Raw genomic sequence first — 144,179 nt, forward strand, 5'->3', positions numbered from 1 at the left:
CGCCCTCCCAGATCACCACGTCAATCGGTGAGATGGTGGCGTTGGACGACCAGCCATTCAGCCTCGTCGACAACGCAGGCTTCAAGAGGCTGATGGCGCTTGTGGTGCCATACTATAAGCTGCCGTGTCGCACCACCCTGAGCAGGCGGGTGGTGCCTTCCCTGTACCATTCCTGCAGGGAGTTAGTGCTGGGTCGTCTGTGCCAGGCAGAGGCACGGATGGTGCACTTCACCTCGGACATTTGGTCCAGCGAGGGTGGAGTGCACGCTTACCTGTCCCTGACGGCACACTGGTGGGCAGCCGTGGGGCAGGAAGCATCCAGCACTACAGGGACTGGCAAGGAGGGCTACTGCTGGGCCCTCCTCCACACGCAAGTGATGGACCAGTCCCACACGGCAGGGGAGATTACGGAGGCCATGAACCGCATGGTGGATGGGTGGCTAGCTGGGCAGAAGGTCACCCGCGGTTACATGGTCATGGACGGGGGAGCCAACATGGTGAAGGCGGTGCGCGACGGCGGATTCGAGGGCGTCCGCTGCATCGCACACATGTTGAACCTGGTGGTGAGGGATGGCCTTGGGATGGGCAGCACCAAGGCCAACCTCGGTCCCCTGTCCGGGATCCGTAACCTCCTGGAGAGCTGCAGAAAGGTGGCAGGCCATTTCCACCACAGCGTCAAGGGCAGTCGCTTGCTGCGGGAGAAGCAGGAGGAGTTGAATCTCCCGCAGCACAGGCTAGTGCAAGATGTGGTGACACGCTGGAACTCCACCTACCTGATGCTGGAGCGGATGGTGGAGCAACAGCGTGCCATCCACGACTTGTTCAGGGTCAGGGACATGGGCATCCACCACATGGGCAAGCAGCAGTGGGACACCATGTCCCAGCTGGTGGCGGTCCTCAAGCCGTTCCTGAAGGCCACTGAGACCCTGAGCACTAGCTCTGCCCTCCTCAGCCAGGTGATCCCTGTATGCAGGCATCTCCAGAAACAGATGGGCGACTTTCTGGAGTACAGGGATCCCGTCACCGGCAGGCGCTTCTAGCCCGAGGTCCGCGAAGCGGTGACTAGGCTGAGGGACGGCCTGACGCAGAGGCTGGAGCCCATCCAAACCGACAGGGTCCACATGTTGGCAGCCATGTGCAACCCTCGTGTGAAGGATGGGCTTTGTGGGCCAAATAGCAGGCAGCACTGGGTGGAAACGCTGGTGGGCGAAGTGCGGGCGGCATGGGCCAAGAGGGTGGGGCAGAGTGAGGCAGAGGAGCAGGCCACCCCTCCCCGCAGCAGCAGCAGCAGCACCAGCAGCAGCCTCACCTGCATCCCTCCCAGCAGCAGCACAGGCGAGGGGTATTGGGAAGAGGCTCTGCACGCCGTGGTTGGGCAGAGACCCTCCCCAGCCACCGGCCAGGATGACGCTGCAACCACCGTGCAGCGTTACCTGTCAGAGCCCATGGAGGACTGCTCCATGGACCCCCTGGCCTACTGGTCATCCCGCTTTCAGATTTGGCCGGACCTGTCGCGGGTGGCCAGCGATCGACTCAGCTGCCCACCCACCAGTGTTCCAAGCGAGAGGGTGTTCTCTATGGCGGGCGACATAGTGACCCCTCACCGCTCTCGCTTGGAGCCGGACTTGGTGGAGCAGCTGGTCTTTCTGAAGGGCAATCTACCCCTGCTGGGATACCCCACCCTCAAGCCCTCGTGGGAGTGACAGGCAGGCTCCCCTCCCTTTAATTCCACCCCTCCTTTGGTTGGCAGGCACACTACAGTTCAGGCAGGCTGGTTTTTTCTTTTTATTATTATTTTTATTATATTTTTCTTATCCTTATTATTCTTATTCTTATTCTTATTCTTATTCTTATTCTTATTATTCTTATTATTATTATTTAGTGGCTGTGTTACAGTTCACAACATCAACTCTGAATCATTCGATTCGTCTCTGTAGGCAGAGTTTGTCACCGTGCGTGTGTGTGTGTGTGTGACTGACTGTGAGGGCAAAGCACGGCACTTGAGTTCATTTCATTTCTGTGGCGTCCGGTACAGCTTAGTCAACTCATCCGGATAGTTTTCCACCCAGTTCCAAAAGACTCCATGATTGACTGCACGTGTTTAGGTGAGGTGCAAGCAGGGGGCAAGGCAATGCCTGGCACCACCACCACTAGCCAGGCTGCCTCTCTCCAGCAGTCCACGGGTCGCCCTTTGGAGTGCCCTTGGCTTGGAGTGGAAGACGTACTCCCTGATCCAGAAGTATGGTTTTGAGAAGCAAGCTGTCACTTGAACTCATGAGCCTCTGTGCAAAAGCTGTCATTGTGTGTGTCACTGCAGCTGCCTGTCTTGCTGCGAAAATGAAACAGGCGAGTCCTCGCCTTTGAGAAGCAACCTTTCACTTGAACTCATGGAAGTCATTGACTTTAGCACAGCCACTACGTAGAGGCTGTGGTCCTCCAGGATCTGGGTGACTCGATCAGTATGCTGATTTTGAGAAGCAACCTTTCACTTAAACTCATTCAGTTCCCCAATTGAGGGTGAGGGAGGTTAAACTCCAGCAGTCCACGGGTCGCCCTTTGGAAAGCTCAGGGATCAAGTGGACTACTCGACCAGTCTGCTGATTTTGAGAGGCAACTTTTCACTTCAACTCATGGACTTCCCTAATTGAGGGAGGTACTCCAGCAGTCCACCGATCTCCCGTAGCACAGCCACTTAGTGCGTACGGACAGCTGAAGTTTCCTGAGAAGTGAGCTCTCACTTCAACTCATGACAGCCATTGACTTCACCACAGCCACTTTGTGTGGGATGCTGTGGTCCTCCAGGATGTGGGTGAGGATTAGTCGCAGAAGCTGGTCCAGCTTCTCTCCCTGGTCTCGTCCCACCCCTCTTCCGCTGTAACGCCCTCTTTGAGAAGCAAGCTGTCACTGAAACTCATGAAAGCCATAGACTTCCGAAGCAACCTTTCACTTCAACTCATTGACTTCCCCTTTGAGAAAAAGCTAAGCTCCAGTAATGCACCGTTTGTCCGTGGGACAGCTCTCTTATGAGAAGCTGCACTGCATATGCAGCAGTGCCATGGCTTTGAGAAGCCGAGACCCATCCCAGCCACCGGGAACCGGAGGAAAACTCCAGCAGTCCACGGGTCGCCCTTTGGATAGCTCGGGGATCAAATGGAGTCCTTGATCTGTGTGCTGATTTTGAGAAGCAACCTTTCACTGAAACTCATGGACTTCCCCTATGTGCCTGAGGTACTCCAGCAGTCCACCGATCGCCCGTAGCACAGCCACTAGCAAAGCCACTACAGTGGATGCTCTCTTCTCTCTCTCTCCTCAGTCTCATCCAATCCCTCTTCCTCTTCCCCTTCTGCTGTAACTCCTCTTTGAGAAGCAAGCTTTCACTTAAACTCATCATTCACTTCCCCAATTGAGGGAGGTAAAGTCCAGCAGTCCACGGGTCGCCCTTTGGAGGGCTCAGCAGCAACGTTAATCCTCCAAGCATGCACACAAATCTTCCATACTCAAAGCAACTGCTTCAATAACTAGTAGCTCCTTTTTGCCCGCCTGCCTGCCTGCCCATGCCCGCCTGCCCGGGAGCCGTCCTTGTGAGGTAGCTGGATCTGCTGGGACTCACTCCCCCAGAGATCTATGGCATACCTGTGCAAGGTACCAGCTCCTTTGTGCCCACTGGCCCAAGCCTGCCTGCCTGCTCGCCTGCCTGCCTGCCTGCCTGCCCATGCCCGCCTGCCCAGGAGCCATCCTTGTGAGGTAGCTGGATCTGCTGGGACTCACTCCCCCAGAGATCTATGGCATACCTGTGCAAGGTACCAGCTCCTTTGTGCCCACCGGCCCTAGCCTGCCTGCCTGCTCGCAAGCCTGCCTGCCTATGCCCGCCTGCCCGTCACTCCCCAATTGAGGGAGGTTAACTCCAGCAGTCCACGGGTCGCCCTTTGGAGAGCTCAGGGATCAGATGCACTATTCGTGATCCAGTCTGGTGATTTTTTGAGAAGCAAGCTGTCACTTCAACTCATGGACTTCCCCAATTGCGGCTGGTACTCCAACAGTCCACCGAACTCCCGTAGCACAGCCACTTAGTGCATAGGGACAGTTTAAGTTTCCTGAGAAGTGAGCTCTCACTTCGACTCATGACAGCCATTGACTTCACCACAGCCACTTCGTGTTGGATGCTGTGTTCCTCCAGGATGTGGGTGAGGAGGATCAGTTGCAGCAGCTGGTCGAGCTTCTCTCCCCAGTCTCATATGGAGCAATTAAAGGTATCTGAGAAGTGAGCTCTCACTTCAACTCGTTTTGTAGTGCGCCGAGTTGAGCACAGCCACTCCGGTGGATGCTCTGGTCCTCCAGGATGTGGGTGAGGAGGATTAGTTGCAGCAGCTGGTCGAGCTTCTCTCCCCAGTCTCATATGGAGCAATTAAAGGTATCTGAGAAGTGAGCTCTCACTTCGACTTCAAGTTCAGACACTTGAGCACAGCCCCTACGGTGGAGGCACAGCTGGCCGTGCCTCTCTCCCCAACCACTGACTGCATAGGGACAGTTTAAATTTCCTCTTGAGAAGTGAGCTTTCACTTCGACTCATGACAGCCATTGACTTCACCACAGCCACTCCGGTGGATGCTTTGGTCCTCCAGGATGTGGGTGAGGAGGATTAGTTGCAGCAGCTGGTCGAGCTTCTCTCCCCAGTCTCATATGGAGCAATTAAAGGTATCTGAGAAGTGAGCTCTCACTTCAACTTCAAGTTCAGACACTTGAGCACAGACCCTACAGTGGAGGCACAGCTGGCCGTGCCTCTCTCCCCAACCACTGACTGCATAGGGACAGTTTAAGTTTCCTCCTGAGAAGTGAGCTTTCACTTTGACTCATGACAGCCATTGACTTCACCACAGCCACTCCGGTGGATGCTTTGGTCCTCCAGGATGTGGGTGAGGAGGATTAGTTGCAGCAGCTGGTCGAGCTTCTCTCCCCAGTCTCATATGGAGCAATTAAAGGTATCTGAGAAGTGAGCTCTCACTTCGACTTCAAGTTCAGACACTTGAGCACAGCCCCTACGGAGCAGATGCTGAAATTCAAACAGACCAATCCCTGTTAGTCAATGTTGCTCAATGGCTTCGCTGCTGAGCTAAGTTGCTGCTGCTCTTCAAGCTGCAAACTGCAGACTGGAGGCTGAAGTACCTGAAAAAGGGAGGAGCAGATGCTGAAATTCAAACAGACCAATCCCTGTTAGTCAATGTTGCTCAATGGCTTCGCTGCTGAGCTAAGTTGCTGCTGCTCTTCAAGCTGCAAACTGCAGACTGGAGGCTGAAGTACCTGAACAAGGGAGGAGCAGATGCTGAAATTCAAACAGACCAATCCCTGTTAGTCAATGCATTCTGCGATCTCCGCTTCCCCCCTGCGATCTCCGCTTCCCCCCTGCGATCTCTGCTTTCCTGCCCCCGCGATCTCCGCTTCCCCCAAGATCTCCTCTTCCCCCCACAATCTCCACTTCCACCCACAATCTCCACTTCCACCCATGATCTCTGCTTTCCTGCTCCCCGCGATCTCCGCTTTCCCGCCCCCCATGATCTCCCCACCCCAATCTCTCCCCCTGCCCCGATGGGTCCAGGGCTCCTGTGGAGTGCTGCGCCCCATCCACCGCTTTTCCTGGCTACTCGTGAGTAATTGTGGTAGCCGGGGAAAGTGCTGGACTGGTCTACACGCCTGCGGTCTCAGGTTCAGCCCAAGACTGTGGGAAATACCAGGCCACAAGCAGTTCCGGTTACCCCGGGCCAAGGGAGAGTTGACTCCTGCCTGACCCCGGGATCCCCTGATTGTCATTTGAATGCACAGGGGCAAGCTCAGGGCTTGCACAGGGCTAAACCCTGGTCTAGCAACATCCTGAAACAACTGGGCATGTTTAGCCTGGAGAAGAGAAGATTGAGGGGAGACATGATAGCACTCTTCAAATACTTAAAAGGTGGTCACACAGAGGAGGGCCAGGATCTCTTCTCCATCCTCCCAGAGTGCGGGACACGGAATAACGGGCTCAAGTTAAAGGAAGCCAGATTCCAGCTGGACATCAGGAAAAACTTCCTGACTGTTAGAGCAGTATGACAATGGAACCAATTGCCTTGGGAGATTGTGGGCTCGCCCACCCTAGAAGCCTTCAGGATGGATTCCTGCATTGAGCAGAGGGTTGGACTCGGTGGCCTTATAGGCCCCTTCCAACTCTACTATTCTATGATTCTAATTTGCTCATCCCTAGCAATGTATCACTTTAATCTTTTCTATCTCTGTGATGTAAGCAGAAATTTCTCTTTCAAGCTGGGTCTCTCCAGCCTTTTTTTTTCCTGTTAAAATGAGACATACAGATAAACTTGGATGTATGAAAATGAAACAAGTGCCTAAAATCACCTTCGAATTCCAAACTCTCATTGAACAACCACAATGTCTTCTGGTTAAACTTTACAAATTTGTAGTAAAGTGCATGCAATAGTATTGTGGTGAATGAAGAGATAAGATTTGTAGGGGGTTCCATTTGCCTTCTACAGGCAGCATGGGAAGAAGAACCTGTTGTTGCTGCTGCTGCTGCTGCTGCTGTTAACATGGCTGCTTGTACTTAAAAGCTCTAGGCCTCAGTTGTGTTTTATACTAACCAAACAGTTCAGGTTAATTGCTAAGAAACTGTGGCCTAATCTACATTAAAAGTGGAATGCAAAGCACTTTCTGGTAATATCTGGATTTTCATGAAATCATTTTGCTTTTCTTGCTTCATCTGCCCCTTGTACACCAGAGTATATGCTACCTATAAATCTGCTTTCACAGGTCACACAGCACTTAAAACCTTTAATACTTTGGGGTTGGGTGGGCAGAGTAGAACTTAACATCATCACCCCCATAGCTGCTGCTCAGCTAATGAGAGATGTTTGTTCCCTCACCCCATCCACATTCCCCTGCTCGGGGAAGTTTACTGGAAGCACTGAATTAAGCCTCACACCTCTCCCCTCTCACCCACCACTGGGATTTTGTGAATGATTAAAAGATACTGCACTGTTTATTTTATTTTATTTATTTATTTATTTATTTATTTATTACATTTATATACCACCCCATAGCCGAAGCTCTCTGGACGGTTTACAAAACTGTTGTGAAAAGGGAAAACAGGCTATATTATCTGAATGGGTAAAGCAGCTGCTCCATATTGTGAATGCTTGAAACAGTGTTATTGTCCATGGGGGAAACAGGCCACGTATTGTGAATGAGTAAAGTGACTACTGAGCTATTCAGAATGATTGAAACAGTGTTACTGAACTATTATGAATGTGAAAAACAGGCTGCATACTGTGAATGGGAAAACAGCACTTCTGCAATATATTGGAAGAATGAACCAACAAGAAGTACTGCTAAGTGAGAAATTATGCCTATGTCCGCACCTTTTGACCACATCACTGCCATGTCACTGCCATATCACAGAGGCACACCCAGGATTGAGTGAGGAGGGATGGGGCACACTGCAGCAGAACCATGCAGGAACCACATTTAAGGAAAAGACATACTAAAAGGACTTTCCAACAATGGATTTTTCCAGACGGAAGCTGTGGGGCTGCTGAGGATTGATGACAGTGCTGTCTGTCATGAATGACCCTAATGTGCTCTCACTCCACAGTAAATGTAGATTGGGCCCTGTGTCAGTTTTTAGTGGAAGCCAGAGAACAACACTAAATGTCTACGACAGCAAAAGGGAGAAGGTAACCCTCATTTGCAAAATATCTTTATTAGCCTCCAGAATTGTATGAGAACTGTTCTCAATATTTCAAAGGAAATCTTGTGTGGTCTAAGTAATTTGGATTAATAATGCAATAGTCCCAGCCATTTGACATGTGCTCTTTCCATAAAGGATTCAGATTTTATTTTTCATTTTTTTAAATCAGTTTCAATATGGCAGAAGTGCCCTTTTATTGTTCAAACTCAGCTAAGAAATTACAAGAGAAAAAGGATGAATTATGTAAAGGTGTATCCCAGACATCTGACAGCATTATCTGTCTTTCCATTAGGTACAGGATTAAGTTTAGCATGGAGCTGAGGCTATTCTGAGTCATCTTGATAACCTCCACATCAAGCATCACCCTCAACCTTGGACTAAAATAAACATAAATTGTAAATCTATCTCGACTTATTCCCTTTCTCTCTCATCTTTGGAAGTCTGCAGAAGTGCAGCAGTTGCATTGACTCAGGCCTTAGCTTGAGGTCATCCCTGCCTGCTCCCGGAATATCCTGTGTGTCATTTACATGAACAGGGATGACCCCGGGAAAATCCTGGGATAAACCTTAGGTCTAGCTAAGGCCTTAGTTTTGATATCTGATTGTCATGGGTGGCTATGAAATGATAAATGATTTACACAGGACATTAGTCACTTGAGAAAAGTCTTTTGCCTCTGTTTCTGATCTACATGGATTGATTTCCTTCCATTAATTTCCTACTCTTCTGGCTGCCTTTGACTAAAAGCTCTGTGAGATAGTAAAAACAACCCCATGGTTTTCTTTTGCCGTAATTTAATGCTTATAACTTCAATGGTCAAAGAACACTTAATTTCTTTGAACAAGTTCAAATCTCCAGGGACTGATGAACTGTATCCTAGAGTAATAAAGGAGTTGGCACAAGAACTCTCAGAACCACTGTCAATTATTTTTGCAAAATCATGGAAGATGGGTGAAGTGCCAGATGACTGGAGGAAGGCTAATGTTGACTCTATCTTCAAAAAGGGCAAAAAGGAGGAACCTGGGAACTATAGGCCAGTTAGTCTGGGAAAAGTTTGGAGCAGATAATAAAGAAGTCAGTCTGTAAGCACCTTGAAAACAATGCAGTGATAACTAAAATAAATGAGTTTGAAGGAATCTGGAAACAGTTCCTAATATTTGTGTTTACTAAGGGAAGTGGGAAACTGCCAGCAGAAGAAACGATAAGATTTTGGACTCAGGAATAGATCCCGAGGTGGGGGTGCACTTTTATGTTAAGAATGATTATGCTGTGGTATGATATTTTATAGTTAATATCTATTCAACATATATGTATTCAACATTTATTTAGTATGTATGTAGTAGTTGTTTGATGTTGTTTTATTATTGTAATGTTGTATGTATAATTAATGTAGAAAAATAAAAAATATTAAAAAAAAGAAAGAAAACAATGCAGTGATTAGTAGAAGCCAGCATGGATTTGTCAAGAACAAATCCTGCCAGACTCATATTTCTGATCTGGTAATCTCCCTTTTGGACTGTGGTTATGCTGTAGACATAATATCTTGACTTGAGCAAAGCTTTTGACAAAGTCCCCATGACATTCTGATTAGCAAACTGGCTAAAAGTGGAACAACTGTTAGGTGGATCCAGTGTTGGCTACAGACTCAAAGAGTGCTTATCAATAGTATCTTCTCAAACTGGGGGAAAGTAATGAGCAGAGTGCCACAGGGCTCAGTCCTGGGCCAAGCGCTCCAGCCTATCAAGAAGACTTGGACGAGGAAGTGCAAGGAACACTTATCAAATCTGCAGATTCTGATTAACAAACTAGCTAAAAGTGGGCTAGATGGAACAACTATTAGGTGGATTCACAGTTGGCTACAGAATCGGTCTCAGACTACTTATCAATGGAACCTTCTCAAACTGGGGAGAGGCAACGAGTGGGGTGCCGCAGGGCTCAGTCCTGGGCCCAGTTCTCTTCAACATTTTTATTGATGATTTGGACGAGAAGGTGCAAGGAACACTTATCAAATCTGCAGATGACACAAAATTGGGTGGGATAGCAAATACCCTGGAAGATAGAAGTAAACTGCAAAGTGATCTTGATAGGCTGGAGTGCTGGGCTGAAAACAACAGAATGAAATTTCATAAGGATAAATGCAGGGCTGGTGCATTGGGTCAACTAGGCAGCCGCCTAGGGCGCAGATTTCAGAGGGGCGCACGGCGCGGCTGACCTTAGTCGTCACAGCCCTCTCCCGGCCAAGGGAGTGGGCGGCTGCACACAAACATGGCCGTAGCTGGCGAGGTGACTTGACTGCAGCTGGCAAGGAGTGAGATGTAGCTGGAGGCCCCCAGTGTGCGCTAGTAAAGAGCCCCGCTGGCCGGTCTCCCCAAGAGCAGGGAGCCAGTGGGCTGGGCTGAGCTGAACTCAGAGGGATCTGAGCAGCCTGATCCTTTCTGCAGGTCCCGTGGGAGGCGTGCATCTGATTGCGGCCCGATCCCGCCTCCTGGGCTCTGCACTCGACTGCTGGCGCACCCTTATGGGGATTACTTCCAAGTAATTCCCAGTGTTGCCTGGGTGCAATTTCTTCCCCCGATACTGGGAAGAAACCCCAAGAGTTGGAACATACTTCCCAGTGAATACATGGGTAGGATCCGGCTGGAAGAGACACTACATGCCCAGCACCCCCTTGGAGGGTAGTGTCAGGTTAAGGTGGATCCCACCTGCCTTCCTGGACAGGTGCTAGATTGAGAGGTGGCAACACCCCGCCTTCCCCAGCCTTTATACCATGGCAAAAGATGGATAAAAACAAAGAGAGGTGTGTGAGTGGGAGAGAGCGAGAGAGACCGGCACCCAAGTTTGTAAGGTGCACCAAATTGGAAGCTCCTAATTAGGGGCGGTAGTGGGGAGCAGTGGGGTTGCTATAGCTCAGCTGTCCCCAAGCTGCCTCCCCAATGTGTTGGACTACAAGTCCCAGCATCCACAGCATGTTCCCTAATCTCTGGTGCCTTCCTGCCTAGAACTTCCAGCATTCTCGACCGTTAACCGTGCTGGCCAATGCATATGGGGGTTGAAGACCCAAACATCTGGTGGGCACCAGGTTGGAGAAGACAGCTATAGCTCCTCTGGACATGTTCAGAAGTGTCCTTTGCATTGCAGCCCCTTGCTGCCATGGCTCAGGGCAGGTTCCCAAGAGAAACCCTGGGTGTTTGGTGTCTGTGCTCCCCTCCCCTCTGTTTTCTTTAGGAACTCCCCCATCTTTCAGGATAAGGGCAGCCTTTACAGCATAGGAAGACCCTCCTGAGCTTTTCCTTCTAGTTCAGCCACAAGATAAACTGCCCTTGCTTGGATCTTCCTTCGACAGGTAGCGTCTGTCAGAGGAGGTTTCGCTCCCCTGAGGCTTCTTTTAACTGGAGGTGGCAGCAATTGAACCCAGGACCTTCTCGATTTCTTTATTTAGCCATTATTTATATTCATGAGTCAACTCTTAACCTCGTCCTCTAGGGGGACCTACAACAATTTAAACAACAGGAACTAAAACACAAATTAAATAATACAATATAATAAAATACATCTGCACAACTTTTCAACACAAAGCATGGGAAGCACCACAGAAAGCGAAGGCTGCACGCCTAAAACCCTCTTGCCTGCGAGTGAGCCCCATTGAATTCAATGAGATTTACTTCCAAGTGGGCACACTTAAGATTGCACAACTTATCACTTGTGGACGATCCACAATTAGTTTTTTTTTTTAAAAAAAAATTCGTAGCACCTGCACTGGGGCTAAGGATGAGTGAATAGGATTGGGACCACAGTGTTGCAGGAAGGCTTTTAAAAAGAACCAGATATACTGTATGTAAATTCCACCACTCAACAGTGCAAATAGCAGTGTTGGAGCTCAATTATTTGTTGGGAGGTGGGATGCAAGTAGCTCACCTTGCCTAGGGTGCAAAATAGTCTGGCACTGGCCTGGATAAATGCCAAGTTCTACATCTAGGAAATAGAAACCAAATGCACAGTTACAAAATGGGGGATACTAAGCTCAGCAATACTACAAGCAAGAAGGATCTTGAAATTGTACATCATAAGCTGAATATGAGCCAACGGTGTGATGTGGCTTGAAAAAAGCAAATGATTCCACCCCCACCTCCCAAATGCACATCACCATTTGTTGTCTAAAGGATGCACGGACATCTGTAAGTGGGCAAAAGTGAGTGAGAGATAAAACACTCATCTGATGACACCCCATGTCCTCTTCTATGCTTGATAATTTTATCTTTAATAATTCTTTTCACCAATTTACCCAGATGGTAAGCTAATAGGCATGTAATTTTCTGCACACACCCCGATACTTTTTTTTTTTTTAAACACAGGCCACTTTCCAATACTTTGATACAGAGGCCATTCTTAGGCATATATTGCATATTTTTGTTAGAAGTTCAACAATTTCACATTTGAGTTTTTTAAGGATTCTCATACAGATACCAATTTGTCAGGTTCTATAACTTCATCTTTTATCACTATTTGCTTTGGTTTAAAGAATTTTATACCAAGTTCCTCCTTGCCGATAGAAACCCCTCAGTTACCTATAAGGTTGCTAAATTCTGCCACTTGGCTATGAGGACACGTCATAACCTATTAACCTCAGAGGACTGTTAAATCTCTGGGAGATGGGAACTAAGGATCTGTACTACTTTGTATGGTTGCTGTTGCTGAATTAATGTTGTGCTGGTCTCTGGCCGTAATAAAGTGATTGATTGATTGCTTTAGTTTACCAGACTATTTTAATGAAAATGCCAGTTCAGGTACAAGGATCTGCCCTACGTTTTCTATAGTGGATGCAACACAAAGAATTCATTCAGCTTCTCTGCCATCTCAACCCCATCCTTTAATGCTCTTTTAACTCTATTGTCATCCAACTGTCCAACCACCTAGCTAGCAATTTCCCTGCTTCTGCGGTATTTAAATGTGTTGTTGTTGTTGTTGTTGTTGTTTAGAGTGACCAGATGACCCAGAAAACCCTGGAGACCTCCAGAAAAACAGGGATCTCTGGGGCAACCGGGGCTGGGCCCCAATTTACCAGGGAAAAGGCCCGAAGGATGTGTTTCCAGGAATGCGTCCTCCAGCCCCCCTTCCCCCAGCACTGATCTGGCCTTCTCCTTAGCTGGGAATGCATCCTTCCCCCCCACCCCCAGCACTGATCTGGCCTTCTTCGTGTTTGTGCCGGTTAAGGAGAAGGCTTGGATTGTTTATTATTCTTAAAAATATTTTTAAAAATTAACAGGGTTGCCATTATTATTATCATCATCATCATCATTATCATCATCATCATCATCTATCTCTCTATTCTTGCTTGTGGTGCTTTTTGTAGATGAACATGATGAGCTTTGCCATTCTGTCATTTACTGATTCAGAAATTTCCTATTGAACATTTTTTAAGTATGACTGCTTTCTGGATGTTGGTGTGCATGTATTTTGGTAGGCCTAATTTCTGAAAGTTTTCTGTAAAAATAATAATAATGTGAAGCTGGTGACTTATGTGACTAATGGAATAATTGTAACTTTTCCCTGTTGCCATAGTTCTTTAACTTCCATAGCCAGTGGTGTATATTTTTCTCTCTTGTGCTCTTCCTTTTCTGCAACATTTTTGTCATTAGGTATTGCTATGGCAATGATGTAGTTGTGTTTTTCTTTGTTGTTTCTGACTGTTATGTCTGGTTGAAGTTAAAACAAGCTAAGAGGTGCTAGCCTCTAGTTCATTTTGTGCCATGGCTAATGTTTGCAAGTTAATAGTATTTCATACTCTTTCTGAATGCTTGGTTGCTTGGTTGTTGTACTAGAATATTATTATTATTATTATTATTATTATTATTATTATTATTATTATTGCATTTTTATACTGCCCAACAGCCAAAGCTCCCTGGGCGGTTCACTTGTCAACTGCTTCATTTGTTCAGTGGCAGCAGTATGCTGAATCTGTGAGTATGGATGTGAGAAAGGTGATGTGGAAAGAGTGATAAATGTTAGGAAAGGTTAGACTATGGTCATCCAGTGAAGGATTTGCAGGCAGAAAAGATATTTGAGGGAAGGGGAGACTGTATAGCGAAAGCTACAGAAGTAGGAATGAGTGAAGTTAATTTCAGATACATTGAATGTCTCACTTATTCTTTATTCTAGTGATTTTAACATTAAGATGTTATGTAGAACAGGTTTGTCTTAATTGGATGCTGTGAAATCAGACCTGTGACCAAGGCCATGTTTGGGTGGCCACGCCCCCTTAGGGCTGTACATGTTTGTGGGCACACCCCTGTACATGTTTGTGGGCACACCCCTTTGGGGACTGGACATGTTGCTGAGCACACCCCTTTGGGGGCAGCCGTGTTGTCCTCCTTTTTGGTTTCCAAAATATGGTCACCCTATTATTATTGGTCTCAATGCTAGTAACAATGTGCTCCTCAAAAATCTTTTTAAAGATGTCTATTATCGTCTGTTGTATTTCTTCTGTGCAAGTTTGTGTCTGTCTTTGTTCTCATTTGAACACGATTTCCGTTTTCTGAAGAAAACCCATTTTCAAATACCATCCTTGTCATGACTCATTACAATGCTGGTAACTAGGGCTGTAACCTTGGGCCAAATCCCTGAACCTGAGGACAAATCCAAGATAGCTTATTATCCCTGAAACCAAAACTCAGAATGACATGAGGTTGGTGAGAGATGCTAAGAATAACAAAAAGGGCTTCTTCAGATACAACTTTGTTTATCTTTGGTTACAACTTTGGTTATCCCTAGCCAGCTGGTGGGCACAAGGTTAGGGAAGTATTTTCTAGCATATATTATTTACCTAAAATGTACACCTCTATTTCCATCATGGTCCCAGGGCATGCTCTGAAAGCACATGAGACAGCCGTCTTACTGAAGCAGGTCTGGGTCTGGCCTGTGCTTGGAGGGAGGACCACCTGGGAAGCAAATGTAGCCATCTTGAGTTCCACGATGGAAGAAAGGTGGGATAGAAATATAATAAATAAATGTTTAAAACGCTCATGACCCTTCAAACTCAACAGCACAATTTGTTCTTTATATATGCAATGTATAACAGCCAACGACATAAGAAGCCAGTAACACCCAAGAATCAAAAGTGCTAAATCTTCAGCAGGAACCTATTCTCTTCATTAAGAAACTCAAAAATGTTCCCTTTAATCTATAAAAGCATGCTTTTTCTTGAATAATAAGCTATCTGTGGTTTCCTTCTATCCCCAGTTCTTCACAGTGTGTTGAATGTGCCAGTCTTGACCCGTACAGTTTTGCATAACAAGTCTGTAATTTAGAGATACTTGGTCTTTCACAATTTCAAGACATCTTTTAGTTTTCCTGTTGATTACAGCTGTTCCCTAGAATGACAAGCAGAGTAATAAAAAAAATAGATATGTATAATTAGAAACACATACTTAAAAATAAAAATAGCAATACTACATATAATAATTCTGAAGCGGAACACATACAAGTTGTAAACGATGTTATAATTTAAACTCAAATTTGTCCTCAAACATTATTCTCAAATTTATTTTCTGCACATTGGTTTTCAATAATCTCTCTACATATTTAGAGTGACAGGGTTCAGATGAAGCAATTACTCATGATGTATTAAATAAACCATCATTGATTATTTAGCCCAACATGGGTTATTGTGTCTGGCGAGAATTTTTAACTCATGGTAGCTTATTTGCCTGAAATAACACATACCGTAATGGTAACACACAGTCTGCAATATGGGTTATTTAACCCACTGTGGGTTATCATGGCGTCTGCCATGCACCATGGTTTAAATTGCTCACCTAGAAAGTTGGACAGCAAGAGTGGTTCAGACTGGTGCTGACATGGAAACAGCAAAGACTCTCACCCTACCTCAACATTGTGAGGGGGGGGGAAGCTTCCCTAAGTATTTATTTGTTTCACCCCATTTTTGATGCACCTGGGATTTTTGCTCCTCTGGGTGTAAGTTTATTTATTTATTTATTTATTACATTTCTATACCGCCCAATAGCCGGCGCTCTCTGGGCGGTTCACAAAAATTAAAACCATTGACAAAGTTTTGCAGGTGGATCAGGTGCCAGCTTATATAGGGAGGATGTGTATGACATTTGGTGCAGATCCTGAAAACCCCCAAGGGTTTATTTGTGCCATACCCGTCTTGATGCACCTGGGATTTCACTCCTGGCATCCCCTGCTGCAATGTGAGAAATGGGTGAAATAGCACCACTGCTCTCGCAGGAGGACTGCAGTGGGATTGGGGTTAAGGGGTGCAGTAACTTACTAGCCTAGTAATGTGGCAGGAGATCACGGACTATTTAAAATATAAGCTGTCGTGCATAGCTTATTAAGTCAATGTTGACTAAAACAACATCCGAATGTGGCCAGTGTGTCAAGTATTTCCTCAATATTTACCAGATATTTGATATCTGGCATCCTGTGGTATTTGATTTCAATATTTCAGAGCTACAGTATTTAGTATTGTAGTGTTTGATGACTGATATGCAAACAATGGTGTTAGTAACATATGATATGAAGTAGCATATGACATGTAGTGGTATTTAATAATAACTGATAATTGGCATGCAGTGAATGAATGAACTAATATTATTTGTTCACAACTAATGTCACTAAAATATTAGGAACATAGCCACATCAGTAAAATCATGCAAATGCATATCTAAATTAAAAGTATCTCAATAATTTCAATTAATTATAATGAGGCAAGAACATCTGTAGGGCTGGCTCAAGACATTTGGCTGCCTGGTGCAGATCAGCAAATGCCCACCCACCCTAATTATAAGAGGTCAAGTACATTTTATCCTCTGTTTTCTCCTTCATTTGTCTGGTTGGTCACAATGGGAATAGATTGGTACTATGTCATAAAAAGGCCTTTTTGAAAGAAACATAATCCATGTCCATCCTCCCTATATGCTGATTTACATTGAAATGATTCGTCACAACCTGGTTTCCAATGCATTTCCATTGGTCTACTCTGAGTAGGACTCTACTTGTGTTTCTTTATAACATGATGTAATTTTTGTGGTTTGCTGCCAAACTCAGTACAATTCTCCATAGGCGTCTCTAACATATGCCTGGCAATTAAGTGTTTTTAATATGATTAGTAATATGTTTGTGTTTCTTTATAACATGATGTAACTTTTGTGGTTTGCTGACAATTTCATTTAAACTCAGCTGTACAGTGCTCGATAGGCGTCACTACCACATGGTACCACAAAAATTGCTGCAGGGCCTGAAGGGGTGTGGCCTGATTGCTATCAGAAAGGGTGTTGCCTGATTGCTATCAGCAGCTGAGTGGGTGGGGGGTGTCTCATTCTGATTCCTCACTCCAAGCTGAGCAGAAGCAGAGAAGAGGAGCTGCCTCAGGTGGACTAGGAGCTACAAAAGGAAGCCAGCACCCAGAGAGTGAGGGAAGGGGTAGCGAAGAAAAGCAATGACATGCCAGGTTCCAATATCGGCAGCAACAGGACATCCACAAAGATTAGAGCCTCTCTCTCAACTGACATGAGAGTTTTTCTCAAAGGATGACCCTTCATCGCCCATGATGTGGAACTCTGAGAAAAATGCCTTTGGTCTGTTCTGTTTTGCCCTGTGGGCTGCTTCAACTGACCTCTCCTTTCCCACATTTTGATCTGTAGATGCCTCGCCTCTGCTGAGCTCCTAATCTGCAACAGGAAAGGTGCCCTGCTTGCCCAGTAATTCTTAGCTAAAAATTGGAGATCCCCTTGATGCCAAGGGCTGAAACTTCTCAAGGTGCAATACCCCAAAGAAGAGATTTGGCAACCTGAGTTTGAAGGAAATGGCTCCAGCAGGGTGTTTTTTTATTAATTAAAAAAAACAAAACACCTTGAACTTTTAAAAAATTCCTAAAAATCAAAGGATGAACAGTTCTGGTTCAAACTTGGCATGGCTAAAGCCCTACTTTAAAAAAATTATAAACCACCCAGAGAGCTTCGGCTGTTGGGTGGATAAAAATGGAATAAATAAATAAATAAATTCAAAAAAATTAATGGATGATCATAGAATCATAGAATAGCAGAGTTGGAAGGGGCCTACAAGGCCATCAAGTCAGGAATCCACCCTAAAGCATCCCTGACAGATGGTTGTCCAGCTGCCTCTTGAATGCATCTAGTGTGGGAGAGCCCACAACCTCTCTAGGTAACTGATTCCATTGTCATACTGCTAACAGTCAGGAAGTTTTTCCTGATGTCCAGCTGGATCTGTCTTTCTTTAACTTGAGCCCGTTATTCCGGGTTCTGCATTCTGGGTGGAGTGGATCTTCTTCAAATTTGGCATGGCTAAAGCCCTATGTAAGAGCTATCACCATGCCAAGTTTCATCTATTTGCCTTTTAAAATGGTAGAGATGTAAGCATTTTTGTTAATTCCCATTAAAGTAGAGCTGCCCTTTGGGTGGGGAGGATGGGTGATAACTTTCTCCTACAGAAAGTGGTGGAAGGAACTAGAGGATCGGCAATCCTTGACTTGTTATTGACCAATAGGGATGACTAAGTGGATAAAGTGGCAGTTGCGGGAACTCTGGGGGAAAGTGACCACGTCATACTTGAATTCTTGATTATGAAGGAGACAAAAGTCGAGCGTAGCCATACACACACTCTGGATTTTAGGAAAGCTGATTTTAATGAACTCAGAACTATAATAAGTAAGGTCCCTTGGCAAGTGAGCCTAATGAGAAAAGGAGTGCAGGATGGGTGGGAGTATTTAAAAAAGGAAATTTTAAAGGCACAGTTACAAACAATTCCAACAAGGAGAAAAGATAGAAGACAACAGCGGAAACCAATGTGGCTCCACAAAAAGCTTAGAGATGACCTGAAAAAAAAGGGATACATATAGGAAGTGGAAGGAAGGCCAGGCTACAAAAGAAGAGTACAGACAAGTGGCGCAGAAGTGCCGAAATGGCGTCAGGAAGGCTAAAGCTGTGAATGAGCTGAGATTAGCGAGGGATGCTAAAAGCAATAAAAAGGCTTTCTTCAGATATGTGAGTAGTAAAAGACAGACGAAAGAAATGGTGGTTCAACTGCTTAATGAGGATGGCAAATTGATAACAGATGACAAAGAAAAGGCTGAAGTGCTCAATTCCTACTTTGCCTCGGTCTTCTCCCAAAAGTGGGTCTATGACCCCCCTGGAGAAAGTGAAGCAGAAGTTGAGGGGGCAGGATTGCAGTTTGAGATTGATAAACAAATGGTCAAAGAACACCTAATTTCCTTGAATGAGTTTAAATCTCCAGGGCCTGATGAACTGCATCCTAGAGTAATGAAAGAGCTAGCAGAAGAACTCTCAGAACCTTTGTCTATTATCTTTGCAAAATCATGGAAGACGGGTGAGGTGCCGGACGACTGGAGGAGGGCTAACGTTGTCCCTATCTTCAAAAAGGGCAAAAAGGAGGAACCTGGGAACTACAGACCAGTCAGTCTGACATCCATCCCTGGGAAAATTCTGGAACAGATAAGAAGTCAATCTGTAAACACCTTGAAATCAATGCAGTGATTACTAGAAGCCAACATGGATTTGTCAGAACAAATCCTGTCAGACTAATTTGATCTCATTTTTTGATAGGATATCTTGACTTCAGCAAAGCTTTTGACAAAGTACCACATGACATTCTGATTAACAAACTAGCTAAAAGTGGGCTAGATGGAACAACTATTAGGTGGATTCACAGTTGGCTACAGAAGCGGACTCAAAGTGTACTTATCAATGGAACCTTCTCAAACTGGGGAGAGGCAACGAGTGGGGTGCCGCAGGGCTCAGTCCTGGGCCCAGTGCTCTTCAACATTTTTATTAATGATTTGGACGAGGAGGTGCAGGGAACGCTTATCAAATTTGCAGATGACACAAAATTGGGTGGGATAGCTAATACCCTGGAAGACAGAAACAAACTTCAAAGTGATCTTGATAGGCTGGAGTGCTGGGCTGAAAACAACAGGATGAAATTTAATAGGGATAAATGCCAAGTTCTACATTTAGGAAATAGAAACTAAAGGCACAGTTACAAGATGGGGGATACTTGGCTCAGCAATACTACAAATGAGAAGGATCTTGGAATTGTTGTAGATTGCAAGCTGAATATGAGCCAACAGTGCGATATGGCTGCAAGAAAGGCCAATGCTATTTTGGGCTGCATTAATAGAAGTATAGCTTCCAAATCACGTGAGGTACTAGTTCCTCTCTATTCGGCCCTGGTTAGGCCTCATCTAGAGTATTGCGTCCAGTTCTGGGCTCCACAATTTAAGAAGGACGCAGACAAGCTGGAGCGTGTTCACAGGAGGGCAACGAGGATGATCAGGGGTCTGGAAACAAAGCCCTATGAAGAGAGACTGAAAGAACTGGGCATGTTTAGCCCGGAGAAGAGAAGATTGAGGGGAGACATGATAGCACTCTTCAAATACTTAAAAGGTTGTCACACAGAGGAGGACCAGTATCTCTTCTCGATCCTCCTAGAGTGCAGGACACGGAACAACAGGCTCAAGTTAAAGGAAGCCAGATTCCAGCTGGACATCAGGAAAAACTTCCTGACTGTTAGAGCAGTACGACAATGGAATCAGTTACCTAGGGAGGCTGTGGCTCTCCCACACTAGAGGCATTCAAGAGGCAGCTGAACCATCTGTCAGGGATGCTTTAGGGTGGATTCCTTTATTGAGCAGGGGGTTGGACTCGATGGCCTTGTAGGCCCCTTCCAACTCTGCTATTCTATGATTCTATAATTCTATGTCTAAGCAGAGGCTAAAAAATGGTCATGGTAACCCCTTCAAAGTTGTTGTTGTTGTTTATTTGTTTAGTCATTTCCGACTCTTCATGACTTCATGGACCAGCCCACGCCAGAGCTTTCTGTCGGCTGTCGCCACCCCTAGCTCCCCCAAGGTCAAGTCTTTCACCTCCAGAATATCATCCATCCACCTTGCCCTTGATCGGCGCCTCTTCCTTTTGCCTTCCACTTTCCCTAGCATCAGCCTCTTCTCCAGGGTATCCTGTCTTCTCATTATGTGGCCAAAGTACTTCAGTTTTGCCTTTAATACCATTCCCTCAAGTGAGCAGTCTGGCTTTATTTCCTGGAGTATGGACTGGTTTGATCTTCTTGCAGTCCAAGGCACTCTCAGAATTTTCCTCCAACACCACAGTTCAAAAGCATCTATCTTCCTTCGCTCAGCTTTCCTTATGGTCCAGCTCTCTCAGCCATAGGTTACTACGGGGAATACCATTGCTTTAACTATACGGACCTTTGTTGTCAGTGTGGTGTCTCTGCTCTTAACTATTTTATCAAGATTTGTCATTGCTCTCCTCCCAAGAAGTAAACGTCTTCTGATTTCCTGGCTGCAGTCAGCATCTGCAGGAATCTTTGCGTCCAGAAATACAAATTCTGTCACTGCCTCCACGTTTTCTCCCTCTATTTGCCAGTTATCAATCAAGCTGGTTGCCATAATCTTGGTTTTTTTGAGGTTTAACTGCAACCCAGCTTTTGCACTTTCTTCTTTCACCTTCGTGAGTTGTACAAATTTCCCAGGTCACCCTCTTTCTGGCCATCCTTGCCCATGCCTGGCACACGTGCCATAACAGCAATAGTATTTAGTAGTAATACTGACAGTATTTGATAGCTGACATGCAATAATGTTAGCATATATCATCAGCAGACAGCTTGAATTTAAGGTCTGCGAACATCTAACAGCTTGATGTTCCACATGCTTACTTAAATTTAAGCCCCATTGAGTTCAATGAGGAATAACTCCCACATAAGTCTATATAGCATTGCAGCTCTTCAGTTTCCATCTTGAGGTAAAGTTTCTAATTTACACATTCAAATTCAAAATATGAGTGGTGAAATTATAAAATACATTGAATTTTGAATATTTGGGAGCATCGATTTCAGCTCTAAATCTTTAAAACATGAAGAGCAATATAGGCCCTTTCTACACCTAAGGATTATCCCAGGAAAATGGACGCATCCTCCCTGCCTGCTCCCGGGATCCGTTGCGTGTCACTTGCAGGGATCCCGGGATGATCCCTGGAAAAAAGGCAGGTGTAGGCAGGGCCGGTGCCAGACTATTTTGCGCCCTAGGCAATGTGAGGTACTTTCACCCACCCACCCCACCCCCCAAAACACCAACTTTGATTTTTAAGAACATATGTTACCTGGAAAAAATAAGAAGCACAAAACTTGAAACTGCTAAAAATATTTTAAAGTGCAAGAAATACGCCATGCCAATTATAGCAAACAAATTGGAAAGGAATGTTGATGGGTCTAAAATGCATTATTTAATAGGAATATCACCTCCAAATCATCCCCCTCCCCAACTCACACGTGCGCGCGCATACACACTCAGCATCACTCACGCCAAACAAACACATGCATTTACTCAAAGACCCCATGATGCACCCCATTCACCCATACATTCTCTCTCTCTCTCTCTTCCAGGCGCATTCCAGAAGTCCGAACGTGGAGCCGCCCCACCCCCACCCCAGCGTCCCTGGCTTTGCTTCGACTGGGCGGAAATTTGCCAGTCCCAGCTGAATCCTTGGGTCAGACCGGCTCACAGCCAAAGCACATGAGTACTGCACTGTGCCCGGCACCCCGCCTGAGTGGCCTCTATGGTAGCACCGGCCCTGGGTGTAGGAACGGCCCTAGATATGGATCTATTAGTGATGTTTTAATACGCTTGATTCTCTGTTCTTTCTGAATTGCTATGTGTGCATAATAAATTAGAAGCTTACTTGTTTGAAATCCCAGTGCATATTCAGTTCTTTTGCAGTGGCTTCATCACATCGCTCTAGAATGGGCAGCTCTCCTTTGCCAGAGTCTGTCAAGCATCTATCACCTGCATTACGCCGAGATTGTAAACCTCCTACATAGAGCTCTCCAGTGCTATGATAGAACGTGTGCTAGAATAGAATATTGCATGGCTTTAAGTAGACATCTTTGTTCATTTGACACCATGAACAGATAGCAGTTAGTGACTTCAGAGAAGCAGCAGGATCAGAGCTCTGGTCACAGCCACACTTCTTTCTCAAAGCATCGATGAGCAGAGCAGCACCATTCAAGTGGTACTTTGGGAGGAGGATACAAGGTGGCAGCCTGAGCTCTGTTCTTGCTGCTTAAGCCTTTGGCAGAACAGGCATCTTTTTAACTGGGACATGGGGAAAGAGGGGAAGCTGGCACAGCATGCACCCTCCAAATATCCCCCCCACACACATACACACTCCATTTCATATTCTTTTTTTGGAGGACTGGGATCGTCTCCAATCTGGTAGAACCAGCAGTTCTGGAGGGCTGGTCCCTCTGGAGGGTGACCCCGCCTTCTTCCGCCGAGCTATTCGTCCCGTCCGGCGCGGACGAAGCTGGGTGGCGGCGGTGGCGGCGGCAAGGACGTGTCTTCCTCATCTCTTCACCAGGCAAGTTACACGCTCGTTCTCGGGGTGCACTGGGGGCGGATGGAAGTGCCCCGAGAACGACGTGTGGAAGAGCCCTTGGTCTCAGCCATCAACCAGAGAATGAGCAATTGCAACGAGTTTGCTTCACTCTGGTTCAATAGTAGGTTGATGGACTATCAGGCGCAAGTCACCAGCCAGATGACCAAGGACTTGTGGGTAGTTGCTCCAGAACCATCTCAGCTAAAACAGCAGTAAGGGAGGATAAACCTCACATGACAAAGGAAAAATATATTTGAAATACATCACAATCCAATGACTTTAGAATGTTGTGCTTGATCTCTATTGGTGCAATTCTCATTTGTTACTTCCAAGGCCAGTCTGTCCCCTACTTTATGCAAATGCCTGTTAGCGATTCATTTTTTCATTGTGGCGTTGTCAAACAGAGGTTGTCTCCGGGAGTCCTGGGAGAAAAGAGGGATGAGAACGGGTTTTCCCAGGTATAAATACTCCCTGGGAAAATCCAATTCTTCCCGTAGTTTTGGGATCGTCCCAAGACCACGGGACATGTGGCCGCCCATCCCAGCTTCTTCCCTCCTCCCCACGAATAGCAGGGAGCAGTAGAGGCAAGGAACGAGGCCGGGAGGAATCGGGGTGGGGGGAGCAGGGTCAGGGCTTTTTTTTTTTTTACTTACATTTAAGTTGGAATACATGTGCGCTCAGCTCCTTTAAAAAAAGGGGGCAGGCACAACACCCTCATTCCTCTCGGGATGTCACGCCCACATGTGGACTAAGGGGAGGATCTTGCAATCAGCATGTCACGAGATCCCCCTCCCTCCCTCTGGTGTAGAAATGGCCAGAACCCCCTTCTTTACTATTCCCTCCACCCTTCGTGCTTTATTTTTTCCCCTCTACGCGGTCTTGTCTTCTTCGTTTGTAAACCTGGAAGAATTAGTTATTGTTGCATTTTACTTGTTGTATGGAGACCATTCTTGCTTGAAAAACAGTTTAAATATAATAAATAAATAGATGGCCATGGGAAAGAGTGAGCCAATGCATATCCTATGGGATGTGGTTGGGCCTCTAATTCAAGGTGATGATCAGGCACACTGCTTGGCACAAAAAGGACTAGAAGGAGAGGCTCCATAATGCCTCTCCTGAGTATGAATTTTTATGAGGTGCAGGCATGGGAGGTGATGACTGAGACTTGCACCAGAAATCATTCCTAATTTATAAAAGAAAGATGGTTTAAGAAAGCAACCATTAAATATCTTAAGAATTTTCTTAATTGCTTAGGGAAAAATCAAACCAGAAACTACTCCTGAGCAGCTTTTATTGTAAACTTACCTGTGGGCTGTATCCATGACAGTTGTACATTATGGGAGTGTTTCCAGGGATTGGGCCTTGATCTATGCAGATGTCTTTGTTCAGCGTGTTTTTCATCTGGGAGGTAAATGAGACTTGCTTAATACCTCAGTTTACAATTCTGAGCCCCAAAGGAGAAACAAGGGAATGAACCTCCCCACTGCTGAAGCTTACTAAAAATCCAGTAAAAACAAAGAACTTCATCAAAGACATGAGAAACTAGCTTTCTTGAAGTCCTGCAACACAAGGATTAGCATGCCTGCATTTTATGGAATCCCCTCCCCTGTGAAACCCCAAGATGCTTAATCATATTTGACAAGTTTAGGCTTCCTAACACTACCTCTACAGAATCTGGCTACTCTATTGCACTTGCCCTAAATTATATATCCCTCCTTCCATCTCAAGTTGCTGAACATGCATAGGCTCTCCCCATGATCTGGAACCCTGCATGATCAGAGGGTGCTTCTTCATGGTTCTAAATCACACAGGGGGTCTCCATGGATAGAAAGGGCTCTACACTGTAGAAGAACTAGGAAGGGTTGTAACATCTCATGCTGTGCTAAATGCAGGCTCCACAGACTTATATACTTGTCTTGTGTTGCTCTTATATTGTGAGTAATCCCTGCATAAGATCGGATCTCTACTTAATCCAGAGTACAGTTCATGCATCCAGTTGTTAATGTGTTGAATGAACTAATGTGTAGAAATTACAAAGGAGCATATTTTGGCTAAATATTAGTAGAAACATTGTAACAGTAAAACTTGTTCAATAGTGGAGGTGGCCAGTCTCTGGAGGTGGTATGTTCTCCTTCACTGGTGGTATTTCAGTAGTTGCAAGATTCTTGCATTGGCAGGACATTGGACTGTATGACAATCAAAGTCCCTTCCAAATCTAAAACTAATTAACCAAAAAAAAAACACCCTTCTGATTTAACATGTTGTGTTAAGGGTTTTCCATTTCCCTCATACTCCAAAATGCCAAGATATTACAGTTCTTAAGGGCCATGTCCTTAACAAATGTGTTATTTAGGCAATATGCGTATGCTATGGTATCCTAATCTGTGTTTATTTCCACATTCAACGGCATCTTGGAGCTGGATGGCTGTTTGTGGCAGAGTGGTGGACCCAAGTCTCAGGTTTGTTTACTCACTGGAATTAAGAATGGGAACACTCACCCTAGCCTAGGTCACACGCCACTCACCGGACTCCCACCAGACACACACAGCAAGCTGCTGGGTGGTCTGTGGGCACTTGGCTAGTGGCAGTGGTCACCCAATCCCATTTTTGTAATGTCTTATTTGCACAAATGGCAGCCATAAAGTAGGGTGACGATATTTTGGAAACCAAAAAGGAGGACAACATGGACGGCCCCCAAGGGGGTGTGTCCAGCACCAAGGGGGCGTGCCCACCCGAACATAGCCTTGGTCACATGTCTGATTTTACAGCACACATTTAAGACAAATCTGTTCTACATAGCATCTTAATGTTAAAATCACTGAAATAAAGAACAAGTGAGAGATTCAATGTATCTGACTCACTCCTACTTTTGTAGGTTTTGCTGTACTTTGAAGCTTTTGCTATGCTTTGTGTGATACAGTCTCCCCTTCCCTCAAATATCTTTTCTGACTGTATCTTCACTCATTGCAAGCTGCTATTGTTGTTAACAGGGTTTGCTACTGGCCGGCCAGAGGGCTGGCTTTTTTTTTATTTCAATTTTTAAATGCTTGTGCATAATTGTCACAAGTTTCTCTACACTGAGCCTCGTGTGGCGCAGAGTGGTAAAGCAGCAGTTTCTGCAGCTGAAACTCTCCCCACGGCCTGAGTTCGATCCCAGCAGAAGCTGGTTTCAGGCAGCCGGCTCGGGCCGACTCAGCCTTCCATCCTCCCGAGGTCAGTAAAATGAGTACCCAGTTAGCTGGGGGAAAGATAATAATGGCTGGGGAAGGCAATGGCAAACCACCCCGCTATAAAGCCTGTCAAGAAAACATCAGCGAAAGCTGGTGTCCCACCAAGAGTCAGAAATGACTCCGTGCTTGCATGAGAGGTTCCTTTTCTTTCCTTTCTCTACACTAACATTAGGGTGGGTGTTGTGGCAGTTTACCTAAGACTGGAGATCCCCTTAATGCCAAGGGCTGAAACTGCTCAATATGCGAAACCCCAAAGAGGAGGTTTGACAACTTGAGTTTGAAGGATATGGCTCTAGCAGTTTTAAAACACAATAATTTTAAAACTTTAAACTTTTAAAAAAATCCTAAAAAAACAATTGGTGAACAGATCTGATTCAAACCTGGCATGGCTAAATCTCTCCTTAAGAGCTATCATGGTGCCAGCTTTCAGCCCTTTATCTTTTAAAAATGTCATTTTTAAAAAATAATTTTAAAACCTCAAACTTTTTTTAAAAGTCCTAAAGCTCAATGGATGGACAGATCTTTCAATCTTGGCATAGCTAAAGTCCTTGTTAAGAGCAATCATGGTGCCAAGTTTCATCTCTTTATCTTTAAAAATATATTTTTTTAAAAAATTAAATCCTCAAATTTTAAAAAATTCCTAAAAATCAATGGATGAACAGATCTGTTTCAAATTTGGTAAGACTAAAGCCCTTCCTAAGAGCTACCGTCGTGCCAAGTCTTTATCTTAAAAAATGACAGAGTTATAGCATTTTAGTTAATTCCCATTAGAGCTGCCCTTTGGAAAAATCCGGATTTCCCCTCCCCTCCCGGATTTCCCATCAAAAACCCGGGCAAATCCGGGCAAACCCAGTCATACGGTCACCCTACATAAAGGAACCATATACATAAGATTACAGGCATAAATAGACCACCAAGTTGGGCAAGGCAGGGATCCACGGACTAGAATCCAGGGGGCCAAGCTGGCAATTCCTTGCTGGGCCTCAAGCCCCAGCTGGATGCTGGCCCCATCTTTAACTGGAATAGACACATAGAGTCTATGCAACTGAAGTTATGTTTCCATGTTACAAGTATCCAATGGCAACCAATATCATCCACTGACTGTTCAGAAACTGTAGTTATTGAAGAATGCAGCTGCTGGATTATTAACTGAAATAGGTGTTATGATCGCATTATGCCTGACTATACAAGCTGGCTTCCAGTTCAATTCAAAGTGCTGGGTTTGACCTTTAAAGCCCTCACAGCATTGAACTAGGGGCCCTGTCTCCATATGTGCCTACCTATATATTAAGGTCTTCATTAATATATTTCTACGGGTTCCCCTGCTGTTTGAGGTGAGTCAGTAGCTACCAGAGAATGGGCCTTCTCAGGGCTGGTGAACCAGCTGTGCAACACCTTCCCCAGAGAGGTTTACCTGATGTCTACCTTATTATTCTTTTGGCCAGCTGACTCTTTCATACTGCATTATGATTTTGTGAAAAGAGTACAACTGCTACTTCTGTCAAGCAAATGTTAATTAAAATCATTAGCCGATTACACCTGGTTACAGCCACTAGACTGGAATTTGTATGTTCTTCAGAATGGGGGCACCAAGAGATAGGGATGTAAGAAAACTCACAGATTTGAAAGTCACCCAAAGGATAGACCTAAGGTTTATCCCTGGATCGTCCAGGGGTCAAACCTGTTCATCTAGGTGATCCAGTGCTCAGGCAGGGGCAAACCCTGGATGATCCCAGGATAAACCTTAGGTCTAGCTGTGGCCTTGGTCCTACCCTTTGCTGATCAATTTATGAACCCATCCACAGATCAACCTTGGCAGCACGGTAGATGCAGTGCAATATGTGCTTCTGAAATACAAAATGTGTAATCTTTCTAGCTATTACTTACTGTTCCATAGGCCACAATGGCAGTCTGAGGTACTAAGTTAGGATATACAGTTTTGATATACCAATCAAAGCTTTTACAGTTCAGTTTCTTCCTTAGTTCTTTCCTAGATGAAACATCTCCATAGTCTATTTCAGGATTCTGAAAAAGTATTGTATCAGTTTCATACATCTAGTATAAAGCAGCTCGAAACACTCAATATAAACATGTAAAACTATATTCCATAGGGCTCCCCTCCTACCCTGTTTTGATTGCTTACCAGGTTCATACTTGTTTAGTTTCAACAATTCTACAGGGCTGGATATTCCCAGACCATACACTGGGTATCATGAAACTGGCACTTCTAACACTGCTGTTAAAATTCCTGAATTTGAAATCACTTCTGAAATTTTCACTGAAAATCTGTCAAAGAAAGAATGCCTTGTTTGAATTCTGAAAGCTGCACTGATCATCTTAAATTGGGAAAATGGATATTCACCCAAGAAGATGATAGCTTCAGTGTACAGCCAGATCATAGCTCATAGCAGTAGTAGTAGTAGTAGTAGTAGTAAAGCTTTATTGTTTCAACTAATGGTTACAACAAGTATAATAAAAACAATGCTAAAACAAATCATACATGCAAGATCAGAAATTTTGCTCTATACATTTGGGCTGTAAGAGCGAAGTTGGCCAATGCCAATATGACAGTCTTGTTACTGCATGTAAACAAAAAGTGACTTCTTTCTGAATTGGACCAGCTGGACTTGTTTTGTTGGATCAGGCCAGGGTCCATTTAGTCTGGCATTCTGTTTCCAAATGTGACCAGCCAGAACTTCACAAGAAGAGGAGAGTGCAAATAGCTGGTTAGTCCCTAGCACGACCTGCTACTCAGGGATTCTGAACACAGGGGTTTCATTTATCTGTGCATGGTTAGTGGTCATTAATATAGCTCTCCACATATTTGTTTACTCCTTTTTAAAAGCCATCTAAGCTTGTGACAGCATTCTATATGTTAATTATGTAAGGGGGAAAACCTCCACCTTTTTGTTCTGAACCTAGTGCCAACTAAGTTCATTGCATGAAGCCAAGTTCTAGCATTAAGCAGCAGAGGCTGGTGGCTCTGATTTTGGTGAGGCCGTAAATCCACTCTGGGTTTCAGTCAGAATCAGGCCAGATCTACATCTTGTGTCAAAACATTACAAATGTGGCATAAAAAGCAGGAAATAACTCTATTAAAACAGTATGTGGAATGTGTTCTGTGCCGCAACAGTTATCGGTGCACTTCAATACCACTATAAAACAGTAGTGTAGATCTAGCTGCAGTCAGAATTCTAAAGGAGCTCTCCAAGGTGCCGAGCCTATTTTTTGGGATAGGGTTCAGCCGCTTGGATAGCTCCTTTAGTGTTTTGTTTACTGCTAGGTCCCAGAGCCCTGTGGTTCAGCAGTCACTTGTGCATTCCAGTGGGCTCCTGCCCTTCATCACTTGCTACACTTGTGCTGGTCCCTTTGCCCAAGGTGCATTGTGATTTGAAAGGGGGCTGGTGTTATGGGTGGAAAAATAATTTCCCAGCTTTTATGTGTTCAGTTCAACCATAACTCATGAACCGCCGTTGGCTTTTGCCACTGATTATATATATTTCAGACTGTTGCTGGTTTGATGGCTAGTTCCTTGGTCATGGTGTGTGCACTTGCATGGCTTTCCTCTCCAGAAACAAATTCTGTAGCTGTTCTTATTGTTTTAAAAAGTTTTAATCTCTGGTCAAACTTGCTTTACAACGGGAAAAAGAAACATTTGTGCCACTACGTTAAGCAATGCTTCTCTATAAACTATAGAGCCTCTTCAGCATTAGTGATTAATTAAGTTTAGTTTTCTAAGCCAAAATTGTCCAGATTCTTTAATCTTTCCCTATAGATGCCCTTTGCTTAACTTTTCCAGTTCTATCATAACCCTTTAGAGGTGGAACTACAGGAGCTTTGCTTTTTTAATATCCGGACATGTTTTGTTATTTTCTTTCAACGTTTTCAATAAACATGAAGGGTTAAAATAAATGAATATTATACATTTAGAATGCCATGGGAGTTGGAATCTGTTTATACATTGTGTCAATCAGGCAGCAAAATCAAGCAAATTGAGTTCCTGTCTGGTAAGATGCAGTCAGGTTACTAGGGACACAAATTGGGCAGCTTGGAATGTAAAGTGCAGCATGGGTTCAGTCAATCCATATTCCACAGCTAAAATGTCCATGTAAATTTGCCTCTGGTTATTATTTTTCCATATTGCAAATTATCTAAAATACTATTGGCCAATAACCTCAAAAGGAATATTCCATGCATAGTAGACCATGTTCTTATACTCATCCATCCACACTTCTGCAACACGCAATGCATTTCGTTTCATGGAAACTGACAAATCTGGTAAGTAGGGCTTGTGAGCTCTTTCCAGGTGAGCAACCCTTGAACACGGCAAGACTTCAATTTTCCCTCCACATTGCCAAACCTGTAGACATGAAACAGACACTTTACAAAATCAGTGTAGATGTAAAATCACTATTTGCACAAGGGCATCTGTGAAAATTTACTTCAATAATTGCAGAAAATATCAATGAGCTACATCACGCCTATCCCCCCCCCCCAGTTTGCCTGCACATTTTTTTTACCTCCATTTCATAAGCAGGGCAAGCGTTCCTCCCTTTTATAATAGTCTCTATACCAGTGAACTCTCTTTTCCCTTGTTTGCTCTCCCGTTGCTATTGCACCCTACCCGCCTCTTCTCCTTCCCACTCCAGCTCACTGGTTCTTGTCATTGATAGACACTGAGATCAAGTGGCAGCCTTCGCCCCTCGCTCATTGGAGCTCCTATGGGAATTAACCAAAATGCTTACAGCTCCCTCATTTTTAAAGATAAAGAGATGAAACTTGGGACTGTGACAGCTCTTAAGTAGGCTGTAGGCATGCCAAGTTTGAATCAGAACAGTTCATCCCTTGTTTTTTTAGGAGTTTTTAATTCCCCCTCCCATGAATCATTCCTTCTCATTAACACACCTCTCCCATTCTGGGCAGAGTTGCTTTAAGGCAGAATCATAGGTGTGTGTGTTCAATGGAGCTCGTTTATTGCCCAGGCTTCATTCCCTTACTCAGGAGTAAATCCCATTGTTTTCAACTGCATTTACATCCAGGAGTACATATATATGGCTTCTATAACTCACCTTACCTGCGCATTTCCATGTTGCTCAACACATGATGCAGCGGTCCATCCGCTGCTCCCTGGATTTAAACCCCTAAAATGCACATATTCAAAGGTGCCGATTTGCCATGACTTTTGCTAAGCCTTTGACTTTAAAGTGAATAAGGAGACAGGGGAGCTGAGGAAGGTGGGCATTAGAGTGTGGGGATCCCAGGGAAGGGAAGGAGGCAGCTTGGGCTGGGCAGCTTGGAGGGGAGGCCGAGGGGCTCGTTTCCCTTGCGGCTGCTCAGGCAGTTAAAGGGAAAGCTCAGAATTTAGCTAGATGCTTGCACACAGGGAAGCGGGTCCCAAGGCCATTTGTGGGTGAGCGTAGGCGCAGCTGGGAGAGGTTTGCTATACATAAAGGTAGCAAGAGGCAGCGTTGGCTCTCACGAGTCCCCTAGGACTAAGGCTCTCTCTCCCCATTGCAACCTTCTGCTGCCGTGGCCCCCACCCACCCCAGACGGGAGGCAGCTCCTTATCTGCAAGCTTCTGAGCGACCACACTATTATTTATATTTATTTATTTATTTATTTATTACATTTATATACCGCCCCACAGCCGAAGCTCTCTGGGCGGTTTACAACAATTAAAAATGGTAAACATTAAAAGTATACAAAATTTAAAAACCATCAAAACATAAAAAACAGTATAAACACAGCAGTATCCATTTAAAAACAACAATTCTGGGGTCCATTAAAAACAAACTTAACGTTGTTAAATGCTGTTAAAATGCCTGGGAGAAGAGAAAAGTCTTGACCTGGCGCCAAAAAGATAACAATGTTGGCGCCAGGAGAGCCTCATCGAGGAGATCATTCCACAGTCGGGGGGGGGGGGGGACACTGAAAAGGCCCTCTCCCTTGTTGCCTTCCTCCGAGCTTCCCTCAGAGTAGGCACTCGGAGGAGGACCTTAGATGTTGAGCGCAGTGTACGGGTAGGTTCATGTTGGGAGAGGCGTTCCATCAGGTATTGTGGTCCCAAGCCATGTAGGGCTTTATAGGTTAAAACCAGCACCTTGAACTGGGCTCAGAAACATATAGGCAGCCAATGCAAGTGGGCCAGAATCGGTGTTATATGCTCAAACCTCCCTGTTCCAACTATCCATCTGGCTGCCGTATTTTGCACAAGCTGCAGCTTCCGGACCTTCTTCAAAGGCTGCCCCATGTAGAGGGCATTGCAGTAATCTAATTTGGAAGTTACCAAAGTATGGACAACTGAAGCTAGGTTATCCCTGTCCAGATAGGGGCGTAGCTGGGCCACCAACCGGAGTTGGTAGAAAGCACTCAGTGCCACCGAGGCCACCTGAGCCTCAAGTGGCAAAGATGGTTCTAGGAGAACCCCCAATCTACGAACCTGCTCCTTCAGGGGGAGTGCAACCCTATCCAGAACCGGTTGAACGCCACCCATCCGATCAGAGGAACCACCTATCAGCAGCATCTCAGTCTTGTCTGGATTAAGTTTCAGTTTATTAAAAGACCTATATGTGTTTATGCAGAAGGAAGTCTCTCTCTGTTCAACAGGGTTTACTCAAAGGTAAGCAAGCATCGGATTTTAATATGACTCTGATGTTATGGGGTTAATACTAATATAATATTGCAAGGGTTTTAGTCCTAAAATATTATTCTCAAGTGTTTCTAACTCATGCCACTATTTTTGGCATGTTTTTTTTAAATATATATATATATATATATATATATATATATATATATATATATAAAAAGGGAACGTTCTGGACTGTTCTGTTCTGTTCCAGCTTTTACACTTTCCTGCATTTTTTTCTTTTCTCCATTCCCTATGACTTTCTTTTAGAAGAAGTTGGGCAGAGTGCAAAGGGCATCTACGTTAACCCACAGTTAAAATGCAAAAATTAAGATCTTGGGTGAAACTACAGCTTCAGTCTGCAGCGTGCCTGACCTAAAAGCTAAAAAAGAAAAAAGAAAAAGAATGGTTGCACGGGTGGGGGGGAGAGAAAAGGGGAAACCATCTGGGAGGAAGGGAGAGTGGCAAGGGGAGAGCAGAGACAGAGAGACATGGCACACATGGGGGCGGGGGGAGCACTGGGGTGTGGGGGGAGAGAAAGAGCGCGCGCGCACACACACACACACACACACACACACACACAAATATGCTGAAAGGGGGATGCTGGTGCAAACAGGCAGGACGGGGGAAGAGAGAGGGAGAAGCACACACTAGGGTATAGGGGGGAACAGAAAATGCACACAGAGGACCCAGGAATGGGTGGGGCAGGGTGAGGCAAAGAGCAACTTGCTCACGTCTCCCTCCATCCTTGCAGCTCAGGAGCAAGAGACCCATTGATTACAGTGTCCCTCCCCTACTTGGTGAGACTGCCCCATCACAATGCACAACATGTTCAAAGCGAAGCTTTACTATTCTATGAAAGCTGTCTTCTCCTGAGCCAAACCAATGGCTCATCCAGCTCAGCACTTTCTACAGGGACTACAAACAGCTCCCCAAGATCTTAAGCACAGGCCTTTCCATCCCTGCCATCCGGGATTGCTAGGGACTGAACATGTTATGAACATCATTCATAACATGAATGATGGCTTCTGCTATTGTTAAGAGGAAGTGACATCTTTATTTCTTGAGTACAATTGTTCTGTTACAACCCTTTCATGGTTTGTATTTATTATCCCTCTCCGTCACAGAGTCACACTTGTGACTTAGGTTTAATTTGTTACCCTCCATGGCTGGAACCTTAGGAGTCTGCATGAGAACAGTGTGCACAGCTGGTTTTGTCTTGGAAGTTTCGACTGGTGTCTCTGCATGAGCAAACAGAAATGGTAAAGTGGGTTGCCAATTCAGCCTATGAGCTGCTATAGTAGAAATATCAATGGTAAATCTGGCTACGCAAATAGTTGTCTCCCCTAGATCTGTCATCACTATTTAAATGTACAGGACAGCCCATGGGGCGAAAGTGCTCTGTGGCCACACTGGGATTTGTATGTGGATTTGGACCAAGGCGTTTGGAAGCAATTCTCCATCTCCCTCTATAAAGTGATAAAGCATCATGTAGACTTGGAAGAAAAATAAAGTGAAATCCTTACCCTGATGCCCAGCTCCACATTCTCTCCCCCATATATATGCATTCCAGCATCCAGTACCCCAATCTCTCCAAAAAACTCTCTGTTTGCAGCAAGTATTCCCATTATAGAAGGGCTCCTGGTATAAAAGAAGGGGAAAGAGAGTTTTCGAGGTTTTGATCTTGATTTTGTTATTATATGTTCAATTTGAAATTTACTTATTTTTATATATTTTTTATTTATTGCATTTCTACACCGCCCAACAGCCGAAGCTCCCCAGGCGGTTCACAGAAACTAAAACCATTCCAAGTATAAAACAAGCAGTATAAAAACATGATATAATACACATTAAAAACGCATTAAAAACATACCACACATGATTAAAACATGGGATGAAATTTATCAAGGGTACTTCCCTAATTTGAATTTCCTCCATTACTGTACTAGATTTAAAACTAAATTGTGTGAGGGGAAAAACACTTTAGAGTTTGTGGATAAAATCACATCTCTTGGGAAATAATAGGGTTCTTTCTTATTATTCCAAAGCCTACAATTATTGCCTGAGTAGTACAGAGTGGTTCCCCTGTGACTGCTGGGCTATCTGGAAATGGAGTATTACTCACTCACTGGATTAAGCTTGGTTTGTCTTTAGTCACTATACTCCTATCAGAGGGGCCCTGGTTAGGCCTCATCTTGAGTCCTGTATCCAGTTCTGGACACCACACTTCAAGAAGGATGCTGTCTTAGCCATTTTGTTAAAGGAACCTGATGTTTTGGACTACAAGTCCCAGGATTCCTGAACACTGGCTACACTGGTTGGAGCTGATGGGAGCTAGTCCTTAACATCTGGAGAACACCAAGTTTGGGAATGCTGGCCTAAATAAACCTTTTACTGGGCATCTGGGAGTTTTCCTCACCACTACCTGTTTGTATCCATAAGCTCAATAGATATTTCTTAATTAGCAGATGCTACAAAACTTCCAGTTTTCTATCCTCATAAGAACATAAGAAGTGCCATGCAGGATCAGACCAAGGCTCCATCTAGTCCAGCACTCTGTTCACACAGTGGCCAACCAGCCATCGGCCAGGAGTGAACAAGCAAGACATGGTGCAACAGCTCCCTCCCACCCATGTTCTCCAGCAAATGGTGCACACAGGGTTACTGCCTCAAATACTGGAGGTAGCATCCAACCCTCAGGGCTAGTAGCCATTGATAGCTTTTGCCTCCAGGAATTTATCCAACCCCCTTTTAAAGCTATCCAAATTGGTGGCCATCACCACATCTTGTGGTAGTGAGTTCCATAATTTAACTATGTGCTGCGTGAAGAAGTACTTCCTTTTATTTGTCCTGGATCTCTGACCAATCAGCTTCATGGGATGACCCCTGGTTCTAGTATTTTGAGAGAGGGAGAAAAATGTCTCCCTATTCTCATTCGCTATACCATGCATAATTTTTGTACACCTCTATCATGTCTCCCATAGCCTCCTTTTTTCCAAGCTAAACAATCCCAGTTCATGTAACCTTCCCTCATGTAACCTTCCCTAATAATTTTAGTTGCCCTTTTCTGCACTTTTTCCAGCTCTATAATATCCTTTTTTAGGTGTGGTGACCAGAACTGTACACAGTATTCTAAGTGTGGTTGCACCATAGATTTGTATAAGGGCAGTATGATACAGGTCATTTTATTCTCAATTCCTTTTCTTATAATGCCCAACATGGAGTTTGCGTTCTTTACAGTGGCCGCACAATGGATTGACATTTTCATTGAGCTGTCCACAGATCCCATTAGGTTATACTTGAAGTTGGGGGCGTTTTCCCCAACGTTCGCCACCTTACACTTGCTTACACTGAACCATATCTGCCATTTGGATGCTCAATCTCCCAGCTTGGAGAGATCCCTTTGGAGCTCTTCACAATCCCTTTGTGTTTTAACAACCTGAAATAATTTGGGGTCACCAGCAAACTTGGCCACTTCACTGCTCACTCCTAATTCCTGATTATTTATGAATAAGTTGAAAAGAATTGATATAAAATAAATACCGATCCCTGTGGGACCCCACTATTTACTTCTCTCCATCGGGAGAATTGACCATTTATCCCTACTCTCTGCTTTCTGTTCTCTAACCAGTTACTGATCCATAAGAGGACCTCTCCTCTTATTTCATGACTTTGGTGCGGGACTTAATCAAAAGCTTTTTGGAAGACCAAGTAAACAATGTCCACCAGATCACCCCTGTCTACATGTTTGTTGACACTCTCAAAGAATTCTAGTAGAATAGTGAGAAAGGATTGCTGTTGTGGAAGCCATGTTGATTCTTCTTCAGCAGGACCTGCCCTTCTATATGCTTACTAATTTTGTCTTTAATAATGCTTTCAATCAATTTACCTGGAACAGATGTCAAGCTAACCGGACTGTAATTTCCCGGATCTTCCACGGCTCCCTTTTTGAAAATTGGTGTTTCATTGGCCATCTTCCAGTCCTCTAGTACAGAGGCTAAGCTTAGGGAAGTGTTGCATATTTTTGTGAGGAGGTCTGCAATTTTGTATTGAGTTCTTTGAGGGTCTTATGTGACCCTGTAGCAGCTGTTCCTTAGATTCAAATATTATTATTATTATTCTAAATTACCTGATTGGTGCTGTTTCATCTTTGAGTGCATACCAGTCTTCTGGCACTGATTCATAGAGACACCAAAGGGCCCAGTCAAATCCATCTGCAGCAGCAGTATACTGAACAAGCTGGAAATCATCAAAACGGATATTATCAAACACTGGTGATATGATAACTGTGCGGTCTTCTTTGATTCGGGACAGAATGGGTTCAGCCCTGCAATGGAGCAAATGAATTAATTTAATCTTGCAGCAAAAACACTTCCCATGCATAAGAATAATACTAGAGTAGGTAGTAGATCAATACTGAGAAATGTACTGTAGGGATCCGAAGCTGGTACCTTTGGGCCAAACTCAGTCCCCCAAGGTTTTCCCACTAACCCCCTAATTACCAACCATGAGGTGAAAGAGATATGAAGAGAGCAAACAGCTGCAGCACCAGTTTGATGAATGGCAAGAACCTTGGGTTGACTATCCGGCATTCCCTTCTGAAAGTATCTCTCTAGCACAACTAGTTGCTCTTGGAGCTCTATGGCAAGGGTCCTTGAACTTGGGAATTCTGACATTATATTAGGGTATTAAGCTGCTTTCTAGACCTGAAGAGACCACTTTGAAACTAATCAGGGGTCCTTCTCCATGAACCCCTGCCAAAGGAAGTGAGGCAGGTGGCTACTAGGAGCAGGGCCTTCTCTGCTGTGGCACCCTGGCTGTGGAACAAGCTCCCCAGAGAGGTTCGCCTGGCGCATACACTGTACTCTTTCTGTCGCCAGCTGAAGACCTTTTTATTTTCTCAGTATTTTAACACCTAATTTAACTTAAATTTAAACCTTGTTTTAATTATGTATTTTAACCTATATCAATTTTTGCTGTGTGGTTTTATCCTGGCTGTGCTTTTTATATTGTATTTTGTATTTGTGTTTTTGGATTGTTGATTGTTTTTTATGCTCTTCATGGTTTTAATTTTTGTGAACTGCCCAGAGAGCTTCGGCTATTGGGTGGTATAAAAATGTAATAAATAAATAAATAAAAATAATCTACATTGCAATTCATTGGGATATGACCTGGATATCCATAGATATGCTGGTAAGGGTCTCAAACAATTTCCCTGTGAATGGATTATCTCCTCCATGGCTACTGAGGCAGCTGGAGCTTCCAGCTAGCTCTAAAAAGCCAGGACAGGCAACAGATATAAGCTGAACAGCTCCAAGTGTCTTGTCTACATCCTCAGGCCTTAAAAGCTGAAACTGATCCCATACAGCTGGAGCAGATGGTGCATTGCACACCTCTGTACTACAAGCAGCATTCCAGTTGGCATGACATGGAGCAATTTTATCCTCAAGGTGCCTCGCAAAATCATCACAGCAGATCTTCAAGGGATTTGCTGAGGAAGATGAGAACTACCTGCAAGAGCCTGCAGAAGAGAAGATTGAGGAGAGACATAATAGCACTCTTCGAATACTTGAAAGGTTGTCACACAGAGCAGGGCCAGGATCTCTTCTCGATCCTCCCAGAGTGCAGGACATGGAATAACGGGCTGAAATTACAGGAAGCCAGATTCTGGCTGGACACCAGGAAAAACTTCCTGACTGTTACAGCAGTACAACAATGGAACCAGTTACCTAGGGAGGTTGTGAGCTCTCCCATACCAAAGGCTGGAAAACCATCTGTCAAGCATGCTTTAGGGTGGATTCCCGCATTGAGCAGGGGGTTGGACTTTATGACCTTATAGGCCTCTTCCGGCTCTACTATTCTATGATTCTATGACAATGGAGTTTAGGGAATACTAAAGGAGGAAAGGGAAAGTGCAAGAAAGCTGAATGAATTATTTGCATCAGTGTTCACTGCAGAGGATACAGGACAGATGCCTGTGCATGAACTGATGTTTTCAGGAAGGGAGTCTAAGGAATTGAGGCAAATAGTGGTGACAAAAGATGAAGTTCTTAACCTTATTAACAAATTGAAAGCAAATAAATCATCAAGCACAGATGGTATCCATCCTAGAGTTCTCAAAGAACTCAAATATGAAATTGTAGACCTTCTCACAAAAATATGCAACATGTCCCTAAACTCACCCACTGTACCAGAGGACTGGAAGACGGCCAATGTAACACCAATTTTCAAAATAGGATCCAGGGGAGATCCAGGAAATTACAGTCCAGTTAGCTTGACATCTGTTCCAGGTAAATTGGTTGAAAGCATTATTAAAGACAAAATTAGGAAGCATATAGAAGGGCAGGTCCTGCTGAAGAAGAATCAACATGGCTTCTGCAAATGGCCCTCTCTCACTAATCTACTAGAATTCGTTGAGAGTGTCAACGAACATGTAGCCAGGGGTGATCCGGTGGACATTGTTTACTTGGACTTCCAAAAGGCTTTTGATAAAGTCCCGCACCAAAGATTCCTGAATAAACTTAGCAGTCATGGAATAAGAGGAGAGGTCCTCTTATGGATCAGTAACTGGTTAGAGAAAAGAAAACAGAGAGCAGGAATAAATGATAAATTCTCCCGATGGAGGGAAGTAAATAGTGGGGTCCCACAGGGATCAGTATTTGAACCATTTTTTTTTCAACTTGTTCATAAATGATCTGGAATTAGGAGTGAGCAGTGAAGTGGCCAAGTTGGCCGATGACACCCAATTATTTAAGGTTGTTAAAACACAAAGGGATTGTGAAGCGCTCCAAAGGGATCGCTCCAAGCTGGGAGATTGAGCATCCAAATGGCAGATATGGTTCAATGTAAGCAAGTGTAAGGTGATGCACGTTGGGGCAAAAAAACCGAACTTCAAGTATAACCTAATGGGATTTGAGCTGGCGGTGACTGAACAAGAAAGAGATCTTGGGATTGTGGTGGACAGCTCGATGAAAATGTGAATCCAGTGTGGCTGCTGTAAAGAAGGCAAACTTCATGTTGGGCATTATAAGAAAAGGAATTGAGAATAAAATGGCCAGTTTCATACTGCTCTTATATAAACCTGTGGTGTGACCACACTTACAATACTGTGTACAGTTCTGGTCACCACACCTAAAAAAGGATATTTTAGAGCTGGAAAAAGTGCAGAAAAGGGCAACTAAAATGATTAAGGGGCTGGAGCATCTCAACTATGAGGGAAGGTTACAAAAGCTGGGATTATTTAGCTTGGAAAAAAGGAAGCTAAGGGGAGACATGATAGAGATGTACAAAAGTATGCATGGTATGGAGAATGTGGATAGGGAGACCTTTTTCTCCCTCTCTCAAAATACTAGAACCCAGGGGACATCCATGAAGCTGATTGGTGGGAGATCCAGGACAAATAAAAGGAAGTACTTCTTCACACAGCGTGTAGTTAAATTATGGAACTCACAACCACAAGATGTAGCAATGACCACCAATTTGGATGGCTTTGAAAAGGGGTTAGATAAATTCATGGAGGAGAAGACTGTCAATGGCTACTAGCCTTAATGGCTATGTGCTACCTGCAGTATCCAAGGCAGTAAGCCTGTGTACACCAGCTGCTGGGGAACATGGATGAGAAGGTTCTGTTGCACCATATCCTGTGTTGTTGGTACCTGGCTGATAGCTGGTTGGCCATTGTGTGAACACAGTACTGGACTAGACGGACCCTTGGTCTGATCCAGCATTGCTCTTCTTATATTGTTATGTTCCTGGAACTCAGTATACCAGGCTGGCAATAGAAGAAAATGAGTGCTAGTGATGGCAAAGGAAGTAAGGCATCAGAGCCTGACACTATAAGGAAACTGCAGTCAACATACATCTTTATTTGATCCATAGATCCATGAAAAAACAATAATCAAACATGAAACATCAGACAGTTAGAGCTATTGTCAACTTTCATCTAATACGCAGCGAGCTCTAATCCTGGCCGCCACTGTAAAAAATTTAGCAACAGCCAAAGTTACTTTTGAGGACTTATCTTCCAACAGAAACTTAACATAAAATTTGTCTGAACTTCTAGACAGTTTACTCAGCAATGGGCCTGATTATAAAAGCTACAGGACAGAAGGATATGCTCCATCATCTCCACTTCCATATTCCTACAGGGGCACCATCGTTCCTGATAAGGAACACCAGCATATCTGCCCCAAAGTAATTCAATAGAATAAACATTGCATCTGGCCTTGGAGAAAGCAATACGATATTTAGCCACCGACAGGTTCTTTAAATAGTCAGCCAGCTGAAGAGGCCCAGCATAATGAACATGCAATGCACTGGGAGAGCAAGAAACATAAGAGCAAGTGTGTAAGTCGCAGAAGGCTATGTCCCACAGTCTTTGTTTAACAGATTTAAAAGCAAAATTCAAGCCCAGATTAAGGAGGAAGGAAGAGGAGAGACCGATTGAAGCTGCCTTCCTGGCAAGAAGCTTGGACCAGCTGTTCACATAGCTGTCCTGAGCCAGACATGGAAGCAGACCTGAGCCCCTCCCCAAAAGACTAACTTCCATCCAAAATTTTAAGGCAGACCACCAAGCCCTAAGTGAAAGAGAGCTTTCCCCAGTTTCCAACAAAAGTACAGAATTAGGGACACACTTTGGGAGTTGAAGAAGGGTTCTCAAAAACCTTGTCTGTAGCCTATCTATCTCAGATGTTAATCCCCCTATCCAGATGTTGGAGGCATATAAAAGCTGGGCTGCAGACTTGGCATTAAACACTCTTATGGCATAAACATGGTATAAACATTTCCCCTTTAGTAAAGAAAAAACATTTATTGTGGCTGAACTGACTGAAGTTTTATTAAGGGTGGCTGATCTATGGCACTCCAGGACAGGGTATGATGGAATAACAGCACCAGGTAAGAGAATTTTTTCACCTGTTCCAGGATCTTGAGAAAATCTATTTTCAAAGACCATGACTTTAGATTTCTCAAAATTAATTTTCAGATCATTAGTCAAGCAAAAGTTGGAGAATTTCATTAAAAGATGTTTCAAACCAGGTCTAGAACGGGAGAGAATAACAGCATCGTCTGTGTAAAGTAAAATAGGAATTTTCCTTGTGCCAAGTTTGGGCAAGTCTCCTTCGGGGTCAGGAAACTGCAGTTCAACACAGACACACACTGGTGCCTTTTACCTATGTGAATATCAGTCATCCTCATGTGTTAGACTTTCTATGAGGATGGCAAATTAATAACAGATGACAAAGAAAAGGCTGAAGTGCTCAATTCCTACTTTGCCTCAGTCTTCTCCCAAAAGCGGGTCTATGACCCCCCTGGAAAAAGTGAAGCAAAAGTTGAGGGTGCAGGATTGCAGTTTGAGATTGATAAACAAATGGTCAAAGAACACCTAATTTCCTTGAATGAGTTTAAATCTCCAGGGCCCAATGAACTGCATCCTAGAGTAATGAAGGAGCTAGCGGAAGAACTCTCAGAACCTTTGTCTATTATCTTTGCAAAATCATGGAAGACGGGTGAGGTGCCGGACGACTGGAGGAGGGCTAACGTTGTCCCTATTTTCAAAAAGGGCAAAAAGGAGGAACCTGGGAACTACAGACCAGTCAGTCTGACATCCATCCCTGGGGAAATTCTGGAACAGATTATAAAGAAGTCAATCTGTAAACACCTTGAAATCAATGCCGTGATTACTAGAAGCCAACACGGATTTGTCAGGAACAAGTCCTGTCAGACTAATTTGATCTCATTTTTTGATCGGGTAACCTCCCTTGTGGACTGTGGGAATGCTGTGGACGTCATATATCTTGACTTCAGCAAAGCTTTTGACAAAGTGCCCCATGATATTCTGATTAACAAACTAGCTAAAAGTGGGCTAGATGGAACAACTATTAGGTGGATTCACAGTTGGCTACAGAATCGGACTCAAAGACTACTTATCAATGGAACCGTCTCAAACTGGGGAGAGGCAACGAGTGGGGTGCCGCAGGGCTCAGTCCTGGGCCCAGTGCTCTTCAACATTTTTATTGATGATTTGGACGAGAAGGTGCAGGGAACACTTATCAAATTTGCAGATGACACCAAATTGGGTGGGATAGCTAATACCCTGGAAGACAGAAACAAACTTCAAAGTGATCTTGATAGGCTGGAGTGCTGGGCTGAAAACAACAGAATGAAATTTAATAGGGATAAATGCCAAGTTCTACATTTAGGAAATAGAAACCAAAGGCACAGTTACAAGATGGGGGATACTTGGCTCAGCAATACTACAAACGAGAAGGACCTCGGGACTGTTGTAGATCACAAGCTGAATATGAGCCAGCAGTGCGATATGGCTGCAAGAAAGTCTAAATGCTATTTTGGGCTGCATTAATAGAAGTATAGCTTCCAAATCACATGAGGTACTGGTTCCTCTCTATTCGGACCTGGTTAGGCCTCATCTAGAGTATTGCGTCCAGTTCTGGGCTCCACAATTCAAGAAGGATGCAGACAAGCTAGAGCGTGTTCAGAGGAGGGCAACCAGGATGATCAGGGGTCTGGAAACAAAGCCCTATGAAGAGAGACTGAAAGAACTCGACCTGTTTAGCCTGGAGAAGAGAAGATTGAGGGGAGACATGATAGCACTCTTCAAATACTTAAAAGGTTGTCACACAGAGGCGGGCCAGGATCTCTTCTCGATCCTCCCAGAGTGCAGGACACGGAATAACAGGCTCAAGTTAAAGGAAGCCAGATTCCAGCTGGACATCAGGAAAAACTTCCTGACTGTTAGAGCAGTACGACAATGGAATCAGTTACCTAGGGAGGTTGTGGGCTTTCCCACACTAGAGGCCTTCAAGAGGCAGCTGGACAACCATCTGTCAGGGATGCTTTAGGGTGGATTCCTTTATTGAGCAGGGGGTTGGACTCGATGGCCTTGTAGGCTCCTTCCAACTCTGCTATTCTATGATTCTATGATTCACTATGACACAAATATGTACATATTTTTGGCTTTTGCATTCTTGAAATCTAATCTGAACTTTGAACATAGGGAATAATGGAAATAAATAGATCAGTGGCAAACATGCACTCTCCATGGATTTTGAGTTTTATTTATTTTAGCATAACCCAACTCATGCAAGCCCAGGAAGGAGGCAAATATGCATTTCAATGGAAAGAAAATAAATGAATAAAATGTCCTCCATGCACAATAGAAGAGTATAATGAGAGATAATAAAGATGCCTATAGAATACATTTTATATCATAGTGCATTACTAGCAATAGTGCCCAATTACTTACATTTTAATTAATTAATTAATTAATTTCTACTTGTGGTGTAGCCCCAGTCTCTTCTTGCCTTACCATTCAAGATTGACTTCAATATGCGCATCCAAAATAACCACCACATCTGCACTGGATGCTTTCCAGCCAGAAATCCGAGCTTCTGTGAGACCTTTTCTTTTCTGATGTCTTACAATTTTCAGCAACCCAGGATGTTTTGCATTGTAGTTTTTGATATGCTCATCCAAAGGTCCCTTTAATTCTTCTGAAAATAGTACATACAACACATTTAGTTTCCTGAAATATTATTTTCAGCTGTTGATGTCAGAATACGGGGTGGGTGGGAACAGGTAATATTTTTCACATTTCCATTCTCTCTTCAACATGAAACCATAACTTATGGACAGAAATGCCTGGTTGCTAACAAGTCATGGTGAAGATAATTTAAACTGACAATATGCAACACTGAACTGGCGGGGCAAGCAACTTGGTCCCTTTCCTGATGTTTTGGACTACAATACTCCCTTTGGCCAGTATTGCCCAAGGTCAGAGATTATAGGTGCTGCAGTCCAAAACATGTGGAGAAGACCAGGATACCTATCCCTACTCTATCATCATAAAAACCTAATAATCTCAGGCAGTCCTTTTAAAGCATGTCCGGTCCTCATGTTTGTGAAGCCATTTTAAAGAGGCAGACTTCAGAATTCAAAGGCTCAGTGTAAAAGACTTTAATGGGATGATCTTCCCATCTGTTTTTCATTTATCACACCCTACCTAACCCTTTCCCCATGAGTATGAGATTCTATTGTGGAAATATTGCATCATCCAAGCTCTCAATCACAAGTATTTTGGTTCCTTTCCCCTTTCAGTTGGGGTTCCTCAGGGCTCTGTGCTTGGCCTGTTGTTGTTTTCCCTTTACACGTTACCCGTGGGTAATCTTATTCATTCCCATGGCCTTCAATACCATCTATATGCTGACGATACTCAACTATATCTTTCTTCCCCAGATTTGTCCTCTGATGTTCAGGATCATATCCCAGCCTGTCTCACGGATGTTTCTGCCTGGATGCTGCAGCGCCGACTGAAACTGAACATGGCAAAAACAGAATTGCTAGTCTTTCCTCCTAAATCTCTTCCTTCTCCTTCATTCTCTATCACCAGTAATAATGTTACGCTCCATCCTGTTGAGGAAGTTCGTAGCCTTTGTTTTATTTTTAAATCTTCACTTTCCTTTTCGACACATATCAAGGCTGTAGCTAAGTCTTTTTGTTTTTTCTTGTACAACATCACTAGAATTCGACCGTTCCTATCAGTCTCTTCCGCCAAGACCCTTGTTCAGGCTTTGGTTATTTCTTGCCTGGATTATTGTAATCTTTTGTTGACTGGTCTTCCTTCTTCTCATTTGTCTCCACTGGTCTCCATTTATCATTCGGCGGCTAGGATTATTTTCTTGGCTTGTCATTTTGATCATGTCACCCCACTTTTAAAATCCCTCCACTGGCTTCCTATCTCTTATAGAATCCAATACAAGCTTCTTCTTGCTTGCTTGCTTTTAAAGCCTGTCATGATCTGGCTCCTCCCTACCTTTCGTCCCTTATTTCACTTTATCACCCTGCTCGTGCCCTCCGCTCCAATAATACCATGTCTCTTACCTGCCCAAGAGTATCCACATCTCTCGCTCGTCTTTGCCCATTCTCGCTCGCTGCCCCCTATGCCTGGAATTCTCTTCCAGTGCATGTGCGGACCACGACGTCAATTTCTGTTTTTAAATCTCGCTTGAAAACATTTCTTTTCTCGAAAGCTTTTTAACCGTAGCGTGGTCATACTAGTCTATATTTAGTTTTAATGTCCCCTACCCCTATTGGTTTTTCCACTCCCTCCCCTGTCTGTTATGGTGATTTTAGATTGTAAGCCATATGGCAGATTGTCTTGTTTTGTTTTATTCTGTACGGTGCCATGAAAATTGATGGCGCTTTGTAAATAAATAAATAATAATAATAATAATAATAATAATAATAATAATAATAATAATGTGGGCACCTGCAGGCCGCCAAAGGCATGCTGGGAGATGTAGTACTGGCATGTAGTGTGGCTGATTTTAAATAAAGCATGGGTTAGCAAACCAGGTCACTATGTCTCAGTCCTAACTCAGCCACCACTTTCTGGACCTCTTGCTAACTGTCTTTGTTCTCCTTCTACCTGACTTTCTCCAACTGCCACTAACCCCGCCCACCATTCCATTCTCAGCTATCAGTCATTCCTCCATTCACTCTTCTGTTTAAATGGTATAGTCAGGCTTTTACATAAAAATCATAAACTTTATTCAGTAATTCTTGCATCTGTCTTGGAATGTTGTGGTTTAGTTATAACAGAAAAAATGCAGCATAAAAATTCTCATCAAGTTAAAAGGCCTTGGAATTTATTTATTTTTAAGCCACTTGGCACTTTTATGCAGCCCATTTATGTGGGTTGTTTCCTTTTACATGGAATTGGGTTGACTGCTTGAGACTGACCTTAGGAATCACATTGGCTACCAAAGCCTGGTAAGTCTGGCCTTCTGCCCAAGACATGCTGGGAGTTCCACCCAAGGTATGCTGGGAGTTGTAGGCATAAACCTAGATTTTTATTAAATGCTTTTAAAAAATACTTAAAGCCCCAAAATTCATGATTTTAAATTTTTCTGGTACATTGTACTGCCAGACCTATCACTGTGTCAAATTTCAAGTTTCTAACTCATCTGGAAGTGGGTAAACATTTCTGGACATACATGTCAGACACATGCTTTCCACTTTATAGGTAGAGGTGATGCAACCAGAACAGGTCACCCATTGTCATTAATTTCACTCAACAAATTCAAGGCCTTTGACTATCTTGAATGGCAATGCTTGTTAAGAGACTTAGGGCCTTGCTAGACCTACCTTAAAATCTGGTGGTGAGGAGGGGCCAGCCTGCGCTAGAAGTAGCGAGGCCTGTCGCTCCTATCCACATGTCAGATGCAATGGGGTAAAGGAAAGCCCCACCACATCCTCCATTTTGTTTCACTCTTAAAGGGCCGGGTGCACAAGAGCACACCAGCAGGAAAGGTAGGCATTTTTGTTTTTAAAAACAGGGTTCCCCGCTCCCCCCTGCACATGATTTCCCCACCCTGGCCATGATTCCCCCTTGCAATTTCCAATTCCCCCCCATGATCTCCGATTCCCCCCCCCGTGATCTCCGATTAACCCCCACCCTGCCCTGATCTTCACCCTCCGGCTCCGAGCTTCCCCCACCCACCCCTGCCCAATCTCCCCTCCTGCCCCCATCCCCCCTGGCTCCATTTCCCCCCTGGCTCTGATTTCCCCCATCTCCCCCTGGCTCTGATTTCCCCCCTGGCTCCGATTCCCCCCAATTTCCCAACCCTGCCCTGATGGCTGCAGAGCTCCTGTGGAGTGCTGTGCCCCATTTGCTGCTTTTCCCAGCTACTCACGAGTAAATGCAGTAATTTGTGACTGCAGTTTCCAAATTATATGCTGCTAATACTGCAACAGTGCATACTAACAATACAGACTCTGCACCTATCAGCTTGGAACGAGGAACAAAACAAGGCTGCCCCTTGCTACCTCTGCTTTTCACCCTCTCCCTGGAACCATTGGCTAATATTATACATCAACACCCAGGTATTATCAGATATAGAGGAGAGGGTGACGAACATGTGATTAATATGTATGTGGATGACATGATTATTATGCTGGGCTACACACAACGATTAGGGTGACCATATTTTGGAAACCAAAAAGGAGGACAAAATGGCCGCCCTCAGGAGGCGTGGCCACACCAACATGCCCACCCCCAAGGCGGAGCCAATTCAACATGCCCAGCCCCCAAGGGGGTGTGGCCTCGGTCACATTTATTTATTTATTACATTTTTATACTGCCCAATAGCCAAAGCTCTCTGGGTGGTTCACAAAAAGTAAATGATAGCAACCAATGAGTGCCAAAGGCACACAACTACTATAATAATATACTAAATACTAAAAAAAGAATTAACACTTATATAAAACCATTTCTTTATTTTTATAACATAATAAACAACCACAACAGTCATAGAACACATTAGAATAGTTGTTCCCAATCTATTACTGTCGTGAAATGCAGGAAAAAGGGACAGAACTACAACAACACTTCCCTTAGCATAGATTTCAACTTCGAAAAACTGTATAACTTCTTGTCCAAGGCAAAAATAATCTGGACATACTGTAATTCTTAATTTTAAAGTTCAGTTGTATTGAACACGAAAGAATCCACATTAAGTGTATGTTCAACACAATAAAATAAAACCACCTTCAAAGCAGTTAGCTACAATTCACAGGCAAGTCCCTTTTAAATGCAATCTCAAACATGTCACTTACTTCAGCTCACCCTAACAACAACCCTGCCACTACACAGTATAGCATAAGTATATGGATTTAAAGCATCCATTTTTCAGAAGCAGGTAAGATTCAAGACTCAAGTACATTTTACACAACTGTTTCCTTGTCCGGAGAGCTATGTAGAAACAGTGAGTAGCAATGAAGATGCACGGCAGTTGTTAGATATCAAGATGTATATCACATGGAAACACTTTCAGACAACATGTAAAATTATTGGCAAGAAAGTGCTAAGGTTTAGAATATGTCTAAAGTCATGAATGGCCACCTTTGTAACTTTGATCTGGCATTTGCTATGCACTGCATAGCTACTGGGTTTAAACGCCCAGAGCAGTTTGCATTAAAGATAATGGTTTTCGCAGGTTCAGTGCTAATCTATTATTAGCATCTATGCCAAGTTCTACATTTAGGAAATAGAAACCAAAGGCACAGTTACAAAATGGGGGATACTTGGCTCAGCAATACTACAAATGAGAAGGATCTTGGAATTGTTGTAGATCGCAAGCTGAATATGATTGAGGAGAGACATGATAGCACTCTTCAAATACTTAAAAGGTTGTCACACAGAGGAGGGCCAGGATCACTTCTCGATCCTCCCAGAGTGCAGGACACGGAATAACGGGCTCAAGTTAAAGGAAGCCAGAGTCCAGCTGGGCATCAGGAAAAATTTCCTGACTGTTAGACCAGTATGACAATGGAATCAGTTGCCTGGTGAGGCGTCTCCCACAATAGAGTCATTTAAGAGGCAGCTGGACAACCATCTGTCAGGGATGCTTTAGCGTGGATTCCTGCATTGAGCAGGGGGTTTGACTCGATGGCCTTGGAGGCCCCTTCCAACTCTGCTATTCTATGATTCTATGATCTCCATGGCACAAGGAATTATATTGGGGTGTGGAAAAGTAAATGATAACTGGCATTATTAATATCATATTATCAGCATCACCAAGAGAAGGAGAAGCATTATTAATATTGGGATCACCATCCATTATCATCATCACCAAGACAAGGAGAACCATTATTAATATTACCAACACCATCCATTATCATCAAGGTTATTTTTTTCTAGGGACGTCTTGAAAACTTGCAAATAGCCAGTTTTAAAGTGGCTGAAGCAATTAAGCCCCCCCCTCTCAATCTGTTAAAGATACAGGAGCCCCGTCCTCCTTTTCATATGGTCAGCCTACGTTATCATCATCATCATCTCTTTTTACTTCCCCATATTTGTTTGCAACTGACCTGACACATTTTCCTCCTTCGTTTCCTTACCTCCTGGTAACCAAGGTACTCTTTTCAGGGACTCTTGAAAACTTAATTGCAAATAGCCAGTTTTAAAGTGGCTGAAGCAATAAAGGTCCCACCTCTCAAGTTCTAGCCTCCCCCCCACGCCTTTCCCTAGCCCTACGTCCAAGCCTCTCCCCCCTCCTCCTCACCACCCCCATGCCAAGTTAAGGAGGATGGTGGCCTTGCCTCGGCCTACCTTTTCCCATGTTGCAGCTGCCTCCTGCTGCTGCTGCCTGGTCCGTGGCTGTAATGTCCTCGTTCTCCTTCCTTCCGCATTCAGCGCTGGTCCATGCGCTGCTGCCGGCCCTCTCTTCCAGACCACCACATGTCCTTGGCACCTTGGCCCACCACCGCCAGGCCCCCCCCACGGCCACGCTGCTTCCCCGCCCCCGATGCTTCTTTTGCGGCCCGGCCGAGTAGCCGAGCCGTATCTTGTCTTGGCCGCGGCGGGGCAGCGGCACAAGTGGTGGTGGCTTGTCCTCCACCACCCCCATCTCACCGCCTCTGCCTCGCTTGGCTTGTATAGCCTCGGCCTCTGCTGCCGTCCTGTTCCCCGCGTCTTGGCGTCCTCCAACAACTCCGCCTCACCGCCTCCGCCTTGCTTGTTCGGCTGGCCCCGGGACTTGTCTTTGCCGCTGTGGCCGCGCTGGGACGCGCCGCGCCGGGCCGCGCCGGGCCGCGCCGCGCCGGGCTGTGCCGGGCCGCGCCGCCCGCCTCGCTGCTTGTCTTTGCCGCTGCGGCTGCGCCAGGCCATGCCGGGACAGGCCGCGCCGGGCTGTGCCAGGACGCGCCGCGCTGAGCTGTGCCGGGCTGCGCCGCCCGCCTCGCTGCTTGTTCTTGCCGCTTGTGTGTTCTTGGCGGCGGCGGGCCGGTGGTGACAGCGGCGGCGGCGCCACAAGCGGCGGCACTTGCTGCAGATTGCCCTCCACCTCGCCGCCTCCGCCCGCCTCTGCCTCGCCTCGCTTGCCTTGCCAGGGCAGGGCCTATGGATTCTAAAGATGGCCGCCGCTGCACCCGAAAAAAATGCTGCAGACAAGTAAGGGCGGCCGCGGCCGAGTCCCCCCCACCCCGGTGTTTCAGCGGCCCACTCCGGATCCTCCGGATCGTGCGGTTTCCCCGGTGGTTACCGGAGTAAACCGGTGCCTATAGTCACCCTAACAACGATCAATTTCTAGCCTAAAGGAAACATTTGAAAATTTCAGACAAGTGGCAAGTTTAAAAGTTAATTATGAAAATTCTACTATCATGTCATACAATGTCCACCCCAACCATCAACACTTAATTAGCTATAGCTTGGGAACACCAATCTGTAGAACTTCCTTTAGATACCTGGGAATGTAAATTTCCAGGAAAATTAACAAATTATTTAAAATAAATTATGTCCCCTTATTAAAATTATGATGACAGACCTGAAGAAATGGAAGAAATTGAATCTGTCCATTTTACGGTGAATAGTTACAATAAAATGTCTTTGATCCCCGGGTTTTTATTCTTATTTCAAGTCCTCCCCATTCTCCTCCAGCCAAAAATATTGAAGTCTTGGCAAATTCAACTCAACACATTTGTCTTTCAAGCCAATGCACTTCACCTGGCACTTATCTGTATGCCGCCCTGAGATCCTTGTGATCTAGGGCAGGATATAAATGTTTAAATAAATAAATAAAACTATACTACAAAAAAGCAGGCAGAGGAAGCTGGGGACTCCAACACCTCACATCATAGTATGAAGCCTTTCAGTTACAGCAGCTCCACTTTATCATTATGAAGGCAAACAAAAACTGGATACATCTGGCAGAAGTAATGCTGAATACGTGCCCTTTTTGAGCCCTGCCTTTTCAATCTATAAAAATAAAGGAGTGAACCGCCCAGAGAGCTTCAGCTATTGGGCGGTATAAAAATGTTATAAATAAATAAATAAAATAAAAAACCATATACCAAGACTATTTTCACAATTTGGAAAAAGTGGCAACCCAGGCTATCTCCAATGTGGTCTCCCTTCACCCTATTACAAATGTATCCAGGAAAATTAGATACCAATATTATCTCTAGAATTTCAGAATTGGAAATGAAGGGATAGTTTCAATTGAGAGGTTTTATGCTCAGGATAAACCCCAAACAATAGAACAATTTAGAATTGACCTAGGAGAAGTAGGCTTAGGATGGCTACAAGAATTACAATTATCCCACCTCCTCAGAGATCCCAACATAAAGACATATGCACTCAGAACCCTAACAGGATTAGAATGAGCAATGCTGATGGTAGGGAAGGGAAATGTATCTTTAGTTTATGCTATCCTAATAGATGCACATAGGGGTTTGATGGTGGGCCTGAAGAAAGTGTGGGAAGGAGATTTTTGAAGGGAATTAGAAGATGCTAGTTGGAACAAACTATGGGACAATAGACCACTCAGATCAATATTAGCCTCTATCCAAGAAACCTCTTTGAAAGTACTGCACAGATGGTATCACACACCAGTACAGCTGGCACATATTACTTCAACATGCAGCCCCCTTTGTTGGAGAGGCTGCGGGATTAAAGGCATGTATTTTCATTTATGGTGGACTTGTCCACATATATATATGTTAGTACATAGAGAAATAACGGTTATTACTAAAGAAATGATTGTATATGATTCAAAATTATTTTTACTATCAATATACAAAGGACCTAATAATGTAAGTTTGAAATGTAAGCATTTGTTATCATTTTTGCTAATTGCCACTCACCAGACAATTACATAGCAGTGGAAAAAACTGGATAATCTGAACTTACCTGCATGCTATCGAAATATATGGTCAGAAGCAATATCAGAAAAAAATAAGTCATGATTTGCTTCTAATCCAAAGAAAAACAAAACCACTAGCATTTTATGCTATATGGTGGAGATTTATTCAAAATACATCACAACTGGACTTACAACAATATATGCCTGCTTCTGCTGTGAGCATTTGAACAAAACAACAAATGAAGGTCATACAGCACATTTATTAATTAGTTTATTTGTTTATGCATTCATTTATTTCTCTTTCTTTCTTTCTGTTTTGATTTCCCCCAATAAAATTGTATTAACCAACTTTTCTGTAACAGCTGTTTAAACCTGAATTGATAGGAGACTATTCTATTCTTGTGGGTGTTATAAAATAAAATAAAAATTTGGGGTGGGGAGTAAATAAAAAAATAGTAGAGAAAACAATAAAGATGTGGAGCTTGGAAAGGAATCAGGAAATTGTGTAGGCAAATAGTGTTCCCTCCCACAAAGACTTTTTCCCAATGGTAAAATGGGAAATTTGGTCATTGTAGTGTTCGTGTTAAGTGCCACCTCATATCGGAAACCTACTGACCACTACACATACTTACATGCTTCCAGCTTCTACCCAGAATACACCACAAGATCTATTGTCTACAACAGGAGTAGACAACTTCAGGTAGTTTATGGGCCAATTTCCCCTTCTGATGTGTTACAGGTTGCACTCCCACCACCACACATCCAGCATAAAAGGAAGGAGAAAAATTTCAATGTTGCTGCTGAAATTCAGCAGCAAAACAGTATTGAGCTTTAGAACATATGTAACTTGAAAACAAGCTACATTTGTCTGTTCTAGGCCTCTGTAGCTGTTTCAGAGCTGTATAGAGGTTTAGAAATGACAAATTTAGCTTGCCTTCAAACAAAATTTGTCTTGTCTAAGCCTCTGTACTGTTTGCCGCTACTCCCCCCTCATTTTCTCTATGAGCTCCATCTTATCCAATTTTTTTTCCTGATATGCATCTGCAATTTCCACCCCCATTAATTAGCACAACAAGCACTGGTCATTTTCACATGCATGCATTGTTGCACTATTTCGCCTTGTTTCCCTTTTCACCTGCACCAGCTCACACTTCCAGGAATCCCCACCCCACCCCACCCCTTCTCCTTCCCTCTCCAGTTCATTGGTCCTTGTGGTTGATGGACATTCTAATGGATTTGGCCACCTTCGCCCCCCCTGTGGTTTGGTTGTCTAAAGTTTAGTGATTTAGCGTTTCGTTTCATCAGCTGGGCACCTCGTAGAGCAGGCAAAATAAAGAGGGAAGTTGAAATGGGTGGATGATAGAACAATGAGAGTGGGGTTGGAGCAGCGAAAGTCTGTTCAACCAGCTTGGTGAGCTGGAGTAGAACCGCCCCCACCCTCCTCTTTCATCAGCAAGACCCCCCCTTTCACTCCCCCAAGAAAGAATGCTCTGTGACTTAGTGCGAGGATGTCAATACCCCAGGACAGAAGGGCAGTTTTATCCTGCATGGAGAAAAAACACTGCCCTTTCCCTGCCCCAGAAAAACATTGAAAATGGAGAAGAGGCAAGATGGCTGCAGGACAGGGATGCCGTCATGTGAGGGTCACAGGGCAAAACAGTAAACAAGGCAGGACGAAAGTGCAAAAAAAATGCTGGTGTGATAGAGCTCTTTATCAGTGGTGCAATGGGGGGGGCAAAAGGCAGCTGCAGGTGTCACATGGGGGAATGCAGGCAACTTGTGTACTATGTGTTGCCACCCCGGGTCTACAGCCAAGCCCTGCATACAACTGTGGCCCAGTTGTATGCAGGGCTTTGTCATTTCTAAACATGGAGATGCTTTCCAAGGCAATTCAATTTAAAATTGGATTTTTAAAATCATTTTACATTTGCTCCTCCCATGGCAAACTTTTGCCAGCTAATATGGTGTGTACCTGGGGAAAACCACTGTGATTGGGCAAAAGTTAGCAGGAGAAAATGCATTATTTCATGCATATGTGGGCGGAGCCCCACAACCAAATGTCATCAACAAGTTTTCTCCCCCCACTTTTTTTTTTTTTTTAAACCCATTCGTTTTTACATCCATCCCAAAAAGAATGTGCTGACTTTTTCAGGAGTAAGCAGCATTGAAGAAAATGTGATTTACTTCAATGCTGTAAAGACCTATTTATGAACACATTTTCAGGTGGTTGTTCCTTGAGGCAAAGACATAAAAAGATCAAAGTGAGAATCGGGAAGTCAGGAAGAGGGGGAAAGGGAAGCAGCATTTCAGGAAAGAGTTAAAAACTCTCCATCTCAAATGCATTGAGAAATCAATGCATTTCTCTTCCCTTTCCCTTCCCACCCTCCACCCCCACCTCCGCAACTGCAATAATGCAATGATGCTGTGATCGGCAATATTCAGAAGCCGTGGGAGAACACTGTAGCCACTTGTGCCACTCTATCACAGATCTTAAAGTGGCCGTTGTGGGTCAATGTGGAGCAGTGGAAGCATTGTGGAACAAAAGGAGGTTAGAGTGAGAGATTACTAGATGAATTCTTTCCACCTCTTCAATATTAATAATCAGATCTGTTATCATCTCTTTGAACCAGCACAATAATATTGCTCTCAAATCTTCTCCTGGTTGCTCTGGGAAGTGCTTGATTCGAATTGACGATCGTCTACTCTGGTCTTGTAGCTGAATCAGCCTTTTCTCATGCTCCTCAAAGTCTATATTATGCTTCTCTTTAATCCGATCCATTTCTTTCCCCAGAGAATTTACTTCTGTTTTAAGTAATTTGATATCTTTATCATTTTGAGCTATCATGTTAGTAAGTTCATCCATTCTCTTGTCTAACTTTTCACTCATTTTGTCAATTTTTTCGAATAATGCATTATTATTAAGAACAATTAGCTCTTTGATCTCATCCACGTCTGTTGACTTTTTGCCAGATTTTGATGCCATTTTTGTGTCGTCGTCATCGTCTGAGTCTGCTTCTGCTTCAGTCTCTGACAATTTACAAAGTCTAGCACTCGAGTGATTTGATGGATGTGGGCGATACCTCTGCCAAACAGGTTTAAATTCTTTCTTATCTTTCTGTTTCTTGGGATTAGACATTCACCCCATAAATCACATTACCGGGCATCAGTCAGCTGATTTTTAAAGTCTTTCCAGTTCTACTACTGAATGGTTTGCCTCCTGCGTTCCGGCTGTCAGATTTATTGCTCTAATCAGTCACACTGATAAGCCGATAGCAGGGAGTAAAGTTGTAAAAGACTATCTAAAGAGAAACCAAAGTTCCCCCCACCCTGCTTTCCAGCTGGTTATTAGTGCGTCATGTCGTTAATCACATAGAGCAAAGTCCACACAGATTTCATCCGCTCCAAAATTTAACAGCCGATAGCAGGGGTCTTCATACACCAATTCATTACAAAATCTTGCCCGCTTATTTGAGATGACAAAAGTTATCGGCTTCCGATTTGGGAGCCTAAATTTTGACCTACCGATTCATGACCATCAGAATCCAGATCTTCTCCAAGAGATATTCTGATGAAATTTGGCAATTATTACAAAAAGGAGCAGCTTATGATTAAATTAAGATCTATGACACTGAAGTATAAAGATTTGTCAATCCAAATTTATAATGATCTCTGCCAACGAACTGTTGATTGGAGACACATCATCAAGCCAATCACAGAGAAGCTCAGGGCGAGTGGAATAAAGTATACATGGGGGTACCCATTTTTTTTTTTTGAGATTTATGCATGCTGGAATGCTACGCAGAGTGACCTCCCTGGAGCAGGGTCAAGAGCTTCTAAAAAGTCTGGGTCTGGATGTGGATGTCCAGGCACCTCAAGCGAAAGGAGGAGACGAAGGTGCTGGAACGAGCGGGATGTGACTTTCACAATATTGAGATGATAAAACAGAACTAAAGTAAAATAAAAGGCTCGCTGATTCGGGACTGTGGGCTCGTCTCCCCCCCCCAAGGGTAAATAACTGGCCGGAGTGATAAACTCATGGGGATTTAGTGGGGGGGAAGAGGTGGGGGAGGGTGGGGGGATGGGAAAGGGAAAGGGGGGAAGGAGAGGGGTAGATGGGGGAAAAATAAGAGTGGTGGGATATGGTGGGGTGGGAGGGAGGGGTTTGAAAGTGTTATTATGTTTTTATGTATGTTAATTTGAGTTGCAGAGCACAAGGGATCAGAAAGAATATCGAAAAACTGAATTTGGATAAGAACATAAGGATATCAACACTCAATGTCAAAGGTCTGGAGGCAGTCGTGAAAAGGAGGAGAATTGAGCAATTGCTAAATAGAGAAGGATCTGACATTATTCTTTTGCAGGAAACATCAAGTTAAGGAAGGAACAAATGAAATTCGTTTGAAATGGTCAGTCTATTATGAAAAGTCTTTGGGAACTTCAAAAAAAAAATGGAATGGCCATTTTGATTTCTAAAAGAAGTGGATTTATTTTGGAGAATATAAAAAAGGATGGGAAAGGTAGATATCTTTTGATAAAGGGTCAAATTGAAGGTAAAGCATATACGTTGGTTAATGTTTATGCCCCAAATGAGAGACATAGAGAGTTTTATAAGGAATTATTTAAAGAAATAGAAGAATTTAGGGAGGGGTATGTTATTTTAGCTGGAGATTTTAATATGGTTATGGATAATAGACTGTACAGGTCAAACCCCACTCGTGCTGAAAAGAGGAATAATATTACTATATTAAATAAATTAAAAAAAGAAAAAGATTTTGTTGACGGGTGGCATTTGCTTAAGGGGGCAGAGCCTGGTTTTACATACTATTCCCCAGTTTATCATACGTATTCTAGGTTAGATCATGTTTTTGTCTCTAAGGAGTTTGCAATTAAGGTTTGTAGAATGGAATTGGGGTAATCAGAATAACAGATCACGCATTGGTAAGTTTAGATTTTACAGTTAGAAGGGATTATTATTATTATTATATATTTATATAGCACCATCGATGTACATGGTGCTGTACAGATAACACAGTAAATAGCAAGACCCTGCCGCATAGGCTTACAATCTAATAAAGTTGTAGTAAACAGTAAGGAGGGAAAGAGAATGCAAACAGGCACAGGGAAGTAGAGAAGCGTTTAGGTGGAAACTGAATACAAAGATATTTAAATATAATAAAGTGGTTGAAAAAATGCAAAAGCAATTGTCAGAAACCTGGGAAATAAACGAAAAGGGAGGAATGGCAAGGGCAGTTGTTTGGGATACTATGAAGGCTGTAACAAGAGGGATTTGTATTAGAGAAATGTGTAATTTAAAGAGGCAACAGGTTGCAATGCAGGAAAAGTTAGAGGAAGAGATTAAAAATTTGGAGAAAGATTATTGGCAATCTAAAAATAAACATAAATTAATAGAATCACAAGCAAAGAAAAAAGAATTAGAGAATAAAAATTTAGAGGAAGTTCAGAAAAACGTAATTTATATGAAAAGAGAATATTTTGAAAACAGTAATAAAAATTCTAAAATGCTGGCTAGACTCACACAAAAGGAAAAAGCCAAGAATGGGATAGGAATAGTGAAAGATAAACAAGGGAATTATTGTCATACAATGAAGGGTAAAATAAAAAAAATTTCAGGAATTTTATCAAGAATTATATAAGGAAAAGGACACTCAAAAGAAGAAGATGGAAGTTTATATGGAAAGGTATATAAAGAAGGGATTGGAAACAGAACATAAAGAATTAATGGAAAGGACTATATCTCAAAGATAAATTGAAGAGGTTATAGAGAATTTGAAAGTGGGTAAATCACCTGGGGTAGATGGTCTAGGACCATCTTACAAAGTTTTTAAATCGTTTTTAGTGCTAAAATTATTGAAACTATATAATGCCATATTGGAAGGAGAGAGGATACCAGAATCATGGGAGCATTTGTTAATAAGTTTAATTCCAAAGCCAGATAAGGATTTAACTCTCCCTGATTTGTATAGACCTATTTCATTAATAAATCAAGATGCTAAAAAGATTTCAACTATTTTGGCAAAACGATTAAACAAATTTATAGCTAAATATATAGGGGAAGATCAATGTGGATTTGTAGCAGGCAGACAAATGCATAATTTAGTGGAAAGAGTCTTAAATGTAATACAGGGGATAAAAAAGTCAAAGACTAAAGCGGGAATTTTAGCGTTGGACATTTTTAAGGCTTTTGAGTTGGCAGGCATTAAAGATGGTTTTAAATAAAATGGGATTTGGAAATAAATTCAAAGCTATAATAGAACAGCTACACTCTCAAAATACAGCCGTAGTGGTAGTAAATGATGGAGTTATAGATAAGATACGACTAGCCAGAGGGACAAGACAAGGATGTCCACTCTCGCCTGTCCTGTTTGTAATGGTTATGGAATTATTGGCAAATGCAATAAGAGATGATGGGGAGATATAAGGGATAGTTAGTATTAAAAAAATAAAACTGAATATGTTTGTGGATGATACTTCATTAACTTTAAAAATCCAATAGGAAAGATGGAAAGAATTAAACAGCAGTTGAAAGAATTTGAAGAAATTACTGGGTTAAGAATAAACTGCTCAAAATCAGAGCTGATGTTATTTAACTATACTAAAAAGGAAGAGAAGGAATGGGAAGGAAAAGAAATAGAAATGAGAATTAAAGAACAGATTAGATATTTGGGAATTAGAATTACAAATAACTTGGAGAGTTTAGAAAAAGAGAATTTAAACAGTTTGAAAAAAGAGATTTTAGTAAAATTGGAAAAATATAAAAGATTGAACCTTTCATGGTTTGGAAGAATAGCATTAATAAAAATGAAGTTTTTAGCAAAGATTAATTTTATTTTTAGGATGCTACCAATAAAATTTTCAGAATTAGAGTTAAAAAGTTGGCAAAATATTATAAATAATTATTGTAATGGGGAAAAGAAAGTGAGGATAAATAAGAATAAATGGTATTTAACCCAAAAAAAGGGAGGTTTGGGACTCCCAAACATTAACCTATATTATGTAGTTAATAGGTTAAGACATATTGTAGAAGCAATTTTAGGAGTAGGAGACTTAGATTGGATGGAGGATAAAACTACAAGTAATATAGAATTGAATTTGGAAAATGTATTTTTTAAGGAAGGAGGTAGAAAATGGGCTGAAAATATAGGTAATCTGCTTTTAAAGTTCCATTGGGAAATCTGGAGTAAATATTAAAAAGAGCTGCTTTCGTGCAGCTCCTCTTTAACAATGTTTTTAAACAATGTTTTTAAACATTGTTTTTATCAAATGTTTTTAAACATTTTAAACAATGTTAAAGAATTAACAATTCTTTAATAATGTTAAAGAATTTCCCTGAGGATTTAAAGAGTAGATTAAGTAAAGTTTTAATAGAGAAAAATAAAATGAAATTAAGGGAATGGTTAAGAGGGATGAATACAAGAGAGGAGATGGAAGAGGTTTTAAAAGATAAAAAATTAACTTGGTTAAATTATTGGCAATTGGAACAATGGACTAAAAATTGGGTAAGAGAAAATGGAGATTGTAGAGAGTTGTCGAAGTTTGAGGAACTAATTGTTAAAAAAGAAATTGATAAGGGAGAAAATACAGTGACAAAAGGGTTAATGAGTGAAATATATAGAATATTACTTGAGAAAGGGTTGATGGATAGTGCAGGAAAATTGGTTTGGGAGATAGATTTGAAGGTACAGATAGGACAGCAGAGTTGGGAAGGACTATGGAGACAAAGAGTGTTGAGAAATATGTCAGTGAGAATAAAAGAGAATTATTATAAAATTATATGGAGGTGGTACCTAACCCCGGTTAGATTAAATAAGATAAATAACCAGCACTCAGCAAATTGTTGGAGAGGTTGTGGGGGAAAAGGAATGTATTTACATATGTGGTGGGAATGTAAATATGTGCAAAAGTTGTGGAAGATGGTGTTTTCGGAGATTGAAAAAATTGTTGGAATGAAGATAGAAGAAACACCCAGAGTTGCATTACTCTCACTATATGAAGATTTAAAATGCAGTAAAGAAATTAAGGAATTGATAACGAATTTGCTGACTGCAGCAAGGTTGATTGTAGCTAGGAACTGGAAGATCCAAGGTGATTATTGTATTGAAGAAAGATATAAAGAAGTATGGGAGATTGTTATTAATGATAAATTAACATGTAACATTAAAGTGAGAAGAGGTATAGCAAAAACGAATGATTTTGAGGAAATTTGGAAACAATTCCTAATATTTGTGTTTTCTAAGGGAAGTGGGAAACCACCAGCAGAAGAGGTGTTAAGATTTTGCAAACAGGAATGATCCCAAAGGGAAGGGGGAGCACTTGTTATTATGTTGAATTATGTTGGATTATGTTATGATAAAGCATTATATGTTAATAATTATATATTCAAGTAATTTGTTAGGTATTGGTATGTTAATTGTTATGTTGGTTTGTATTTTATGTAGTCAAAATAAAAAATAAAAAAAAAAGAGTGAGAGACTACTGAGGTAAAATTCATGAACAAGTTTAATTTTATTGCCTGACGCTTGAATTGGATAATGATTTTTTTTATCACACTACATGTGTTAATTGGCTTACCTGGTGCCAAGAAGTTTGTGTTACCAGAAACAACTGCTCTGTAAATGACCACTGTTAATAATGTGATTGTCACTTCCTGCTTTTCATTTCCTACTCAGTTGTAATGGAGACGCTTTCTGAGGCGTCACACTATTTACAATTCCTCTCTCCCCCACATAACTATCTTTTGTACTGTATAATACTTGACACTCTCCATAATACTCCATGGATCTGATAGTCCACAAAGCTTATGCCAGAATTAACTTGCTAGTCTAAGGTGCCACAAGACGTTTGTTTTTGCTGCCATACACCAATACAGGTATCCTCTGGAAATTAATAAAAACACAAACACCTTTCCAAATCTCTGAGATAGCTCTGAAGCCTGTTTCACCTTGAACTGCTTTGGACATGAGTTACCTAGAATTAAACAACAGTCCAAATATCTCTGGTAGGGCTATTTGCCTCAGGTTCATGCATCACCTGAGGCTTTTGTGCACCCCTGGTACAAAGGCCGACTGACAAGAGAGTAAGCTTTACCCCAACAAAGATAGATAGCAAGTTGGGAAATAGTTTAATATGGTAAACATTTATGTTTATGTATCTTTACCCCTTCAACCTATAGAATCATAGAATCATAGAATCACGGAATAACGGGCTCAAGTTAAAGGAAGCCAGATTCCAGCTGGACATTAGGAAAAACTTCCTGACTGTTAGAGCAGTGCGACAATGGAATCAGTTGCCTGGGGAGGTTGTGGGCTCTCCCACACTAGAGGCCTTCAAGAGGCAGCTGGACAACCATCTGTCAGGGATGCTTTAGGGTGGATTCCTGCATTGAGCAGGGGGTTGGACTTGATGGCCTTGTAGGTCCCTTCCAATTCTGCTATTCTATGATTCTATGATAAGACTCCCAGGCCATTCTGCCTTTGTGCTGGATATGCTGTGATGCAGCCAGGCCATTCACTCCAAGCTGAGGCCCTCCTGTGGTCACTTGGTGGCCCACTCTTCCCCAAACTCCAGCTACAGAAAGTAGACTGCCCACCCGTGGTGATGAGCAGACCATGAGAGCAGGTGAATAGCTTGGTCATGTCATACAGCCAGCCAGTGTGGTGTAGTGGCCAGAGTGTTGGACTGGGTTTCAGGAGATCCGGGTTCTAGCCGCCACTTCACCATGAAGCTCACTGGGTGACTTTGGGCCAGTCACACACTCTCAGCCCAGCCTACCTTATAGGGTTGTAGCGAGAATAAGATGGATAGGAGGAGGATTATGTACACCACCTTAGGTTCCTTAAGAAGGAAAAAAGGGGGCATATAACTGTAATAATAAAATAAAATACTGTGCACAATTGCAGTGCATCTAGCACACAGGGCAATGCTGGATTTCTATGAGGATTGTCTTCATGCAACTCTATTCTCCATATGCAGAGGGAACAAGAGTGTGGTAGCCACAGACAACAGCAGAAACACCCCGTTAACATAGATAAGCTACTTTGGCCCATGATTTTCTCAAACACATAACTCACCATTTGAACTGAAATCATCAACCAGGACAATCTCTTTCAGGAGATGTGAAGGTGTTCGATTAACTATGGTTGTGATTGCACGGAAGATGATGGATGTGGCCTCATTAAAGAATATAAGAATGACACTAAGTGTTGGGAGATCATGTGGATATTTTTTCTCTAAACATCTGAAGGAAACCAAAGAAAAGAGAATCTATTAGAATGTTATCTGTGAATTTCAAACCAAAACAAAGCAATAGTAGGACTACATGAGTAAGTGCTCTGAATCCTGAATTACTAGCTTCATCACACCAGGATTATACTGTGCAATCACTGTGAATTGCATGCAAAGGACTCCGAAGTTTTCCAGTTCATAATCTGCTTTGACTGTGAAGTACTCCCAGGCATCCTGCTTTAATTGTACTATAAAGCCAAAAGAATCAACCTATTTTGCTACCTGTTTAGGAGCGAATCATTTGTTGTTTTCCGAGCAGCCGCTGGGGCGCAGGGAGGATTTGATGTTTAAAGTACAGTTAAATTAAACAAATGCTTACATCTGCGTAAGTTTTAAAGATAAAGACATCAAAATTGGCACAGTAATAGATATTAAGGAGAGCTTTAAGCATACCAAATTTGAATTGGATTGGGTCATCAGTTGATTTTTAATGATTTTTTCACATTTCCCCCCTTAAACCCTTTTCCTGGTATGCAAAGGATCTTAGGAGCGCTGCCACCTGGGGTGTGATTCAGCTAGCAACAACAACAACAATGACAGCTTTACGCTGTAGGGCATAATTCGAGGGAAACAGGTACATGGGATGAAGCTTTACATCTATAACAATTGAGGGCCTGCAACAAACCCTTCTTAAACATTCTCTGAGGTTTCCAATCAACATAAAATAAGAGGTTCGCTTGTATTCACCTCATTTTAAGATCAAGAGAAGATTCTTTCACTGTTTTCAGAACAAAGTGCCAATTGATTTAATGCACGGATGGGAAGGTTCAGGAGGTGCGGGAGTCATTTCCCCCCCACTTCCTTTGTGGGCTAAAACCACTGTGGGTACCAAAGAATAAAATATAAAACATTTTTTTAAAAAAATGGCATATGTAGTGGCTATGGAATATCCAAAGGGGCAAAATTCATTAAAAATGAATTTGAGGGCAGTGGGGGACAGCAGGTGGGGAGTGGAGGCTGCATGTAGCCCAATGGATTCTGTGTTGCCCACCTCTTATTTAAAAGAAAAGTGTACTCAGATTCAATATTTAAAATATATCAGAAGTAATTGTTATCAATTTTATTTACAGCTTTATGTTTCTGATAAAGATAAATTACAGGTTTGGGTACATCCCATGGAAGGTCCAAATCCAACAACAAAGGTGGAATTTCATAACATGCAAATGCGTTGGGACAAAAATACTGAGACAGTAAATATTTAAATTAAATTAACTGACAACAAGTACCCACCACTTGCACAACAGAGCATCTTTGCTCATTTCCAGTCACCCTTGGAAGATCTACATCTCTGTTCCCCAAGCAGTAGGTGTTGCTCACAGAAGGAATCAGTAGGGTGGAACAGAATCCGGGGGCGGGGGCTAAGTGCCTCACTAGACACTGCCCACAGGTGCCCAGACAAATTTGGAACTTGGGGAGCAATCCTATGCCCTGCAGACAGTGTCAGGTAGGGGGGCATAGGATATTTTGGTTTCCTGGCTCCTCAGCCCCTTCCCTTCCCCTCCCCTCATTGCTGGCATGGAGAGAACTGCCAGCTATCTCTCTGCGCTCAGAAAATGGAGTGTTCCTAGGGGCAGAGAAGGGAGGAGAACAGGGCAGCTGCACTACAGCTGCTATCCTATGGCCACCCCAGCCTCCTTCTCTCTGAGGTGCCACTGAAAGATGGGCAAAATTGCTCACTTAGCAGAAATACAGGACAAATGAAGCACAGAGACAAAGAGCTTTATAACACCAGGGTTATACTGTGCAATCATTGCGAATTGCGTGCAAAGGACTCTGAAGTTTTCCCGCTTATAATCTGCTTTGACTGTGAAGTACTCCCAGGCATCCTGCTTTAATTGTGGTAAAAAGGGAAAAGACTCGCTGTATTTAGCCACTAGTTAAGAGAGCTCCAGCTATTGGGTGGTATAGAAATGTAATTAATTAATAAATAAAAATAAATAGTTTTTGAGCGTATCTTCCGAGCGGCCACTTGGGCGCAGGAGCAGGATTTGAAAAAAATTAAATAAATGCTTACATCTGCGTAAGCTTTAAAGATAGAAACATCTGAGTCAGCACAGTAATAGATATTAAGAAGAGCTTTAAGCATACCAAATTTGAATCAGCTTGGGTCATCCGTTGATTTTTTATGATTTTTTTATTTCCCCCCTTAAACCCTCCTCCTGGTATGCAAAGCGCTACCGCCCAGGGTACAACAACAACTACAACTACAACAATGAAAGCTAAATGCTGTAGGGGATAATTTGAAGGAAACGGGTATGTGGGTAGGATGAAGCTCAAAGATTGCCTCCGTATTCTCCTGCCCTGTCCTGCAGCTTCCTGCTTTCATAGAATTGCTCCCCTATGTCTAATTTTACAGCACACATTTAAGACAAATCTGTTCTACATAACATCTTAATGTTTAAATCACTTGAATAAAGAACAAGTGAGACATTCAATGTATCTGAAATCAACTTCACTCACTCCTACTTCTGTAGCTTTTTCAATTTTTTAAAAGAAAAACTTGTGTATGATTCTCACACATTTCTCTACTCTAACATTAGGGTGGGGCAATGAACACTACTTTGCCCATTTGCACTTCCCACTTATATACATTAGCTTCTCAAGGCTTGTGCGTTGGCACCATTTCACACATCCAGACTTTGAACTCCTCTCTACTTATTGCCCAAACACACAACTCTTAAGACACTCTTCCTAATACCCTGTGTTGCATGCCAGCACCATGGGGCTAAGTTACAACAAGTGTCTCTGGGTTGTCTGTGCAGCCTCTGTTGTGGGCTGCTTTGACTGACCTCTCCTTTCCCACATTTTGATTTGTGGACACATTGCTTCGGCTGAGCTCCAGATGCCCTTCTTGCCCAGCACTTCTTACCTAAAGACTGGAGATCCCCTTGATACCAATGGCTGAAACTGCTCAATGTGCAAGACCCCAAAGAGGAGGTTTGACAACCTGAGTTTGAAGGATATGGCTCCAGCGGTTTTTAAAAACAATAATTTTAAAAGTTTGAACTTTTTTAAAAAATCCTTAAACTCAATGGATGAACAGATCTGTTTCAAATTTGTTATGGCTAAAGCCCTTCCTAAAAGCTATCATGGTGCCAAGTTTCATCTCTTTATCTTTAAAAATCACAGTTTTAAAAATGATAATTTTAAAACCTCAAATTTAAAAAAAATCCTAAAAATCAATGGATGAATAGATCTGTTTCAAATTTGGTATGACTAAAGCCCTATCTAAGAGCTACCATCATGCCAAGTTTCATCTCTTTATATTTAAAAATGACAGTTTTACAAATGATAATTTTAAAACCTCAAATTTTAAAAAATTCCTAAAAATCAATGGATGAATGGATCTTTTTTCAAATTTGGTATGACTAAGAGCTACCATCATGCCAAATTTCATATCTATCTTTAAAACTGATGGAGTTATAAGCATTTTTGTTAATTCCCATTAAAGTAGAGCTGCCCTTTGGTTGGGGAAGATGGGGAAAATTTGAATTTTTCTTCAAATTTTGTAATTTCCCCTCTTCCCAGATTTGTTATTAAAAATCCTGACAAATCTGGGTTCTTCCCATCATACAGTCACCCTGTCAGCAATGCCCACCCCCACCCCCACCCCCAATCAGCAATTAGTTTTTTCAAAAGCTTCCATGGGTGCAAAAAAGAACATTTAAAACAAAACAAAAAACACACACAATGCTGCATGGGGGCAGAAGTAAGGAGGGGAGAGAGAAAATGGGATGGGCCGAGAGAAGGGGACAGAGTGTGAGCCAGGCCATCACCCACCGTATGCTGCCTGACCCCACCCAATTTGGTAGGCCTGGCTAGATTCTGCTTTGGATCCTCTTTTCTGACCTGTTGACTTCTGCCCAAGTTCCATCCCACCACCTTGCCCAGAGGACCACTATTCTCCACCCCCATCCCCCAAAGTTAACAGCACTAGTTCCTTAAAAAAAGAGTTACATTAGCTCTTAGAAATTCATACTTCACCTGGGAGGTCTGGTGTCCTTTAGAGATCTTTCCAGAGGCAAGTGATCACTAAGGTACACATTATATCCATATTTAATAAATAGCTCCTGAGCTGCAATTTGTTGGTCATTCGTTAGGTCTTCACCCCATCTACTAAACAATGGGGAATCTGGGAACTGTTTCTTCTTTGGCTTCTTGGCTTCATGTACTTCATTTTTTGAGTTCTCCAACAATTTTATATCATCTACCAGTTTCCTTTTGGACATATTGTCTGATGATTTCATGGAATTTGCTAAAAGAGAATGTGTACAGTCATGAAGGCAAAAGAAAAAAACATAAAGCAGATCTTAGAATACAGGTAGATAACCTTGTCCTTGTAGATGTTTTGGACTATGATCCCCATAATTTGGGGTCATCAGCATACTGGCTGGGCCTTATGGGAGCTGTAGTCACACACCATCTGGAGAGCATCACATTGCATATTCCTGCTTTAGATGCCCCTGATTATGCTCTATGAGTTTAAACTATGGGAAACCAATGCCATTCACTGCGACTAATTATACAAGTATGCAACTAGTTGCAAGAAATTATTTTCTAAAGATTATTATTGGCCAATGCTTGCCAAATTTTCAGCTACCCTCTATAGGCTTTACTTTTGGCAGGACCATCACAAGTATCAATGAAACAATATTTTCAGAAATCCTCGTTTGGGGGGAGGAATTCTTGTCACCAAATAGAGTGAGGGATGATGGAATTTGTGGGAAGGCTGCTCAACCTTAGTAGCAACCATTTCCCTCTCCCCACAAAGTCCCAGAACAATGCTGTGTTTAGGGAAAGAAAAGGGGGCAGTAGAAAAGGAGGAAAAGTTATACAGAGGATAAAAGGCAGAACCAGCCACTCTGCTAAAGATGAGCAGAGCACCTTACTATTACTCTCCCTCCCCTGAAACCCCTGGGGAAGTGGCCTCCAAAGTTCTGTACCTGAAAATTGGGCCAGGACTGATAACTACAAGTGAGAATACACTCAGGATGCTATAAACAAATTTAGGGGGTGGGGGAAGCCTGACGTGTTTCAGCCATCTTGCCTTTTCTTCAGGGGCTGTAACACCTGTTGTGGCACCCTAGCTATGGAATACCCTCCCCTTAGAGGCCTGACTGGCGCCTGTGCTGACCTCATTTTGGTCAGCTTTTGTAACAAAGCCTTTGATGGCTAAATCCACCAAGGCTGCACTTAGTTTTAATTGTTTTTACCACTTTTAGCTTGATTAATGGTTTTTAGCTATGTATATTTATTGTTTTATACCGTTTGTATGATTTTATCTGTACACCCCCCTGAGATCCTAGTGATATAGGGTGGGACACAGATGTTTAAATAAATACATAACACTTCATAGCGGCCATTACTAAACACTCACCTAGGGCTTGTCGAGTGCCCCCTGTAACTATGCCCACTCTTTTAATCCTAACTGAAGCCACCACTGAAGTGACATTGGAGCAATGTAAAAGATTATGACAAAACAACACATTGAAAAAGCGCAGTTTCATGGGGAATAGCACAATGTGGCTTTGAGTGGGCAGCTGTGTCGTATAAACAGTGGAGCACCACTGTGCAGCCACAGCAGAGTACATAGTGCCTGTAGACAATCCCCCTGTCTCCACAGGGGCTAAATGAGGAGTTGGAATTTTTGCCACTCCTGAAACTGTCGTGTAGGTTTGAGACATTCCCTGGTGTTTGTAGCTCAGTCCAGATTTGAGAAGACCTTCAGTGAATTGCCCTATCATGGTAACACCTTTAGGTAACTCCAAAGATTTTTTTTTTGTCTAATAGTATTTTTTTAAAAAGCCTTCAGCACATCACATCCAGTGTTTATAGCAAAACAATCTGTTGTAACTAATTTCTGTGCATTGTTAAAAGTATGTAATATTTAAACTGTTTTATACTAATTAAATTAAATATATGCACAGACCTTACTTACAATATGCACTTCTAATTGAAAATGATTTTAGTTCTGTGTTGTGTCATTAATTATATATCTAATAATATATATATATATATATATATATATATATATATATATAATATAGGGAGTGTTTCCCTGTGTTATAGGCGATCAGTGAAAAGAGCATTTCACCATGTTAAGGTTGAAATTGGGGGTGGGTCATTCTGACGTTCATAAAATGGAAAATGTTTCACCAATCTTTCTGAAACAGAGACCTGCAAGAAAGACATGCTGGTTTTACATACCCTGCGCATTTCAAGAAGATTTGTGAAATATTGAGGGCAGGATGGCAGTTCAAAGTACCAAAAGGGGGAAAAACCTCTCAGGCTCAAAATGGCTCTTTTCTATTTCCGGGTGGTGACGATATTTTTGCGCACTAAAAGCTCTGAATTGGGACCCTTACCCTTTAAACCAGTGGTGGGATCTCGTCCCCCTGTCCTTCTAGTTGGTGGAATGGCTTTTCTTTTTTCAAAATTCGCTTCCATTGTTTTTTAATGAACATTTCTTTGAAACATTAAAGTGAATACAGACTCATAACTCCTAAATGGAGCATGCTCAGTAGCATCGCTCTCCCCTCTCCCTCCTGTCTCAAATAGATTGGAATGTTGGAAATAAGATGGCTGCCTGGCTGAAATAAGATGGCCGCCTGGCTCATTTAGGAGCCATTTCCTTCTGCAAATAAGACAAGGCCCTGTCTGGGCCCTCTCCTTCCCCACAGTGCTGTGGAAGCCAGGGAGGGAGAGATAAACTATCTGCCTTGCTTGGAGGGAGGCCCTTCCCTGGCCTCCAAGAAAAAAGAAAACCTGGCTGGCTCAGCTAGGAGTTTGATAGACTTTGTTGTGTGTCTGTGATTGTGAAGAGGGAGGGGTGTGTGTGTTTGAAGTGCTGGTGCATCCTTCTTAATTCAAAGTATAAAGAATATATGGCAAATTTTCCTTTGGGGTGGCAGTTCCTCACCCAAGCCTCTTAAAGTTTAAACTTTATGGAAATCAATATTCAGACTAGGAATGAGAGGAGGTTAACCCTGGCCTATCTGCCATGAGTTTAAACTTCTTCAGGTAGTGTGTGTTTCTTTAAAAGGTGCTGAACTACATTTTAAGCTTTCTTTTATATATGTGTGTCTGTGTATTTTGAATTTGAACACAGATATAGGTCTCTTAAAAAAAAACCTCTGGTGTGAAGGAAGGTTTTGATATGAAGGAAGATGAATAGTTTTGGTTGTACATAGAAAATATTTTCCTTTCTCTGTGTACCTGCTTCTTATAAGCTAAATCTGCTGCTTTATGTTTGTATGAAAGGAAAACATTTTCTAAAATGTACATCCATGAATCTTATACCCAAAACATTACTTCACACCAGAGAAATGGTTCTCTGGTGTGGAACAACGGTAGGTGGCCCTAAGTTGTTCGTCATCAGTTTTCCACAACCCCACAGTCACCTCTGCAAATCCTATTCTCCATCCTGTCCTCATGGTTTATATCTGCTTTGGGAGAATGAGAATTTCACTGGCACTTTCTGTCTCCTTAGGGAGGATGTGGTGTTATAGGCCTGTGAGCCTTAACTCCCAATTTCCCTGCTTTTTGGAGTTTGGTTGAAAACTATAGAGCCTTTAACGTTGTTTTGTAAACCGTAGTTTTTTTGTTTATTGAATATATTAGGGGTGTGCACAGACCCCCCCCTCCCCGCTCCGCCCCGTGGGCCGATCCGAAAATTTCGGATCGGCTCGCTCCACTCTGCGCCGCTCCACCCATACTCCGCTCCTCTTCGCCACGGAGCTCCGGCTCCGAATCCAGGTAAGGCCGGGAGAGGAGGGCGGGGGTTACCGGGCCCTGCCGCCGTCATCGCCCGTGCAGCGACGGCGGCAGAGCCCGGTAAGGGACCAAGGGGGAGGGGGGCCTTACCTGCCCCCATCCGCGGTCTGTCGGCTTCTTCAATTGAGCCCGCGGTTCAGCCAGGAAGTCTTGGCCGCAAGTGTGGCCTAGACTTCCTGGATGAACCACGGGCTCAATTAAAGAAGCCGAGGGACCGCGGATGGAGGCAGGTAAGGGAGAGGAGGGGGGTTTACTGGGCCCTGCCGCTGTCGCCGCATGGGCGACAGCGACAGCGGCAGGGCCCGGTAAACCCCACTTACCTTTCCAGCGGAGCTCCAGATCGAGGCGAAGGATCTGCCTTCACCTCGATCCTCTTCTCCACCCTCCGCCGGCCCCCCAATCCTCTTCGCCTCTGCCTTAAGGGGAGGCGAAGCACCCCGCTCCGCTTCTAATTCGCCGGTCCGATTAGAAGTGGAGCACATCCCTAGAATATATATATGCATCATTACAGCCTCTGAAGAAGGCCTAATAAAAAGCAAGAGGCTAAAACATGTCGTAGGTTTTTTCCAATAAATTTGTTCATAGCATCTTGAGACTATTTTCTCTTTTTGTGTTCATCTTGTATGCTCACTCACCTTGTTCCCTGATAACTACCAGAACAATTATTTTGCGGTCAGATGTTACATTCAAAAATGTGAATTTGAAATTTCACATTCAAAAATTGAGTGGAAAAATTGGAAATGTTCAATATGCTTTCTTTTCTAGTTCTTTCCATTGTTGTGCCTGTAGTGAAATATACATTGTGAGTAGAATTGATAATAATTTATTGTATCTTGTACTTGTATATAAATATTCTAAATAAATAAAATAAATAAATATGTGTCATGATATGACTATGAGTAGAATAGAATATATTCTTTGAAATGAAGGAAGACTACCATGAATGGGTCGTATCAGTTGGTATCAGTGGCAGACTTGGCTACATTGAGAAAAAATCAATTGCGGGCCCGACGCAAAGAATAAAGAGACGACACACAGAACTTTGGGTTTATACAGGGGCCACATTTTATTCAAGATCTGCAGAAAGGGGGTGATCCTATTGGGCATCCAGCCTGGTCAGCTCACAGACCTTCCTGAGTACAGGCGAGCATTCTTGTCCAGTGGGCTGGCGCTGCATCTTTCACCTTCCCACTGGCCATCCCCCTTAGGGGATAGGGAGACCTTCCATTGTCACCCCCCCAACCCAGGCCACTAGGCTCAAGGTGGGGTGAGAAAGGTTGGCCTCAGAGGTAATCCTTATCTCCCAGCCCAACCACAAGGCTCAACACTGGGAGGAATTACCTGTCACCGCAACAGTGCCTGTGAATGCTCACCATTCAAAATCCCTCTGGATGCCCGTTCCTACCTGCCGGTAATGAAATGTCACCAAATTAGCTAGCAGTGCTGAATCAACCTATTTATTCTCCCAGACTGTCTTACAGTGTGGAGTAGGCAAAAAAACTCATGCCAAATTTAGAACATGAGTAAAAAATTCCTACTCAGCCCCCTAAAGCAACCAGCAAGCTCACACTGCCTATAGGGAGGGAGGGAGGGAGCCACGCAAACGAAGTGGAACTGGGTGGAGCAAGTGCCTGGTTTTTGGCTTGCCGTTAACCCCTCCCAGCCCAGTGGCGCCAAACCCAGTTGCCCAATCATAATTGGGCACATCTCTTCCCTTTCCCTGCCCGCAATCCTCTCCCCATGCCCAGTCTGTGCCGGGCATGGCAGAATGGTCAATGTTAGTATGACCGGGTCCAATATTAAAGATGAAGTCGTCGGCATCATGAGGGGTTATAAAAGGCCTTCATTTGATTAAGAGAGAAAGATCCTGGGAGAATGAAAAACCTGTCAAACCTGCTCAGGCTGGGCCTTGCCCACCATGGCCTCTGTTTAGATAAATATGAACCTTGGATATTGACTGCTAGATTGAAACAAACCTGTTTTACTATGTTAACCATCTTTATTATTCTGTTAGTGATTATAACTTGAATGTAATTAGGGAGGTTTGTAAGCTGGTTCACCTTAGCTAAAGCTTGTTATTCTCTTAGACTGTTGGAGCAATACAAATGTATTCTTTAGTATTATATTTGTGTTGCCTGTCTTGCAGGAACCATTACCCATACATTAATTCTTGAAGCCCAAAACACTTGGTAAAGATTTGTAAATCTATCACTGAGTGGGGTCTGTCCTTTAAAGCTATTGCATTCTCTCTTGATCAGGTTAATCTCAAGTTTAGAAAACAAGCTAGCATGGTGGAGTGAGAATTAGTTACTTGTCTCATGCCTATCAATGCTCCCTTGTGAATTGTAATCTGGAGAAAAGCCAGAAGTTAACAGTTGACTGTTTATGCCATATATAGGACGAAATTCTATCCTATCTGTCCTGCCTAAAAGTAATGCATTGAAATCTGCTTTGAAATGGCTAGAAGAATGAATACATTTATAGGTAATTATATTGGGAAGGTTCAGTGTGGTTTTGTAGCGGGACGACAAATGCATAATTTAGTTGGAAGAGTTTTAAACATAACACAGGAGATAAAAAAGAGAAAATTAAAAGCAGGAATAATAACTTTAGATATATTTAAAGCATTTGATTGTGTGAGTTGGCTAGCACTAAAGATGATAATAGAAAAGATGAGATTTGGAGAAAGATTTAAAGGTCTAATTGAACAATTATATTCTCAAAACTCAGCTTCAGTAGTGGTAAATGATGGAGTTACAGAAAAGATACAACTTGCCTGAGGAACAAGACAAGGATGCCTGCAATCGCCGGTCCTATTTGTATTGGTTATAGAACTATTAGCGAACGTGATAAGAGATGATGATGACATTGAGGGAGTAGAAGGCATTAAAAAAATAAATATAAATATGTTTGCAGATGATACAGTGTTGACAATTAAGAACCCATTGGAGAAAATGGAAAGAGTAAAACATCATCTGGGGGAGTTTGAGGAAGTGACTGGATTAAGAATAAATTGGACGAAATCAGAGATGATGTTATTTAATTATAGTAAAAAGGAAGGGAAAGATTGGGAAAGTAAAGAGAGGAATATGAAAATCAAAGAAATAATTAAATATTTAGGAATTAAGCTTACAAAAAATTTAGAGGATTTAGAAAAGGAAAATTTAGATAGTTTGAAAAAAGAAGTTATGGGTAAACTAGAAAAATATAAAAGGTTAAATTTGTCTTGGTTTGGAAGAATAGCTCTAATAAAAATGAAGATTTTACCAAAGGTAAATTTTTTATTTAGAATGTTACCAATAAGAATATCTGAAAAAGAATTAAAAAGTTGGCAAAATATTATAAATGATTACTGTAATGGTGATAGGAAAGCAAGAATAAACAAAAAAAGTTGGTATATAACGCAAAAAAAAGGAGGGCTAGGACTCCCAAACTTAAAATTATATTACATAGCTAATAGGTTGAGACATGTAGTAGAAAGCATGATAGGATTAGGAGATTTAAGTTGGTTGAAGGATAGAAAGGGAGAGGACATAGAATGGAAATTAGAAAATATATTTTTCAGCGAATATACAAAAAAATGGGGGGGAAGAAATAGAGAACCCCCTTTTAAAAAATCATTGGGAAATATGGCGAGTATACAAAAAGGATTTACTTCCAAGTATCTCCCCAATAACACCAGTGATAATGTTGTGGAATTTTCCAGGAAACTTAAAAGATAAGTTAGCGAAAATTTTAATAGAGAGGAATGTAATGAAGTTAAAAGACTGGCTAGGAAAGATGAGAACTCGAGAAGAAGTATTGGAGAGATTACAAGAGAAAAATTTAATGTGGTTAAATTATTTTCAATTAGAACAATGGATGAAGAAATGGTTAAAAGGCAACGGAGAGTGTAGAGTGATTACAAAATTTGAGGAGCTGATCTTAAAAAAAGAAATTGAGAAAGGGGAAAATAAATCAATAAAAGGGTTAACGAGTGAAATATATAGAATATTAGTCGGGAAGGGGGAGACAGAAAGCTTGGGTAAGGTGGTCTGGGAAACTGACTTGAAGGAACAAATAGGGCAACAGAGCTGGGAAGGAATATGGAAACAAAGAGTGTTGAAAACATGTCTGTGAGGATAAAAGAAAATTATTATAAGATTATATGGAGGTGGCATCTAACCTAGTGAGATTAAATAAAATAAATAAGCTGAACTCAGCAAATTGTTGGAGAGGTTGTAAAAAAAAAGGAACGTATTTACATATGTGGTGGGAATGTGAATTTGTACAAAAATTGTGGAAAATGGTGTTTAATGAAATAAAAGAAATTTTAGGAATGGAGATTGGAGAGACACCTATAGTGGCATTGTTATCATTATATGGAGAATTAAATTGTAATAAAGAGACAAAAGAATTGATAACGAATTTGCTAACAGCAGCAAGGTTAATGATATCTAGGAACTGGAAGGTTCAAGGGGATTACCATATAAAAAGATTGGTATAAAGAGATATGGGATATTGCTATTAATGATAAATTAACATGTAATATAAAAGTGAGACGAGGAATAACAAAAACGAATGATTTTGAGGGAATATGGAAACAGTTCCTAGAATTTGTTTTATCTAAGGGGAGTGGGAAACCACCTCCAGAAGAAACAATGAGGTTTTGGAAACAGGAATAAGATCCCGTGGGGTGTGTGTGTGTGCACTTTTATGTTTAAAATGATTATGTTAACAGATTAAGCTAGAATATATGTTATTAAGGTTATCTAACATTTATGTATTATGTTGTTTTCTATTATGTTGTTTTCTTTTATTGTATGAGTATGTTTAAGTATTGGAAAATAAATTTTGAAAAAAACATCTATGCAATGCAATACATCTTGTATTGTATCACATCTTTGCAATCAGTGATTCAACACATAATGAATATAATACCATTAACTAGCTTGGAGAAACGTTTTATGGCTGTACGTTATGTTTAGTGTTGTTGGTTTTAATGTAGTGTTTTTCCTAGATATTGATTGTTATGAATTAATTGAATTACATATTTATTAAAAATGTGAATTTATGTAAAAAAAAAATGAAATGGCTAGAACTGGATAAAGACTTGCAATACTGAGAGACCATGAACAGTGCGAAATGCTCAACGTTCTTCTGGCACCACCACCACCACTCCAGATTGCAGCATAGAAATATGCTCAGACAAATCATCTTACAAATATTGTGTATTATAAATCATCTCTCCTTGAATACAACAAAGCACCCAAGAGGATACAGCTCCTATTACTCTGCCAAAATAACTCACATAAAAAATCTAAATGACAAATTTTCTTTACTTACATATGTTGCGACAGGCTGTCTCTATTTGTTCTAGGCGTTCCACGAGGGCCTGAGAATTATGGTCTGTGCTCCTGTACTCCTTCTTTAAGTTTTGAATTTCATTTTTCACATACACCACAAACAAAATGTTCACTGCAGGGAGCAGAATTAGCAATATGGGACAGAGAGCTCGTAGCTTTCTGTGTAGTACCATTACTTTTTAATTTCTATCTTGTATTTTTCAGGTGATGTGCTTGTAATAAATTCCACTGCTGCACAAATAGTTTCTTTCAACATTTGCTTCCTGGGAGTAGATAGCAAGATTGTCCAGATGGAACAAAACTTATCTAAACATAATGATGAAGTAGGTGGAAGCAGGTGTGGACTGAAGGAATGGGCGGTCTCACCTATGCTGCTACATGACAGGAAGGGCAGTAGATCTCCCAGCAAACTTTTCTTGCAGGGCAGATGCTGTATCAGAAATGCTAGTGTGATGGGCCACTTTACACATTACATGTTTAATTCTTTTCCAAACATTTAAAGATGTACAGTTCAAACTTTAAAGTGAATGTTACAAGCATGCATATCAGACAGGCACACTCATCAGGGTGCTTGTGGTGGAGAAGTAGCGGGTGTGGGAGGGGAGGGTGCTACCCACCCCGACCCACCCTCCTGCCACTCTTCTGCTTCAATGCCTGTCCCTTGCTCCTCTTTTCCAATTAATTTGGCGCCCTCCACAGGGTTTTATTTTATTTTATATATTTATTTATTTACAAAATTTATATTGTTTATTCGTTCAGTCGTTTCCGACTCTTCATGACTTCATGGACCAGCCCACGCCAGAGCTTTCTGTCAGCTGTCGCCACCCCCAACTCCCCCAAGGTCAAGTCTGTCACCTCCAGAATATCATCCATCCATCTTGCCCTTGGTCGGCCCCTCTTCCTTTTGCCTTCCACTTTCCCTAGCATCAGCCTCTTCTCCAGGGTATCCTGTCTTCTCACTATGTGGCCAAAGTACTTCAGTTTTGCCTTTAATACCATTCCCTCAAGTGAGCAGTCTGGCTTTATTTCCTGGAGTATGGACTGGTTTGATCTTGCAGTCCAAGGCACTCTCAGAATTTTCCTCCAACACCACAGTTCAAAAGCATCTATCTTCCTTCACTCAGCTTTCCTTATGGTCCAGCTCTCGCAGCCATAGGTTACTACAGGGAATACCATTGCTTTAACTATGCGGACCTTTGTTGTCAGTGTGGTGTCTCTGCTCTTAACTATTTTATCAAGATTTGTCATTGCTCTCCTCCCAAGAAGTAAACGTCTTCTGATTTCCTGGCTGCAGTCAGCGTCTGCAGGAATCTTTGCGCCCAGAAATACAAAGTCTGTTACTGCCTCCACGTTTTCTCCGTCCAATATTTATATACCACTCCCCATTAAAAATTTCGGAGCGGTGTATAAGATAAAATGAAAATAAAAAAAGAATAAAACACTTAAAACAGATTTTAAAAGAAGCAAATACAGTGACTCATGGCTGGACATTAAGGAAAGGCTTCCTGGACTAATGATGTCTTCAGGAGGCACCAAAAGGAGTACAAAGTTGGTGCCTGCTTGACCTCCAGAGGCAGGGAATTCCACAGGAGGGGAGCCACCACGCTGAAGGCTCTTCCCCTTGTGGACTCCAATCAGAGGATGGGTCTATGTGGAACCACCAGGAGCAGACCCTCGGGTGACCTCAGTGACCAGGCAGGTTGGTAAGGGAGAAGGCACTCTCTCAGGTATCCTGGTCCCAAGTATTTTAGGGCTTTGTACACAAGTACAAGAACCGTGAACCTGGCCCGGTAGCGAATAGGCAGCCAGTGCAGTTCCCTCAGCAGAGGAGTTACATGCTGGAAAGGGGCAACTCCAGACAACAGCCGAGCTGCAGCATTCTGCACTATCTCCAGCTTCCGGAGCAGCTTCAAGGGCAGCCCCACATAGAGCAGATTAATCCAGTCTTGAGGTTACCAATGCTTGTAGCACCATGGCCAAGCTATCCCTGTCCAGGAGAGGCCATAGTTGGCGAATCAGCCAAAGCTGGTAAAAGGCACTCCGAGCTGCCATGGCCACTTGTGCTTCCAGCGACAGAGATGGGTCTAAGAGTACCCCCAAACTATGAACCTGATCTTTCAGAGGGAGTGCAACCCCATCCAGAACAGGCAATGAGCCTGTCTCCCAGACTCAGGAACCACTCACCCACAGGGCTTCTTTTTTGCCAGGATTCAGTTTCAGTTTATTGGCCCTCATCCAGCCCATTACTGAGTCTAGGCATTGGTCCAGGACCTGCATAGCCTCACCTGATTCAGTTGTCACAGGGAGATAGAGCTGCGTGTCATCCGCGTATTGATGGCATTTAGCTCCAAATCCCCTAATGATCGCTCCCAATGGCTTCATCTAGATGTTAAATAACATTGGGGACAAGATGGTGCCCTGCGGCACTCCATAGCTCAATTGCCAAGGGGCAGAGGAGTGGTCACCCAATGCTACTCTCTGAAAACGACCCCGTAGGTAGGACTGGAACCACTGTAACACAGTGCCTCCGATGCCCATCCCACGGAGTCAATCCAGGAGGATACCATGGTCGATGGTATCAAAAGCCGATGAGAGATCGAGCAGGATTAACAGGGTTGTATTCCCCCTGTCCTTCTCTTGATAATGGTTATCCATCAGGGTGACCAAGGCTGATTCAGTACCATAACCAGATCAGAACCCAGACTGGAATGGGTCCAGATAATCAGTATCCTCCAAGAGTGCCTGCAGTTGCTCCACCAAAAACCTCTCAAGTACCTTCCCTAAAAAGGGGGTGTTTGCGACTGGGCAGTAGTTGTCTAATATCATTGGGTCCCGGGTGGGATTCTTAGGAGTGGTTGCACTACTGCCTCCTTAAGGACAGCAGGGACCATTTATCACCCCCTGGACCCACCCAGTGAACCCCCCTCGGCTTGCTTTTATAAGCCAGGAGGGACAGGGATCAAGAGGGCAAGCGGTTTGTCACATTGCTGCAAGCACCTTGTCCACATTATCAGGCCACAATAACTGGAACTGATCAAAAACAAATATTTTGGGATATCATGGATCTCCCATGTAATGTTTGGTCCTCAGCCATGTAATGTGTAGTTTGGTCCTCCAAGTAATCCTGAGTCAGTCACATTTCCTTAATCTAACTTAGCTCACAGTGTTGTTCTGAAGCAAGAGAAATTTCCCATATATGCCATTGTGCTGGAATGTTGGCCTCTATTATGAAAAAATGTTATGCCCCAAGTTTGACTCCCAGATGAAAAAAAAATGACTTTTAGGACTTTTCTTATAATCATGATGTCTTGGGTGTATACAAAATTGAAACTTTCTGGTTGTCGTGGAAATACCTTAACCATTTTGGAGTAAAGTTTGTGTTCAGATCTCCACCTATAATATATCCATCCAATTCAATGAGTGAATTGGATGGATATATTAAATATTTGCACTCATGTTCTCATGTAACTGAATGTCACTGGAGGAAAAAAATAATTGTCCATCATCCACTGTAAATTAATGTTCTTGTCCTTCTCTGCCATCTACCCAGCCAAGAAGCACTACTACAACTTCCTGATCCACACCAGCTCTAGAAATTCTCCTTTCACCTAAGGTCAGCAGGCTAGCTTAGGAAGTGCAGGGCAGGCCACGTGACACCCACAGCTCTGCCCATTCCCTCCCACTCAGCATCTGCTGCATGAGAGGGCCACCTCACTCTGCTTAATGGTAAGAACAAGGAAGATGCTGTGCTATTATCCCTACTAATGGTGAGCTGTAAGCCTGGGATACTGTTAGAGAATTTCTCTTCCACTTGGAGAAATTTTGTGGACCCCCCCCCCCCCAATATGGTATGGAAAATTTAGAGAAGCCATTTTTGTGAAGCTCTAATTTTAGTACAATATTTCAGGTTGGTATAAGAGTAGTATGCAACAACCCTGCATTGTAGTACATTGTTATATTCCTGTTGCAGGTTGGAGGGTTGTGCTAAGAGAAAGATGATAGTTTACGGTAGTCCATTATTAATATTCCAGGCCAGAGATGAAGCTGAAGATGGTTTGCATTCCCAGTCAAAAATCCCTGTACCACTCAGGTTGTCATGAAGGCCAGTCTACTTAAAATGCCCCCTCAAACCTCGTCCATGCAGAAGCCTCATGCTCCCTTGACTTGCATGCACACTGGTTGCACTTTTACGATTCAAATAAAATAATTTTAAAATCCTATGTTCTTCTTAGGGAGGTATTTGCAAGCATGACGGGGAGCTCACTTGGCACCATGATAGCTCTTAGGTAGGGCTTTAGCCAAATTTGAAACACATCCATTCATCCGTTGATTTTTGAGTTATTTTTAAGTTTGAGGTTTTAAAGGTAAAGAAATGAAACTTGGCTCCATAATAGCTCTTAAGGAGGACTTCAGCCATACCAAGTTTGAAGCAGATCTGTTCATCTGTTGATTTTTAGGATTTTTTAAAAAAAGTTTGAGGTTTTAAAATTATTATTTTTATAAACTGCTGGAGCCATATCCTTCAAAATCAGGTTCTCAAACCTCCTTTTTGGGGTCTTGCACCCTGAGCAGTTTCAGCCCTTGGAATCAAGGGGATCTACAGTTTTTAGCTAAGAAGTGCTGGGCGAGCAGGAACTTTTCCTGTTGCAGATTTGGTGGGCAGTTGGGTACCTGGAGCTCAATAGAGGTGAAGCGTACACAAATCAAAATGTGGGGAATCAAAGCAGCCCGCAGGGCAAAACAGGGGCCTTTTTCTCAAAGTTCCACATCATGGGTGATGAAGGGTCATCCTTAGAGAAAAACTCTCATGACCAACAGTGAGGTGCCAGTAGAGAAAGAGGCTCTCATCTTTGCAGGTGCTGTTGCTGGTATGTCATTGCTTTACTTCGCTACCCCTTCCCTTCCACTTCACTTAGTTCATTTGTGAGATAGACTCTGTCTGCACTACTGGCATGCAATGCAGAACATTTGAAGTGCATGTCAGAGAAAAATAGATAGATTTGTGGCTTTGGCTGGCTGGCAGAGTTAGACTGAAGACACAACTCAGAGATGGCTGTAGCTGAGTCCTGAGAAGCTGGCTATAGCCTTAAAGTCCAGTGTTGATGCTGGCAGTGGATTTTTTTTATTTTTTATTTAAAAAAAAACAAGAGTCATCAGATGCGACCAAGTTTTAAGCTGTCACCTTACCGCCAGCCACAGGGTGTAAGGGCACAGCCTGGCTGGACTGTTGGAGGCTAGAGATGTTGGCTTGCTGGCTTAAGGCAGAAAGAGGCTGGATGAGTAATGGGCTGGATGAGGGCCAATAAACTGAGACTGGGTGAAGTAGAATCTACACCCCCCCACGCAACACCCACCCTAATGTTAGAGTAGCTGTGATAATCATACACAAGTTAAAAAAAATGAAATTCTCCACTGTGGCACCCCGGTTGTGGAACGAGCTCCCCAGAGAGGTCCGCCTGGCGCCTACACTGTACTGCTTTCGTCGCCAGCTGAAGACCTTTTTATTCACTCAGTATTTTAACACTTAATTTTAACTTAAATTTAAATTTTACTGTTTTAACTCTGTATTTTAATCTTATAACAACTTTGCTGTGTGGTTTTATCTTGGTTGCGCTTTTTATACTGTATTTCGTAATTGTGTTTTAACCTGTTGGGTGTTTTACTGTGGTTTTAATTTTTGTGAACCGCCCAGAGAGCTTCGGCTATTGGGCGGTATAAAAATGTAATAAATAAATAAATAAATAAATAAAATTTAAAAATAAAAAGGCTAGCCAGCCAGTTAGCCCTGTTAACAGCAGCAGTGGCGGCTTGCAGTGGAGTGAGGATACAGTCAGAAAAGATATTTGTGGGAAGGGGAGAATGTATCACACAGAGTACAGCAAAAGCTTCAAAGTACAGCAAAAGCTACAAAAGTAGGAATGAGTGGTTAATTTCAGATACATATGTTGAATGTCTCACTTGTTCTTTATTCAAGTGATTTAAACATTAAGATGTTATGTAGAACAGATTTGTGTTTATTGTGTGCTGTAAAATCAGATATGTGACCAAGACTATGTTTGGGTGGTCACGCTCCCTTGGGGACTGACCATGTTGTCCTCCTTTTTGGTTTCCAAAATATGGTCACCCTACAGGTCATTCAGCTTAAACACTCTGTATTTAAACAATATTCCCCTTACAATAAACCAGCTGTGCTCCTGCTGAACACCTCTCCTACCCCACCCCATGCAATTAGCTTCCAGTGATGGAAGCTTCCCTCTGAGGGTTAATGGTAGCTTGGAGGCAGACCTACCACATGGAGAGGAAAGAGGAAAACCCTCCCTGTGCTTTGCAGCGCAATTATGCTCCCCTCCTCCATTGCTATGGTTAAAGGAAGGGGGAAACATATTCAAAGATGTTGGCTCTCTGGATGTGACAGAAGACAGAACCAGGGCAAGTAGTGTGTAATAGGTAGAGCCTGAAAGAATTGTGCCAACCATGATTGAGACCAGAGAACGGACTAGTGGAATGATTTTCAAGCTTTTCAGACCTTCAACACAATGTAGCCCTGTTCAGACAGTTGTTCATGGAAGAAAGAAAGAGCAGGACCGCATAAACTGGAACCCTGCATGAGGTAGATCAGAGCGTGAGCTCTAGGAGTGCTTTCCCAGTGTACTTGTCCCTTATTATTTCCTTCTTAAATATTTATATTTTATTTTCAAATATTTAGAACTCAACAATAAGCAATTTTTGCATCTGCACTATTGTGAAAGGTTTTTCAATATCTATACTGTCCATTGATTTTTTCTTTAGTTATTTAGTTATTTTATTTTTAATTTTTAAGTCTGCAATATCCTTTTTTTTATTTATTTATTTATTTATTTATTACATTTTTATACCGCCCAATAGCCGAAGCTCTCTGGGCGGTTCACAAAAATTAAAATCATCATAAAACAACCAACAAGTTAAAAATACAAATACAAAATACAATATAAAAAGCACAACCAGGATAAAACCATGCAGCAAAATTGATATAAGGTTAAAATACAGAGTTAAAACAGTATAATTTAAATTTAAGTTAAAATTAAGTGTTAAAATACTGAGTGAATAAAAAGGTCTTCAGCTGGCGACGAAAGGAGTACAGTGTAGGCGCCAGGCGGACCTCTCTGGGGAGCTCATTCCACAACCGGGGTGCCACAGCGGAGAAAGCCCTCCTCCTAGTAGCCACCTGCCTCACCTCCTTTGGCAGGGGCTCACGGAGAAGGGCCCCTGTAGATGATCTTAAGGTCCGGGTAGGTACATATGGGAGGAGGCGTTCCTTCAAATAACCTGGCCCCAAACCGTTTAGGGCTTTAAATGTCAATACCAGCACTTTGAATCGGGCCCGGACCTGGACTGGCAGCCAATGAAGTTGTAAAAGGACTGGCGTAATGTGATCTCGCCAGCCAGTCCCTGTTAGTAAACGGGCTGCCCTGTTTTGTACCAGCTGAAGCTTCCGGACCGTTTTCAAAGGCAGCCCCACGTATAACGCATTGCAGTAATCCAAACGAGAGGTTATCAGAGCATGGATAACTGTAGCTAGGCTATCACTGTCCAGATAAGGGCGCAGTTGGTATATCAGCCTAAGCTGATAAAAGGTGCTCTTTGCCACTGAGTTCACCTGTGCCTCAAGTGACAGTTCTGGATCGAAGAGCACCCCCAAACTACGGACCCGATCCTTTAGGGAGAGTGCAACCCCGTCCAGGACAGGGCAAACATCACCTCGCCGGACAAATGAACCACCCGCTAACAGTACCTCCGTCTTGTCTGGATTGAGTCTCAGTTTGTTAGCCCTCATCCAGTCCATTACCGTGCCCAGGCACTGGTTCAGAACAGTCACTGCCTCACCTGGGTTTGATGAAAAGGAAAGGTAGAGCTGGGTGTCGTCCGCATATTGATGACACCTCAGTCCACATCTCCGGATAACCTCCCCCAGCGGCTTCATGTATATGTTAAACAGCATAGGGGATAAAATAGAGCCCTGCGGAACCCCATGGCTTAGGAGCCACGGCACAGAGCAATAATCCCCCAGCACCACCTTCTGGAATCGGCCATCCAAGTAGGAGCGGAACCACTGCAACGCAGTACCTCCAACTCCCAGTTCAGACAACCTATCCAGAAGGATACCATGGTCGATGGTATCGAAGGCCGCTGAGAGGTCCAGGAGAACCAACAGGGTCGCACTCCCCCTGTCTCTCTCCCGACAGAGGTCATCCCACAGGGCGACCAAGGCAGTTTCTGTTCCAAAACCAGGCCTGAAACCCGATTGAAATGGATCTAGATAATCCGTTTCATTCAAGAGTGCCTGGAGTTGTCCTGCAACCACCCGCTCAAGCACCTTGCCCAGGAAAGGGATATTAGCCACCGGCCTGTAGTTGTTTACATCTTCCGGGTCCAGATTAGGCTTCTTCAGGAGTGGTCTAATTACCGCCTCTTTTAAAGAGGCCGGCACCACTCCCTCTCTCAAGGAGGCATTTACAACCTCCTGGACCCAGCCGGCGATCCCCTCCTTATTTGATGTAATGAGCCACGAGGGGCAAGGGTCAAGCACACAGGTGGTCGACCGGACTTATTCTTACTTTCCTTTTATTCATGCCAAACCATTCATTAATAATATTAATTACTCAAGAGAGCTCATTCCACATATTATGTAATATTATTTTAAACCAAGCAAATATCTTTTAGAATGATTAAGAATGAAAACAACTAAAAACTAGAACTACTAATGTCCCAATATAATATTCTGATATATTCAATTTATCTTGTAGATTTTCTTCCATTAACAAACAACTTCCAAGTATCTTCCTATTAATATTGATTAAATTTCAGATACAAAGGCATAAGAGGAATGAGAAATAGATTAACAGCATAAGAATGGAGGAATGGGATACATCTTGCAGAGACAGGAAAGAGACAAGGAAGGAAGGAAGTGTCAATTTAACTAAAAACATTTAAGGGTGCAAGCCTATGCATGTTGTGACAGAAAAAAGGAGTTGGGGCATGCTGGAAATTGTAGGACTTTTTCCTCTGCCTAAACATTCATAGGATTGCCCTGGTCAGAGTGGAAAGGAGGGGGCGGATTTGTGGCTTTTGAGCTGAGTTTGGGACTATTCAGAAATGTATTTATTTCTTCTTTCGACATTCTACTGTATTTGCTCAGGCTGCTGTGTCACCTGACTACTACAGTGATTGCTTTTTTCTAAACTGCTTTCTCTCTCTCTCTCTCTCTCTCCTGAAGCCCTGCCCTGCCCTGCCCTGCCCTGCCCTAAAACTGTTTTTCCCCCACCTAAACTATTTGTTTTAAGTTGGGGTTAAATATCTTGCTCAGCCTGCTGCTATAAAAGCTTGTGAGTGGGTCCACAGTCCATAGCTGAAGCTAATGATTTAACCTGAGCCGGATGCTTCCCAGCTCCTGTCTCCATTTCCCCAGAATTCAGCTTTTTAACTAAACCTGAAGGAGATGAATCTGAACATGTTTTTGGTTGTCCCAAAGTAGAAGGGGAGCAAATAGGCCATGAGTGCAGGATGGAACATGACAGCCAATCAAAGAGGCTAAAGTGCAACAGGAAAAAAGGGGACACAGCAGAGACATCTGGGGAGGGACACTGTGTATAGGTGTTTCTATGCAAATGCTAGAAGCCGCCAAGCCAAAATGGGAGAATTGGAGTGCTTGGTTCCAAAGAAGAACCTGGAAATAGTGGGCCTTACAGAAATCTGGTGGAATGGAGAGAACCAGTGGGATATGGTCATCCCTGGATACAAACTCTACAGGAAGCACAGGGAAGAGCGTACTGGGAGCAGTGTTGCTCTCTACGAGCTTTATCACACCAGCGTTATATTGTGCAATCACTGTGAATTTCATGCAAAGGACTCAGAAGTTTTCCACCTTATAATCTGCTTTGATTGTGAAGTACTCCCACACATCCTGCCTTAATTATGCAATAAAGCAAAGAGATTTGCCATACTTAGCCCCTACATTTTGAGCATATCTTCTGAGCCGCTGCTGGGGCACAGGAACAGGATGTTAAAGAAATGCTTACATCTGCGTAAGCTTTAAAGATAAAGACACCAAAATTGGCACAGTAATAGATATTAGGGAGAGCTTTAAGCATACCAAATTTGAATTGAATTGGGTCATCTGTTGATTTTTTATGATTTTTTTACATTTCCCCCCTTAAACTCACTTCCCGGTATGCAAAGGATCGCTGTCGCCTGGTAGCAAAAACAACAACAACCGTGAAAGCTTAGCGCTACAGGGATAATCCGAGGGAAGCAGGTACGTGGGATGAAGCTTTTTGTCAGAAAGGGCATTGTGTCTAGCAGATTAGAGCACCTAAATGGGGAAGACTCTTCCACAAAAGTGGTGTGGGTGACAATGCAGAGCCCCAAAATAAATGTAGTGCTAGGAACGTGCTATCATCCTCCAGACCAAAATGCTCAGAGTGCCCTTGAGATGGAGAATGAAATCAGGGAGGCCTCCAAATGAGGAAGTGTTGTAATATTGGGTAGCTTCAATTATCCTCACAGTCACTGCTTCAATAAGCTATAACCTACCTGCCCATGCCCGCCTGCCTGGGAGCTGTCCTTGTGAGGTAGCTGGATCTGCTGGGACTGACTCCCCCGCAGATATATGGCTTACTTGTGCAAGGTACCAGCTTTTCTGGGCCCGCCAACCCATGCCCGCCCGCCCGCCTGCCTGCTTTCCCCCACCCAGGGTGCTACTGTGGTGGGGCATCTGCTGGGACTGACTCCTCCCCAATACTAGATGTATGACATGTCTCTGCCTGCCCCTCTGCTAGCCTGTCCTCCTCCTCGGTGACCGACTCGCTGGGATGGTTTGCGTTTGCAATGCATGACTAACTGCAGTGCTGGCTTAGAAACCACCCATCCTTGCCTCACTTCCTTGTGCCCCAAGAAATGCCCGCTGCCTGCCTGCCTGCCTGCCCGCCTCCCCCGGGGTGCTGCTGTGGTGGGGCATCTGCCAGGACTGACTCCTCACCTGCTCTGCCTGCCTCTCTGCCCGCCTGGTGCCTGGGAGATGGGCTTTGCGGTTCGTGCCCAGCACCCTCCAGCACGCTTGCTCCCAGTTGTCTTCCTCTGTGCCCCTCAATGCATAACTGCTGGCTTAGAAAGAAACAACCAGCCATCTTTGCCTCACTTCCTCCTTGCGCCCGCTTACGGGTTGGTTTGCTATGCGTTAGTGCTCAAGCCATCCTTGCGGCACTACAATGCATGCTGCCTGCCTGTCTGCCTGCCTTCCATCCCTTCTCCCCTTCCCGCCTTGCAGGGATGGTTTGTGTGTGTCTTGCTTTGACTCAGGGAGAAGTCCTTCCTGTGCTCACTTAGACTTTATCAAGTTCAAAAATCCATTTTTCGTGTGTGGAAGAAGATTTAGGGTTATCTCATGGCATGTTGGGATTTCCTTTGAACTGGCCCCATTGAGCTGTCTGCATTGCAACTTTAAATCCCTGAGATACTGGAGTGTCCGATTTTCATAACTTCCCCAAAAATCAGGGGATGATGGGATTGGCTTGAGGCTTGCCATTAATGTGGATCTAGATGGCATGCCACTTCCAAGTTTTTTTATCTGTCAAAATGTCAAAGAACAGTCCATGCCTGAAGGTGTGATTTTCAAAAATTCCCCAAAAATCAGGGGATGATGGGATTGGCTTGAAACTTGGTGTCCATGTGGACACATGGATAAGCTATCATGGTAGCGATTTTGAGGTTTCTAACATAAAAATTGACGGAGCTATCGAAAGGGGTGTGAATTGGGGTTATGGGTGGTGCGTTAGAGGTTAGAGCCCCGCCAAAAATCAGGGGATGATGGGATTGCCTTGAGTCTTGGCATGCATGTGTATCCATGGATAAGCTATCATGGTGCCGAGTTTGAGGTTTCTAACGTGCAAATTGACGGAGCTATCGAAAGGGGTGTGAATGGGGTGCCCAATTTTCAAAAATTCCCCAAAAATCAGGGGATGATGGGATTGGCTTGAAACTTGGTGTGCATGTGTATACCTCCGTGAGGTGTCATGGTGCCAAACTAGAGGTTTTTAACATTAACAGAAAAAAGTTGTATACTTTTTTAGCTTTCAATGCAAGCCTATGGGGGGAAAACGGAGCTCCGATCCGGATACGGAGCTCCGCAGTGGAGTGGAGCGGACATAGGCAGAGCGGGGGCGGAGCGAAGTGGCCCGATCCGCAAATCGCAGATCTGGAAGAGAAGCGGAGCGGAGGGTCCGTGCACACCCCTAATAATAATGCAGTTGGTTCTGTCTATTCTTATCTTGGAAACCACCTTGGTGAGTAGCACGATTGGGGGGAATATGTAGCAGAGTTCCCCATTCCAAAACCTTTGCAAAGGCATCGCCTAGGGATGCGCGCCCTGTCCCTGCTCTGCTGCAAAACCTCTTGCATACGGTATTGTGTTCTGTCGCGAACAGGTCGATAGTGGGTAGCCCCACTGGCGAAAAATGGTTCTCTTCACTTCTGGGTTCAGTTGCCACTCGTGGGACATTCTGGATGTTCTGCTTAAAGTGTCTGCAAGCGTGTTTTGCTTGCCTGCGACGTGAATTGCTGTTACCCACACCTTGTGCTGGATGCACCAATACCATATTTGCAGTGTTAGCCTAAGTAGTGGGGTGGACCTTGTCCCTCCCTGCTTGTTTAGATAATATACTACTGTGGTATTGTCCGTGGCTAGGTGGATATGGTGTCCTTGAATTGTCAGGGCGAAAGCCTTCAGAGCCTTCTGCACTGCTCTTAGTTCCAGCATGTTGATGTGCTCTAAACATTGCTGTCTCGTCCATGTGCCCTGTATGGTAAGTTGGCCACAGTGTGCCCCCCAGCCTGTTAGGGATGCATTCGTCGTTACCAACTTCGATGGAGTGGAGTGGGTGAAAGGAACACTGGCCTCGAGATTGTTTATGTTGGACCACCAATTCAAGGAGAGGCTTACCCAATGTGGGAATCTTAACAGTGTTCTTTTGGCATCCTTCCTCAGGTCGAAGGACATCAGAAACCAGTTCTGTAGAACGCGCATGTGCAGCCGAGCAAGCTGGATCACTGCTGTGGTAGCCGCCATGAGTCCGAGAAGCTTCTGAATGGAGTGTGCCCATACGGTACCAAGAATCTTGGTGCATTTTGCTAGGCTGGCCAGTGACTTAGCTCTGTTTGCAAGGAGAAAGGCTTTTGCTTGTGTGGAGTCTAGGGTAACTCCGATGATTCCGTCCTCTGGCTGGGCTGAAGTTTGAATTTTTGTAGATTCACACACAACCCTAGGTCCTGCAGTACCTGCAGGGTAATCACCACTTCTTCCCAAAGCTCGTTGTATGAATGGGATACCAGGAGCCAGTCGTCTATGTAAGGGAAAATACGAATCCCCTGTTTTCTTAGGTGGGTGCACACCACTGACATGCATTTGGTGAATACCCTCGGGGCTGTAGTAAGGCCAAATGGAAGGATTGTAAATTGGAATGGTTGATCTCCGATCATGAACTGCAGGAACTTTTGACTGGACTGCGCTATTGACACATGGAAATACGCGTCCTTTAGATCGACTACCGCGAACCAGTCGCTTCGGTCCAGTAATTGAAGGATGGACGCTATGGTGGTCATCCTGAATCTTGTGGTGGTGATATATCGGTTGACCCCTCTTAGGTCCAAGATCGGGCGAAGGCCGCCATCCTTTTTGGGGATGGCAAAGTATCGGGAGTAGAATCCCTTTCTTATGCTTGAGAATGGTACTCTCTGGATGGCTCCTTTGAGCAAGAGGGATTCTACTTCCTCCATGAGTTGTACCGATGGGGCCGTTACTTTGATTCCCGAAAAAGGAGGAAGGGTTTCGAACTCTATTCTGTACCCATTCCGTACGATATTGAGGACCCACACATCTGTGGTGATCTTTTCCCACTCGTGGATAAAGGGTTGTAGCCTGTTGGAAAAGAGTGGGGTGTGTGCGTATGAGTTGGCTGGGTAGTCAAAGGCACTGCTTTTTTCCGTAATCCGGTTGTCGATGTGTCTGTTGGTATCTTGGCGGAAAGGGATATTGCCTCTTCCTCTGCAGCTGGTGCTGTTGTCTAGGTTGTCAATCGGTCTGGAATCGTGGTTGTTGAGAGTAATAACTTCTATTCCAGCGTCTCGGTCTGTAGGGTTGAATTTGTTGGGTAGCGAAACCCATCTTTTTAGCTGTGGTTCTAGCTTCATGTATGGTGTCCATAGCTTCATCCGTCTTGGAGTTAAATAGGCCTTCTCCATTGAAAGGAAGGTCTTGTATTCTTGTCCTTGTTTCCTGGCTCAGACCTGCTGATCTCAACCACGAATGTCTTCGTATGGCTATTGCACCCATCATTGCTTTGGAATGGCAATCAGCCTGGTGTCTTGCCGTGCTGAGTTCTTGTCTGGCAATTGCAGTTGCCTCTGCCTGAAACACCCTCGCTAACTCTCTTCTGTTGTCAGGGAGGTAATCACACAGGGAGCCTATTTTCTCCCACAGGAACAGTTGATATCACACCATCGTGGCTTGATAGTTTGTGACACGTAATCCAAGAGAGGTCGAGGAGTATATACGCCTAGCGATAAAGTCTAGCCTCCTCCCTTCTTTATCCAGTGGTGCTGAGTGGATTCTTTGAGATTTTCCCTGTGCCGATTCCACTATAATAGAATTTGGTTTGGGGTGTTGGAACAGGAATTGTGCATTCTTCTCTTGAATTCTGTACATCGATTCTAGTCGTTTAGATGATGGTGCTGTTGAGGATGGTGTTTTCCACGATTGTTGGGTGGTCTCTAGGATTGTGGGGAGGAAGGGGATCGCCACTGGCGCATTAGAGTCTGAGGTGAAAACATCATATACTGGATCTTTTGCTCTCTCTACAGGCTGTTGGGTTTCCAGTCCTGAAAGTATGTGTTCCGAGAATCTTCCCATATGTTCGGATGGCGAAGATGGTTCTGGGTTTCCCACTGCTGCATCTGGGGATGGAGTTGATGGAGCTACGGACGATATCGAGGGTGAGTCAGACTGATATTCTTCATCTGGGGACGGTGATCGAGACGCACGGTTGTGCGACGTTTGGGTTGGTGCTCTCTGTACCGAAACATCCCCCTGTACCGAGAGCTGTTGCTCGTTGCCTTCAGTTCTTACCGGCGACGGTGGTATAGATAGCGCTCTCGGTCATAGAATCATAGAATAGCAGAGTTGGAAGGGGCCTACAAGGCTATCCAGTCCAACCCCCTGCTCAATGCAGGAATCCACCCTAAAGCATCCCTGACAGATGGTTGTCCAGCTGCCTCTTGAATGCCTCTAGTGTGGGAGAGCCCACAACCTCCCTAGGTAACTGATTCCACCGTCGCACTGCTCTAACAGTCAGGAAGTTTTTCCTGATGTCCAGCCGGACTCTGGCTTCCTTTAACTTGAGCCCGTTATTCCGTGTCCTGCACTCTGGGAGGATCCTGGCCCTCCTCTGTGTGACAACCTTTTAAGTATTTAAAGAGTGTTATCATGTCTCCCCTCAATCTTCTCTTCTCCAGGCTAAACATGCCCAGTTCTTTCAGTCTCTCTTCATAGGGCTTTGTTTCTAGACCCCTGATCATCCTGGTTGCCCTCTTCTGAACACGCTCCAGCTTGTCTGCATCCTTCTTGAATTGTGGAGCCCAGAACTGGACACAATACTCTAGATGAGGCCTAACCAGGGCTGAATAGAGAGGAACCAGTACCTCACATGATTTGGAAGCTATACTTCTATTAATGCAGCCCAAAATAGCATTTGCCTTTCTTGCAGCCATATCGCACTGTTGGCTCATATTCAGCTTGCGATCTACAACAATTCCAAGATCCTTCTCATTTGTAGTATTGCTGAGCCAAGTGTCCCCCATCTTGTAACTGTGCATTTGGTTACTATTACCTAAATGTAGAACTTGGCATTCATGTCTATTAAATTTCATTCTGTTGTTTTCAGCCCAGCACTCCAGCCTATCAAGATCACTTTGAAGTTTGTTTCTGTCTTCCAGGGTATTAGCTATCCAACCCAATTTTGTGTCATCTGCAAATTTGATCAGCGTTCCCTGCACCTCCTCATCCAAATCATTAATAAAAATATTGAAGAGCACTGGGCCCAGGACTGAGCCCTGCGGCACCCCACTCGTTGCCTCTCCCCAGTTTGAGAAGGTTCCATTGATAAGTAGTCTTTGAGTCCGATTCTGTAGCCACCTGTGAATCCACCTAATAGTTGTTCCATCTAGCCCACTTTTAGCTAGTTTGTTAATCAGAATGTCATGTGGTACTTTGTCAAAAGCTTTGCTGAAGTCAAGATATATGACGTCCACAGCATTCTCACAGTCCACAAGGGAGGTTATCCTATCAAAAAATGAGATCAAATTAGTCTGACAGGATTTGTTCCTGACAAATCCATGTTGGCTTCTAGTAATCACTGCATTGATTTCAAGGTGTTTACAGATTGACTTCTTTATACTCTGCTCTAGAATTTTCCAGGGATGGATGTCAGACTGACTGGTCTGAAGTTCCCAGGTTCCTCCTTTTTGCCCTTTTTGAAGATAGGGACAACGTTAGCCCTCCTCCAGTCGTCCGGCACCTCACCCGTCTTCCATGATTTTGCAAAGATAATAGTCAAAGGTTCTGAGAGTTCTTCTGCCAGCTCCTTCATTACTCTAGGATGCAGTTCATCGGGCCCTGGAGATTTAAACTCATTCAAGGAAATTAGGTGTTCTTTGACCATTTGTTTAGCAATCTCAAACTGCAATCCGGCCCCCTCAACTTCTGCTTCACTTTTTCCAGGGGGGTCTCTCGCTTTTGAGAGAAGACCGAGGCAAAGTAGAAATTGAGCACTTCAGCCTTTTCTTTGTCATCGGTTATCAATTTGCCATCCTCATTAAGCAGTTGAACTACCATTTCTTTCCTCTGTCTTTTACTACTTCTGAAGAAAGCCTTTTTATTGCTTTTAGCATCCCTCGCTAATCTCAGCTCATTCACAGCTTTAGCCTTCCTGACGCCATTTCGGCACTTCTGCGCCACTTGTCTGTACTCTTCTTTTGTAGCCTGGCCTTCCTTCCACTTCCTATATGTATCCCTTTTTGTTTTCAGGTCATCTCTAAGCTTTTTGTGGAGCCACATTGGTTTCCTCTATTGTCTTCTATCTTTTCTCCTTGTTGGAATTGTTTGTAACTGTGCCTTTAAAATTTCATTTTTTAAATACTCCCACCCATCCTGCACTCCTTTTCTCATTAGGCTCCCTTGCCACGGGACCTTACTTATTTTAGTTCTGAGTTTATTAAAATCAGCTTTCCTAAAATCCAGAGTACGTGTATGGCTACGCTCGACTTTTGTCTCCTTCATAATCAAGAATTCAAGTATGACGTGGTTACTTTCCCCCAGAGTTCCCGTAACTGCCACTTTATCCACTTAGTCATCCCTATTGGTCAATAACTAGTCAAGGATTGCCAATCCTCTAGTTCCTTCCACCACTTTCGGTAGGAGAAAGTTATCACCCATACGTGTCAGGAATTTCTTGGAAGGGCTGCTTTTGGCAGTAATGGTCTCCCAACAGATATCAGGGTAATTGAAGTCCCCCATCACTACTACATCACACTTCCTTGAAACACTGGCAATTTGTTTCTCAAAAGTTTCGTCCTCGTCTTCTCCTTGATTGGGTGGTCGGTAGTAGAATCCGATTATTATATTCTTTTTATTCCTAGCCCCATTAATTTTAATCCAGATGCTCTCGACGGGGCTCCCAGTCTCATCCGCCTGTATTTCTGTGCAGGGATAGGTATTTTTAACATATAGTGCAACTCCACCTCCCTTTCTATTTCTTCTGTTCTTTTTGAACAAGTTATATCCTTCAATTGCTATATTCCAGTCATTGGAGTCATCCCATCAAGTTTCAGTTATGCCTATCAAGTCGTATTTGCCTTCATGTAATAAGAGTTCAAGTTCATTCTGTTTCCCATGCTCTGGGCATTAGTATATAGACATCGAAGACCATGTCTATATACTAATGCCCAGAGCATGGGAAACAAACAGAATGAACTTGAACTCTTATTACATGAAGGCAAATACGACTTGATAGGTATAACTGAAACTTGGTGGGTCCCGAGGCTGGAAAACCTCTTGACGCCGGTGGAAGAGGAAGACTTCTCGACACCGGTGGAAGAGGTGGTGGGCAGAAATAGTCTGGTGGTGATACTGATAGTATATTGATACTGATAGTCTCCATGGTAGTCATACTGGGTAGCCTAATCCCAGTCGCCCCAGCCGTACTGGCGTCATGGGGGGTTGGTCCAACTAGGTGCTCTGTCCCATTCCATGCGAGGTGAGTGGAAGTAGGCGTTGGGGTCCATTTGTTCTGCGCGTCTATCTACAACATGGGGATCCTTTGGTCCCGAAGCCCTGGACGGATTTGGGGATGCTTCCCCATGCTCTGACCGTTGAGAGTGGTGTGAGGGTGGCCGCGTAAAGTGCTGTAGTGCTACCTGCTGCGATCCCACTCTAGATGGGGTAGAGTCTCTTATTTCCCCCTCGGATATGGACTCGAGGAGTCTTGAAGGTACCCTCAGTATCGAGGGGGATTTCCTCGGTACCGGGGACTTTGGCGGCGAGACAGCGGTTGCCGGCGTATTGGAACTTGGTATTCTTTTCTTTCTTTTCTTCTTTTTATCCTCTTCCCTATTTGTCCTAGCCTTTTTTGAGATTTTTTTGGCTGCGGACAAGGCTATAGATCGGCCCGGCGTAACTGGGACCGTCACGGGCTCAAGCTCCCCTATCTCTGTAGGGGGCGAGTCTCCAATGCAGACTTCTTGGATGGGAAAGAGGGCTTCATCCTGATGGGACATGCTTGCATGGGTCGTCGTACCTTTTCCCTTTGCAGCGTGGGTCACCATGGCAGCGCTAGGCGAGGCCAGTTGTTTGGGCGCGTCCGCCGCTTGTAGAGCCTTTTCCCAGAGGGCTAATCTAAGACGATCTGCCCTGTGTCTGCGAGTCTGTTTGGTGAATGCCATACAGTGATGGCACGTCTCCGTTTTATGGCCTTCACCGAGGCAGATTAGGCATAGAGAATGCCCATCCATTGGTGGAAGTTTCGCCCTGCACTTCACACACTTTCTAAACGGGGCATGAAGACCATGTGCCTCTCTGGTAAGACGCTCGTCTCCTCCTCCTCCTCCTCCTCCTTCTTCTTCTTCTTCTTCTTCTTCTTCTTCTTCTTCTTCTTCTTCTTCTTCTTTTTTAGGGATTAACGAAGGAACAAAATAAACTAACACAAGAAAATAAAATAACAACTTTTTTGAGTTTTCCGAGAACTATGCTAGAGAAGTTCCTACATACGAGTTGCTACAATGGCGGTCGAAGAAAAACTGAGGTTTGGGCGGGAATCGCTAGCGCTTGCGCAGTAGGAGGGGACTAGATTCCCACCCAAAAACGTTTCCTTTAGCTTTAGTATCCGATACGAGCTCTGTGCAGGCGCGGAGCCCATATGTGTGATGCAGAGAGACCACGAAGAAGAACTGACATTTCATATATCTGTGTAGATCCGCTCCTGGTGTAGACATGCCCTAAGTCTGCTAAGACTTCTTGGACAAATGGTGAAGAAGATTTGAGTGTTTTAGCATTATTATTATTATTAACAATAATAATAATAATAATTGTTTATAAAGCACCATCAATTTTCATGGCGCTGTACAGAATAAAACAAAACAAGACAATCTGCCATATGGCTTACAATCTAAAATCACCGTAACAGTCAGGGGAGGGACGAGAAAAACCACTAGGGGTAGGGGACATTAAAACTAAATATAGACTAGTATGACCATGCTACGTTTGAAAAGCTTTCGAGAAAAGAAATGTTTTCAAGCGAGATTTAAAAACAGAAATTGACGTTGTGGTCCGCAAATGCACTGGAAGAGAATTCCAGGCATAGGGGGCAGCGAGCGAGAATGGGCGAAGACGAGCGAGAGACGTGGAAACTCTTGGGCAGGTAAGAGACATGGTGTTATTGGAGCGGAGGGCATGGGCAGGGCGATGAAGTGAAATAAGGGACAAAAGGTAGTTTTAAAGCCAGATCATGACAGGCTTTAAAAGTAAGAAGAAGAAGCTTGTATTGGATTCTATAAGAGATAGAAAGCCAGTGGAGGGATTTTAAAAGCGGAGTGACATGATCAAAACGACGAGCCAAGAAAATAATTCTAGCCACCAAATAATGGTCAAAAATTTTGGTCAAAAATATATCATTACAGCTGTCTCAGCAGTCAGTGCAGCTGGAACAACTCCAGACAATCTTGGATTCTATCGGTATTCCAAAGGGGACTGTGGATTCAATTGATATTTATCTTAAGCAAATGGAGTCTAAATTTAGCAAGCTGGAGGATGAAACAGCAACTATTGCATCACATTGTTAAGGTGGCCAAAAGACCCCCACCAAAAGACCCCCTTTCTGGGGGGAAAGTGTACACCAAGCACTCAAGGCCCTGTCCCACCATACCCCTCCTTTCCCTCTGTTCATTAATAAAGAGTCATCAGAATGCAGTTGGGCAGTTGCTCAAGGTTGCCCTGCACTCTCCACCCCGCAGGGCAGGGTTTAGTCTGCTCGGCAAAATGTAGCAGTTTCCAAAAACACAGCTGTGAAGGCTTGGATCCCTGATCCAAGTTGCCATTATCCCAGACACTTCGGCGCACTGCTCCTTGTTATCACCCGAACACCCACCCCCTATTGGACAGTAAAGTCAGTGATGTCAGCTTCACCCGCCCTTGGCATGGGGGGCTTATCTGGTACAGTAAGTTACATAAACGGGACATAGTTGTCACAATATGTGTTCTTAGCTGTTATAAATAGTTTCATTTATGGAAAAAGTATAACTCTGCAATCAATAAGGGATGGGAGGAGGGAAGAGCCATGAGCTCATCAGGAGGGGCAGGGAATGTTATAAAAGATGTTGGTTGTGGATGATGGGTAGAGAAGCTCGTCTTCGATCCATCAAGGGTGAGTTTCCTCCTACACGTGTAGTTCAATAAAGAAATGGTTACTGTGTCTGGATTGTCTGGTTTTCCTGTTCCCTCCCTTTTATTTATTTATTAATTACATTTTTATACCGCCCAATAGCCGAAGCTCTCTTTTGATTGGGGTTTTTACCCTAACAACATAATATGCTATCTACCAGGATCACCCATTTGGAGAATGATTATCAAAGATCCCATCTACACATTCTTGGTGTTCCTCAACAACCTCGACAGACACGCCTTGCAGATTTCATGAGAAAACTTCTATGTGAGCTGCTTGTACTGCCTGAAGATTTTCAGCTGGATATTGAAAGAGCTTACCATGTGCCAGGTGGTCCTAAACAAGGACCCAGAGATGGGTTTCAACTAAAGAATTTCTTTTATGTACAGCTTGACAGAAAAGCAATCTGCTTTGGGGTCCGGATAAAACAAAAATAATGGTCTATCCTGATTACTCAAGGGCTGTGTCAAATCAAAGAAAGTTTACCAAGGCAAGGATCTCAGCTAAAGATCTAGGTTTAAAATACTATTTGCAATTTCTGGCCATTATGTGCATCCATCATGAGGATCAAGTCAACAAGTTCCGTATCCCCAGTTCAGCAGAATTATTCTTAATTGGACTTAAATCCTGAAAATCCAAGTCATGACATGATGCTGTGTTACTTGCCAGCTTGCTTTTCTTTTCTTTCCTCTTTCTTCCCTTCTTATTTTATGTTCATTGGAAACCTCAGAGAATGTTGGCTATTGGCCAATTTTGGTGGTACCTCGATTATATTACCTATTTGGGACTACTCATTCCAAGAGATATCTCAATTGATCAAAATAAATTTAAATAAATTGATTAGTGAGATTACACGAGATATAGATAGATGGGCATCATTAAAGCTGAGCATGTGGGGTAAAGTGTTTGTTTGTTTATTTCGGTCATAGACCAGCACAAGGGGGTAAAGTGAACACAAGATGAATCTTATACCTTGAATTCTTTATGTGATGCATGGGATTCCTTTACTTATACCTGGCAAATATTTTCAACTATTTAATGCTTTGTTTCGTATTTTTTTCTGGGGTTCTTCTCCACCTCAAATATCTCTGAAATGGATGTAGTTAATTAAAGAAGGTGGTTTTTGGTTTTCCAGACCTAGTTTTGTACCATCGGGCTTACCTATTGGCTTGTACTAAGTTCTGGTCATCTTCTGCTTCCTCAGAAGTGCCACCATGGTCAGCTCTGGAAGCCTTATGGTTAGAACCTCTTCCCAAATGGACAGCATTTGGTTCTCGTTATATCAGAATAAGTAACCCCTCTCCTACAATTCTGGCTGCCAGAGACATGGAAAATAATATTATGCGAATTACAATTTGATCCATTCTCCCATGCTAGATAAGTGGCCCCTGAAGAAAGGAATTTCCAAAACACACTGAGCAAAATAGTAATTAAAAAAAATAATCTTAGGCACATGGGAACTCCCCACCCCACTTCTGCTTTGTGCCTTCCCCTTTTGTTTATTCTCTTAAAGTATCCCCATACAGTTTCATATTAACCTACCAATACAATATAGCAGCCTTACTCAAGCTGGTGCCCTCCAGATGTGTTGGACTACAACTCCCATTATCCTTTGACCATTTTGTCTGGGTTTGATGGGAGTTGTGGTCCAAAACACCAGGAGGGCTCCAGCTTTGGAAGACTGTATAAGAGGTTGTAACTGAATGGCGTAACAATTTTGAAGCTTTGGTGTCAGGAGCTGCTCTATGTGAACGCTGTTCTCCTGTGGTGAATTACTGAATGGAAGGCTCTGACTGACTCCACCCACCAAGGATGACTATTGAATCCTTTCAGGCAAGCAGAAGTGTAACGGGTCTCCTGCGGGCCTAAGGATTATCCCAGGCAAATGAAGGGATCGTTCCTGCTGCTCCCGGGATCTCCTGTGTGTCATTTGCATGCACAGGGATGATCCTGGGATAAATGGCTGGTGTAGACATGCACATGGACTTCCTTAGCTATGGTTTGTTCCTGTATCTGTGGCTACTCCTGAGGGCTCCTGGGGGCTATGGGCAAAACACCACACTTTCTCTGCAGCAGGGTGGCAGCGGCTTATCTCAACACAGAGGGTGGGAGGGAGGTTTCTGGCAGCCATTGGTCCACTGGACCCTCTGCCTGAGCAGACAGCCACCAATCAGGGCTCACCCCTTGCCTGGGAATGCCACGACTCTGGAGTGAGGACAGATGGTGGATACGCTGTAATCTTGCTCCAGGGGGGAAAGTCCAGGTAAGTCCCTGACTTTTTAAGTTGCAGCTTTGTTGCATAATATGCTTGGACCAAGTGCAACATAGTGTCCAGATTCATATACACTTGGTAGAAAGATGACAGAGGCCTTTTGGGTTTTCTCATTTTACTGAACTGCAGTTAAGGGTGAACACTGCCACTTATGCAGAAAACAATGTCACACTCCTCCCTAGTTTTTGTTATCAACACCATCAGCTTACATTCATTGGTCCATGTGATTTATCATGTAGTTAGTAGTGTTGATATGTGTTTGCTAGTGCAATCAAACATTTATTGAGAGCTTGCGCTCTTAAAGCTTCTTTGTCCTCAGCCCATGGGAATCTCTACAAACATTAGACTAAGTAAATTTTACTCAGCGCTGAGGCCGAGTCTTTCCGGGAGTGTCGTTGGTTAGTAGCTTTGATTTCCTGTTGGGTGTTGCTTGGCAAATTACAATACAGGTAAACAGTGGAAATCTGTATAAATGGCACTGATAGCCATTTTCTATGTTAGGGAACCTTATAAACATCGTGTAACACAATTACTTTGCTACTATTGAATTATTTACTTTAGATTTATGTTTTGCTTTTCCTCTAGGAAGCAATGATCTCCCCCTTTTCATCTTCACAAAAATACTGTGAGGTAAGTTAAACTGAGAGGTGATAGGCCTAGTTCATCTACTAAGAAACAGGAGGCATTTGCTGCTCCTTCTCAGGCAGCAAAATGCCCTGGGATGGCATTGGCTCTGTATGCATGTACCCTGCTTGGCTACTGTTTCTGAATGAGGCAAAGAGTTAGTCCTATGGGCTATTGCTAAGTTATATGAGGGTTGTATCCTTCTCCAATAAGACAAGCAGCCCAAGCTGGATGATAATAATGATAAACATCATCATCATCAATTTATTTCTTACCTGCCGCTCCATTTTGGTTGAGGTGGGGTGACATCACAAACTGCACCTGGACAGATGATTAGGCAAATGCTGCCTGGCGCATGCTATGGCTTAAACAAGACACAGTGGCATGTTTAAGGCATAGTGACCATGAAAACCAGCCCCATCGTGCATGTGCGTGTGTGTGAGAGAGAGAGAGAGAGAGAGAGAGAGAAAGAGAGAGAGATGCAATGCATATTTGTTTTGTGTCTAAGTATTCTATGTTGTAAAAGAGAAGCTTGTGTTTGTAATTTGGCTTCTTTACCATAGAAGAAATATTATCCCTGCTTCCAGGAAACCATGGAAGGTGATTTACATTACAATATCTGGTGGAAAATGTTTTTGCATTATTGCACATTATTCATTGTGCGTCTATGTATATGCACAAATGTCATGTGTAAGTTCAGTCTTGCAGGAAGAGTAGGATTCCCACTAAAGGCAATTTTCTCTAGCAGCTATCACAGGCTTGAAAGCAGTGTTCATTTGAAGAGGTTGTGATCCAATTTGTTTTGTTGTTGTTGTTCAAATTAAGATACCTTGTTATTAGGTAATATTAGAGAACAACATCCTGGAAGGGATTAATGGCTGAAATTGTAAGTGTTGCTTGAATGGGACTGGGTCGCTATTGTGCTCAAAGACAAGGCTAGACAAGCCACAGCCCTTCTGTTTCAGCTTTGAAAGTTCTGACATTTCATAATGTTGTCACACGTTGTAGAATACATGTGCCCCTACCCAATGACTTGAAAGAATTGGGTGAAGATCCCCACAACTTACTACTGGATGTGTGGAAGAAAAAGAAAAACCAGACTGATTTCTAAAGAATTTGGCCTCTGCTGATATGGAGAGGTTAGTTCAACAGTTTTCTAAAATGTTAAACGAATGGACATAAATTAAACACAAATAACACACTAAACAGCACTTGGACACCTAATTATGAAGATTTACAACAGGATAACGCTAAGAACCAAATTCAAATCTAATAACTTGAATGAAACAATTGACAGTAGTAACAGAATGGATACATGATTTATCAGGGGATTAAACTTGGTATGTACTGATTTCTTCAAACAAATGAGGTCAATATAACCATCTGGAAAAGACCCAGGAGTCAGTCATTACATGTTGGTAACAGGTCTGGCTGGTTTTGCCTCCTCAAGCTCAGCATCCAACCAGCGGAATTTACGGTGACGCCGTAGGACTTCAATCGCTTTCTGTTCTACAGGAGTTGGGACAATGCCCAAGTCATCCAATCCAGGAAGATCAGGGAACTTCATGTCTGTGGTATGGAACTTTAAACAAATTAGAGGAAATAGAACAGATTATTGTACATATAAATACATCTCTGACACAGCGGTAACTTTTCAACACAAAATGCTTTAACCAAGATGATAATTTTAACCCAAAAAGATAGACGAATTAACTATGCACCCATGTTCAAAAGACGTTTGTCTTTTGAACATGGGGGCACTTTTAGCTTTGAGAAGACTGAAAGGAGACATGATAGCACTCTTCAAGTACTTGAAAGGTTGTCACATAGAGGACAATCACCCCAGAGTGCGGGACACGGAATAATGGGCTCAAGTTACATGAAGCCAGATTCCAGCTTAACATAGGGAAAAATGTCCTGACTCTTAGAGCAGTACAACAATGGATCCAATTACCTAGGGAGGTTGTGGGCTCTCCCACACTAGAGGCATTCAAGAGGCAGCTGGGCAACCATCTGTCAGGTGGTGGATTCCTTCACTGAGCAGGGGGTTGGCCTTGATGGCCTTATAGGCCCCTTCCAACTCTACTATTCTATGATTCTGCAACCTTCTTCTCACTGGCCTTCCTTCTTCTCACATCAGTTCATTGGTTTCTGTTCACCACTCTGCTGCTAAGATCATCTTCTTGGCTCGCCGCTCTGAACATGTTACTCCACTTCTGAAATCTCTTCATTGGCTTCCAATTCACTTCAGAATCCAATATAAACTTCTCCTGTTGACCTACAAAGCTTTTCACTGTCTAGCTCCTTCCTATCTTTCCTCTCTCATCTCACACTATTGCCCCGCTCGTGCTCTTCGCTCCTCTGATGCCATGTTTCTCACCTGCCCAAGGGTCTCTACTTCCCTTGCTCGGCTAAGTCCATTTTCTTCTGCTGCCCCTTAAGCCTGGAACGCTCTTCCAGAACATTTGAGAACTACAAGTTCAATCGCAGCTTTTAAAGCTCAGCTAAAAACTTTTCTTTTTCCTAAAGCTTTTAAAACTTGATTTTGTTCTGACTTTTATACTGTTAGTTTTACTCTACCCTGTGCCTGTTTGGTGCATTCTCTTCCCCTTCTTATTGTTTTATTATGATTTTATTAGAATGTAAGCCTATGCGGCAGGGTCTTGCTATTTAATTGTTTTACTCTGTACAGCACCATGTACATTGATGGCGCTATATAAATAAATAAATAATAATAATAATAATAATAATAATAATGATTCTATGAATGGTGGAAATTGCAGTCCCTTATGCAAACAGCAGAACCACTTAGAATCCAAGCACAAATGTTTATACAGAAGATCAGAGTATAGTGTGCAACTTTGGAAATTGCTAAGAAGACAATGAAATAGCCTTCAATAACTTACTTAGGAGTAAAAGATGAAGTGCACGAAGACTTACTTCTGATTTTTGTTTAATTGTGATGTGGTTAAACTAAAGAAACTGGAAGTTTTGAATAAGTGTGAATTTTAGTGGGAATCTCTACCTCACATAGGACCTGTTCAGACAACGCACTAAGCCATGGTAAGGCCGCTCACCCTTTTGCAGGAAATGGTTAGTGAGCGTGTATAAACCATGGTTATACAGACACCATGGTTAGGAATGGTTCACATGACACGTGAAGTCATGGTTCACACAACATGCTAAGCCATAATGTTTAGCTCAAAATGGTTAACCACTGTGGCTTAGCAGGTCATTTGAACAGGGTCATACTAGGAAAACAAGAGACGAACTGGATTTTTGATAACTAATGAACTGTTAAATTAAAAGCATGTATATACTGCTGGTGTTCATTAGGCCCAACTAAGCCAGAGAAATCAGTGTATTTTTTTTCAACTGCACCCAACGGAGAAATATACCACTCCTTGCCCACACCTTGGCAAATAAGAAGTCTACTTCAAATGGGACATGTTTCAAAACCCAAATGATTTGTTGCAATTCAACACTAGTAACTGGCACAACTTATCCCAGTGGGATATAATTTTAAGTTGTTAAAAGCCATCAAGGTTTCTTTCAGCCCTAAAAGAAACATTTGGGGGGGGGGGGGCGAACATGCACACACAGATTGACTTGTTCTATATTTTGATATATTGACTATTGTTCTAATACTTTAAATAATTGTGTTTTCTCATTTGTGGTTTGCTGCTTTGGGATTCCCTGGGGAAGGGAAGGGAAGTTATAAGCTATACGATATGAAAATGGAAACTTGAGGTAATTGTACCTACCCGGTCCACTTTTTCTTTTGTTATCCACGGGTCAAATGGATTTAGCTCGAAGAATTTTGCAACTAAACTGTAATGAAAACAACACAAAATTCAACGTATCACTTAGCATATCTAACATTCAAATCAGAATCTGCTCTGATTTCTCTTAAATTTAGTAATTTTCAGAATTGTCCTCAACTTCTTCCACTCTAATCAAGTGAAAAGTTAATCTAAGCCACAGAACAACAAATAATTACAATTCTGACTATGATCTACATCACACTTCCTGAATAGGGTGGGGAAAGCGTACAGAAAATTGGGTGTCATCAGGAAATAGTTATTCACAAATGTTCCTATAATACACGGATGGGAAGCCTCCAGCCCTCCAAATGATGTTGGACATCATGATCATTGGCTATGCTGTTGGGTTGATGAGAGCTGGAATCAAACAGCATCTGTAAACCGCCCAGAGAGCTTCAGCTATTATTTATTAAATAAATAAAAATAAATAAAATTGAGCAGGTGCCACAAATGAGACCATTTCAGGGGGCGGGGAGAAGAGGAAGGCAGTTGTGAGCAGAGCTTGATAAATCCCTTGATGGTATTCATTCACCAAAAACACAGTTTTAAATTTTGTGTGTGTGTGCGTGTGCAAGGGGGGGAGGGCATGCCTCTTCTCAGAATGTGTTAGACAATACAACTGAAATCTCTCCCAAGAAATGTCCATTTAGGAGTACAAAGAACATCTATTAAACTCACTCTGTTAATCAGGGCCATCTTCATCTTGAGAATCAGAAGCCAGGCAGTTTACTAAGAAATTTTTACCTGCTACCTCCTAATCCAGTCTATACAATCAATGGCTGGGTTCACACAATCGTGGTGGTAAAAGAAGCAATTATGGCTTCTTTTCTCATCCCCACTTGTGCTGCAGCACCGGACGGCATGTCCAAACCTGTGCGGGAAGCAGTCACACAACCACAACCCCACCCCAGTAGCAGACTCCAATTGAAGACTGCAGCCTTAGGTAAAACTACCTGATATGCCCGGTCTGTGAACGATGTCTATAACATTTATTTGATAAATAATACATTTCTCTGCAACTTATTCATCTTTTGGTTGGTTGGGTTTTTAGTTTGGTTGAGTTAGAAAATGGTTTTGTTAGAATAAATGGAAAATTGTATTTATTTATTTATTACATTTTTATACCACCCAATAGCCGAAGCTCTCTGGGTGGTTCACAAAAATTAAAACTATAATTTATTTATTTATTTATTTAAAGCATTTTTATAGTGCCGCCTCACCATTTCTGGCATTGAGGCGCTTTACAATGACATATAAAACAATTCCATTAAAACCCTCACAACCAACTTTAAAACCCTCTTTAAAACCCTCACAACCAATAAAACAACCAACAGTCTAAAGCACTGTATTTTAAAATTAGAGCTTCATGATGAACTACATTTTTTGTTTTACCTGAAATGCCTACACCTCCCATCATGCCTTGGCTGGAGCAGCCAACTAAACTTCAAAAACAATAAGGACACACAACACCCTTTCTACCAGCTAAAACAGATGTAAACCTAAGAATATGTTTTCAAAATATACCCAGCATTGCCCAGATATCTGAATAACACATAGTAGGGAAGCGGATCTCAGTGGATGTGGGGAACTGTAGCATACATGAGCTCTGAAGTTATTATTATGAAGAAATGAAAGTAGCCAGAACACAGAATACTTCATTGGCATAATTTACTATATAATATCTACATTTAACAGGTTTGGGCAGAGAGCCAGGATAGTCAAGGCCACTGGTGACTTTGGCCTTTTATGTGACATATTTGTGCTCTGAAGACACACCATGACACTTTTTAATTTTAATTTTTTTAGTGGTGGCATTATGCCACTGTTATGGAGCCACATAGGGAATAAAGCCATTTCAATATCTTCTGCTGAAGAAATTTTATTTATGGAAAGTCCTGAAGGAAAAATAGCAATTTGTACTGGTTATGACCATGAGTCATAGTTTGGTGGCAAGACAAGACTCTTGGGAATTCCACCCAAGGCATGCTGGGAGTTGTAAACCTAGGTTTTTATTAAATTCTTTAAAAATACTTAAAACTACAAAATGCATGTTTTCAGATTTTTTTTCTCATCCATCTACATGAAAACCTGTCTGGGTGAACAGTATTAAGGCAGTACTGTATGTGGAAGTGGGTAAACATTTCAGGACACACATCCTTTCCACTTTATAGGTAGAGATACACACACACATAGAGGAAAAACTCATTAACATCATGTTCAGCTTGAGCCTAAGGATAAACATTTGTTAACCAAGAAAAGATTAGACTTACTGATACAGAGGACGAGGCAGTGGATATGGAAGGTAAGGTCTATGGAGCACTGCATAAATATACTCTACCAAGTCATGAAGGAGGTATCTATTAGGACTGCAAAAACCGAAAATCATTTCACACACACTTGAGAAATATGCACTGTAATAAATGAGTAAAGGGCTTGGAAAGGTGCATTTTTAACATCACTTTTGAGCAAAAATCACACATATGATCTGGAGAACTATGGTCCAATTTGGTTCTCCTTTACTGAATGTTTTGGAACAGATGAAGACTTGCTGATAAACTGAAAATAGACACGAATAAAGGAAGGGGGTGAAGTTCTTTGAAACAAGAACAGGTTTCAGAGAATGGCCCACTCCACTTCTTCCTTTATTTCGAATAAGACTACCTATTTTCCATTTATTCTCTTTCTTTTCATCTTTATTTAATATTGTTCATAGAACTGTTGCTGAGCTACAGGGCAGACCCTGTACCCTCCTCGACAGTGGCAGTCACTGGTTTGGTGCTTTTAATTAAGTTGGTTTGAGATTGAGCAAAAACAAAGGAGAAATTGCAGGTCATTATGTAAGGTCAGATCCAGCATCATCAAAATAATCGAACCTGCATATATTTAAACAGCCTTGGGGCCAGCAAGAAGTAAAATTGGTAATACCTGTAATGAACCTGAAGTAATTTCTCCCTCCTGATTAGAAGAAACACCCTCCAAGTGTAGAGAAGAGTAATTCCAGAGTTTGCAAAGGTTTCCGAACTATGCAGTTGAGAAACAGCACCAGAGAACAAGCAATCCATTCCCCAGAACTACCTGCTTTTTTATTTACTAGGGCTGTGTGGGGACGGGGACACACACACACACACTCTGCTTTGGAGGCCAATTCAGAGCCTCCAAATCCGTCCCGATCTGCCTCGGCCCACTTTGAAGTGGGTCGGATGTTGCAGTTTCCTGGGAACCTGGGAAAGCCAGGTGTGAGGCCAGCCAGGAGTGTTTACTATGGGCCTCCCCGATTATATTTTATCAGAACGTTCTGGGTTATAGCTGCTACCTTGTTTTGTCTTATGCTGGCCTGGGATGCTTTTATGAAGATTTGCTGTTCTATTACCCTGTATGTTTTTATTTTATGAATTTTATTGTTGTAAACTGCCTTACAGGTGACACCCGAAACTAAAAATGTTTCAATTAAATACATGAAATAAATTCACCAACCCTATCTGGGTGATTTTGTGGTTGTATATTTTGTCATATAACTAACAAAGCTCAATCAGTGTGTTAAATCTCAAATTATGAATATTTACAGCAGACAATATGGGCATTTTTTCATGGGTAAACACTGTTCTGCCCAGTAATGCAAAGCCTTTACTGCAATAGTCAGTTCTAAAGGCTTCAAAAGGTGTTCTGATTGTCAGATCTGCTTAGGACAAAACAAACAAAAAAACATTTAAGACCATTTACCAAACAAAACAAAGCATCTCATCCCCTGCTACGGGCTAACACAATGCAAGCACATTGACAAACCGAAGCAGACCCGCAGGTTTAAACATTCGGTTTAAACATTTTAATATTTCAACCGTTTCAACAGGCCTATCAACATTAGAAATAACCATTCTTCTGCCATGTTCTTTGATTACCTTAAGAAACTGTAATCTATGGCATACAGTTACTGGTTTATGTCCAATAAAAATGATATCTCTAGTGAGCATATATGATCTAAATCTACATCAGAGCGAACACACTATCTTACATAACTGTAGTATGTATGAGGGGGGGAAACCTACCCAGTCAATGTGTAGGTTTTTCCTTTAGAATCTGGGTCCTTAATAGCACTAATTATTGCCTTGGCTACATCAACAACCTATGGGATAATAATTAAGAAGAAAAAATAGTAAGTTTTTATTAATTGTTGAACTGAGGTACAATAAACATGAAATATTTTTCAACTATTTATTAGATTTATATTCTGCCTTTCTCTCAAAGAATGAGGATAATGGCAGCCAACCATAAAATCTGAAATAAAATTAAATCCTAATCAAAACATAGGGCAGTACCCTATTATGCCCTTCCGCTATTGCAAATTATGTTGCGCTACCTTCAGGAATCTCTAGCAGAGCTCCAACTGCGTCAGCTGGCACAGCGGGATTCCAAAGGAAACCAATTGCACCAGCTAACCAACTGCAGCTGCGTTAGAGGTCCCTAATGCTAGCACAATGTATCATAAAAGCACATAAATTAAAACGTAATTAAAAACACATCAAAGAAATAAGCAGCACCAACCAAACTGTATGTATAAAACGCTGTGGCAGGCTGGAGATTCCAAGCTATGAGAAGAACTGTGGAAGCGATAAATAAACACAGCTGATACAGCTGGCATTGAAGCATATAATTGCTGAAAGAGCTGAATTGCTTCGGCTCACCCGCCCACAGGACTGACCTGAGGCCTCCGCGCGTCGCCGAGCCACCTGGCCTCCTCTCTGGGCCGCTGTAGATGTAGCGCTCTGAAGGAGATTTGCTGTAGAGGAGTCCGGGCGGCTCATCAGCACGTGCGGAGGTCGCGAGTACATTCCATGGGTCAGTGTGCAGGCGAGTGGGGTGTGTGTGTGAATGTCTGGGAGTAAGCGGGGCGGGGAAGAGTGGCTGGAAAACCACAGCAGCCACTCCTGTGTATATAAAGAAATGTATGATATTGTGTGAGTCAATCTAGTTAAAAGAAATTCTTCAGTAGGTTAGACCAGTTGATATGCCAAAGGCCTGCCTAAATAAGAATGTATTTACCTTCTAGTAGAAGAACAACAGAAAGAGGGCCAGCCTAGCTTCCATCAGCAAGGTGTTCCAGAGCCTGAAATGGCCACCAAGAAGGGCCTCTCTCAAATCTTCAAACACACCTCTGATGGCAGCATGTTTGAGAGAAGGACTCTTCTGAAGATCCTAATACCTAGGCAGGTTCATATGGGAGATGGTGGTCTTTCAGCTAGCCATTTTTTGGTTAAACAAATGTTGACGACGATACAGGTCAGTCTTTGTTATGTTTGTGTCTGTGGGAGAGCAGAGAACTAGAAGACACTGGCAGCTAAGAACTATTTATTAAGGGAAGCTTTTTTCATTTGGCGAGTACATAACCTATGAGCTGGGGAGTTATGGTTATACGTAAGCTTACACAGCACATTAAAAATACTGGAGTTATAGTGTAGGCTGCCTGGGTTCATGGCAGTGGAATCCTTTGAGAAGGATAGGTCGATTAAAAACTGATCACTGAAAGGCATTTGCTTGTATGAGTGTTGTTCTTTGTTTGTATTGTATATTGAAGATAATATGTAAAAAGTATGTCTATTTTTAAAGAAAAGTTTTATGATAGATTGTATGATTTGTTTGCAGCTCCTGATGAAGGACCTAAGGGCCCAAAACATCGAGCTAATGTATGCGTCAATCTGTCTTATTTGAATTTACATATCATTTTTTATTGAAGAAATCATTATTAAATATTTTATACCTTACTTAGAACCAGAATACACATCTCCCTTTTTCTTCTATTGTCATTGGTGCTTTTGTCCCCTTTTCCACTACAACCCAAGCTGTATAGGGCATTATACGTTATAACCAGCACTTTGAATTGTACCTGGAAACAGACTAGAAACCAGTTAAGCTGTTTTAACAAAAGAGAGACGTGCTCTCTTTAACTGGATTCCTGAATGCTCTTGGGGAACAGTGAGATGCAGAGGGCCATCGACTTGATTGCACCTGAGTGCCCTCTCCAGCCCACTCTGCTCCTTGGTATACTGAAACAGGCTGGACATCAGCTAGACCACAAATGGCACAAGACTCGAAGCGAAGATGACCGAGCACACTATAGAGCACATCATCGTGCCTATTGCGTGGCAGTGCAGACAGCAAAGAAGGCTTATTTTGCTTCCTCCACTGCATCCTTGAGTGGAGCTCAAGGAGTCCAGTGGAGCTCTTCTGGGTGATCCAGGGGCTGCCAACACCCTCCCCAACAAGTGGGGCTTTGGCCCCATCGAGGACCCACTGCGACCTTTTTGCATCGCAGTTCGAAGACAAAATCACTTGTCTCCGCAGCAAGATTGATGCTGTTGTTAGTGAAGTTCCAGTTGAGGTGTCTGATGCCACCATCTGCCTGATTTTGTGTGATCAGTTCCAGTTCTAGTGGCCTGATGATGTGGACAAGGTGCTTGCAGCAATGTGAGCAACTGCTTGCCCTCTCGATCCCTGTCCCTCCTGACTTATAAAAGTGAGCCAAGGGGGTTTGACTGGGCGGATTCGGGCGGGGGGGATAAATGCTTCCTTTTGGGAAGGGGTGGTCCCTGCTGTCCTTAAGGAGGCAGTAATGCGACCACTTCTGAACCTGACAGTATTAGACAACTACTGCCCAGTCACAAACACCCCCTTTTAGGGAAGGTACTTGAGAGGGTTGTGGCGGAGCAACTGCAGGCACTCTTGGAGGATACTGATTATCTGGACCCATTCCAGTCTGGGTTCCGATCTAGTTACGTGACTGAATCAGCCTTTGTCACCCTGATGGATGTCCTTTATCAAGAGTGGGGCAGGGGGATTGCAACCCTGTTGCAATCCTGGATGATCTCTCATCGGCTTTTGATACCATCGACCATGGTATCCTCCTGGATTGACTCCGTGGGATGGGCATCGGAGGCACTGTGTTACAGTGGTTCCAGTCCTACCTACGGGGTCGTTTTCAGAGAGTAGCATTGGGTGACCACTCCTCGGCCCCATGGCAATTGAGCTATGGAGTGCTGCAGGGCACCATCTTGTCCCCAATGTTATTTAACATCTATATGAAGCCATTGGGAGCGGTCATTAGGGGATTTAGAGCTAAGTGCCATCAATACGTTGATGACACACAGCTCTATCTCTGAATCAGGTGAGGCTATGCAGGGCCTGGACCAGTGCCTAGACTCAGTAATGGGCTGGATGAGGAGCAATAAACTGAAACTCAATCCTGGCAAGACAGAAGCCCTGTGGGTGAGTGGTTCCCGAGTCTGGGAGACAGGCTCATTGCCTGTTCTGGATGGGGTTGCACTGCCTCTGAAAGATCAGGTTCGTAGTTTTGGGGGTACTCTTAGACCCATCTCTGTCGCTGGAAGCACAAGTGGCCATGGCAGCTCGGAGTGCCTTTTACCAGCTTTGGCTGATTTGCCAACTACGGCCTCTCCTGGACAGGGATATCTTGGCCATGGTGCTACAGGCATTGGTAACCTCAAGACTGGATTAATACGCTCTATGTGGGGCTGCCCTTGAAGCTGCTCCGGAAGCTGGATTTCGGAACATTGGTACTTACCAAGAAGGTTCCTTCTGGGTTGGTGTGCGGAAGGCATCCCACAATGGGTTAACTCCCCCTATCGCCCAGGAAAAGCAGGGACTCACATGACTGAGTTTTAAGCCCTCTATTGGACTGAAGCTCCTCCTAGCCAGTTCCGTCCATGGCTAAAGCTCAGAAATTGAGAAAGGAAGCATCTCTTTGTATCATAGGTAAGGAAGAACCACAGAGGAACACATAACTTATTAGTAAGTACTTAGAAATCAATCTGAGAGTACAAACTTTGAGGATCCTGAGGAAAAGGTCTGGCCGGCTAAATGCAGAGACAAGTGGCCTGATAGACTCGGTGGTGTTTCAGGGTGTGGTTGGGATGCCTTCCGCACACCAACCCAGAAGGAACCTTCTCGGTAAGTACCAATGTTCCGTTCTCCAGGTTGGTGTGAGGAAGGCATCCCACAATGGGATATGCAAAAGCTAAAACCCCTTATCTGGGTGGGAAAATCTTAAGCCGAGTCTATTGTAGTCCTACAACCTGCTGGAGGACTCTCCTGCCAAAGGAGGCATCCGCTGAGGCATATGTGTCTATTTTGTAATGTCTTATGAAGGAATTAGGACTTGTCCAGGTGGCCGCCTTGCAGATTTCTGCCAGAGGGGCATTAGTACTTAAGGCGGCTGATGTGGCTGCTGCTCTAGTGGAGTGAGCTGTGACTCCTAATGGCTTGGGGAGGCATGAGGTCTCATAGGCCGAAAAAATACATGCTTTTAACCACCTAGCTAGGGTAGATCTGGTACCCTTCTTGCCCATAGCCACAGGGTGAAAGGAAACAAACAGTGAATCAGATTTTCGAAAGGACTCTGTCCTTTTTAAGTAAACTTTAATGGCTCTGCGGACATCCAGCTTGTGCCAGGCCTTCTCCTGTGGATGAGAAGGGTTAGGACAGAAAGATGGCAGAATAAGCTCCTGTGACCTATGGAATAGCGTGTTGACCTTAGGGATAAAGGTCGGGTCTGTTCGAAGGACGACAGAATCCTTATGGAAGGTGATGAGGCCTTTTCTGACTGAGATAGCAGATAACTCTGAGATTCTGCGAGCAGATGTTATGGCCACAAGGAAAAGAACTTTTTGTGACAAAATGCGTAGTGGAATAGAGGCAATTGGTTCAAAGGGAGGTTTAGTCAATGCAAAAAGTACAACATGTAGGCTCCAGGAAGGAAACCTATGGACAATGGGAGGACTCTTGAGTGCTGCTCCACGGAGGAATCTTTTGATGTGAGGGTGTGAACTTAGTGGCTGCCTACCAGGCCTGGAAAGGACTGATGACAGGGCTGACGTTTGCCTGCGCAGGGTACCTGGTACCTGGTTTTAAACCCATCTGAAGGCCTTGTTGGAGAAAGGCTAGGAGTTCCTTGACACCTGTTGCCCGTGGAATAAGCTTCTCCCTTTCACTCCACCTGCAGAAGGACTTCCAGGTTGTTTCGTAAATTCTGGTGGTGGAGTCCTTGCAGGATGCCAGCAGGGTGGATATGACATCCTCAGAATAACCCAGAGTTAAGTAGATGGACCTCTCAGCAGCCAGGCGGCTAGTTTGAGCCAATTTGGGTCTGGGTGCAGTACTGGTCCCTGAGACAAGAGAGATCTGGGGCAGGAACCATGGACCTTGCACTGCTAGGGCTAGAATCTCGGAGAACCAGGGGCGTCGGGGCCAGAAGGGGGCTACTAGGACTACAGTGGCTTGTTCCTTTCTGATTTTTTGTAGAACTCTGGCTAAGAGGGGGATTGGAGGGAATGCGTAGAGTCTCTCTTTCAGCCAGTTGATATATAGTGCATCTATCCCTTCGGCTCCGTAAGACTGGAATCTGGAGAGAAATCTTGGCAGCTTGTGGTTGTGCCTGGATGCAAACAGGTCCAGCGTTAGTGGGCCGAAATGGTGTATGATTCTCTGGAAGACTGCTGGATGTAGGCTCCATTCCCCTGGGTCTATTTGTTGCCGACTCAGATAGTCTGCTGTATGGTTCAGGGTCCCTTTGATGTTTTGGGCTGATTTGGAGGCTAAGTTCTGTTCGGCCCATAATAGCTTGCTCTGGGCCTCCAGGTGTAGGGAGAGGGATTTGGAACCCCCTTGACGTGTTATGTGGGCTCGTGTTGTTGTGTTGTCCGTTCTGACTAGGACATGAGAATGTTGCAGATGGCGTGAGAATGCTTTTAGACCCAGGTGTACTGCCCTGTGCTCCAGCCAGTTGATGCTGTGGCATTTTTCCTCTGCGTTCCATTTTCCTTGGGCCAGGCGAGAGTTGCAGTGGGCTCCCCACCCTCTGAGGCTGGCATATGTTGTCAGTAAGATCCTCTGAGGCTCCTGGAAGGGGCTGCCCACCTGCAGATTTTGGAGGTCTTGCCACCACATGAGGGAGTCTCTGACGTGCAGAGGTAGAAGTATTGGGAGGCGATCCCTCCTTGCTATTTGAGCTTGGAAGGGTAATAGGAACCACTGAAGGGGGCGAGAATGCAGCCTGGCCCATGGGAGAATGCTGAGGCATGAGATCATTAAACCCAGAAGATGCGCAGCATCCATTAAGTTGGTTATTCTTTGCCGATGAATTGCCCTTGAGCGGTCCTGAAGCTTGACTATTCTCTCTGGGAAGAGGAATATTAAACCCTTGGAGGTGTTGATGAGTGCTCCTAGATGAGGGAGGAGCTGGGTGGGTGTGAGATGGCTCTATTTTCTGTTTATGACAAAGCCGTGTCTTTCTAGGCACTCGACAGTTGTCTGTAGATCCTGGAGGCTTTCTGACTGGAAACAGAACGGATAAGAAGGTCGTCCAAATATGGATAAATATGCACGCACTTTAGCCGGAGATGAGCTATTAGTGTCACCATGATCTTGGTGAAGATGTGGGGTGCCAAGGATAGGCCAAATGGAAGTGCTTTGTACTGGTAATGAGTTCTGGTACGTGAAGCGTAGGAATTTTCTGTGAGGTAGTGAGATGGGAATATGCAGATATGCCTCTGTGAGGTCTATGGAAGTCAAATATTCTGCTTGTGAAGGGCTTCTTTGATGGTTTGCAATGTCTCCATACGGAATTTTCGATATTTGACAAACCTGTTCAGATGCTTGAGGTCCAGAATTGGTCTCCAGCATTTGCCCTTTTTGGCTACTAGAAATAAGATGGAATAAATACCTTCGTATTTTTCTATGGATGAACTGAGGGGGAGGTTGATTCCAAAACTCTATGAGATAACCATGGGAGATGGTGTCCAGGACCCAGCAATCGTCTGTGGATTGTTCCCATGCTGGGAGGAAATGTTGAAGTCTCCCCCCGATGAAGGGTTCCCTGGCGTCAGAACTGCTGTCGTCCAGACCTTGAGGCCTGGAAAGTAGAAGGGGGTTTGGCAGAAGCGCTAGAGGAGTTGGCGCTTCTGGGCTGAAAGCGGGATCTGGACCATGCTGGTTTAGGAAACCTGTAGCTTTTGGATCGAAAGGAAGATTGGTTAGTGGTCCGGAATGGGCGAAAGGATGTATAAGACCGGATGAGTTTTTTATCTTCTCGTCGGAAGGATGAAGGCATAACTTTTTTCTTATCCTTAGTCTCTATGAGGACATCTTTTAAGGCCTCTTCTCCAAAAAGGTGTGCACCTGTGAAAGGTACAGTCGCAAGATTTCCCCTTGAGGGAAGATCAACATTCCAGTGCTTAAGCCAAATGGAACGTCTGGCCACATTAGCAGCTGCTATGGAGCGGGCTGAAAACTGAAGCGCATCTTGTGTAGCATCAGCTAGGAAGGCAAAAGATTTAGAGAGTTTGATCAGTCCTCTGTATAAAGTAGGCTGATCTAATTCCTTATTGTTTATTATGTCTTCCACCCATAAGATGGAAGCTCTAGCGAAAAAAGATGCTGCTGCTGAGGCCCTTAAAGCTAAGGCTGAAGCTTCATGCGCCTTTTTAAAAGCTGTATCTGATCTTCTTTCCCCGTGGTCTTTTAGGGGAAAGTCACCATCTTTTGGCAATACAGCACCTGAGAGCAAGGCCGCCACAGGGGCATCTACTAATGGAATTTTTAATTCTTCCATCACATTGTGAGGAAGAGTATAAAACCTCTGCGCTGTACTGACTCCCTTTTTTCCCTGGAAGGGAGATTTCCACTCCTCCTTCATTAATTTATTAAAGGAATTGGGAAAAGGTACCTCTCTGGTGGTTGGCCTGGGTTCTGGAAACATTGCTGCCCCTCTAGATAAAGATTGCTGTTTGTCGGGTTGTACTGGCTCACTAGCTAAAGAGACAATTGCTTTGGACAATAAAGGTAAAAAATCCTCTTTGTTAAAGAATCGATCAGCCAAGATATGGTCTGTAATTTCTATGTCTGACCATCCACCCTCCTCTCCTTCTGAAAAGAACTCCTGCAGTGACATTATGGAGGAATCACTGTCATGGTGGGGCTCAGCCAAGGGGGTCTTGGATTTGTTAGAGCGACCTTTGGCTATGGAGTATGGGTCTGGAGAGTCGTCCCCAGAGCCTGCTGATGAGTGCAGACTATGGGAAGAATTGGGCTGTTTTGACCTGAAAGCCTTATTTTTGTTTTTTGTTTTATCATTGTTTTTATTTTTGTTTTCTAATTGTGGAGGAGGAGAGGAGGAAGACTCAGAAGTGTGCAAGCTTCTGGTGCGTTTTGCAGAACGGCTTGATCTCAAGGTTTGCTTGTCTAACAAATGGTCAGACAGATTATCCAGTACTGCCTTAGTGATCTGTGCTAAAACAGATTTATCTATTTGAGCCATGCTTAGGATAGGCGTTGGGGCTATCTCATTATTTTGTGTCTGAGCAATGGAGGAGGTGGAAGGAGGAGGGGCTTCCCTTTGCAAGTTGGAATCGAAACTGCAACTCAAAATGGCCGCCCGCTTTGTTTGGCGGGAAACATCCACGTGGGGGAGAAAGAATGGATTTGATCTCACCCTTGATGCTGTTGGAGCATCTAGCTGCTCCGTTGCTTCCTCCTCTTGTTCAGAGTGGAGAGGGTGGCGTGCTGAACCCCCGACTCCCTCAGTCTCGGCCGCATCTTTTGAGGCCGGGATCGCACCATTCCCGGTGTGTAAGAGACTCAGCGAGGGGCCTTGGCCTCCGGGCTGGTGATCTCTTTGATCCTCCGTGGCTGGGAGACTCAGTAGGCAGCCTAAGCCAGCAAACTGGTTATCTCCTTGACCTTTCTGGCAGGTCATCCTTTTGTCTGCTGATGGCTTCCTAAGACTCTCACATGAGTCATTGTTTTCTTTTTCTTTTGAGGCTTCAAAAGAAACCTCAAAAGGTTTTCTTGAGGTTTTCTTTGCCGGAGGGGTCATAGAGAATGATAGGCAAGCGGCAGAGAAAAAGAAGCAGAAAAGTGTTTTGTGTGTGTGTGTGTATGTGTTTTTTGGTAAGAGAGGATGAAAAAATAAAGCCTGGTTATAAGAAAGAAAGTCAAAGAGGTAAGAAGTTTAAAAAGTGTTAGAAATAGAGATAAGTATAGGCTTGAGATAGGAGGAGATGAGAAGTAGCTCTGTCCTGGGCGAAAAGCAGGGACGAACTGGCTAGGAGGAGCTTCAGACCAATAGAAGGCTTAAAACTCAGTCATGTGAGTCCCTGCTTTTCCTGGGCGATAGGGGGAGTTAACCCATTGTGGGATGCCTTCCTCACACCAACCTGGAGAAAGTGCAGAATGCTGCAGCTCGGCTGTTGTCTGGAGCTGCCCCTTTCCAGCATGTAACTCCTCTGCTGAGGGAACTGCACTGGCTGCCTATTTGCTACCGGGCCAGGTTCACAGTTCTTGTACTTGTGTACAAAGCCCTAAACAACTTGGGACCAGGACACCTGAGAGAGCGCCTTCTCCCCTACCAACCTGCCTGGTCGCTGAGGTCATCCAAAGGTCAGCTCCTGGTGGTTCCACATAGACCCATCCTCTGATTGGAGTCCACCAGGGGAAGAGCCTTCAGCGTGGTGGCCCCCCTCCTGTGGAATTCCCCACCTCTGGAGGTCAGGCAGGCACCAACTTTGTATTCCTTTTGGCGCCTCCGAAAACATCATTATTCCAGGAAGCCTTTCCTTAATGACTAGCCACTGTTTACTGTACATTTTGTTTCTTTTAAAATCTATTTTAAAGTGTTTTATTCTGTTTTTATTTTGTTTTATCTTGTACACTGCTCCGAAATTTTCAATGTGGACCGGTATATAAATACTGTAAATAAATAAATAAATATTAACTTGCAAACAACCTAAATTTAGCCATTGTAGTTCTCTATAGCACTACAGAGCTGCAGTGATTTGGGGCCTTTTGGGGAGGCACCCCGTGGACTGCATGGTTCCCCTTGGAATGCTGCCCACCTCGGTAATCTGGGGTGCAAAAATGGCCCCCAGGCTTCCAAAAGCTTACTCATGATTTAAATGGGAAGGACAGATAGTTGGGTGTCATCAGCATACTGGAGGCACCAACCCTCAGAACTCCGGACAACTTCTCCCAGTAGTTTAATGTATATGTACAATACTTACATAGACAGGTTGCTTCACAGTTTTCTTACCAAAGGCAATTAGCGGCACCCCAACAAACCAGCGCATGTCTGAATCAAGATAGATAAGTTACTGGAGAACAGAAGTTTGACTCTTGTAAATCAAAGAATAAAAACACCAGTACTACAGAGCAAAATAAATATCTGAAAATAAGAATCAGCTGTGTTCAATGAACATAACACTGATCTCCTGCATCTGTATAAATGGAATATATACAATTCCACTGAGCATGCCCAAACTCTTCAGCATTTCTATGCTCACTCTTTGGATCCAAGCCACTGGATTTAGCGAGTTGATCCTTATCACTTTAAAATCTAGTACTAGTATAGCAAGTGGCAAGAGAGACTGAACTGTGAGTCACGAAGTCTTGCGTCCGCCATGAGCTTACGCAGGCCATTCTTTCTTGGCTTCAACCCTCTCTCTAATGCAAGGATAATACTAGTCTACATTGCAAGAATATTGTTGGGGTTACTGAGTTAAAATAAAGCACTTTGGAACATTCAAAACTGCTAAATAAGTATAAAGTATATTAAACTTCATTGATAATATTGTTATTCAAACTAATACGGTTGCTCAACAATAAAATATTGTTTTTAGAGACTGATTATGTATTTTTAATTAAGTTATAATGCACTTTCTCAGTGTTTGTACCCTGAAGAGCAGGCTATAGGTTGTTGCTATTATTGTTCTTCTTCTTCTTCATCATCATCATCATCATCATCATCATCAATAATTTAAACTTTCCAAAAACATATCTCCATGTGGTCTTGGATCTATCTCTAAATATAATGATGGATGCTGGGATAACAGAGGGCTTGGAAAGAGAAGAGTTTCAGGTAGACAGTTAGTACGCTGTCATAGCAAGACAGCACAATCAGGAAGCACACAGCAGTCTTTCTCTGCCCCCAAATGTTTATGGAAGAAACATATTTGGTTTCTGAAAGCCTTAAAGGCAGGGGTGGGCAACCCAGCACTCTCCAGATGCTTTGGACTACAAGTCCACAAATCTCTGGCCGCTGGGCCTGCCGGCTTGGGCTGAAAGAAGCTGTAGTTTAAAATTTCAGGAGGGCACCAGATTCCCCACCCCTGCCTTAAGAAGACAGTGGCTGTATATTTTAAAATTTATCTTTCTAGTTCTGCCTAGAAACATGATTTTTTTTAAAAAAAATATGAAAGCAAGCACTTTTAGGAAGCTAAATTGTTCAGAGCCTAAGATTTATACTGTGTACCCTTATAATATAAACCCCATACAAGACAAGAACAATTCTGCTATTCACAACAGAATTGCTAGCTATTATACATAGATGAAATCTCCAAACCCAGGGCACCATATGCTAGGGCTTGACGTTATAATAACAAATGCAGTGTATTTTAATAAATAGGATCAAAGGTGAGCCCCTCCCCCTGCTCCAAAATCAAAGCAGATTCACAGGCAATCACAATTTGTTCTTAACAAACCACTAAGAACTGGAACAAGATCTCAAAATTATTACTGCACAGACCTTAATATAGATTTTCATAGTAATTGTATAACATGAAGTAGAGGACAATTTCTGTCCATACGTTGTATGAACAGACGTTCTCTCCTGTACTTCCTAACATCAAAATGGATTTCATGTTGCAATGAGTGCACTTACTTACTTGCATAGTGGTTGAAAAACAAGTCCTCTCTCCCAAACATTTCAGAAGGCTTCATAATGACGGCATCTGGAAATTCCTCCCTCACAACCCTCTCTCCAACCGCCTATCATGAAGTTATTAGAAGGGGATTAATTTAACATCCATGTACAAGATTCTCAGCATTTCATAACTAAAATAATTCAGTTTACCCATTGATAACACTACCGAGAAGTTCCATGCACCTCTTTAATTCTTAAATTCCTCTAACATTCCAACCCACAGGACAAACACATATTTAGCATCATGAAACGTTACTAAGGAACATGAGAATTAACAAAACTCAAAACAAAGGGCACACACAAACCAGGGGCACCAAAATGTATTTAAAGCACATCAACGTGCCCATAATTATTTATTACATTTCTATATAGCACAATAACCGAAGCCTCTGGATGGTTCACAACAGTTAAGGGAGGTTCACTATATCCTCAAACCCTCATCACAGTTGTGTGCCAACTCTACATAGCATGTAGTCCAAAACTTAAACAAGGTTAAATGTCCCACACATTTCTGAGTCGTGATAAATAATACCAGTGCTATCCACTTATAAGAGAAAACTGAAGTCATTCAAATGTTCATACATCATTTTTCCTGCAAATTAATTCAAGAGTTTTAAACTGTTTGAGCACTATTTCAATCTCATTTTGGTCCAATAGATTCTGAATTAGGAAACCCATTCTGTAATCTGAATCCACAGAATCACTATTCATATGGAACTGGTTATATAGTGCAAAATCCAGCAATCGGCAGAATCTCAACATTCACATTTAAGGCTCCATCACACTAGCGGTTTAACGCACTCTCGACACGTCTAGTATCTGGTATTGCAGCACGGGACTCACATGACGTTGTCCCTGTGCTGCACCCATCTCGCCTCTTTTCTTTCATTTTGTGTATTGTTTTGGTGAGGGGAAAGTCTGGATTATTTTCCCCAAACAGATTTAATGCGCACTTAAGCCTCCATGTCTTGCTTTTTCCTTCGTTGGGGTCTTGCTGACAAAAGGGGAGGGTGGGGCGGTTCTCCTCCTCCAGCACACCATCACGTATGGACTTACGCTTAGTCTGTTGAATCGACTTTTTACTGCTCCAACCCCACCCACATTGCCCACAGAAATAGAGCCCAACCAATGAAAGGTTAAATCAGTAAATCGCTAGGCAACAAAGCCAGAGTGAGGGGGGGGGAAGGGGCCCACGTCCCTGAGGTCCCCAGTAGTTCTCTATTTTTATGAACTGCTGATGCACAGCTGTGCATTATCGAAGTAAAGGAAAACAGATCCTCCACAAATGCAAACAGGTGGAATTTCGCATTGGTAGAATGGTTTGGGGGGAATTAAAAATTCCTAAATATCAAGGCATAAACAGATCTGATTCAAGCTTAGCATGGCTAAAGCCCTCCTTAAGAGGTATCACCGTGTCAAGTTTCATCTCTTTATTTGTAAAAATTACACAAAACAGCAAACTGGAAAGAAGTGCTATGCAACCCTGTGCTTACTTCTGAGGTCTTACTTCTGTTTACTCATAAATAATTCTCTCTCTGTTCAACAGGGTTCACTCAAAGGTAAACATCCATTGGATTTTAGTATGGCTTGGATGTAAATGCAGTTGAAATCAAGAGGATTTACTCTTGTGTAAGAGAATCAAGGCCATGCAATAAATGAGCTCCACTGAACACACACACACTCCCTCCAATTCTGTCTTAATGCACCTCTGCACAGAATCAGAGAGGTGTATGTGTGTTAATGGGAAGGAATGATTTGAGGAGGAAATTAAAAATTCCTAAAAAATCAAGGGATGAACCGATCTGATTCAAACTTGGCTTGCCTAAAGCCCTACTTAAGAGCTCTCACAGTCCCAATGGTTCATCTCTTTATCTTTAAAAATGAGGGAGTTGTGAGCATTTTAGTTAATACCCATTGGAGCTCCAATGAGCAAGGGGAGAAAGCTGCCATTTGATCACAATGTCCATCAATGACAAGAACCAATGAACTGGAAGGGGAAGGGGTGGGTGCAGTAGCAGTGGGCGGGGTGGGTGCAGTAGCAGTGGGAGATCAAACAAGTGAAAAGAGTGTAGCGACAATCGTGAAAGGAACGCTTGCCGCACTTATGAAACAGAGGTAAAAAACGCATAGGCAAACCAGGGGGAAAAACAGGTGTGATGGAGCTCTTACTGTGTTTCTAGCCCTGATGGTTAGGGTAAGAAAGACTGATCTCCTGATCTCTCCTCTTCCTTCATTCTCCTCTATCACTCCCATTCCCCTTCTCTTCAATTTATTTATAAATAATGTAGTTGAGTTCTTGAAAAGTGACCACTACTTTCCAGTTAAAATAGAAAACCAGAAATATTCTATCCTCTTTTATGCTGACGATGCAATATTGATTTCCCACACTCAGTTGGGCCTGTGTAGATTGTTAAACAGGTTCAGTCTATATTGCAACAAGGAGCATCTCTCTATCAACTACCAAAAAACAAAAGTTATGAAATTTGGTAAATCTAAGAAAATACGTAACTGGTCACTTGATGGGAATAAACTGGAGCAAGTATTTTCTTTTAAGTATCTTGGTGTGGTGTTTCAGTGGACAGGCACATGGTCTTCACAGGTTCAATCTAGCACCTTGCTAGCGGGTAGAACTTTAAATGGACTGTTACGATTCTATCATACAAAAGGGGGAAACCTGGTTCAGCCCACTCAAGAGTTGTACAAGATCAGGGTTCTGCCAAAATTGCTATATGGAACACCACTGTGGGCTATAGCCAACTTGGATCCAATAGAAAGAGCTCAAAATATTTTTTTGCGTAGACTCCTGGCAGTCCCCATTTCTACAAAATTAGAATTGCTCTGTGCAGAACTGGGTGTGACGACAATCAAAACTGAAGCTCTCAGACTAGCCCTGCCTTTTTGGTTAAAAATCATTTTTAAGCAGGTATCAGAATTTCTTGTGATGGTTTTGGAAGAGATGGGCTCAAACTCATGGAAGCATAAAATGCAGCTGGTTGGCATGATTTTTTTTATTTTTATTTTATTTATTTATTACATTTTTATACCACCCAATAATCGAAGCTATTCTCTATCTCTTTTCTCTTAACCCAAGGTCATGATAGAGCTAAAGTGTTAGTGCTCCAAAGGCTTAAGGATACTGAGATGCAATCTCAGGCGGCTGAGATCAAGACTTGCCAATCTAATAGTCTCTATGCCTCCTATATTCCCTTGTATTTATCTTTTCCAAAATACCTGGTAGATCTACCAAATATTAAAATGAGGGTTGCCTTCACTCGGGCAAGATTAAATGTTCTTCCACTGGCAGACTGGGTGGGTCGGCAAAAGGGGGTCCCTCAGAAGGATAGAGTATGCAGTTGCAATTCAGTATCAATTGAAGATACTACTCATGTACTGTTAGAATGCTCTGTGTATAATGATCTCAGAACCAAATACATTAATCTGTTGTTAAGATTGTTCAAGGGAAGGCCGACCCTTGTTAAGGCTTGTTTCCTATTGTCTGATGCTGAGAAGTATGTATCCTTTAGAACTGCCAAATTCTTGTCAATGCTCCACAAAGTCAAAAAGCTGTATGGAAAACTGTTCAACTCTTAATGGTTTGTTGGTGGAATTTTAAATTGTATAGTGTTTTATCCTGTGCTTTATTCTGTGTTTGTGTATAATGGCAATTTGCTAAGACACAATAAAGAACTTCTTCTATCACCCCCATTCCTTGCTGAAATAATTCTACATTTGAAAACCTAAACCATTGAAGGAAGCCTCGATGCACAAACAGTGTACTTACATATATCTAATTTTAAAAAATAATTGTCCTTAATTTATCTTGATTCTCCTCTGAAGAGTATATAAGGGATGGAAGAAAAAGCTGGCAAAACTGAGCTCCCTCACAAGAGCTCCAAAGAGATACCCTTGCTACTCAGGGATGGGGAAATATTTTCAGTCCAAGTGCCGCACTGATTCTGTGGAAACCTGCTGGAGGTTGTGTGCCGGTAACGGGTGGGAATAAAGGCCAAAGTGGATAGAAATTGCTTTCCCCACCCCACCCCAGTTCATGCCTGTTCCCTCGAGTATTCACACCCTCAACACACTTTTCCCTCTCTCCCATTTTCCCAGCTTCACAATAATCACAAACAGAAAACACAGAATCATGCACTTCTTTTATTTCTCCCATCTATTTTCCCTTTCTTCACTTTCAACTTTCTCTCTCTCTCTCTGCTATCCTTGTTTACTTCTGTCTTTCATTCCCATTTTTCTTCCCAACAGCTCTTCTGACAGGGAATGCTTCAAAGAGCTAACAAAGACTCCTACTGAAGACAAAAGAAAGGGTTAAGGATAGTCCTCTTAATCCTTGGCAGTGCTCAGTGCTCCTTAGCAGGTGTGGAAGGAGCTGTCAGGAGTAGAAAAACAAAAAGGAGGGAAAGCCAAAAACGGCGTCTGGGAGAAGCACACTGGGTATGTCGTGACCTGGGAAAGGGCCATGGCTTGGGCAGAGTATCAAGGGGAAAATTCTGAGATCTCAGGGGGAAGATTAAGCCTACAGGCCAGAGGACTCCCATGCCTGATCAAATCTATGTGCAAACCCAGACAGAAGAACTTGAGTAGAGGATAGAGGGCAGGCAGTATTTCTGCTGCCATAGGAGACCATTCCATCACCTCAGCATAAATGAGGGCTCAGCTATACCCTGTCTTCAGAGATTAAATAGTGCTACCTTAAGTTCCTGGCCTCACAGGTCCCCACCAGCATGCTGTAAGGGCAGTTAGCCATGCACTCCACTCTGACTGCCCCAAGTATCTGAGGTGACATGCACCTTCTCTAGCTATGCTTTTGGCATAGCTGTTAAAGGCAGCTGAAGCAACACTTTCTCATCAGCTGCTCAATAGAGGGACAGCACCTCCGTGAGTACAAAAGGAGGATGAGGAGATGGCAGAGAAGCTGAATGGGTCCTTTTCAGCTGTCTTCACTGCAGAAGATGTAGGGAAGATATCTGTGCCCAAATTGATGATTTCCAGAAGGAAGTCTGAGGAACAAAGGCAAATAGTGATGAAAAGAGATGAAGTTCTTGAACTTATTGACGAATTGAAAGTTAACATGTCACTGGACCGAGATGATATCTATTCCAGTGGTTTTAAAAGAACTCAGCTATGAAATTACTGACCTTCTAACAAAAATATGCAACATGCCCCTAAGATCAGCCTCTGTACAAGACAACTTGAGAATGGCCAGTTTAACACAAATTTTTAGAAAAGGATCCAGGAGCAATCTGGAGAATTACAAACCAGATAGCTTAATGACTGTTCTGGGTAAATTGGTGGAAGGCATCATTAAAGATAAAATTAGTAACATATAGAAGGACAAGCCCTTCTGAAAAAGAATCAATGTGGCTTTATCAAAAGTAAGTTCGGCTTCACTAATCTTTAACAGTTCTTTGAGAGTGTTAATAAACATGTGGACAGTCCATAAACATCTGGTAGACATTACTGACTTGGACTTTCAAAAGGCTTTTGACAAAGTCCCTCACCAAAGACTTCTGAGAAAACTTAGCAGTCATGAAATAAGAGGGATTGTGAAGCCCTCCAAAAGAACAGCTGGGTTTAGTTTGGAAAAAAGGAGGCTAAGGGGAGACATGATGGAGACATATGCATGGTGTGGAGAATGTAGATAGGAAGATATTTTTCTCCCTCTTTCAAAATACTAGAACCGGGAATCATCCTATGAAGCTCATTAGTGAGAGATTCAGGACAGATAAAAAGAAGTATTTCTTCACACAGTGCATAAACTATGGAATTCACTACTTCGGAAGAAATCTAAAATGGATTATGCATGGTGTGGAGAATGTAGATAGGAAGATATTTTTCTCCCTCTTTCAAAATACTAGAACCGGGAATCATCCTATGAAGCTCATTAGTGAGAGATTCAGGACAGATAAAAAGAAGTATTTCTTCACACAGTGCATAAACTATGGAATTCACTACTTCGGAAGAAATCTAAAATGGATTATGCATGGTGTGGAGAATGTAGATAGGAAGATATTTTTCTCCCTCTTTCAAAATACTAGAACCGGGAATCATCCTATGAAGCTCATTAGTGAGAGATTCAGGACAGATAAAAAGAAGTATTTCTTCACACAGTGCATAAACTATGGAATTCACTACTTCGGAAGAAATCTAAAATGGATTCTGTAAGGCACTGTGTGTAAAAAATATCTAAAATGGAGTCTGTGTTGAACTCTGTATGTGGAACCTTGCAGGGAGTTTTGTGTCAAATTGTGTGTATTGGAAAGAAAAACAGGCACGCAAGCAACGTCTTACCAAGGAGTGCAAAACACAGGCTGCCAGTCAGCAAACTGAGTTCACTGTGTATTTGGCATGTTCACACAGAAAGAGACATGTGCACTAAAGTTGTTTTTTCAGCTAAAAGATGCTTGGCTAATTCCCTAATATGGTAATAAGTCCTGGTTTTACCTGCTCCTGCCATCAATAAAAGCTAAAGCTTTTGTAAAGGCCAGCACCTCATTTCCCCAGGGAATGGTGGTCCATAGCTACGTATTAATGTTGAAATGAAACAGCCCCTCTGTTTGAATTGGAGAGTCGTGACTTCATTCCTCGACACTACTACTAGATGTTAGTAATGGCCACCAATTTGGATGGCTTTAAAAGGGGATTAGACAAATTCATGGAGAATAAGGCTATATGTTACCTCAAATATGAGAGGTAACATATAGCCTTATATACAAGTTTATATACAAGTTTATATACAAGTTGCTGGAGAACTCATGTCCTACTTGTTGGTTCCTACAGGAAGTTGGTTAATGACTATGTGAACAAAATGCTGGATATTTATTAATTAAATGTGTACTATATAGCCACTTGGTCCAATCCAGTGTGGCCGGTCACCAGGAGGAAGAATTTTGTTGCAATAACAACTGTGCCTCCTCTACCTCTAACTGTAGAATCACCACCACAAACTGTTTCATACGGATTGTAAATAATGAGTGACAGTACACTCTATTAACAGCAGGAATACTGGTCTTTCAATCCACTGTGTGTGGAAAATAAGAAGTCAAAGAATGAACACTCCTCTACACACTTAAGAGATACGCACATCTCGAAGAACAGAATGAGACAGAACAGTGAAGTAATTGTGGTAATTAGGATTACTCACTCACATACACACAGACTGCTGGAGAGAGAACACAGAACGTGATTCAAAAGAAAACCTAACCTAACAATGAGGGCAAAAACTGTGGTAGGGACACTGTTGCTTGTACAACTAGATTCTAGCTACGTGAACTTTATAACTTCTGGTGCCCTCTAGATCTTTTGAACTCTAATCCCATCAGTACCAGCCACTATGGCCAATGGTCAAGAGATGGCAGGAGTCCAAAACATTTGGAAAGCATCATGCTGCCCTAAACCTATCCTAGAAGAGGGATCAGCGTATGAATGAATGGACAGACAGATTGGAATGGGAAATTTAATTTAATTTAATTTATTATATTTTTACCCCACTACTCGGCCAAAAAAGGCTCTCGGAGAAGTTAACAATAAATCAGTAAAAAAGGCAATCCCTGCCCTCAGTCTTACAATCTAAAAAAGACATGGCACACAAGGAAAAGGAGTTGGGGAGGGAAGAGGGGAGAATGAGAGAGAGAGAGAGAAAGAATTAAGTAGACCAGCAACAGGGCTGAAAATAAAAGATTTAGGAAATGAACTAGGAAGTTTTAATAAGGATTGGTTGGGAAAAGAAGGAATGGTTCAAAGGATATGAAGCCAAGAACCACAGAATCTCTCCAAAACAGCCCCAATTTGACCCAGAATTCAGCAGAATCCAAGGCACCTCCTTAGTAAAGAAACATCAAAAATCACTGATTGTACACTCTAATTACTACCTTACCACTTTTTTTTTTTGCACAACACTGGATACCCACACTGCCATCTCTGTTTAATTCACACTCCTGTTGCTAGTACATGGCGTTGTGTTATCATCTATGATTTCATTGTCCTAACCTACAGGATTTAGTTTAAGCCCTCCTGACCAGGTCTGCAAGATTCCTGCCAAATACTTTCTTTCCAGTACTCATGAAATGTCAGCCATCTCCTGCCAGAACTCCTTCATCATGGAAGCAAACCATGGGGTCCAAGAATCCAAATGTTTCCCATGACACCATCTCTGCTTTCAACTTTTCTCTTCCAAGATTCTTCTCTCTTCCTAGGCTATGACCTCCAACAAGAAATAGTGACGAAAACATCTCCTGTTTCTCAAGGTCATTTGACTTTCAACTCTGAGTTTCATAGTCACTTGTAACAGGATCAAAGCCACGTCTGACGGTATTGTTTGATCCCACATGGATCAACAAAGATGAGTTGGATGATTCTTGCCAAACCTTCCATCACATCCAGCACAAGGGAAACAACACACCTCCCACAACAGATTCCTGGTTACCTTGATTCTGCATTTGACACTGCTCTATGTGCCTACCTCCTGTTTCTGTTTTTTGTCTTCTTTTTTAGTAATAATTGCTCCTTGCTGATGTCTTTACAGAATCACTTCCTCTGTTATGTCAGAAATTCTTCATCTTCCTAATAACCCAGAGCATGGTCCACCATGTTTTTATTATGAACTGATCACACTTTTTGTTCTATGTTTGAAGTGCACCAAAAAAAAAAAAGCCACCCAGCTCCAGCTACGCCTTGACCATGCATTTTCTCATGCTGAAATGCCTTTCTAAAAGTTTGTTCTAATATATTTGATTTGATATTCCTTCGATTCTGAAAACTCCTTCGACTATGTATAGAATTTTGTGTTAATATATACCTAAAGAAAATGAAAGTTGAAGAAAGGGGCTTGCAATTCTGTCCCTGATACATAAAATTACAAAATAGTAACATCTAAAACCAAAAGCAGTAACATAACTTATCAGACTTACTTTATTTCTAAGGTATTTTGAAGGACTTTTCATGTTTGCATTCAGATGAGAAATGTGAATAATTTTTTCTACTCCAGCTTCCCTTGAGAGATGAGCAATGTCCCTGGGAATATTAACAAAGACATCTTCATACTTGAAGTTTCTGAAAGAAGAGAAGACATCTAATTACTACCCATGTTTATTTTCTAGTAGTTAATTTATTACATCACAGTCAAGATAGTGCAGAGTAGTAGCTAAGAAATCTCTACAGAATGAGACCCACTGCAGCCATAAGCTTAATAAATGGCCTTGACTAAGCCAGTTTACTCACAGCATCTAATGTCCATCTGTAATATGTGCACAGCCCTTCATTTTTGTTTGTTCTCCATTGCTTTACTATCCTCATAGAATCATAGAATAGCAGACTTGGAAGGGGCCTACAAGGCCATCGAGTCCAACCCCCTGTTCAATGCAGGAATCCACCCTAAAGCATATCTTGACAGATATGCTGCCTCTTGAATGCCTCTATTTATTTATTTATTTATTTTTATTTATTAATTACATTTCTAAACCACCAAATAGCCGGAGCTCTCTGGGCGGTTCACAAAAATTAAAAACATTCAAAGTATAAAACAACTAATGTGGAGAGCCCACAACCTCCCTAGGTAACTGTTGTACTGCTCTAACAGTCAGGAAGTTTTTCCTGATGTCTAGCTGGAATCTGGCTTCCTGTAACTTGAGCCCGTTATTCCATGTCCTGCACTCTGGGATGATCGAGAAGAGATTCTGGCCCTCCTCTGTGTGACAACCTTTTAAGTATTTGAAGAGTGCTACCATGTCTCCCCTCAATCTTCTCTTCTCCAGGCTAAACATGCCCAGTTCTTTCAGTCTCTCTTCATAGGGCTTTGTTTCCAGACCCCTGATCATCCTGGTTGCCCTCCTCAGAACACGCTCCAGCTTGTCTGCGTCCTTCTTAAATTGTGGAGCCCAGAACTGGACGCAATACTCTAGATGAGGCCTAAACAGGGCCGAATAGAGAAGAACCAGTACCTCATGTGATTTGGAAGTTATACTTCTATTAATGCAGCCCAAATAGCATTTGCCTTTCTTGCAGCCATATTGCACTGTTGGCTCATATTAAGCTTGTGATCTACAACAATTCCAAGATCCTTCTCATTTGTAGTATTGCTGAGCCAAGTATCCCCCATCTTGTAACTGTGCATTTGGTTTCTATTAAATTTCATTCTGTTGTTTTCAGCCCAGCACTCCAGACTATCAAGATCACTTTGAAGTTTGTTTCTGTCTTCCAGGGTCTTCTGTCTTCCAACCCAATTTTGTGTCATCTGCAAATTTGATAAGCATTCCCTGCACCTGCTCATCCAAATCATTAATAAAAATGTTGAAGAGCACTGGACCCAGGATAGAGCCCTGTGGTACCCCACTCGTTACCTATCGCCAGTTTGAGATGGTTCCATTAATAAGCACTCTTTGAGTCCAATTCTGTAGCCAACTGTGAATCTACCTAATAGTTGTTCCATCTAGCCCACTTTTAGCTAGTTTGTTAATCAGAATGTCATGTGGTACTTAGTCAAAAGCTTTGCTGAAGCCAAGGTATATGACGTCCACAGCATTCTCACAGTCCACAAGGGAGGTTACCCGATCAAAAAATGAGATCAAATTAGTCTGACAGGATTTGTTCCTGACAAATCCATGTTGGCTTCTAGTAATCACTGCATTGTTTTCAAGGTGCTTACAGATTGACTTCTTTATAATCTGCTCTAGAATTCTCCCAGGAATGGATGTCAGACTGACGTCTGTAGTTCCCAGGTTCCTCCTTTTTGCCCTTTTTGAAGATAGGGACAACGTTGGCCCTCCTCCAGTCGTCTGGCACCTCACCCGTCTTCCATGATTTTGCAAAGATAATAGAGAAAGGTTCTGAGAGTTCTTCCGCTAGCTCCTTCATTAATCTAGGATGCAGTTCATCGGGCCCTGAAGATTTGAACTCATTCAAGGAAATTAGGTGTTCTTTGACCATTTGTTTATCAATCTCAAACTGCAATCCTGCCCCCTCAACTTCTGCTTCACTTTTTCCAGGGGGGTGATAGACCTGCTTTTGGGAGAAGACTGAGCCAAAGTAGGAATTGAGCACTTTAGCCTTTTCTTTGTCATCTGTTATCAATTTGCCATCCTCATTAAGCAGTTGAACCACCATTTCTTTCCTCTGTCTTTTATTACTCATGTATCTGAAGAAAGCCTTTTTATTGCTTTTAGCATCTCTCGCTAATCTCAGCTCATTCTCAGCTTTAGCCTTCCTGACGCCATTTTGGCAGGAAGGCTAAAGCTGAGAATGAGCTGAGATTAGCAAGGGATGCTAAAAGCAATAAAAAGGCTTTCTTCAGATATGTGAGCATGATGAAGCCCAGTCGTCTCCTAACTCTGGATCTGAAAAGTATGGTGGGGATCATCCAAAGCTACACAGTTGGGAGGAAAGCTGGGAGTTGTTTGGCTGTACAGGGACAAACTAACAAGCCCCCCAGCCATCCCTTCCAGGTTCAAATTTGATTTAATTCAAGCCAAGCACCACCGCTTGATACGCCTGAGGCAAGGGATAAAGCCCACCTTCCTCCAAACTATGTGGAGAAAGGGGTTTAAAATGGAGAATGGATTTTAATATATATAATAATGCGCTGTGAGTTATATCTGCTTAGGTGAATGATTGTCAGAGTGGGTGTTATATGTATAAACTTAAGATGATAAATGCCAAATAGACACGTGGGATTTTTGTGGTAGTTTTAAAACAAACAATCAAAATTTATTTTTAAAAGTTCATAAGCTTTGTTTCAAATAACAACATTTAAAAACCTTTTTGAAACCTTCCATACAATCCTGTCACTCTCACATTTGCGCTTTCCTTTTTCTCACACAATCACTCTTGAACTTTATTATCAGTATTGATTAATATACTTCCACTACGTGCACACCACCCTCTAAAGACACCACTCACTACACTGACTCTCAAATTTCCCAAAACTTAAGTACCATAAATACAGAGAGCACTACAGACTCTAAGAGTCCCTAACAAGTCTCCCTGGAAAGAACTCACAATCCCCTCAGTCATTCCCTTATATATCACTCCTCCCCCCTCCCAAGACATTCTAACTCCGCCCACTCAGGCCAACATTCTACAAACCACAGACTTACAAACTGCAGGCATACCTTTGGGAATTGACTTGTGGGGTGTAACGCCACAAGGGTGGGGAGATTGTGTGGAGGAATAGCACAAGTTAAGTAGGCTGGGTTCCAGCAACCACAATTTTTGACTTGGCTACAAAAGCAAAGCGATATACTGACATGCCTTCCAAGTCTGGTGTAATTATTATCAAGTTAATGTTCATGAGATGTTTTGAACACCTGAAACCCACTACATCAACCTGATGACCTCCAAGCATTTGAGATTACATCCCATCAACTCCAGCCAGCCTGGCCAATTGTCATTTATTATGGGAGTTGTAGTCCAAAGCATCTGGAAAGCACCACGTTGCCCAGCCCTTCAATAATACATAAATGCTACATATTATTACACCAATTTCCTGAACCCAATGGTAATAAGCAAAGTATGTGTTAAAGACACAGCTGCAGAGACATTAGGATGCCGATACCTCTCAAGATGCCTACCAATCTCACACCTGAACCCTGAACTCTATCATGATGAAGAGATACCAGGGAAGTAGCAGCAGAGATGTGAAATTTCTGATATTTTTATGTCATGAAAAAAACTCCCCTTTTAAAACCATTTGGGGGGGGGGGTAACTGAAATATAAGCGATACTTAAAAGATCTAAAGTTATTTTACAGAACCAAAATGCCTTAAGTATAACTCTGAACACAAAATTTTACTGCTTGGCATTCCATGAAGTGTAAAAGTATTAATGTCTTAGTTTTATTCAAGCAAAAATTACAAATATACCCAGTCCAAGAGGTAGAACAGTAACCTGATGTGTTAAAAGGTATTTAAGCATACATTAGTTTTGCTAGTTGAGACAATAGGGAGAAATAAGTTAAAAGTTAAAAATAAAAGACACTATAAATAGGAAAGCCTGAAACACCTTTTAATCAGAGTTGACAGTGGGATATCACAATCCCATTTTCAAACTGCTTCCAGCTCTCTGGGGGAAAAAACACGACCAGTGCTCCTCCAACAGATCACAATATTAAAAACTATTTTAAAAACGTTGATAATGAGTTAATTTTTATGTTACTATTGAACTCTCCAGTTGTATAGCACCATGATCACACACAACTATCATAAGAATGGGGAAAAAATTGCCACATGAAATCCATATATCATTAAATAATATATCCTGAAAAGCACTACCATCTAAAGTCTTTTTCTCTAATCAGAATCCATTATGAATTATCAATAATGTGATTCTGAAATTTCATTTTTATCTCCACGGACTTCAGACAACTGATGATTTGCAGTTTGAAACAAGCTACGCTATACTTTGACATCTTATTTTTTATTGATTTGGTTTGCATACTTCCAAATATGTATCAGTTTCTTTCATGTGTTTTAGACGATAAAGAAATCTGGACTAGGTGAGAGGATCTGAAAGTTGTACATGATTATCTACAGGAATTGTAGTTGCCCAATACTGTAGCCTGTCTTATCAGAAAGCTTTATACAAGCATAAAGGGAAGCTAAAACAGTATTTTAAACCTTCCCTTAAAAAGCATTTCACTCAATTTGAAATACCGAAGTGTTTATTATTTATTTATTTTATTTATACCACCCCCCCCCCGCCAATTGCCATCAAAAAATGGCAGTCAAGGTGTTGTTTTCAGTTGATTTGAAGTGTTCTTTTCAGTTTTTCCAAGGATGTTATTCCACCACTGGAAGAAGAACTGAAAAAGTCTAGGAAACAAAATGCAACCACTCACTTCCCCTCCCACCCCCAGGCCTTACTGAGGCAGTCACAAAAGGAGCTGTAGGTTTAATAAACTAAAATTTTCTCTGAAAAATTATCCATCAAAATACTTAGACCCAAATTTAATCCCAGCAATAAAAAACCTTTACAAAGGGTTTTAATCTGACTTTTCTAGATGAAAACATTAAGGTGTCTTAATATTAAGGCGTATATATTTTGAGTAGTTTTATGGTACTTTATTTTGATGATTATTTATCTGCAATTGCAAATCTTAATGTTGTTCTATTGCTGGTGTGGGCAACCTTTTTCGTACAGCAGGCAGATTTCACTAGTTGAAAAAATGTCTGTAAGCATTAGCCTCTGCCATGCTCACCTCATCCAACTGAAATTTCCTCCCCCAGTCCTTGTATTTTATCGTTTATTGTTGTTCCCCGCCTCGATCAAAATGGAGAGGCGGGCAAGAAATAATTTATTATTATTATTATTATTACTACTACTACTACTACCCTGGCCACTACGCTCACTTCCCTGAAATCCCCCCACCCCGGCAATGCCATCACACTTGCCATTTTCTCCTGTCCACCATGCTTGCCTCCTCCTCCACTCACCAGAAAGATCTCCCCACCACCACCCCATGCTCACTACAGCAGCCCTAACAATGAAGCAGCAGAGTGGGGAAAGCAAATCTTGTGTGGGATAAAGTGAGCGCAGCAGTGAAGCAGGTGGAGGACATTTCAGGCAGGAAAAGGGGAAGGGAGAACAGGCGCATTTAGGGGTCCTGGCAGTTGCTGCATTATTACTGTTGTTTTGCTATTGTTTTTTTGACTACTGTTTTACTACTTCAATAATTTGAAATCTTAATATATTACTTGTGATCTACTTTGTGAGTGCACTCAGAAAGGCAGGCAAAAATAAATTATACAGATACACAGAGAGAGAGAGAGAGAGAGACAGACAGACAGACAGACTATATTGCTAGCTTTCAATCTATTCAAGAGACACAAAGAAGACATTACCTTGTTTCCCATTCTTTCCCAACAAGATTGATGACTACATTGCTGTGTTCAAGAGCTCTTCGGGTAGAATCTTTGTTGCGTGAATCCCATTCCTGGTAACCATAGCAGAAATCACAAGAGAAATGAAATAATGTGCCCAAACCTTTCAGAAATATTGTATTTATGGTCCAATCTTTTGCTACTCTGCAAGTCACTAGTAATACCCTTCCTATCATAAATCAGACTGGATTATTAACTGGTCAAAGTCAGAAAGCTTACCATAAAAAGGAGTTGTCCCAGGTCACCCATCGGTCGAAGATACATGATGTCATACTGATCACAGCGATATGGGATGATGACTTGGGAACCAATGCGCCCTAACATGTTCATAAAGGGTTTTAAAGAAGAAAACCAATGCATGACATATAGACAGACCAGTGTATTTCAGCACTCACAAAAGCTACTATCACATACTAAAATACTAAAACATGGTCATATAAATCTGATGTAACCAACAGAATCACTTGAATCCTTCATATGCCATCTTCAAAGTAATGTTTCGAAAGGCACCAATCCAGACACTGCATGCCCAGTAAGCTTTATTTTATTTATTTGGTCTTCACAACCTCTGTACCACATGGCAAGCTACTTTGGAACCTAAAGAGATTTTCAAAGGCAATTTGTAATGTGATCAGAGACAGGGAATGTAAGGAAGGAGAAAGGGCTGCTTTTATTTTTGAAGTCTGAAGTCTTGCTGGGTGTGTGCACCTAAGAGATATAAAGAACTTTCTAGATAATGAAATCAGAATAGTAAATTATGTTTGTTCATTTTTGCAAAATATTCCTTTAAAGGTGTAATACTATGGAAGTTTAGACAGAAAAGAAAGTCCGACAACTCCCAACATTCACCAGCTAGCAAGGCTGTCTGGGGAATTCTGGGAGATGAAGAACTTTCTTCTTTCTAAACATGCATAGGATTGTGCCCTAAGACTAGGACATAGATTTGAGATGAAAGTGTTTGCGTGGAAGTGATCAAAGGGTTGACAACTAATCACCCTAGCTACATACGGCCCATCAAGAATGTAGCCTTTCTCCTATCCCTATCTATCAATCCTCTCTTTACCAACGGAGACTCCTTCATTCTCCATAATACTTGAAATGAGTAAGAAAAACAAAGGTATGTTGTGGCTGTTCATACACATACATACACACAGTTACTATTGGGACATTCAATGAACTGCATGGCAAACAATTAAACTATAGTGACTACAAGCCAAGACCCTCATATTGTCAATATTTACATGCAGTACACAATGATGGTGGAATAGGACTAGAAAGGGAAAGAAAAATTCTACATGTGCAACTTGGTATTGATCAAAAGACATTAGTCATATGAACTTGTGACTTATACCAACTGTATGTATTCCTTTTAAGGGAACTAGGTGAAGGGTCTAGGGTTAAGAATAGGTGAGGTTGTGGTTGGAAACATCCTTGTGTACACAGGAACAGAGAAGTAAAGTAGACAAGTTGACCACATGACAAGCAGAAGTAATGTCCATCTTTGACCACAGAAGGGATGGGACATTCTGGGAAGAGGATGATCTAAATTAAAGACGTGAACCAATAGATTTAGCCATTTCAGAATAAATCAATATGTATTAGGAGGGGGGTCTTTGTCTTTGAGAAGAGTATTTCAGTCTGGATACACAAGACAAAGATGTCTTCCCTTTCCCTCAGGCAATGTTTGGTTTTGCCTGGGGGAGATGGGAGTCCCTCTGTGGAGAAGAGCTCCTTCACAGGGTCTGCGTTTGTCTATGTTTGACTTGTTCTCCAGAAATCTGCTAGACTTGTGAGTATGTTATTTTAATTTGCTTTGCTGAATAGAGGTTTGTGTGTCTGTCTGACTTTAACTTTCTTAAACAGTTTTAATAAAAGTGTTAAAGTTATAACAGTTTCATTTTGTTTGTGAGTCTGAATGAAGTCAATCATTCTGGATGTCTATCTTCCTTACACCTACTATAGTGAGGAATTTAAGGAGTACTGCTGTAAGGTATTGCAGGAACTTGTGCTTCCACACAGCCTGTGTTTAGTACCTCTTAAAATTAAAAAGATCCCCAGAAAATTCCTCCTACACTAGAAAGTTGGGAATAATTATTACTAGTTCCTGCACTTCTAGCTCTCAACCTGGGGTGCACATTTTCAGCCCCAATGATGGCACATGATTCTGTTTACAACATGCACTTTAGCTCTTGGGTAAGAGGAATACCACTTGTCTCTCAGAAGGGAAGTGGCCAGTCTCGCTGAAAGGGGAATAAAGCCTGGGAGTCACTATCCCTCTTAACGTTGTCCCTACCTCAAACGCTAGCCCTCAGTGCTGCCCACTGGCTCTTGCCACACTCCAGTCCAGAACCTCAAGAGGGAAGTGGAGGCAGCCGCTTTCCCATGAATGGACAGAGAAAGAGTGGCCCTTCCTTTCCATTCTGTTCTTACCTGAAATATCACTGGTCTTTGAAATGCTCCAGCCCTGTGCCTCATGAGCGGGAGGGAAAAGGAAGCTGTTTTCTCCCAGGAGAATATGGAGACAGAGCTGCTATTGCGCTCTATATAATGCTGCAATGGGAGTACTCTCTAAGGAGAAAATACCAACTTCTTAAGAGGTGGTGGGCTCTTCCACACTAGAGGCCTTCGAGAGGAAGCTGGACAGCCATCTCTCAGGTATGCTTTAGGGTGGATTCCTGCATTGAGTGAGGGGTTGGTCTCGATGGCCTTATATTTATTTATTTAATGCTCTCTGGGCAGTTCACAAAAATTAAAACCACGAAGAGCATAAAAAACAACCAACAATCTAAAAACACAAACACAAAATACAATACAAAAAGCACAACCAGGATAAACTCCACTATTCTGTAATTCTAAGAAAATCATTTCTTAACCATATTAACACAAGGGGCTTCTTCTTCCTATGCTCCACTAAGAAGAAGGTGCCCCTCCTTCAAATATTAACCTGCAACTCATCAACAGTACTATTTCCAGGTATAGCTGTGATGTGCAGGGCGTATCACTGTGGCTCAATGACCACCCTGCCTGGCTCTAGACCAGAAGGAGTGAAGGTGACAAAAAATCTGCAGCCCAAATAGCCAGCCTCTTTTCCTTCACTACTGGCTGCCTTCTAGCTCTTCAAGAAGGGGAAGAAGCCAAGCTCAGGGAGATATATTTATTTATTTATTTACAATACTTATATACCGCTCCCCATTGAAAATTTCGGAGCAGTGTACAAGTAAAATAAAATAAAACCAGAATAAAACACTTTAAAAAAGATTTTAAAAGAAGCAAAATGTACAGTAAACCGTGAACTGTGTGGCTGGTCATTAAGGAAAGGCTTCCTGGAATAATGACGTTTTCAGGTGGCACCAAAAGGAACACAAAGTTGGCGCCTGGAGTACAAGGCTGTCTCTGCTCAGTGGTGCACTTTTCCTCAGGCTTTAGTGTTAGGACGCAACCAAGAATGGTCAGAGTCCCTGCCTGAAAAGATGCTTCTCTCTTGCAAATGAATAAGCTGCTGAAGTACAATTCAGTGTTGCAACAACTGAATTGTTGCAACAACTGAATTGTTCAATCATGCCAGAATCATAGAATCCTGGCCCTCCTCTGTATGACAACCTTTCAAGTATTTGAAGAGTGCTATCATGTCTCCCCTCAATCTTCTCTTCTCCAAGCTAAGCATGCCCAGTTCTTTCAGTCTCTCTTCATGGGGCTTTGTTTCCAGACCCCTGATCATCCTGGTTGCCCTCCTCTGAACACGCTCCAGCTTGGCTGCATCGTTCTTGAATTGTGGAGCCCAGAACTGGACGCAATACTCTAGATGAGGCCTAACCAGGGCCGAATAGAGAGGAACCAGTACCTCCCGTGATTTGGAAGCTATACTTCTATTAATGCAGCCCAGAAGCCTGTTGCCTGCTAGCCAGACAGGGTTAGTCTAGGTCTAGAACATAAAGGGAAGCCTTCATGCCATTTTTGCTGAAGGCTCTGTCTGTTATCTAGGAGGAAGAGCTTCAAAAGTATAGACCGGCCCTCTCCAAAACTACTAGAGATATTTCCGTTGTGCGAGAAGTTTAGCTTAAGGATGTTTAAAGCAAAATTACTTACAAATAACTTTTCATCAGACCCATTTAAATTGCCAAAGGGACAAGACAAGTTTGTCATCTTTCAGCTCTTTTATTTTTTATGCATCGAGAACCTTTGGCCATTGCAATAAAAGAAGGAATATATAAAAAGAAGAAATGAAAATTATATGTTTTCTTTATAAATTAAGGTGATATTGCAATTATATATGAAAAATTAGTGGTTTAAAACATAAACAAGAGGAATAAACTCACAAAATATATAAGAAAAACAAGTAAGAAAATCATTAAGATATCAAGTGAGTAAAATGCCAGTTTGACATTTAGGAGTTATTGTGACCAGAAAAGGAAATTACATAATTTCTCCTATGAAAGATTATATAATAATTTATTATCTCAGATTTAAAAATGAGGGAAATTGAGTATCACTTTCAGGAAGGTTTTCATCAATAAAATTAGTTTTATTACCTCATTTTTGTTTATTTAGGGTATTACAAATAGGATATTCTCTCAATTCTTATAGGGAAAAAAGGATTAGAATTAAATTATTTTACAGGATGTGAACACAAGAAAAGTTTTTAAAGTTTTCCAAATCTCAATGGAACAGATATCAAGAATTAACACAGACAAACACTCATTTTCTTCTGTTTTATTTTACCAAGATTTTAATCCTATGTACTGGGGTCCATTACAAACTGGGAGCAGTTTTATACTTAATTATTTGCAAATAATCAATATTAGTCTTATACAGAAGTGCAGAATTTAACAAGTTCCCAACACTGTTGTTGGTATGAATAAATATAAGATAATTTTACAGATTTTTTTTGTGAACTGCCCAGAGAGCTTCGGCTATTGGGGGTTATAGAAACGCAATAAATAAATAATAATAATAAATAATAATAAACAAAGAAGCTTCATAAGAAAAAAATGTACTCCTTTTGAAATATATTTATAGAAAACTGAGAAATGTCTTTGATCTCAAATATAAGAATTCTACCATGAAGAGGAAGTAATTGAAGAAGAACAAGTAAACTGGAAATTAAAATGGAATAACAATGTAGTTACTTCAATTTTTAAAATGCAGATATATTTGGAGAGGTGGTAATAACGTTTCTTTATGTTCAAAAATCAGTTAGAATTGACATAAACTTATATGCAGAAGGTATGAAATTCTTAATGAAACACGTGACTCATTTATTCAATTACACAAGAAATGTAAAAAAAGAGGCGGGGAGGACCTATTTCCCTACGTGGCTATCATAAAAATTAGCAAAGACATTCTGAATTAAATATTCATAAGAACCATGCTGGATCTATCTAGCCCAGCATTCTGTTCATACATTGGCCAACCAGCTGTTGACTAGGAATCCACAAGCAGGACATGAGTGCAACAGCACTGTCCCACCCACGTATCCTAGCAACTGGTGTACATATGGATATGGAGATATATATATATATATATATATATATATATATATATATAAATAAAATTTATGGTATTTTTATCCCACCCCTCAGCCAAAGAAGCTCCTGGAGCAGCTTACAGGCTTGCATTCTAAAAAAGACATGACACACAAGGAAAAGGGGATGGGGAGGGAAGAGGAGGAAAAGAAAAAGAAATTAAGGCGACTGTTCAGCAGAGATGGTGGGAAGGCCCTGCTCCCCACTCTCATCTCCCAAAGGAGGGGCAGATCAAGAGTTTCTTCTTCTTCCCCACAGGGTCATGATGTCAGCTGGCCCTGCAGGGGAGATCCAACTGGAGCAGGCCCTGATGTTCTCTCTGCCTGCTCCTGTCTCCCTCGCTTCTTCTTCCCCACAGGGTCATGTCACTTGATCACCTTCTCCTCCAGGAATGTATCTAACCCCATCTTAAAGCCATCTAAACTGGTGGCCATCACTGAATCTCGTGGTAGCCAATTCAACAGTTTAGCTATGTATTTTACAAAGAAGTACTTTCTTTTATCTGGCTTGAATCTCCCATTTTAGCTTCATGGGATGACCCCAGGTTCTAGTATTTTGAAAGAGGGAGAAAAATGTGTCCTTATCCAGATTTTCCACACCATGCAACATTTTGTACACCTCTACCATGTCTACCCATAGACTCTTTTTTCCCAAGCTAAACAATCCCAGCTGTTGTAACCTTATTTCATAGGGAAGTTGCTCTAGCCCCTTGATAATTTTAGTTGCCCTTTTCTGCACTTTTTCCAGCTCTACAATACCTTTTTTAAAGTATGTAACACTTTCACTGAAAATAGAGCAACTGGTAAACTTTCTTTAGATCATTTGATTATTTAGGACACAGTCCTATTAAATCCACCCTTGATACTCCTAAGCCTCTGAATTTGGAAGCTCACGACTATTCAAATCAGAGTAGGAGGTGGACTGTGCCTCCCGCTGTTCTATTTAGCTTGACAGCAATTTTTGCCCATCTAGCTGAGGCATTGGGGAGGCAAAGGGAGAGAATCTGGGGCAAGCTGGAGATAACTCATATCCTTGATTCCCCCATGCCCTCCCCGCCCACCAGCATGCCCCCTTCCCCTCCTCTCTGAGGGTTTGCAAGCTTGTAGAGGCAGCAAGCACAATTCTCTCCATGGCTATTGCACGGGGACGCTGTCACCGACCTTGGATCCAGGAATCCAGAAGATCCTATGGTCCCCCATATGTTCTCTTGTTCATTTATTTGCTCTCTTATTAATTTATTTATTACAAAGATTAAGCTGTTGGCATACTAAGAGTAGATATCACACAAAACTGTTGCTGCTCTGTTGTTGATGCATCCTTGGAAACCTTTAATAACACCTAAACTCTCTTAATGGGAAAATAAGCTACATGATACAAATTTATAATTTTGTTCAAAATTGTATTACATTTATTGGTTATTGGAAAAACAAACGAACAATATGTTATACTTTTGATAGGTTATACTGTATATTATGTACATTAATTTTAAGTATTTGTTTTGTACTAACAAAACCTAAATAAACTTTAATAAAAATAAAATTTATTCAAGGAGTACATTACCAAGGCGATTAACAACATATCGACCCAGGAATCCTGTTGCCCCAAAGACAGTGGCCGTGATGCCACTGACAGAGGATCGCCCACTCCTTCCATGAGGAATCACAGAATAATGAACCTTGTGGTCTTGCTGAAGAACAGGTAATGCTGATGGAGAAGCACCATAGCCTAAAAAACAATAAAATGGAGTACATACATGAATAGACTGCTATCTGACACTTAACCAAGCAGTTCAGGCAAAGCTTACCAGAAGAGAGAAAAGAGAAAGTAGGGAAACCCATATTAAATCAACTGCATTAAGTAGCTTAGGCTGAGAAATAGAGTGATGGGGGGAGGGAGAGAGAGAGAGGGAGCACAATTTCCCCAAGGCCACTCAGTGAGCTTTATGGCTCTGAGACCCAAGGTTCTCAGAAGTACCTAAAAATCTTCAGAGAAACACACACACACACACACACACACCTGAAGGGTTCCCACCTCCCAAACCTAGCCTAAGGAGGGCTGATTATGCTCAGAGTACAAAGAGCGCTCACTGACAAATGACAAGGAAAAAATCCTATAGGCTAGGGGTGGAAAAATAGAATGGCTGGAAAAGGATGATAAAGAAAAATACACAGAACCGGTCGGTCAGGCACCTGACATACAAGCCTTACCAAACACAATTCCTCTGTAGCTAGGCCTGTTGGGATTATATCCAGTTTGTTTTGTTTATTTAACTCTTGTGCCACAATAAAAAATATTTTGCACCTTCAGAGTGTTAAGTATGTTGTGTAAATTAAATGGTAAACATGCCAATTAACTCCATCTTAATTCCAGGTTGTAACGAAACAACATGTAGACAAAGTAGGGTGAATACCTATGGAAGGCGCTATACTTTACTGCCTTTACAACATGAAATCCATCACTTATATCTTAGTTGACCTGCAACTGCCTCTTGACTCCCAACCACCTCAGCTCCTCCATTTTGCCCACCTGCCTCCGCCACCATTTCCCATGCCCACCCTCCACCAGCCACCACCACTTGCACCATTGTTTTGGTTGCCCATTGCCATCTCCCCCACAATGTTTCCCTCCTCCTTGCCTGACTCCTTCATTATCTCCCGCTTCCCCAAAACATTTTCCTTGCTAAACAGGCTAAAAAGCCCATCCAGCGAAATCTGTAGAGCAGGAGTACAGGAAGGTGAACATCACCTCGACTGCAACCTATAGGAATGCAATCCTATAGGTTGCGATCTTGGGGCTCATAAACCCCTTACCTCAGAGGCTTACAAGCATCCTATGCAGGGTGGGAGGAGCGGCAGAGGCAAGTTTCGCCTCCCTGTCCTCCTGCCCTGCATTTTTGCAAGACAGGCTTTTTCCCCTTTGTAGCAAAAGTGTTTTGGAAGTGGAGGGAAGGAAGCTGGAGAAGCCCCAGAATGGCTCATATCCTGGCATCTACAGTACCCTCCTCTTCTTGTCCACCAAAATGCCCCTTTTCTGACTCTCCTAGGTCACATTTTTGACCTTGGATCGACAGGTGGCATAGTTCATTCCATGCCGGCTGCAACAGGGGGCGGAACTCTGATTCCCAGCCCCAAGGTCAGAGCACTGTCTTCAACCTCGGAGCAGGGAATCCAAAATATTCTATGGCCCCTCAAATGCTGTCTAGGGGTCATAGGATTGCTCCCTTAATTATTTTCTTTCATGCTTTCCACATAAGATCATGAGGATGTTCTCAATTGGATTTGGACCAGTGACATGGCTTGTCCTCAGCAAAATCTACCCTGTCAGTATACGAGGAAGAGCCTTGGCCTTCTGCAGCAATTTCAACTGGGATGCTAATCTGCTGATCAGCCTCACGTTCTTCGACCTTATCAATGCCATAGGCATTCCTTTTAGGGCTGTGCTCCGCTCCAATTCGGACTGGCTAATCAGGAACGGAGCGACCCGATCTGCCTCCACCAAGGTCGGATCTGAATCAGGTCGGCGGAGCTGAGGATCGAGGCGAAGCGGATCGCTCCGCTGCGGATCGCTTCTCCGTGATCCGGAGCTCCACATGACATTTTGAACGTTTTTTCCATTGGATTTATTGGGCGAAAAAACACCTATAACTTCTTTATTTTAAAAGATAGAGCCCTGAATTTTACTGAGGTTAGAGACTGCTCATTGGGGGTCATTTGTGTCAATTTTCATAAATATACGTTCAGCGGTTGGGTTGCAATTTTTATTTAATGGGTAAAAGCGGGAGGGGGAAAGCTTTTTTCGGTGTTGATAAGACAGCTTCATCTCCCAATCGTGCTGAAGTGATCACCCCATGTGACGCATCCTCCAATCCCAATGTGTGTGGGGGGGAATAAGCAAAAGGCATACAGAGAAACTTTTCTTTCTTTGTCTCTGGGTAGTACTTCAATCACTGAGGAGTGGATTGGCGTAGCAGTAGCCCGAACAAACTCACACAAGCTTATGTTGCTCCTGTAAAGGAACCCACTAACCAATGTTTTAAATAATATACAAAGTTAAATAAAAGATAGGCGACACAGCACTGCAAGGTAACCACAGTAGCCTTGGTTGAAATCTGGATAACCTTGTGTTGTACAGCAGTGGTGCAAAAGTGGATGATGTCCTGGGCATGTC

General features: G+C 42.8%; 2 protein-coding genes across 2 annotated transcripts in view; both read right to left on the bottom strand.

Annotated features, from left to right (window-relative positions):
- Nucleotides 1-14,952: 14,952 nt before the first annotated feature.
- On the bottom strand, nucleotides 14,953-67,219 carry GALNT8 (polypeptide N-acetylgalactosaminyltransferase 8). Its single transcript, XM_063135035.1, has 10 exons — nucleotides 66,975-67,219; nucleotides 62,777-62,943; nucleotides 44,357-44,540; nucleotides 37,160-37,357; nucleotides 34,557-34,671; nucleotides 30,580-30,765; nucleotides 28,293-28,430; nucleotides 24,481-24,576; nucleotides 22,480-22,647; nucleotides 14,953-15,093 (listed from the first exon to the last, which is right to left on the bottom strand). Exons 1-10 carry the CDS (start codon nucleotides 67,217-67,219, stop codon nucleotides 14,953-14,955), a joined length of 1,638 nt encoding a protein of 545 aa, XP_062991105.1.
- Nucleotides 67,220-101,321: 34,102 nt separating this feature from the next.
- Nucleotides 101,322-144,179, bottom strand: part of NDUFA9 (NADH:ubiquinone oxidoreductase subunit A9) — a 46,580-nt gene continuing 3,722 nt past the window's right edge. The window contains exons 2-11 of the mRNA XM_063134399.1: nucleotides 141,573-141,737; nucleotides 134,710-134,807; nucleotides 134,452-134,543; nucleotides 128,530-128,671; nucleotides 119,568-119,670; nucleotides 117,909-117,976; nucleotides 107,889-107,965; nucleotides 106,116-106,211; nucleotides 103,786-103,852; nucleotides 101,322-101,603 (exon numbers count right to left, since the gene is read on the bottom strand). Of these exons, the coding sequence (XP_062990469.1) occupies nucleotides 101,430-101,603; nucleotides 103,786-103,852; nucleotides 106,116-106,211; nucleotides 107,889-107,965; nucleotides 117,909-117,976; nucleotides 119,568-119,670; nucleotides 128,530-128,671; nucleotides 134,452-134,543; nucleotides 134,710-134,807; nucleotides 141,573-141,737 (1,082 nt within the window). The 3' untranslated portion in view covers nucleotides 101,322-101,429. The remainder of the gene's footprint in view (nucleotides 101,604-103,785; nucleotides 103,853-106,115; nucleotides 106,212-107,888; nucleotides 107,966-117,908; nucleotides 117,977-119,567; nucleotides 119,671-128,529; nucleotides 128,672-134,451; nucleotides 134,544-134,709; nucleotides 134,808-141,572; nucleotides 141,738-144,179) is intronic.

The sequence above is a fragment of the Elgaria multicarinata genome, chromosome 9 (assembly GCF_023053635.1).
Source record: "Elgaria multicarinata webbii isolate HBS135686 ecotype San Diego chromosome 9, rElgMul1.1.pri, whole genome shotgun sequence".
NCBI classification, from domain to species: domain Eukaryota; kingdom Metazoa; phylum Chordata; class Lepidosauria; order Squamata; family Anguidae; genus Elgaria; species Elgaria multicarinata.

Bases quoted from the DNA above. Each gene is read 5' to 3' on its own strand.
- GALNT8 (XM_063135035.1), bottom strand. From the start codon at position 67,219: ATGTCCAAAAGGAAACTGGTAGATGATATAAAATTGTTGGAGAACTCA. The intron at 37,358-44,356 runs GTAAGGCAAGAA...GCTCCATTGCAG, and splicing joins ATTGAAGTCAATCTTGAATG to GGCTGAACCCATTCTGTCCC. The intron at 22,648-24,480 runs GTAAGTTTACAA...ATTCTATTCTAG, and splicing joins GTCATGGATACAGCCCACAG to CACACGTTCTATCATAGCAC.